At 46.9% G+C, this 116,473-nt stretch overlaps 3 protein-coding genes across 7 annotated transcripts; 1 reads left to right on the top strand and 2 right to left on the bottom strand.

Moving 5' to 3' along the window:
• The first annotated feature begins 17,014 nt into the window (after nt 1–17,014).
• Nucleotides 17,015–31,875, top strand: MPPE1 (metallophosphoesterase 1). 2 transcript variants are annotated; one of them, XM_084887694.1, is made up of 10 exons: nt 17,015–17,320; nt 20,300–20,695; nt 23,246–23,354; nt 25,857–25,960; nt 27,030–27,104; nt 28,871–28,979; nt 29,190–29,255; nt 29,342–29,464; nt 30,008–30,148; nt 31,046–31,875. In XM_084887694.1, exons 2-10 carry the CDS (start codon nt 20,415–20,417, stop codon nt 31,226–31,228), a joined length of 1,191 nt encoding a protein of 396 aa, XP_084743820.1. In that variant the 5' UTR covers nt 17,015–17,320; nt 20,300–20,414; the 3' UTR covers nt 31,229–31,875. The 2 variants fall into 2 exon arrangements, with proteins under 2 accessions (XP_084743820.1, XP_084743821.1); XM_084887695.1 differs by lacking the exon at nt 17,015–17,320 and adding an exon at nt 17,502–17,655.
• Nucleotides 31,457–116,011, bottom strand: GNAL (G protein subunit alpha L). 4 transcript variants are annotated; one of them, XM_084887691.1, is made up of 13 exons: nt 93,690–93,785; nt 92,839–93,218; nt 92,541–92,613; nt 91,800–91,854; nt 91,537–91,656; nt 61,547–61,644; nt 42,844–42,898; nt 41,318–41,391; nt 40,621–40,679; nt 40,127–40,247; nt 37,876–38,006; nt 34,435–34,502; nt 31,457–34,065 (listed from the first exon to the last, which is right to left on the bottom strand). In XM_084887691.1, the coding sequence occupies exons 2-13, from the start codon at nt 92,978–92,980 to the stop codon at nt 33,919–33,921; spliced, it is 1,143 nt and encodes a 380-aa protein (XP_084743817.1). In that variant the 5' UTR covers nt 92,981–93,218; nt 93,690–93,785; the 3' UTR covers nt 31,457–33,918. The 4 variants fall into 4 exon arrangements, with proteins under 4 accessions (XP_084743817.1, XP_084743819.1, XP_084743816.1 ...); XM_084887693.1 differs by having other exon boundaries at nt 93,719–93,733; XM_084887690.1 differs by lacking the exons at nt 92,839–93,218; nt 93,690–93,785 and adding an exon at nt 115,303–116,011.
• Nucleotides 48,181–50,490, bottom strand: CHMP1B (charged multivesicular body protein 1B). The gene has a single exon (XM_084887773.1). It carries the CDS (start codon nt 50,359–50,361, stop codon nt 49,762–49,764), a length of 600 nt encoding a protein of 199 aa, XP_084743899.1. The 5' UTR covers nt 50,362–50,490; the 3' UTR covers nt 48,181–49,761.
• Nucleotides 116,012–116,473: the final 462 nt, after the last annotated feature.

Genomic DNA, 116,473 nt, shown 5'->3' with positions numbered 1-116,473 from the left:
CCAGCTCAAAACCAAACACCGCGATGACAGTGTCTGGATGTTATAACTGTCTGAGCTCAAAACTCCGATGGAGAGCCCTAACTGTGCGACTGGCCCCGCCCGGTAATGAGGAGGAATGACCTTTTCCACCTTGGATCCTGGAACGCTGCTGAACCCCGGTGCCACCCAAACATAAACAAACAAAAAGCATTTCCCAAGGGAGGGACTCCGCGGTGTCCAGGAGTTTGATTTCATAAGCTGCTGTGCCCACGACTGCTTTCTAAAAGATGCTGACCCACATAAAATCATCCTGCAGGGCCGCGTCTGAGAGCCTAGAGAACAATGGGAGTTTGTACAAGAAACTGGATGGGATAACTTTTACCCAATCAACCTAATGATGGGATTAAACGTTTTTAGCTTTTGTCCATGAGCAAATAAAGTTTCACAATAGTTATTGTAGAGAAACTGTAGGTGTATGGTACGAGACAAAAAGAACGAGGAGGAATTAGGAATCCAGAGCTGGGTAGGGCTTTAGTCTCTACCTTCGCCTGGCCCAGAATTCTAGTCGCACAGCTCCAGAATTGTCTCAGCTCCAACTACAGGCCAGTTTGGGGCAGCTAGGGGCATGCTAGTCTACCATCATTTTTGTTCACCCTTTCATTATTTTCAAGATAGGAAACTGGACTTCTGAAAATACTTAATGAAGACTGTGCTCTGAATGCTGCATTTTAAAATTAAATACATGCAGTTATTGATTTTCATGGCAGTTTTTCATTAGAGATTATCAGGCAAAATTAGAAGTCATGAAATTTCTCTTTGGCCTCTTTTCAGCTCCCCTTTCTGGTCAGCTCTCCCCTCACCCCTACTTCCCATCTGGATCAATCTGAAAGCTCAGTTGTATCTTTAGATAAACTCTTGTTCCAGATCTCAGCCTAACTAAAAATTTAGAGAGAAAGCCTTCATAACTTCTCTAACTCTCAAATATCTTTTTAAAAATATATATATATTTTAGCCCTAGCTGGTTTGGCTCAGTGGATAGAGCATCAGCCTGCAGGCTGGGAGGTTCCGGGTTTGATTCCAGCCAAGGGCACATGGGGGTGTGCAGGAGGCTGCCTATCAATGATTCTCTCTCATCATTGATGTTTCTACCTCTCCCTCTCCCTTCCTCTCTAAAATCAATAAAATCTATTTTAAAAAATAAAAATATATTTTATTGATTTTTTTTTTTCTTTTACAGAGAAGAAGGGAGAGGAATAGAGAGTTAGATACATCGATGAGAGAGGCTGCCTCTTGCACACTCCCTACTGGGGATCGAGCCTGAAACCCAGGCATGTGCCCTTGACTGCAATCGAACCTGGGACCTTTCAGCCCACAGGCCATTGCTCTATCCACCCAGCCAAAACAGTCAGGGTTAACTCTGAAATATCTTAAGGCAGAATCTTGTGTTTTTTTTATCAGTATGAAGTTTGGAGCCATCCAGATTTCCTTAAGTTAAAACATTGGCTTCATTTCTTCCTGTGTGTATTCAAGCCAGTTACAAACATCCTCTTTGCCTCAGTTTCCTCAACTGTAAAAAAATTTTTGGTAAATGTTTACATGGGTTAACGCACATGTGCTTTGTACTTGTGTGTTTACTAATGTTACTAAAAACTTGCTCACCACCAATGTTGCCTGCAGTGATCAGCATATAGCCTGGCACATCACAGGTGCTTAATAAATGTCTGTGAATCATTGAATATTGAGATCAGCTTTTTCTAATGGATTGTCCAGGTTTCTCATGCTCCAGTGATGATTCTCCATGGCAACATAAACTATTCTTCACCCCCCATCTGTGCATTGCCTCTTTAATGCAGGAAACTACTTTAACCTTGGGAAGCCCCCAGAGCACTGTGCCCTGCCTGGAAAGACTTCCTAACTGTGCCCGCACACCCCTCCTCCGAGGGCGAAGCCTTGGTGGGCACCCAGGCCCCTTGTCTCCTGTCTCCTGTGTCTTGCCCTCTCTTCACGTCCTTTCTGGAACAAAGCAGAGTCTAAATAAAATTTTTCCTTTTTTCTGCCTACTTCTCTGGCTTCCCAGTTGCTTTTAAATCAGTGTCCAGGGCCAAGTTGTGCTGATTTGGACATTTGCTGACCTCTCCCCGCCCCCCCTTTTTTTCTTATCCATCTCATCTAAATCCCTAGAAGTGGGCCCAGGACCATTCTTAACCTCACAGGTGGAAAGTTGGCATCATGGGCTGACTTGTGTCACCCCCAAAATTCATATGTTGAGCCAAAACCCCCAAGGTACCTCATTATGTGACCATTATCTGGAGATAGGCTTTTAAAAGAGACAACAGGCTGACGAATCTCCTAGGGAAGGCGATGGGGAGAGAGATTAGCCAAAGAACTTATATACATAAATACATCACCCATGGACACAGACAGTATTTCGGTGAAGGCCTGGGGAGAGGCAGGAGTGGAGTGAAGAGGGTTAATGGGGGGGGGGGGGGAGGTGGTTATCTGTAACACTTTCAACAATAAAGATAAAATTTTAAAAAGGGATAAGGGCCGAAACCGGTTTGGCTCAATGGATAGAGCATCGGCTTGGGGACTGAATGGTCCCGGGTTCAATTCCAGTCAAGGCCTGTACCTTGGTTGCGGGCACATCTCCATTAGGGGGTGTGCAAGAGGCAGCTGATCGATGACTCTCTCTCGTCGATGTTTCTAACTCGCTATCTCTCTCCCTTCCTCTCTGTACAAAATCAATAAAAAAAATATATTAAAAAGGGATAATGGATGAACCCAGTTCTATATGAATGGTGGTGTCCTTATAAGAAGGCGGAACTGGACGCAGTCACAGAAAGAAGGAGGGATCATCTGCAAGACAAGGTGAGAGGCCTCAGGAGAAGCCAAACTGGAGGACACTTTGGTCTTGGACTTCCAAAACTGTGAGAAAACACTTAAGCCCCCAGTGGGTAGTGCCTGGTCCTGGCAGCTCTAACAAACGGATGTAGTTGGGAAACTCTTACTCCAGCAGCGCCCCAAGAAACCCACTTCCCCCGGCAACAGGTAAGGGACCAGGAGGTCTCTCCACCGACAGCACCCCCAGGACGGGACCCGGGCCTCCTAAAATATGTAATGCTCTCAGTGTTTCCAGTTCTGAGCATCGGAAATTCTTCATGGTGACGTTTATTCAGTGAATGACACAGAGCAGACGATATTTCGTCATCTATAGACTCAGAGGCATACAACATGCAACCCCCTTGACTGGTATTTCCCCATAACTGAATCCTCTTTCTAGCTTCCCCTCCAGCATGAGAGCAGAAAAACAATTTCTTTCCAAGGCAGCTCAGACATATCGATGATTTTTCAGACATTTCAAGGTTAAAATGCAATCAATTCAGGTTTGAGTTGTCTCCCTGTCCCCCGGCTGGGTCCATACAGAAGGGACTGGGCCTTAGAAGCGGCCATTGCCCCTTGGACCCTGCCCTGTTCTGCACTGGCAGATGCTGAGATGAGACCTGCCGGGCCAGGCTCCTTCCGTCACCCGAGTCGCCGGGCCATCCTGGCTGGGATGCTCACAGAGCAGCAGGCCAGCTTCTTCCTCAGCCTCAAGGTCACTTCAGTGCAGGGATGAGCCTTTCGCAACCCCCTGGCTCTGGGAGGCTCCCCACGGGGGACTGCCCGCCTGGGCCTCTCACCTTGGGCATTTTCTGCTTGGCTGCTGCTCCTTCCCCAGTAGGACTAAATCCACTTAATCAACAAGCTCTCAAAGAATCACAATACGACTCACGTTTAATAGTGATCGTTAAAATTGGCTATTTTGAATGAACTGAAAACGGAATCATCAAATATTCATCTTTTAGGACCCAAGTCAGCTTTGAATAATTTTTCCTCTGCACAAAAACGTCCTTGAGGACGCTAAACAATTCGCTGACTCATCCAACTTTCCCTTCCAAGCACATTTCTCTTGGGATGATGGCGGGGGGGGGGGGGGGGGGGGGGCATCACTAAGACCTGAGACAGAACACCAAGTATATAGAGATGTCTCTTATATTTCCATATAGCCAGCTCTACCAGGGTTGTTCATAAAGTTATATTCTACAAAGTCAACCCCACTTCATGTTTGTATCATCAGCACCGTTCCTCGCGTCATCTGCATTCCAGAACTTAATCTGCCTTTGGCTTGGCTGTCTGCAATGCTTTCTAACATTCCTAACACGGTACACCGTTCACATCAGTTGTCAGTTTTATTAACTCTGTGTTCCGTAGCACTGGATTCCGAATACTTTTGTAATGAAAGGTGGGGACCTCTGGAAACAGTGCAAGAGGAGAAAGGGGCGCCATCCATGGCTCCCTCAATCTCAGGAGAGAGAAACAAGGAGCTGCATTTTGGCCCAGTGTTGTTACAGTTAAGCCGGAGTATGACTATCCAGAGAGAGAAGGAGACAATAATAACGGAAGTCTTCCTTCAGTTCAGAGCAAAGACAGAGTCGCCTCTCGGGAGGGTGGAGCACCGTCAGGGGAGGCTTGGTGAGGAGGGGAGAGTAGGTGCCACAAAGAGAAGAGGCAGGAGAGCGGAGGAAACATCCCAGGGCCATGCGGACAGACAGGCAGGCGTAGATTCCACAGGTGGCGCTCAGCCACTCCAGCTGCCTGGCGGCTGCTCCGTTCCTTCAGTTCAGCGTTCTCAGGCAGGTGGCGGTGTCCCTCCGGGGACGGGGACGGGTGGCAATGTCTGGGGACCTTTTCGGGAAGTGCTCCTACCATCTATGGGAAGGCGGCCAGGGATACTGCTGCTAACCGTCCCACAATGCACAGGATGTCCCCCTCCAAACAAAGGGGTATTCAGCCGCAATGTTAGTAATGCTGACGTGGGGAAATCATGCTTTACTTTACCTCTAGTCTGAGGACAAAACTCTGTGCAGTTTTTCAGGCCTGACCGTGGACAATGGCAGCTTTACCGGCAGGCTTCCCGGGGGTGGGGTCTGCTCTCCCCGGGGGAGACTTGCTCCAGAATCAGTGCACTCAGCTTTCCGTAGTCCTGGCCTCAGACACCGCACACACCCCTCCCCCACCCCAGCTATGCTCTGAGGTGTAACTGCAGGCCTGGCCTCGGCTCCTGCATTCCCAGGCCTCCTTCTGTGGGGAGGCATCGCCAGTGAGGCATGCCGGGGTATGGAAAGGAGAACTTTGGGATCTACGGAAAAGGGCTAGATCAAGTAGATGGAAAGAAGAACTTTGGGATCTACGGAAAAGGGCTAGATCAAGCAAAAAGACCACAGACAGGATCAAGTAGGTATGTCTTTCTTTTTTAAAATGTATTTTTATTGTTTTCAGAGAGGGAGAGAGAGAGAGAGAGAGAGAGAGAGAGAGAGAGAGAGAGAGAGAGAGGAGAGAGGAGAGAGAGAGAGAGAAATGTCAATGATGAAAGAGAATCATTGATCAGCTGCCTCCTGCAGGCCCCCTACTGGGGACCGAGCCCTCAACTCAGGCATGTGCCCTTGACTGGAATCGAACCCGGGACCTTTCAGTTTACAGGCTGACGCTCTGTCCCCTGAGCCAAATTGGCTAGGGCTCTGCTTTCTTTTTTTTTTTTTTTTTTTTTTTTTTTTTAAATATATTTTATTGATTTTGTACAGAGAGGAAGGGAGAGAGATAGAGAGTTAGAAACATCGATGAGAGAGAGTCATTGATCAGCTGCCTCTTGCACACCCCCTACTGGGGATATGCCCGCAACCAAGGTACATGCCCTTGACCGGAATCGAACCCGGGTCCCTTCAGTCCCCAAGCCGACGCTCTATCCATTGAGCTAAACCGGTTTTGGCTGCTTTCTTGATTGTAAGAAATGTCCAAACCTGTAGTGAATTTGTATGAGTTTATTTGGGCCAAACTGTTGATAGTTGCCAGGAAGCAAAAAATCTCCAGGAATTGAGAAAATGCTCCTGAGCATGGCAGTTTTGCAGCTTATTTTATAAATTAGACTCAAAGGAGAAGGCGTGATGAGCACTACATGAAGCCCATGGCTGGTAATGAAGTGGGTGGGAGGAAGCAAACCGGGGAAAACTCGGGACCTGGATAAAAAAGTAAAATGTGCCCTGGCTGGTTTTGCTCAGTGGATAGAGCCTCGGCCTGCGGACTGAAGGGTCCCAGGTTCGATTCCGGTCAAGGGCATGTACTTTGGTTGCGGGCACATCCCCAATGGAAGATGTGCAGGAGGAAGCTGATCAATATTTCTCTCATCGATGTTTCTAACTCTCTACCCCTCTCCCTTCCTCTCTGTGAAAAATTAATAAAATATGTATTTTTAAAAAGTAAAATGTTAGGACAGTTAGTAATTAGCACATGCCTGAGATGGCATGTGGGGAACCAGAGAACCATGAGGGTTTGTGTGGTCTCCTGCTCCGGTGCAGGGGTTTGTGCCCTGAAGGGTCCGGATAAAAGGGGTCTCCTCTGACTTTTCAAAGGCATGTTTATCTCAGATGCAAAAAGACCACAGACAGGCTCACTTAAGGCAAAGACTGGCCTTTATGAAGGAAGCTGCAGGCTTGGGATGTGACTATGCACCATGACCAGCTTTTACTGAGGAATTTTAATGTTCAGACCATCCTGTGTGCTTACTTCCGGGCTCTGAGCGTGCAGGCCTCCCTTGAGCTCGTCAGGCTTAGCATGTGGCCCCCTTTCTCCCCCACAAGAATGTGAGTAATTTTGCGTGGCATGAACGCCAGAAGGTCAGAAAGGGGGTGCACGGAATGCCTTCCTCCCACCCCGTTTTCCAGTCACCCAGGTCTCCTTCCTGAGGAAAAGGCATTGCTAGCTGTTTCTTAACCAATGGCTTTCCACCAAACGGACTCTCTGACATCTGTCAGGTCTTGGCTTGGTGGTGGTGGAGAGTGTGTGTGTGTGTGTGTGTGTGTGTGTGTGTGTGTGTGTTGGGGGAGGTGGGGGGAAGGGGAAGGGGGGTGGAGGGAGGAAATGGCTGCAAGGTTCTTCCTGAGAACCAGAGCTAGTCCCAGGGGTGGGCTGTCTGGGACAGCTGCAGAGGAGAAGGGGCCAGGGCCACCACCCGTCCAAGCCAGCAGCTGACCCCACCCCCACCCCCACCCCCATGGGTAACAGATTCGGGGGAGGCTTCTGGGCCCTTGGCCACAAGGAGTAAGCCTCTAGGCAGTTTGGCCCAGAGGAGGGCTGCAGGCCGTGGTCAGTGCTGGGAAAGGGGACAGCGAGGGGCCCACAGCGGGGAGGGGCAGCCTTTCCCTGGGAGAGCCTGCTGGGCAGGCAGCAGGCCAGTCAGGGAGGAAGAGAGCTGGGGCTGGTGGAGCGTAGAGGGCCGCCTGGGAAGGCACATGGGCATTTTCCTTAATGATCGTCAGCTGAACTCAGGGTGTAGGCAGAGCCACCCCTTGGGAATATGTTTCCCCAAGATGGCGGACATGTCAGCTTGGCCTTCATATCAGCCCAGGTGTCGGCAGGGGCGGGACTAGATATGTAAATCCAGGCATGCTAGGGCCTACTTAAGAATGCAAATAAAGCCAAGACCGGTTTGGCTCAATGGATAGAGCGTTGGCTTGGGGACTGAAGGGTCCCGGGTTCGATTCCGGTCAAGGGCATGTGCCTTGATTGCGGGCATATCCCCAGTGGGGGGTGTGCAAGAGGCAGCTGATCGATGACTCTTTCTCATCGATGTTTCTAACTCTCTATCTCTCTCCCTTCCTCTCTGTACAAAATCAATAAAATATATTAAAAAAAAAAAAAAAGAATGCAAATAAATTGCTGTTACCTCCTGGTATTGGGGTATAAAATAAATGCACTGGGAGGGGCCCTTGTCGTCTTTGTCTTCCTGCCTCTCCAGCAGACAGGATGGCGGCCCACCCAGCTCCCAGCTTAAAATCCATCTCTGTGTCTCCTCTCTTTATTTCTAATATTTCTCAATCCCTGGCCGCCTCCACTTATAACTGGTTCGTTCATCTCTCTTTCCGTGCGGGACGCAGAAAAGGGAGATCCCCGCCATGTCTGGCCTCTGCCACCTCAGGCCCCCTCAGTGGAGGCTGCCTCTCCAGGGCGGTCTTCGCCCAAGGAAGTCTGGGGGCACCGTGTCCCCGATATCTGGGTGGTACCCGCACCTGCTCACCCTCAGCCTGGGGTGTATGGGGACGGTCCTCTCCCTGCCACAAAATAGCAAGGGGCAGGCAAGAGCAGGGCTATGGCCCAAACCTGGTACTTCTATTTGGGGTTCTTCAGGAGGGGAGATTTAAAAATAGCCTGGCTGACACCTGGCCCCTGTTGCTAAGTGGTTAGAGCATCCCTGGCTCCCCCCTGCAACCTCGCCAAGGGTCTCAGGTTCCATTCTGGTCCAGAGCACGCCCTGGGGTGCAGGTTTGATCCCTGCCCTGATTGGGGAGCCTGCAGGAGGTAACCAATCGATGTGAGAATCACAGGGATGTTTCTCTTTTCCCCTCCCTTCCTCCTTTTTACTGTCTCTGAAAATCAATGGGAAAAAAATATCCCCTCGAGGGTGCAGATTAATAAAAATAGCCCAGCGGACGAGTGGAGAGTCACATACAGTGCTGCTTCTTGTAAAAGGCCATGAAGGCCTGCTTGCGTGTGAGCCCGGCGACAGAGTTCAGTGGATGTACAGGGGCCGCGGATTCCGTTGTTGACCTGTCCAGGCGCCGTCTGAAGTGGGGCAAAGGTCGCCATGCAAACCAGGACCAGAGCCTGCCTGGCCTGGTGTTTGTTCCTGAGTCTGAAGATCAGCGGAGGCATTTCATTTGAAAGATAAAGGAGAAAACAGATTATTTGGCGGGTGAGAAAACAGAATTTAAAAAAACATATATATATTATTGATTTTTCACAGAGAGGAAGGGAGAGAGATAGAGAGCTAGAAACATCGACCAGCCGCCTCCTGCACACTTCCCACCGGGGATGTGCCCACAACCAATGTACATGCCCTTGACAGGAATCGAACCTGGGACCTTTCAGTCCGCAGACTGACGCTCTATCCACTGAGCCAAACCAGTTTTCGCAGAAAACAGAATTTTTAACAAAAGGATTATTTTTTTTCCCTTGGAGAGGGTACACTTTTACTTGGGTCATCTTTTGGCCTTCCCTAGGTTAATAAAAAAATTCAACCAAATGATCTGTTTCACATGTGCATCTGTTATCCGGTGTCCAAAGAGGAGCTATTTCAATGCATGCGCTTTACAGTTTATTTTGAAGCCGAGTCATCAGGTAGCAGATAGCTATGGACTCATGGATCCCCTTAGCTATGTCATTTTTGGGGTGCAAAATAATAAAATTGGTTTTTTTTGGGGTCCTCAGGTTTATCATCTAGTTGGAAGCACAAAATGAGCACTAGCACGTGTGATGTCACACACGCCCAGAAAAGACTCTAACTAGCTCCGTGTTCACGGTGAAACCAGATGACAACGTGCCTGGGACTTCAGAGAAAGAGATCAATGGGGGAAGAGGAATCCGGGAAACGGTCCAAGAAGAGGCCAGTTTTCAGGTTAAGATAAGATTTCGGTGAGTGCTGGCTGCCTTACGCTGAATCAAAGCTCCAGGAATCTTGGCTGCCATCCGGAACCCGGAGGCTGGGTGCTGACCGCAGGCTCTGTCCACGCGTCAGTGTAACCATTCCCCAGGTTAACACGCACAACGTCACGTACGCCGGAAGCTCCCCCGTGCCCCTCCTCCTTGGGCAACTCCCATCCCAATAGGAACACCGTGCATTCATTAACATGGCTTTTGAACCGTACATATTTGCTCTTTGTGCCAGCCATCAAGCTATAGCCTCTCAGCCCACACCCACTCGTCTAGTCTCTGCCCCGGGGTGAGGGCAGGGGTGAGTCCACCAGCCCAGTTCCTGGGCCATCTGCTCCCCTAACCTTGCCTGGAGAATCCAGGGAGAATCTGCCTTTTGAAGGAGCAGGAAGGGACTTGCTTCTTCCTGCTAGCTTCCTGTTGGCTCCTGTTTCTCCCTAGCAATGCTTCTTCCTCATCCCCTACCCCCACCCCACCCCCCACCCCTCAACCAGGGGCAATGCCTCTGCGCAGCTGTGCTGGAGTGAGCCTGTAACTTCTTAAGACTCGTCCAGCCAGCCTCAGTGCACCCCAAGCTGCCAGGCCCAACAGCAGAGAGCTGGGCCCAGGAATGAGGGTAGCATTCCAAGAAGAGACCTCACCCACCGCTAAGCTTCTAGATTTTGTGAATTCTAACATTATTACCTTGTTCCTCACCCAAGGGATAGTAACTACCTCCCCAGACCTCTTAAAAAAAAAAAAAAAAAAAAAAATATATATATATATATATATATATATATATATATATATATATTTCTTTACTGATTTCAGAGAGGAAGGATGAAGGGGAGAGAGATAGAAACATCAATGATGAAAGAGAATCATTGATTGGTTGCCTCCTGTGATTCCCCACTGGGGATTGAGCCCGCAACGCAGGCGTGTGCCCTTGGCTGGAATCGAACCTGGGACCCTTGAGTCAGCAGGCTGACACTCTATCCACTGAGCCAAGCCAGCTAGGGCCTCCCCAGACCTCTTTGTAGTCATCTAGTTAAAATCTTTATACCTAGTTAGCAATTCTTTATGTTACATCCTCTCTACAGGAATAACTGGTGTGGTTTTGCTCTATTTATTGGATCCTGACAGTAGAATTATTCAGGGTTAATTCTTTTGTGTCTGGCTTTGTTCACTCATCACATTAGTGAGACTACTGGGGATTGAGCCTGCAACACCAGGCATGTGCCTTGTTGGGGAATCAAACTATGACCTATGACCTCCTGTTCATAGGTTGACGCTCAACCACTGAGCAACACCAGCTGGGCCTTTTTATTGTTTTTAAAAATTAATTTGCAGAAGTTCCTTGAATATTCTGGACACAAACTCTTTGTCAGAACTGTGTGCTGACATTATCTACTCAGTCATGGGTAATGTCTCTTTTATACCTTTCAATGTTTTCCAATTTACTTATATTACTTTTATATTTTAAAATATCTTTAAGCCCTAACTGGTTTGGCTCAGTGGATAGAGCGTTAGCCTGTAGACTGAAAGGTCCCAGGTTTGATTCTGGTCAAGGGCGTGTACCTTGGTTGTGGGCACATCCCCAGTAGGAGGTGTGCAGGAGGCAGCTGATTGATGTTTCTCTCTCATCGATGTTTCTGACTCTGTCCCTCTCCCTCCCTCTCTGTAAAAAATCAGTAATATATATTTAAAAAATAATAAAATAAGTCTTAGTGGCAGACAGAGACTGAGAGTGGTCTGCAGAGCTCAAAAATCAAAGGGTGTGAGGGAAGGAGACAGCAGGTGCTGGCAGGCAGCTGGTCACTGGGAATCGGTCACTGACCTGGACGTTCCAAACTCTTGTTTCTCTGGAAACTTAAGAAGCCTTAATTAATCAGGTTCTATTTGCTGTTCCAGACAGTGAAGATGATCCCAAGGATAGCCTGTTATGTTCCCTCCCTTCTCAAAGAGGCTTACCTCTTCCCCTGAGATGTAAAGACGTTCCGTTCTATTGTTTGTTTGCTCATAAAAAAGGCATAGCCTAGAGCAGCGGTCACCAAACGGTGGTCCCTGGATTCCTGGGGGCCCGTGAGGTTGAAAGGTTAGGGTCCCCTGGCCTAGAGATCAAGAGGCGAGGAGGAGCACCTGTAAGTAACTGTATTTATTTGAGATCAGCAGAAACATCTCAATAATCTCTAATCTAGGTCCCCTTTTCAGTGGTTCTTTCAGAATTGGTTTATTTTTGTTGTTAATTCTTTTAAAAATATATATATTTTATTGACTTTTTACAGAGAGGAAGGGAGAGGGACAGAGAGTTAGAAACATCGATGAGAGAGAATCATCGATCAGCTGCCTCCTGCACACCCCCTACTGGGGATGTGCTTCCAACCCAGGTACATGCTCTTGAAGGGAATCGAATCTGGGACCTTTCAGTCTGCAGGCCAACACTGAGCCAAACCGGTTAGGGCTGTTGTTGTTAATTCCTACCCCAGGATATTTCCCCATTGATTCCTAGAGAGAGTGGAAGGGAGGGGGAGAGACACAGAGAGAAACATGGATGTGAGACATTGATTGCTGGTCTCCTGCACGTGCTTCGACTGGACAGGGGATCCAGCCTGCAGCCCAGGCATGTGTCCTTGACCAGAATCGAACTCAGGACCCTTCAGTCTGTGGGCCAGTACTCCACCCACCGAGCCAAACCAGCGAGGGCCAGAATTGGTTTATTCTCTGTTATAGGAAAGCTTTGTCCACTATGAGCCCTTCACCAATTATCCTACTGGATAATAAAACTTTTTCCAGGTATTCGAATTCTTGGTACTTTGTTGTCCTTTAGGACTTAACCTAAAACTGTCCTGGAAGAATTCTTAATTTTTTCAAAGCCCCAAATAATGTGAATGAAATAATATTATTGTTGAGGTAATGTATGTTATTAAACAGTTCAACATAAGTAATAAATTAAAAAGCCTCCAGATTTTGTCTTTCCTACTTAGGGTCTTCTGGAATCCCACTGAACAATTTCTTTCCTCATCTAGGCCCTGACCACTCCCCCTCCTTTTTTTTTCTTAAATATATTTTATTGATTTTTTTTTTACAGAGAGGAAGGGAGAGGGATAGAGAGCTAGAAACATCTGCACACCCCCTACTGTACATGCCCTTGACCGGAATTGAACCTGGGACCCTCCAGTCTGCAGACCAATGCTCTATCCACTGAGCCAAACCGGTTTCAGCCCTGATCCTTTTTGGTACTGAACTGGTCATACTGTGAGGTCTCATCGCAGCAGAAGGCAGCTTGCGCCATCTGCTGGGGACAGTGATAGTCCCATTTCTCCGTGAAGTAATTGGCCTGAGTCTAGTTAGTTCACTACCTCATCAGCTTTAGTATTTCTGAGTGACAATTACATACCTTGAGACACTCTGTCTTTGAGATTATGATGGATAAAAGCAAAGTATAATTTATCCTGGAGATAAAAAATAAGTTTAACTAAAAATATGCAGAGTTATCCCAGCCATTACCTGTTCTTACCCCCAAAAGGATGTCCTAAGATAGTAGATATAGTTGGAAAACAGCTGATTTGTTCAGAGCCATCATAGTGGTGTATGCAAGTGTTTCCACCAAACCATTTCCTTTCCTTCCTCCCACCTTCTCCTTCCTTCTTTCCTTCCTTCTTCTTTCCTTCTTTCCTTCTGTCCTCCCTCCCTCCTTTCTTCCCTCCTTTTCTTCCTTCCGCTTTCTCTCTCCCTCCCTCCTTCCCTCTCCCTCCATCTCCTCTTCTTTCTCCTTCTCCTCCTCCTCCCCACCTCCCCTCTCCTTTTTCTCCCCCGCTCCCCTTAATTAAAAAAAAATAATTTGAGCCTTAATCGGTTTGGCTCAGTGGATAGAGCGTCAGCCTGTGGACTCAGGGTCCCAGGTTTGATTCCGGTCAAGGGCATGTGCCTTGATTGAGGGCACATCCCCAGTAGGGAGTGTGCAGGAGGCAGCTGACTGATGTTTCTCTCTCATCGATGTTTCTAATTCTCTATTCCTATCCCTTCCTCTCTGTAAAAAAAATCAATAAAATACATTAAAAAATGATTGAGACTCTGCTAATGCATCCAGAACAAACACCACGAGTTAAATAGTTCTATGTATAGTCTCCTATGGGCAAACTTCCCAGGCTTCAACATCATGGCGAGACTGTGATAGGCACCGAGGAAGGACTGGCGAGGAACTCGGCCATCTGTGGGCTTGGGTGCTGGGCTCAGGAAGCCCTGTTAGTAGCCATGCTGTCGGGCCCTCCACTCCCTAAAGGGACAGAAAAGGCCCATTAAGGACCTGGCCTGGAGGTTCACAACGTGGCCCTGATGACTGGTTAACAACACCAGCCATTTATTTGACCCCTATTTAGCCTGCAGAAACGCTGAGCCCCTGAACTCTATACTCCCAGCTGGATTCCTGCTGCCCCCAACCCCAGCCCTTGCCCCACATCTGCACTCCTCTCTGCCCCACCCTCCCCTGAGAGCACCCTCCCTGAGTGGGGGTCTGTCCAGCCGGCCTCAGCCTGACCTTCTCCGTTCCCACCCGTGCACCCTCGCCAGGCCCTGCCCAGGGGTGGACTCCATTTGCTCTGTGCTCCCGCTGACTCTGAAAGAGCTGGGAACGTTTCTCAGCTGCAAGAACCCAAGTGATGAAATGGGACCCACTGGGATAATCCAGAATAATCTCCTCTCAGGTCCTGGACCTTCAGCACATGCACAGAGTCCCCTTTGCCATTTAAGGTGACTTATTCACAGGCCCAGAGGTTAGAATGGGGACATCTCTGCGGACCGTTATTTCACCAAACAACGTTTTGCTTCAGCTTTATCAACATTTTGGGGCGCTGTCCCTCCAGAGAGCACGCTCACGCCTCTCCTCCGCCCTCCGCCCCCCCAAGTGAGGTACCTTTGCCTTTCTCTCTCCTAAGCTCCAAGGGCCCTCCTCTTGCCTCTGTGACCTGTTTCCTGAGCCTACACCGCCCAGCTGGCTCACTTCTACGCCATCTGTAACTTTAAATAAACTTTCTCCTGTCATTTGATTTCTGAGCTCTGAACTCTTTCTTTGCTGAACTCAAGAATTGAGGTCCAATTTGGCTGCCAACACCGCTGGCGACAACAGAATGTGCCGGAGACAGAACTATTGTGTTAAACCGAGGTGCTGCGCCTTCCTCTTACTGTCATATTCTCTATCTAGTTCTCCACCGATGAACACGTTGGTCTGATTCTTTTAAACAGACAATGCTGGACAAGCATTCTTCTTAGGGTAGGTAACCATAAGTGGCATTTCTGAGTCATAGATGTCCCCTTTTCGGTTTTAATAGATAGTGACGTATCTCCCTTCACAGTGGTGGCACCAATTTTCTCGCACCCCCACTGCCTCAACAAGTTCTTTGGGTTCCCCACCCCCACCCACTGCCCGTGTCCAGGGACCACCCACTCTGCCCGTTGCCACATCTTTTAACTGGGTTTCAGGCCTCACCTGTGCAGCCCACTCTGCAGTCAGAAGAGCTAATCCTGCCGCTGGCTAATTAAACCCCCCCAGGGGCATCCCGTTGCATTATGGGTAAAATCCTTGTCCTCAGAATAAACCTGAAGGGTCTCTTGCTTTGGCCTCACCTCATTTCCAGTCTCTTCCCACATTCCAGACCCAACTGGAAGCTTATGATAAGCCTGGAGACATCATTCCAGTTTGGTCTGGAATGTTCTTCCTGCTCCACATTCTTTCCCTATATCTGGGAAACTTCTTTCTCCTTCATGGCTTAGTTCAAGCGAAACAAACAAACAAACAAACAAACCAACCCACATATATTAACAACATTCTGCTAACATTGTTTCTTCTCCAATTTTTTCCCCCTGCAGTATTAAAACAAATTTTAGAAATCAAATAATTTGCCTGTAAACACTCTAGTATGTTACCCTAATCTTCAAAAAACAAACAAACAAAACCCATGACCACAAGAGCATTATTATAGCAAAATTGCCATTCTTTAGTGCCATCTAATGTCCATTCCATGTCCTGGTGCCCCATGCTTATTTACCTTCTACAATTGAAATTTTGTAGCCTGGAGCAGAGCCAAGCCCCCTGCTCACTGGTAGCTGCTGCCATTTCTGTTTGGATTTGTTTACCTTCTATAATTAAAACTTTGTAGCCTTGAGTGGAGGCTTAGGCGGGGTAGGGCAGGTGAAAAGCTTTTCTTCTTCCATTGCCTGGGAAACCCAAGCCTCCCTCCTGCTCTCTGTGGCCGCAGCCATCTTGGTTGGGGTTAATTTGCATACTCTCTGATTGGCTGGTGGGTGTGGCTTGTGGTGAAGTGAAGTGATGGTTAATTTGCATGTTACTCTTTTATTAGGTAGGATAAGACCCACAAACTGCATTTGGCTAATGTGTGTCTTTAAAGCCTGCTTTATAACAGATCTTCTCCATCCTTCTTCCTTTGCTTCTGAGGCTATTTATTTATTGAGTAAAGAAACTGGGCCATTGGGTCTGTAGAATTTCCCACATTCTGGATGGGCTGACTGCTTCCTGGTGGTGTACCATAATATGCTCATTTGGCTACTACATTTCCTTAAGCTTGTAGTTAATTATAGGCTTAACTGGGTTTGCCTTTCTTTTTCCTTTTCTTTTCCAGTTTGTGGGAAGACATTAGAAGTGAGGCTGCATACTTCCTATTGCATATCCACGTGCATACAGAGTCTGGTTGCCCCAGGCTGGGCGATGTTAACATCGATCGTCTGGACGGACATGGAAATATTACAGTATCCTTAATTGAGAAAGTAATTACCTTTTACTCTTTACTCACCATCTATCAGGCGTTTCGCTGGTTGCTTTCTACATGGTTTTCTCATATCACAGCACGTTAACTATCCTCATAGGTTTGCAAAAACATGCCAGGCCTGGTTGGTTGGAAGGCTCTCTGAATGACTGACTGCTCTGACCTGCAGTTTACTTCTTGTAACACGGGCGAATGACTCCTGCTGACTTACAGTGAGGCTTATTTTGAGGATTATTTGAGATAATAATGGAATATGAAAGGACTTTGAAGAGTAGATGCTATGCCATACTGTTACAACATCAGTAGCATGAGTTAAAGGAAAACAGAAAGAAACCCCAGAACAGTCACTGTGACCGGCTCCTTTAGCCATCACCCTTTTCTGTAAGGCCCTGGGCCAGGCCCTGAAGATGGAAGACACAGTGTGGTCCTCCAGGAGCGCTGTCTTGAGGGCGGAAGGCAGAGGGAGCTAGCAATCCGAAGGACCACGCCACAATGGGGCCCGAGCAGCTCGCTTCCCGCGATCCGCTCGGGAGGGAGCCAGCCACCCCAGGGACCACGCCACAAAGAGGCCAGGGCAGCGGCTTCCCAGCGGGGGCTGCTCCGGGGACCCGCACCCAGCCCGCCAGGCGCACCTCGGGCCGCGGGTGGCTCTCAGCGCGCCCAGCCGGCCTGCGGGGGCCCCGCCCGGAGCGCGGCGCGCAGTGCCCGCGGGAGCCCGCCGCTCGGGTCGGAGCCGAGGCCGTGCATTACGGAAAGGATCGCTCCAGCCTCCCCGGCCGCCGTGCAAGATCAGGGGAACCCAGCGCGCGGCAGCCCCGAGCCCGCCGGCTCCCGGCCCGGCAGGAGGCAATCTTGCGTCCCAGCGACCCTTCCGTGCCCAAGTGGCTTCTCTCCCGCGCGCCCCCCCCCCCCCCCCCCACGCGTTTCTGGGGTGCAGCTCCTGTCCGACGCCCGTTTGCAGCGACTTCCCGGGGGTTCGGGTGAGCGACTCAGGGCTCCGTCTAGAAGACACGTAAAAGGATGGCCCCGGGGACCAGTGGTTGAGGACGGTGCAGCCGCGTGTATGTGTTGTTTTTATTTGCATCTATTGTTGGAGCCCGGACTGTGGTTCCCTTCCCGGGGGCGCAGGCCGGCCAGCTCCGCCTGCACCGCCCGCGGGCTCCGGAGCCCCAGCTGCAGAATGTGGGTGCCGGGCGGGCTGGGCGGGGCTTTTCCGCCCGATTGAGGCCGCAGGGGCGGGGTTCCAGGGCGACCCGGACCCGCCCGGCCACGATGCGGAACAGGAAGCACCGCGGTGCGCGGCGGGTGTCAGAGGACCCGTGAAATCCCGGGTCCTTGCCTTCCGATCTGCACGCGTTGTGGGATGCCGAGCGCCAGGGCCAGTGGGATCTTACAGGTATCCTGGTAACCGTGCTATAATGTTTATGCTTCGAGGTTCATTGCTATTTCTTGTTTCTGCAAGCTGGATCCTCCCTGCCCTTTTAACCTTGCAAGCTCACCTATTGGAAAAGAAAACAGTTATTTGCTGGGAAAATCACTATCACTGAAGGAAGGCCCGTGTTATTCAATCGCAGGGGTTTCTCGCTTCTTAGTTTATGATATAGATAGAAAAAAACGTTTGTTTTAAAATATCATTTAAGATAGAAATTTTAACCACAAATAACCCTTGACGACATTGTGGTAATAATATATTTAAGATAACCAGCAAAACACGAAAAAAGTGCATAGTAAACGTTCAAAAAATATGTTCTTATTGATTTTTAGAGAGAAGGAGAGGGAGAGAAACGCGGATGACTGCTTCCTGCACGCCCCCTATAGGGGATTGAGCCCTTATCCCAGGCATGAGCTCAGACCGCAATCAAACCAGCAACTGCCGCCGAAACCGGTTTGGGTCAGCGGTAGAGTGTAGGTCTGCGGACTCTGGTCAGGGGCATGTACGTTGGTTGTGGGCACATCCCCTTTAGGGGGTGTGCAGGAGGCAGCTGGTCGATGTTTCTCTCTCATCGACGTTTCTAGCTCTCTATCTCTCTCCCTTCCTCTCTGCAAAAAATCAATAAAATATATTTAAAAACAAAACAAAACAAAAAAACCAGCAACTGGAGGGAGCTCAACCAACTGGGTCACACTGGCCAGAATGTAAACTTTTTTGTGTGTGTGCTTTGGAGTGGGGAAGGAATTTAAATATTCAACAGTTTTGAAGTTAAAAATCAGTCAATGGATAAAATATTTTGCTCTCTTGTGTAGACTGCAGCTACTAGTCTTATGTGTTGGGGAGTATAGAACAATACTATAATTACAGGGTGAGGGGAAGTTAGGTTTACAGTCCTGAGAATGGAAAACAGTTTATTCTTATATTCTTATTTATAGGATTATTTTTCTTGTTTTCTTTTTTTTAAATGGATGGTAACCTGGAGGCTACAGAGCACTCCAGCTCTGCGGGCAGCACCACAAGTCTGGGAAAAAGTTTAAGAGAATAAATCTTTTTTTTTTTTTTTAAATATATATTTTATTGATTTTGTACAGAGAGGAAGAGAGAGACAGAGAGTTAGAAACATCGATGAGAGAGAGTCATCAATCAGCTGCCTCTTGCACACCCCCTACTGGGGATATGCCCGCAACCAGGGTACATGCCCTTGACCGGAATCGAACCCAGGACCCTTCAGTCCCCAAGCCGACGCTCTATCCATTGAGCCAAACCGGTCTCGGCAAGAGAATAAATCTTAAGCGTTGTCACCACATCCAAAAACTAACTATGTGAGATGATAGATGTGTTAATAAACTCGATTGTGGTAATCATTTCACAATCTCAAATCATCACGCTGTATATTTTAAATATATACAAATCGGTTTGGCTCAGTGGATAGAGCATCGGCCTGTGGACTGAAAGGTCCCAGGTTTGATTCCGGTCAAGAGCATGGACCTTGGTTGCGGGCACATCCCCAGTTGGGGGTGTGCAGGAGGCAGCTGATTGATGTTTCTCTCTCATCGATGTTTCTAACTCTCTATCCGTCTCCCTTCCTCTCTGTAAAAAAATCAACAAAATATATTAAAAAAAATAAAATAAAATGTTTGTCTTGAGCATTAGCTGAGGAACCTTCCGTAGAATGCCACCTCTTATATCCTATCTCAGGCCATCCTTTTATTAACCATTCTCCTCAGAGGATCAAAAACATTCCTTCTTTATAGGATGCAAAGTCCATTTCTGACTCAGATGCATCCATCAGCATTCTAAAGTTTCCCATAGAGAACCACTGTGCGTGAATGTCTTATTACAGAAGGCCACCCAGAGTTTCAAGGCTAATATGCAGATAAAAAGCCCGTATTGTGAAAGTATATATAATCTGACGCAGTATACAGAGAGGGTGGCTCTGTTGGATTCTGTCCTTTGAGCCCAGAGCGAGGGAGGGAATGGCTTTGCGTGGATCTCAGAAGCACACTGTGTGTGAATAATCACTTTTTTTGTGGGGAAAAGAGTGTTGACAAATGATGAATTCACACCAACACATTTCAAAGGGCTTATGACCTATTGGTGTAAGGTCCTGGAGGGGTGACTCCTTCTAGGAGTCAAATTACAATAATATTTGTGGACTTTCCCTATTATGCCTGCTAACTAAAAGCATCCATCTGATTGATTTTCATTTAATGATTTCCAAAGTAGTAGTAAAGTTTTATCAGCTGAATGGGCAGCAATTCTAATAGCGCTATTCTGGCCTCCCTGGTTATCAGTAATCAGACATATTATCGCTGTAAGAGCAGAGGACAGTTTGTTCAGTTGGGAATGTAGATAGAATTCTGTGACTCCATATTTCATTAAGAAAAAAATTTTAAATTGATTTCAGAGAGGAAGAGATAGAAAGACCTGTGGTGAGAGAGAACCATTGATCGGCTGCATCCTGAACCTGGGCATGTGCCCTTGATGGGAATTGAACCCGAGACCCTTCAGTCTGCAGGCCGATGCTCTGTCCACTGAGCCAAACCAGCCAGGGCTCCTTTGTTCTTCATACAGAACCACAGACCAGTCCTTTCCCTTTTCCCTGTAGGTTCATGGCTAAGACCTGGACATCATCTGCGCCTTCCCCGGGACTCCACAGTTTCCTCCTGGTGAACCCTTGATGGATCTGAGTCGTGGCTGCTGGCAGCTGCTGGGCCGGAGGAATGGCTGCTCTCCGATTTGGGTTTGGAAGGCTGAATTCTCATCTGTGGAAGAGAAGGAGTTTCTTGCTGTTGAAACTCACAGCTTTTGTCTGTTCCGTGCTTCTGTTTTGTGAATTTTTTATCTATTACTTAGTGATCCTTCGGTGTAATTGGCCCGAGGTGAAAACTTCAGCCCGTGACGGGGAACCAGGGACTCTCAAACCTGTCCTGAAAGCCATGTTTTTGGCTGACACCCACTTGCTTGGGGAAATCAGAGGCCACTGGCTAGACAAGTTACGGAGGTAAGAGCTAACATCAGGAATCTTTCCGAAATTTTATAGGCAAAAAGGTACCGTGCTCTCCCGGCTGGCCAGGCTTAATGACTCCAGGATACTCTTTGTTTTCCTCTCAAAGGGAAACAGGGGGCAGTTGACTTCTTTAATTTACTATTCACTGAGCAACTGTTATAGACAAAGACCCAGAATTTGGAAGGGAGGACTGGGTCTGAGTCTCATGACTTGGGACAAGTCACTGGGGCCCTCTGAGCCTGTCTCTGCCTCCTTGTCTGTAACGGGGTTAACACGAGAAGCGCCACAGGCTGTATGACGAAAATGCCCACGGCAGTGCCCAGCATGTGGCTGTGGTCAGCGAAGTGGGCTTCCTTTCTTCTGGGCCGGGCGGACCCTCTCCCGGGCACTGGGGTGTGTGTTGAGCTTGCTTGGTTTTGGTCCACTCTGGCAGCAGGAGGTGGCTGTGGCTGCCTCCCTGAGGGAGGATCAACTCCTGTCTCCACCTTAGACCTGCCCAGCGCTGTCTGTCTGTTTCCCCACAGAAGGCTTTTAGGAAATTTTAATGGTGGTGAAATACACATGACATAAAAGTCACCATCTTAAACATCTTTTGTTAAAATCCTCACCGGACAATTTGTTTTTATTCAGCTTTAGAGACAGAGGAAGAGGAAGGGGTGGGTGGGTGGGGAGAGATAAAGCAATAGAGAAAAAAAGATAGATAGATAGATAGATAGATAGAGATGTCCATGTAGAGAGAGAATCATTGATCGATTGCCTCCTTTACTTGTCCTGACTGGGGAATCAAACCTGTAACCTAGATATGTGCACTGACCAGGAATCAACGCAACCTTTTGGTGTATGGGATGACGTTCCAACCAGCTGAGCCACCCACCAGGGCTTAAACTTACATTCTTATATAGTAATTGTAATTGTCCGTTTGTGACTGGCTTATTTCACTTAGCATAATGTCTTCCAAGGTTCATCTGTGTTATAGCATGTGTCAAAATTTCCCTCCTTTTTAAGGCTGAGTAAGATCCCACGGTAGGTTTACACCACATTTTGTTTACCCACGCTCCCGTCGATGGACTTGTGGGTTGCTTCCATCTCTTGGCTTCTTTGAACAATGCCCACCAAGAGGTGATGGATGGGGGCTTCCGACCACCGGTCAGCAGAGCTCCCTTCTCGTCCCTGTGCCCTGTAAGCTGACCCCTTTTCCTTACCATGGCTCCACTTGTGTCTCGCTGAATAGGTGTCTATTCTTGCAAATAGCAATGGCCTCAGAGCACATGGGCCTTATGTTGGGTGGCAGGGGAAGATGTGTGATGTCCCCAGGGGTGGGTGAAGAAGACAAGACGAAAGAAGGACAGATGGAGGGGCTGCTGTACTTTTTACTCCTAGTTTCAAGCCATAAGAGGCATGACCTAGAGAAGGCCAGGATGAGACTGAGCTTCTTTGGCTTTGTTTGGGATCTTTAAATTGTGCTTTATTTATGCTCAGTCCCCCAAGTAGCCTTCTTTGTTCCGTTGCTGTGGCTCCTTCTAGATGCTTCTCCATGGCAACTAACATTAAGTCAAGAAAAGCTGAGGACTGTATTTTGGGAGGTATCTTGAGTGAAGCTGTACCATGCAGCAGTTTACAAGGGGCCTGAAAAGTCTCCTCTGACCAAAAGTTACTGTCCCCTATGTGTATGCCCAGGACGGGACAGTCCTCCTTAGCAGGGCGGAAGCAGTCAGGAAAGATGCTGTAAAAAGGAGGGAAGTATTGGGATCTTTAGGAAAATGACACAGTTGGTTAGGGGAAAAGAGAGGCAGGGCCGAGGAAGCACTGACATTTTTGAACACCTACGCTGTGCCGGCTCTTTACAAATACTCTCTCCCTTAATCTTACAACTACCCCGTGAAAGTAGGTTTCTGTGATCCTCATTTACCGACGAAGAAGCTAAGAAGCTAGGAACCAGAGAGAGGAGGCAACATTCTCAAAGCGTCACGGCTGGTTCTTGGGTGGAGCTGGGATGCTAAGCCATTGCTTGTCGGGTGCCAGCTCCAGGCTCTTGACTTCCACTTGTTCACCTAAAGCTGATGTTGGCGAATGTGCTTCTCTCATGGTCTCTCCCCGGCTCTGAGGGCAGGAAGTGGAGGTCCCTTCACACAGTGGAAGTTAAGCCAGATGCTGTCATCTGCTCGGGGTCGTGCAGAATCAGTCTACCCTGGGCGGCTTTGGAAGCTGCATTGAGCCCTCAGATCCCCGGGGCGCTCATGACTGAGTGTTGGCTTCGGGGTGCAGTGTGGGGCCTGCTCTGTGGGCACCGTCGGAGGAGTCGGCCTTCGATAGGTGTGGAGAAGCAGCCGCAGCAACAGAACAAACATGCAAATTGACTGACTCCCCTCTGGTGCATTTAATCAGGATCCTTTCTTTGGTCCTTCGGGGCAGTGGATGCGAATGCGAGGATGGGGCCAGAGAAAGAGGAATAGGGGGCCACTTCGTTCGCCTTTTAAATGGCCCATGAGACGGATGTGGGCTCCACCCGGGAAACAGCCTGATGCCCTTTTCCATTGCCTCCAGGGAGTGGCAAATGGAGAGAGCCTTCCAGACGGCTCTGTGGTTGCTGCAGCCGGAAGTCGTCTTCATTCTGGGAGACATCTTTGATGAAGGGAAGTGGAGCTCCCCCCAGGTAGGACCCTTCAGTCCTGGCGCCCTCATCCTGCTTTCACGGCCTGTGTAGGCAGCCCGCAAATGCACGGAGCAAAGTCAGAGAGGGGTGGAAGTTCTGCTTAATATTAATATTAACAATGCACAGTCTTGTCTTGAAGGTTAGGAGGGTCTGTGTCTAATGCCAATCTCGAGTTAGGTTGACTAATCTTATATTTGTCTGTGTAGGAAATATGCCGATTAGCCAGACATGGTTGGAAGGCACATTCCCACGAACCTCTTTCAAAAGGGGGGAAATTGGCAAGATGGATGCTATTTCGGTCGTCACCAAAATGACAGAATACACAGTGCAATGTGATTTGACTTTACACTCTTATTTAGCCACTAACTTGTAAGAACTGTGCTACATAAGTTACTTGCTACCATCCTCTTGTTTCCTTTCTTCTGAGGGAAAGGCTCAGAAGGAGCCCTGGGGGCTTAGTGGGCAGCTCCTCTGCCTTCAGGGGTGTGAGGCCTCTGTGGGGTATTGAGGTGATGGTAAGAGAGGCTGTTCTCCCCTTAGCTGTCACTGCTTTGCTTATTACATTTCTGGAATCTACACTAATAAAAGAGAAACATGCAAATTGACTGCACCCCAGCCATGCCCACCAGCCAATCAGGAGCAAGTATGCAAATCAACCCAACCAAGATGGCTGTTGCCATGGAGTGAGCAGGAGACGTGGGTTTCCCCAGCAATGGAGGAAGCCAAGCTTCCTGCCTGCTCTAGCTGGCCCTGGCCTCCGCTCAAGGCTACAAAGTTTCAATTATAGAAGATAAATAAATCCCAGATAGCAGGGCCTCTGCTTGGGTTGCTGGGGGTTCCTCCGTTCTGGAAACCACCATAGGCCCCTCGCCCAGGCCGCCCTATGTCCCAAGGGAACCCCCACCCTGATCCGGGACACCCTTCAGGGCAAACCAGCTGGCCCCCACCCAGGCCTTTATCCTATATAAGAAAAGAGTAATATGCAAATTGACTGTCACTTCAACACATAAGATGGCTGCCCCCACGTGGTCAAAGATGGCTGCCACAAGATGGCCAGTTGGGGAGGGCAGTTGGGAGGGACCAGGCCTGCAAGGGAGGGCAGTTGGAGGCAATCAAGCCTGCAGGGGAGGGCAGTTAGGAATGACCAGGCCAGCAGAGGAGGGAAGTTGGGGGCGACTGGGCCTGTAGGGAAGGGCAGTTAGGGGCAATCAGGCTGGCAGGGAAGCAGTTAGGAATCAATCAGGCTGGCAGGGGAGCGATTAGAGGGTGATCAGGTTGGCAGGCAGAAGCAGTTAGGGGCAATCAGGAAGGCAGGTAGGTGAGCAGTTGGGAGCCAGCAGTCCTGGATTGTGAGAGGGATCCCAGATTGGAGAGGGTGCAGGCTGGGCTGAGGGACATCTCCCTCCCCTCCTCCCCTCCCCGAGCACAAATTTTGTGCACTGGGCACTGGGCCTCTAGTTAATAATAATTAAAACAAGTTCTTCTTGCTACTTAGTTAAAAAAGTTTAGTCATTAATGGTTTTTGGAAGATATTAAAATCCATCGGTATTTCATAGGACAATCGAAAAGCTGTACAGAAGAAGTCTTGGTCCAGAAATGATAGGAACCCAGTGTTTATAGGTTGCAATGTTTGCTGTAATCTAGTTCAAAGTTAAATACGAGCTCGTGGAAATGCTATCTGTAAAAAGCAACTAGTTATAACATGAGATTGAATATCTATGTTGCTTTTCCAAATTAAGGGCAACATTTTATGTTTTTCTAATTTTATGTTATTCTGACTTTATATTATTCTAACTCTAAATATTATTTGTTGGGGTGGAGTCTTTGTAAATGCACTGAAGGATTCTGTACAGCATATTTCCCTAGGTTGGGCCATACTTAAAACATTTAGGATGAGGTTGATTTCTAGTCAACTAGGTATTGTCGATCCTAGAGTTATCCAATTGATATTTTTAAGCTTAATAAAAATAGGAACTATGTGAACATAATTCTTAAGATTTAGTAGTTAGACTTTGTTTCTTCCCCATGTCATCAGGCCTCACTTCCTCCGCTGTGGCCACCGTGAAATGCTAATGCTTGTCCTTGTCTTGGCGGAGACGCGTGAATTGACTTAATATGTCCTAAGAGTCTGTTCTTATAACACGTCCAGATCTGATGTGATTCCCAAGCTGGGGTCCTTGTGTCATCTTCAAGGGATGTTAAAAAAGTAGCTGTATGAACCAAATATATATTTTTTTTGGGGGGTGGGGGGGCGTGGAGGGTTGCCAGTTAATTTTTTAAGATGGGGATAGCATTTAATTAAATTTTGCATTAAATGAAACAATTAAAATATTAAGTTGGTTTTGGAAAAAGAAGTTTGACATAAAATTAAAAGTCCTAAGTTCTACATTAGCTTTATGGACATCGGATGTGGACAGGGGCACTAACGTCTCACCATCAGAATGGGGAGCAGCAGAGGAGAGAAGGTTCTCTGGGCCTCACAGTGACCGTTCTATCCCACAGGCCTGGGCGGATGATGTGGAGAGATTTCAGAAAATGTTCAGACACCCAGGTCACGTGCAGCTGAAGGTAGTTGTTGGCAACCACGACATTGGCTTCCACTACCAGTAAGTAGTTCACCGCAGCACTGCCACAGGGCGCGCTCGCTGACTGGGATTCTGAACCTGCTGCAGTTTAAGCCTTATCTGGACTGTGGGGGAAATCCGTGTGAAGTGTAAGCTCCGGAATGTGAGCTCCAGGAGGGCCAGGACTTTTGCCTTGGTGCATCGTACACCCTCAACAGAGCTCTTAAGAGAATGATTTGTGTGCGCCTTTGGGTGATTCTCACTTGAAACTTATGTTTAATGGCCCATTATTTTCTCTGGGAATCAGAAAACAAGATGAGGTAAACTTTAATAGCTAATATTTACGTAGTGTTTTTTTATGTGCCTGCCGGTGTTAAGCACCTCATGGTGCCAGTGAGGAAGCGGAGGCCCTTGGGAGTAAGTCACTTGCCGTAGGCCTGAGGGTTATCCAGTAGTGGAGGCGAGAGTTTCACCTTGATAACCTGGGGCCAACTGGAGCCCTGAACTAACCATGCTTGTCTGGGGCTCAAATCCTGAAAGGGTTTTTTTTTTTTTTTTTTTTTTTTTTTTTGTGTGTGTGTGTGTGTTAATAACTTTTTTTTTTTTTTTTAAATATATTTTATTGTTTTTTTACAGAGAGGAAGAGAGAGAGACAGAGAGTTAGAAACATCAATGAGTGAGAGACATCGATCAGCTGCCTCTTGCACACCCCCTACTGGGGATGTGCCTGCAACCAAGGTACAAGCCCTTGACTGGAATCAAACCTGGGACCTTTCAGTCCGCAGGCCGACGCTCTATCCACTGAGCCAAACTTGTCTCGGCTAATAACTCTTAAGAGGTTTTAAAATGGCTTGTTCTGGCCCTGGCTGGGTAGCTCAGTTGGTTGGGGTGTTGTTCTCTCCATCAAAAGGTTACAGGTTCATGTAGTCAGGGCATGTGTGTGTGTGTGTGTTGCGGGTTTGAACCCTGGTCAGGGCGCATATGGGAGGCCACCGATTGATATTTTTCTCTCACGTGGATGTTTCTCTCTCTAAAAATCAATGAACAGATCCTAAAAATCTTAAAAATGGCTCTTGTTCTTAAAAGTGTTTCTTTTTACAATTGAATGTAGGATGAGCAGATACAGAATAAGACGATTTGAGAAAGTTTTCAACCCTGAAAGGCTGTTTTCATGGAAAGGAATTAAGTGAGTATTTGTGAATTCTTACGTCCTTGGCAGCTTACCTTTTCAGAGGTGATTGCCATGCTGGGCCAGGCCCATGGCGTGTGGGGCCTGGTTTAGTCTCTGATGAAGGCGCCTCATCTCCTCCTTGAAGGTCCCCATTGGGGTCACCACCCTAGTTTCCCCTGACAATCCACAGCGAATGGGTTAGTCTCTGCCTAGCCACTGAGGGAATTTTATTCTTTCTGTCAGCACGATCTGTGGATGCTATACATTTCACCAGTCCACTTGGTGAAGAAGTGTTTTTGTTGGTTTAAAATTTACTCATTTCCCTTTGTAAAGAACGTTCCTGTACCGGTGTCCTAGGACTTGACGGCCCGTGTGCTCACTGCTCTGCAGCTCTGTGCCTATCCCCTACTCCCCTCAGCCTTGGCTTTTAGATCAGAGCTTCCTAACCCTCTACTTAGTCTGACCATCAGCAGCAGCTCCCCCTCTTGACCCTTTCTGGTCTCTGTGTGTGTTTGAGCACAGCGGACCCGATGGTACATGCACGTTATTCTAGCTGCGGACCAGTGGAAAGAGAAGAGGCGGGAGAGGAAGCTGTCCTTTTTTGACCATATCCTTCCCGTGGTATCCAGGACTCTGTGGGCTTTGGCCAGAGCAGTTCTCGGGGCCCATCCAATGATCTGATCTGGGTGAAGCCCCCAGGGACCAGGGGTCGGGGGGGCTCTCCACAGACACCCTGGTTCCCTCCCTTTGCCTGGAGGGCAGGGTCTAGTAGCTTCCTTTCCAGAGTCAGAATGGAGACTTGACCCAGAGTTTTTTTTCTCCCTGAGCCTAGGGTTCAAGAAGTTTTCATTAAATACACCGATCACATTTCAGGTCATTTGATTAGTCAGCTCCTCATCTCTAAAATTCTTTACAGTTCAAGCAAGCTTTACCACAGGTACTTTCTTCATGCCCTGCTGCTGTGTGTGTAGGAAATAAAAACAAATTGAACGGGAGTTTATAGAGAATATGACTAAGTGGTTGCCACGGAGAACCGCAGCTGACTTGGTGTGGGATTATCCACACCAGTCAACTCTCACCAGCACCCAGGCCCACCCCCCGCCCTGCCTGTTTGCCGAGTACACGGACATCCCTGAACATTGCCCATAGTTCACGTTAGCTCAGTGGTTGGCAAACTCATTAGTCAACAGAGCCAAATCTCAATAGTACAACGATTGAAATTTCTTTCGAGAGCCGAATTTTTTAAACTTAAACTTCTTCTAATGCCACTTCTTCAAAATAGACTCGCCCAGGCCGTGGTATTTTGTGGAAGAGCCACACTCCAGGGGCTTAAAAAGCTGCAAGTGGCTCGCGAGCCGCAGTTTGCCGACCATGGCATTAGGTAATAAGTGTCTAACCTTCACTTTCCAGTGGCAGGCCCTACTCTGTTGTATTCTTTCATTTGATTCTCACCATAAGCCGGTGGCATTGTGGACTATTTATATCCCTATTTTGCAAGGAAGCTAAGGAACTCGCCCAGGGACACATGCGGGGCTTAGTGGTATCTGTCCTGGGAGCTCCTGTACGCTTGCATTTGTCCTGAGTTCTGGGTTACAAACCCTTTCCCACGTCTTGGACTCCACTCCCCATAATGCCAATATGGACTCCCGCCTAAACACACGGAGATGTAAAGCTGTTCTGGGAGTCGCGTCCTCCTGTGGACGCCTAGTTGCATTTCCCGGGGATAATGCTGCAGGAAGACGGCACCCGGGCAGCCCCTGACTCTGCTCCCTCTGCCTCAGTTTTGTGATGGTCAACAGCGTGGCCCTGGAAGGGGATGGCTGCAGCATTTGCTCTGAAGCGGAAGCCGAGCTCGTGGACATTTCTCACCGGCTGAACTGCTCCCGAGAGGTAGGCGGTGAGGGGAAGGGCACAGGTGCCTTCTGTCCTGGCGTGTCCTACGGGCGTGGCGATCGGAGCACTGTGCTTGTCCTACACGTGGCGTGTCCTAGTGGCGATCGGAGCACTGTGCTTCTGTCGGTCTCTCAGCTCCCTCTCCCCTTCCTGCCGTGCGCCTGACACTGGGCCTGCCAGGCCCGCTGACCGAGCTCTGACCAGCAGGAGCCGCGCCCGGGCCGGTGTGGGGATGGGCAGCCGCCGCCGGCCTCGGCCCCCGTGCTTCTGCAGGTGAGGCGGGGAGACGGCGCTCCGGGTGTCGGGCAGGGCCGGGCAGGGTCCCGTGAAGTCACGTCTGACTCCTCTCCATCCGGCAGCACTTCCCGCTTTACCGGCCGAGCGACGCCAACTGCTCCGGGGAGGACGCGGCGCCCCCGGAGGAGAAGGCCGTCCCCTTTAAGGAGAGATACGACGTGCTCTCTCGGGAGGCCTCACAGAAGGTGTGCCAGCTCACCGGGCTCACCGGGAAGCCAGCTGAGTCTTGCAGTTTCCACTCAGGGATTGGGTGGGGGGAGGGGAGGGACAGGGTTCTGGCAGTATTTGAGATTTTCATGTCCTTGTTTTGTTTCCCCCCTCCCCCAGTAAATCCACTTCTATTTGCTAATATCCAGTTCATAACATTCTCAGCTACTCTGTATTCTTCCCACCAAACACAAATGTATTTAGAAGTGGAAATGGAACGTAGGGTTCAGTTTTTAGGGACTTAACAATGCTCTTTCTTAAATGCGTATTTATATAATGTTATTGGTAATCACGTGTAAACGTATTGATGAGATACATTAGCTATTTATAAAAACAGTGAAATCTGAGAGAAGAGCAGATCCTCTTTGGCAGCCTGGACTTCCTTGGAGTAGTAGCATCTGAACAAACCAGAGGACGCTAAGGAGAACTCAGAGCGGTCCTGGGAAGCAGGGGTTTCGGGTCTAACGGAAGGGGGGCTGGGCCGGCGCTAACCGCCCGCTGCTGTCTGTCCCCCGTGCCAGCTGCTGTGGTGGCTGCGGCCGCGCCTGGTGCTGAGTGGCCACACGCACAGCGGCTGCGAGGTGCTCCACGGGGCGCGGGTGCCCGAGGTCAGCGTGCCGTCCTTCAGTTGGAGGAACAGAAACAACCCCAGCTTCATTGTGGTAACGTGAACGTTTATTTTCGTCTCAGAGCTTTCATACGTATTTTAAACCAACACAGTCATCAACTATCAACAGCTGCAATCTGTTAAAAACATACAAAAGCCACACACGAACGTCCCCACCCCACATGCACAGGGAATGCCTTTCCGCCAGTATTCGGGGGGGGGGGGGGGGCAGCGGGAGCAGCTGCTTGCAGAGCGGTTTATCCTTCAGACTCTGTGTTTACTTTTGTAAGGGAACAGGCTCACTACTTCACTGGCTAGGTGCAGCTTCCTTACTGTCTTATTGTCCTAAGGGGCCGTGAGCTCTGGCAGAAAAGGGCTGCAGCTCACACGCACACACACGTTGCTTGAGGCTGCTTCAATCGGGGACCACCCGAGGTGGCAGCTCCTTTCTTTTTGCCCCTGGGTTGCCGCATCCAGTGCCTAATGCTTTTATGCCAGGCACTTGTGCTTCCACAGATGATGGGAAAACCTCATGTTGTCAAATTCAAAGTCAGAAATGAAAACATTCCCCGCTGTCACCCCACATAGTAAATACGTCTAAAAAAAACCAAACAAACCAAAAAACCCGCCGAGATGCCTCTGGCACATGTGTATACCCAGGCGGCAGATTGCTGATTTTAGCATCGGGAGGCATGAAAAGCAGCCTCGCACTCCTGTTCCTCCTGTTCTACGTCTCCCTGCCTCTCTGAGTACCTCTCCGTGGTAGAGGAACCCTGCGTGTGCAGGCTGCGGGGGGGGGGGGGGGGGGGGGGGCCCTGCTTCGGTCCCTGGTGAGGAGGGCTGCTCCCTGCCTCACCTCAGCAGCCAGGGAAGCGGCTGTGTGTGTAGGATGCTGTCGTGTGGGAGCTGTGCATGCTCCCTGCAGCATCACATTCTTTCCTTTCCTTTCCAGGGCAGCTTGACGCCCACGGAGTACGCCCTGGCCAAGTGCTACCTTCCCCTGGAGGACACGGTTCTGATCACGTACTGTGCGGCAGCGGGCTTCCTTGTGGTCCTCGTGCTGGTCCACCTCGGACTCGTAGCCTCACCTGTTCTTTTTGGCTATAAGCTGCTCAGGAAGTTTAAGACCATGTGAAGAGCAGGAGACCTTTTGCACTTAGTAATCGATATCAAAGCCAAAGGAAGACGGAACTTCAGGCCGTGCTCACGTGAGGTGAGGCCCAAGGAGACTGTCTGGATGCGCACCACAGAAATGCTAAATCACGGATGCAAATTACGGCAGAATAAATAGTTGACTGTACTGTTCTCATGCTATGAAAATGGAACGTGTACTCTACGACAAGTCTGTTTTCTCATTTCCCACCCCCCAAATGTATGTGGAAATAGAGATTGTATCTGTACAATATGTAAATGCTATTAATTAACGTCATCACGTGCATGCACTGGACAGGCCTTCCTTCCCCGCGAGGGAGCCAGCGGCCCCGCAGCACACGGGGGCTGAGGCGTGCACGCACCAACCATCGGGTTTGCGCCTGTCCTCCTACCACGTTGTTCTCAGAGTCCTATGTATTAGAAAGCTGTACAGTGAAAATAAAAGCACAGGGGACACGAGGAGGGATATACAGTATTGTCTACAAGACTTAAAAATCAATGTAATTTCCTCTCTAGCAGACTGAGGTGTTAAATTGCAACTTAATGCCTATCAATGATGAAAATAAAATTGAAAAATGGGTGAGGAAGGGCTTTTGTATTTAAAAATAAATATCTTGGTAATTTAAGCCAGAGGATGTGTGTGTGTGTGTGTGTGTGTGTGTGTGTGTGTGTATAGTTTTTCAATCAAACTTTTAAATAGGAAGTTTAGTGACAGGAGGATTGTTGAGTCATTAAGTAATACATGTAATGATATATGCCTTCATTTTTTGGTGGGGGGTTTATCTGTCCAGTTTTCATGTTTTACTTGGAAAGAGCAATGAAAACTGAAAATAAGTTCTGCTTTACATGTCTCAGTTCAACTGAGAGTTTTGTCCAACAGTTAAGGATGAGAGGAGCAGGAGTTCGGTGATAAATAAAATGTTTGTGGCATTGATTGTCTATAAAGCAGTCATCCTCTCATGTTACTCTAGTAGTGTCTAACATTGGGGAAGTTTATAAAGGATCATAAAAATGCTAATTATACTATAGAGTAGACTCTAACATACCAATACATATCAGAAAACTAAAAAGGAAACTAATGAAGTAATGCAGGCCAGGCTGTCACTTCTCTGGGTTTGTACTGTGGAACTACAATTTTGGACACCATTACGGATGATCTCTGACCTAAGGACACTACCCTCAAAGCTGTGGCTGCAGCTAGAATAAAAAAACGTCTCTGCTACAGTGATTCTTGCTTTCTAGATACACCGTGCCATAACTTTTGAGGCTGCATTTGCAAATCTTTCAAGATTTGAGAACTAGCCATACATGTTGACTTTGTGTTTCAAACAGAAGTTTCTATGTTTCTTCTTCGAAAGGCAAGTGAAGGTGCCATCCTTGGAGTCTCCTGGCAGACACAAACGTGGACTCCCGCTTGTCTTTTTCTTCCTGTTTGCTTAAGGTGGGACCTGTGGTCAAGTAAGTGGCTCAAAAGCTTTGACAGTGGGAATGGTCAACCCATTTCCTCTCAGGGAACATGCAAACATCTTGAAACAGCAAAGTAATCAAGGAACATATACTATCTGGAGAGAAAAAACATCTTGGTTCCCTATGTTCCCTGAAGGGAGCTTGTGATGTCAGTAAGCATTATTTGTAAGATGTGGAAGATTACTATATATTACATGTAATTTTTTAAAGCCAAGGAGTATCTTTCAAAGTCTCACCTTGATAAAATGTCCTAAACTCTACAGATACCATCATTCCCTTCCTTAGAGAAGCGGCAGGTCACATAGATACTTAGCTGTTCAGCACAATAAAAGCACGTTGCTTTCACAGGGGAGGCCATAATCAAGGCACAGAGATCTACCAGGGTTTTTCTTTCGTAGTTATACAAAATAGCCTTACATTGTATGATCTGTACAGTGTAATAAACCAGCAATAAAACAATGAGAGTATATGAGAGGAGACTGTTGCCCGAGCAGAGTGGACGTCTAGAGAATCACTTTCAGGCGGGACACACTTCCTAGTAGTGAAGGGGGTAGGTTTTCTGCCTAAAAATAAAAGGCTCCAAGTAGCTCTAATCCAAACGCCAGGCTAACAGAGGCTCCAAATATGATTGGGAAAAAAAAAGGTTTTCTTGCCGCTCTGTGGCCTGGGGCCTCCTACGCCGTGGGCTAACGCAGATCAGAAGCAGCGGCCACTTGTCCTCCTGCAGCTTCTTAGAGCCAGAACCGGAGAGCCGGGGCGGCCCGCAGCTCTCGGTCCTGCTGGATAACTCGGGGAAAGGGCGCTTTTCCGCATCTCCCAGGTTTTTAATGAATCAATAAACCACTGACCGGATGAATCAAAGGGGCCCCACCTGGAGACATCGCACTGTAGTGTCACCCCAGTGAGAGCGGATGGCTGGCAGTGACAGACTGGGGAGGGCGAGAAGGGTGGGGAAAGTCATGGTCCATGAAAACAAAAGCTTCAAACCAAACCTGAGGGGAGCGGAGGTAGCCAGAGGCTTGGTGGTCACACCCCGGAGCCGACACCGAGCAGGACAGACGGCACTGCGGACCGCACTGGGAAGTCCCTGCTTTCTACCATGGCTTGGGGCTGCCGGGCAGCCTGGGGGTGGGGCTGTGGACAGGAGGACGGGGGAGGGGGGGGGGTTTTGGGGGGGGCGGGCTCCAGGAGGCGGCCCCCGGCGGCTCACAAGAGTTCGTACTGCTTGAGGTGCATCCGCTGGATGATGTCGCGGCAGTCGTTGAAGACCCTGCGGATGTTCTCCGTGTCCACGGCGCAGGTGAAGTGCGGGTAGCAGTAGTGCTTGCCGTCCCCGGTGGCCGTGCTGATCCTCTGCAAACACAGGGCGTCTGAGCTGCGGGGCCTCCTGGCCTCCTTCCCCAGGGGCGCAGGGGACCGCAGCCCCACCCCTCACTCTCAGAGAAGAACCTGGGCACCACTTGGACCAGAGACTCGGGGCTTGGGGTGTCTGTCTGACAGAGGAACACAGCCGTAGGGCGTGTCCAGCTAGTGAATGTTTAGCTGGAAACCAAAGAACCTCGCCCTCCTCGGGCTGCGGAAGCTTAGAGTTCAGTCGAGGCAGGGCAGGCATTTAAAAGGCAGCCACACTGGCTGGTTTGCTCAGTGCTGGTCAGCGTTTGCAAACTGCAAAGAACAGTCACGCTCTTAAGACGGTAGGAAAACATTAATAAAATTGCTTACCAGAAACAGATCCCGTATGAAGAACTTGGCTCTTGTCACTTTGGGATCTTCTCCTGCATCTGGTGTCGCTGTAGAAATTACAAGTGGGATTTTATCTGAATAACGTGAAACAGAACTACAACTCGTATGAAAACTTAAAAGGCATGACAAAGTTGGACTGTGAGCCAGGCTGGTATGGCTCAGGGGTTGAGCATCGACCCAGGAACCAAGAGGTCACTAGTTCGATACCGGGCAGGGTTGTGGGCTAGATCCCCAGTATGGGGTGTGCAGGAGGCAGACGATCAATGATTCTCATTGTTGATGTTTCTCTCCCTATCCCTTCCTCTCTCAGATCAATTAGAAAACAAACAAACATGGCACCCACTCTGATCTAGGCCCTTCTGAGCCTTTTCCCCATTCACATTCTGAGTTCATGGAACCAGCCAGTAGTTCTGAGCTCCTGTGAAGGTTACTTTCCTAAACTGTAGGCTCTCATCACTCTCCTCCCTTATCTGTGGTCTGCGGAGCTCTGCAGGTGCTGAGTCAGCCCTGGCCGGGAGGCCTGCCAGGCGTGGCCAGGGAGGTGCCAGGGCAGGCCCGGTGCAGAGGGGAGGGAGGAGTGAGCAGGGAGGAGCACCGGTGCAGAGGGGAGGGAGGAGTGAGCAGGGGAGGAGCACCGGTGCAGAGGGGAGGGAGGAGTGAGCAGGGGAGGAGCACCGGTGCAGAGGGGAGGGAGGAGTGAGCAGGGGAGGAGCACCGGTGCAGAGGGGAGGGAGGAGTGAGCAGGGAGGAGCGCCGTGGGACGGAGGGAGTGGGGGAGGAGTGAGCAGGGAGGAGCGCCGTGGGACGGAGGGAGTGGGGAGGAGTGAGCGGGGAGGAGCACCGGTGCAGAGGGGAGGGAGGAGTGAGCAGGGGAGGAGCACCGGTGCAGAGGGGAGGGAGGAGTGAGCAGGGAGGAGCGCCGTGGGACGGAGGGAGTGGGGAGGAGTGAGCAGGGAGGAGCACCGGTGCAGAGGGGAGGGAGGAGTGAGCAGGGAGGAGCACCGTGGGACGGAGGGAGTGGGGAGGAGTGAGCAGGGAGGAGCACCGGTGCAGAGGGGAGGGAGGAGTGAGCAGGGAGGAGCACCGTGGGACGGAGGGAGTGGGTGAGGAGTGAGCAGGGAGGAGCACCGGTGCAGAGGGGAGGGAGGAGTGAGCAGGGAGGAGCACCGTGGGACGGAGGGAGTGGGGAGGGGTGAGCAGGGAGGAGCACCGGTGCAGAGGGGAGGGAGGAGTGAGCAGGGAGGAGCGCCGTGGGACGGAGGGAGTGGGGAGGGGTGAGCAGGGAGGAGCACCGGTGCAGAGGGGAGGGAGGAGTGAGCAGGGAGGAGCGCCGTGGGACGGAGGGAGTGGGGAGGAGTGAGCAGGGAGGAGCGCCGTGGGACGGAGGGAGTGGGGGAGGAGTGAGCAGGGAGGAGCGCCGTGGGACGGAGGGAGTGGGGAGGAGTGAGCGGGGAGGAGCACCGGTGCAGAGGGGAGGGAGGAGTGAGCAGGGAGGAGCGCCGGTGCAGAGGGGAGGGAGGAGTGAGCAGGGAGGAGCACCGGTGCAGAGGGGAGGGAGGAGTGAGCGGGGAGGAGCACCGGTGCAGAGGGGAGGGAGGAGTGAGCAGGGAGGAGCACCGGTGCAGAGGGGAGGGAGGAGTGAGCAGGGAGGAGCACCGGTGCAGAGGGGAGGGAGGAGTGAGCAGGGAGGAGCGCCGTGGGACGGAGGGAGTGGGGAGGAGTGAGCAGGGAGGAGCACCGGTGCAGAGGGGAGGGAGGAGTGAGCAGGGAGGAGCACCGTGGGACGGAGGGAGTGGGGAGGAGTGAGCAGGGAGGAGCGCCGTGGGACGGAGGGAGTGGGGAGGAGTGAGCAGGGAGGAGCGCCGTGGGACGGAGGGAGTGGGGAGGAGTGAGCAGGGAGGAGCACCGTGGGACGGAGGGAGTGGGGAGGAGTGAGCAGGGAGGAGCGCCGTGGGACGGAGGGAGTGGGGAGGAGTGAGCAGGGAGGAGCGCCGGTGCAGAGGGGAGGGAGGAGTGAGCAGGGAGGAGCACCGGTGCAGAGGGGAGGGAGGAGTGAGCGGGGAGGAGCGCCGTGGGACGGAGGGAGTGGGTGAGGAGCGCAGTATTGCTCAGGGGTCGGGGGAGGTGCAGCGTTTACTACTTCCTGGACCGGTCAGGATTGGCCTCCGTTTGTGGGAGATTAAATCAACATCGATAGGGATCTTACGCATGTTTGTGAACTGATTCGGAAGTCCAAAGAGTTTTCTGGAAAGCTGAGTGACCAGAATCAGGGAGCCTGGGCGAGGAGCTGCACTGACCAGACCCACAGCTGAGAGGAGGGCCAGGACCAGGGCCCAAAGGAGGGGAAAAGGAGGAGTGTGTGGTACTGGCTGGACAGTGGCGGGAAGCCCCACCGTACTGGCTGGATGGGTCAGGGAAGGGGGGCTGGTGACTGGGAAAGTGAAAGCAGAGCCGATGGGTCAGGGAAGGGGGGCTGGTGACTGGGAAAGTGAAAGCAGAGCCGATTGTCGGGAGACAGGAAATCCAGCAACAGAGAGGGCAGCACCAGGGGTGCTCTGGAAACCCCGGTGGGGCGGGTGTAAGCCGCCTTAGCCTCCGGAAGCACACCCGGGGCTGGCTGAGGTCAGTGCAAAGAGGCTGATGAATTTTCCTAACTTCTTGGCTGGAGTTTCCAGGAAAGTCCCTTTCACTCTGCTCGATCCGGGTTGGGATTCAAACGTGAGAAGTGGTGTGATTGTGCTGTAAACAAACCGGTCCTCTGAGACTCTGGTGGCCCCGGGTCTGCTCGGGATGGCAGAGCAGCAGCCCGGAACAGCTCTGCCGGGCAGGGCCGTCCTGCCTTCGCCCTGGGGTCCCAGGTCCCGGAGCACCAGCAGACGGGTGGCCACCCTAATGGGAATCACCAGTGTCGTGGCCCAAGTCACTCCTCGAGACGAGAGATGTAGACACGGGGCTGAAAGCCTGGGCTCCGGAGGAAAGGTCCTCACAGGCTCCACCCGAGTGACCTTGAACAAGCGACTTTCCCTCTTTCAGCCTCACTTCCCACAAGAAAACAAACAACGAAAACTCCCACGTGGGTTACCGGGAGGGTTCAGCGCGGAGGTCACTGGAGAGGGCTGACTGAGGCCCAAGTGAGGCACTGAGAGGCAGGCAGAACCTACCCCAACGGATGGCATTTTCACACCCAAACTGACCATCCCCCGACGGCACCGTTCCGATGGGAAGGCAAACTGCAGCTCTTACCAATGGAAGCCTCCTAGGACGCCTTCAGACGCTCCCACTTGAGGGAGGGGCAGTCGCCAAGAGGAGGGATTTTAATGAACTGAGTGTCCTAGAGCCACCAGGACAGGTCGGAATGATAGGGCTACTGAACAACCAAGTCTTTTCCTTAATCGGGGGAACCTTGTTTTGAAACCTTACCATCTTCAGGAACAGTATAGTTTGCATACTCTGGGAAATAGTCCTCAATTTTTGACTTCCCCGCCAAGACTTTCTCCGCCAGCATATCCTGTTTGTTCAAGAACAGGATGATGGAAATGGTCCGCAGCCACCTGGAGAGGAGACATAGATACACGCGTTGGACATCCGCTCTGTGGGGAAGAACGGCGAACGCAGGAGGGCCTCGGGGCAAGGAGGGCACGCGAGGACGTAGCCTCTTCTGATAGACCGGTATCTCCATCCCGCACTCTGGCTCACAACGGTAACTAAATAGAGCAGATGACGTAGCAGTTTTAGCTCCTTCTACCTTATCTGCCCTGGGGGCAGACACTTACTGGTACCAAAGCTAAGGGTTACTCATGTAATAAATACACTTGGATTATTTATGATGGGTGTCACTTCCTAAGAAAGTGTCAGAAAACTAGAGGAAGTTACAGCCTTGTTAAGAAGATACAGGACTCATGAGCTAATCGCACAGAACATAGTTGTGGCTGGCTTGGTTTTCCCCTGCCACCTCTGAGCAGGTCTGACTCTCCAGACGTGGGCAGAATGTTCATCAGATCTAGATCTATCTAGATCCCGGCGCTGGACAGGCCAGGCTGGGGGCGGGGGGAGGAGGACTCAGGCATGTGGGGGTGCAGGCGGGCAAGTTCTCTGTCTCATTCCGACAGACGCTGAAAACTGGCTTAACACCAGTTCAGGGTGCCCATCAGCAAAGCCTTTAGAAATCCCATTCCTTCAAAGGAATCAAGCTGATGGAATGTGTACAGGAATCTTACTATGAATTAGAAACACAACCCATTCTCCCCTCAAATGGAAATAGCCTTAAGGTTTCTTCTAGTTAAAAAATACAGAGCCCTTGCCCTGGCTGGTTCAGCTGGTTGGACGATTCTATTCCTGGTCAGGACACATGCCTAGGTTATGGGTTTGATTCCCAGTTGGGGTGCATGTGAGAGGCAACTGATAGGGTTTTCTCTCTCTCGCTCTTCCTTCCTCTCTCTAAAATAAAAAAACATCCTCGGGTGAGGATTAAAAAAAATACATAGTCCTTGTAAAAATAAAATTTTAATTATAGAAAAATTAATACATAGGAAAAAATAAAATGTAATTACACCCAGAGACAACTATTAGAATGTTTATGTTTTTACTTTTTGTTTTTTTTCTATCCTCACACATATTTATCATGTTTATAAAAATAAGTTCAAGGTATTTTTAAATTTGCCTTTTCATTTAACAACATTGTAGTCATTTTCCCATGTGATTGTGTGTGTGTGTGTATATCTATATCTATATCTATATCTATATCTATATCTATATCTATATCTATATCTATCTATATCTAACTATTTTAATGACTCCAACACATTTCTGTGTATACCCAGTATTTCTTGACTCTCTTTCCCACTAACTGTCTTAATAGTATAAAAATAAGAACAATTGTTGGAACACTTTATCAGAGAAATATTGGCCTGATGACCTATTGGCCTTTTGCAAGGCCAGCTTATGTTTCTGACCCCCATGGTGCTATTTCTTCCCAAATATTACAGAAGACACTGATTTTTACCTCCATGTGCAGCGTTTGGGGTGTGTGTGCCATTCGCTCCTGTGCAATAGTAGCACTTTCAGACAAGACTGCACTTTTGAACTGTAACTGATCCTAGGGGTCACCTAGCTATATGTGGATGCTTAAAACTGGCACTTTCTAAATTCTGAAAACCAAACCAAACCAAACCAAACCAGTTTTGTACCCTAGATATAATCTTGGGCTCTCCAAACAGAGATTTAACTTTTCTTCACAGCCTTGGCTGGTTATCTCAGTAGTTAAAGCAGTGGCCCTTGCACCTAAGGGTTGTGGGTTCGATTCCCAACCACGGGCACATATGTGGATTGCAGGTGTGATCCCCCACTCTGGCAACCAATTGGTCTCTCTCTCTCTCTCTCCCTCCCTCCCTCCTTCCACTCTCTCTAAAAATCAATGGGGGAAAAAAAGTCAAGTGAGGAACACTAAATTTTCTCCACAAAGCACTAGCAGGGCTCCATTAAGGAACGGTCCATGTTAAGTGTGTCTGTATGTGAGATGGACTAAAAGAGATACTTCTTGCAGTTTTGGATTTACCAGTAAGGAACGAATGAATTTATCTGGGGAATAATAACAAAAGTGAGCGGAGTGATACTTTCAATGAAAGAAAATTTGCAATCCAGTGGCGAGACTGAACTTATCGTTTTTTATCACCTGTTGTTCCAGATGCTTTCGAAAAGGTCCAGGGACTCTCTCAGCCGGTTGGTGTTGTTATCTTCCCGGATCACCATGTTGTAGCTGCTGCAGGCTGCCACGTAAATGATGGCAGTGACGTCTTAGTGGGAGAGGAGAGGAAGTTAGACAGATGTCGCTGGGGCTGAGGACAAAGTACACATCCAACTGCCACCATCCCCAGGGTGGTTTTCACTCCCTGCCCGCGAGAAAGACGTGAACCAGCAGTGTGTGTGTGTGTGTGTGTGTGTGTGTGTGCGCGCTCGAGCAACTGGTCCTTTAGTTACGTGCCTGGCCAGGAATCCACCCTGTATTATTAGCACATAGCAAATGGGAGCTGGGGATATTTAAATTCCTTACTTATGAGAATCATATTTAAGGCATTTTATAGATGACCTCATGCAAAACTACTTAAACAGAGTGGCAGGAGCTAGGGGAAAACTCATCCCCTTTTCTTGAGGGAGCATAGAAATCACCGTTAAAGCACTGGATCCACTTTCTTCTCTCGTCCCTCTGGCCACCAACATCAAACATGCTGTGGAAGGAGAAGAGGATGACAATTACTTGGGCTGTGAGGACGCACCCTGCACTCTGTCTCTTCTTCCTGCTGCCCGCCTGCAGCACAGCCTGTGTGACCTGGGCCCGTGTGACCTGGGCCCATGTGACCTGGGCCCGTGTGACCTGGGCCCGTGTGACCTGGGCCCGTGTGACCTGGGCCCGTGTGACCGGGGCCCGTGTGACCTGGGCGTGCAAGGCCTCGGCAGGCTGCTCAGGCAGCCCCGGGTGTGCTCCAGGGAGCCGGCCTGGGCGTCCACAGCCAGTCGTTTCTCGGGTCGCAGCCCTGGCCCTGTGGTCATTGGGTGGCTCAGGCTCCTCTTCTTGGGCCAGCCTGTGAGGTGCACCCCGCTGCCCGCATTTCAGGCTGCAGTTTCTCTCTACCTGCCGCTCCGATGCCTGGGATCTTTCTCCTTCGCAGGCCTCTCCAGTCTTGGACCCTACACCCACTGCATGCACTTCAGGGCCACACGTTCACAGCTACTTATCGGGAAGGATGGCAATACATTTGGGATTCACGGGGTCTCCTGGCCCCACGCCCAGTGGGCCCCAGACGGCAGCAGGGCAGGGCTCCTGCCCACAGCCCCCCAGCAGGCCTGCTCCCAACAACACACTTACTGGAAGTTTACTTTGTCCACTTGGAATCGTGTCTCAAAAATCCCTGATGTCAGAACTCTGCATCTGAGAAGGTCCTGGAGCAGGGAGAGAAAAGCAGACCAAGTGACACCACTGCTCTCCTGAAGGGAAGGAGCCCGGGACGCAAGCATAAGGGAGCTTTTCAAATAGCGGTTTCTTCCATTATAAAAGAAGCAACAGTGCAGTAATGAAAACTCAGACAGAAGTGCTCCGTCTCCCTCCCCGAGCCCCTCCCCCGGGAAAGTCACAGTTAATGCATTGGTCTGGTCTTAGAGACTTGATAGCTGTGCTTTATTTTTATTATTATTTTTTAGGATTTTTATTTTTAATCACTGATGAATGTAGCCACTGCTGTGCTCCTGACAGCCACACCCCTCCCTTAAGGTTGTTGCCTGCACTCTCCTGGTACAACCGAGAGCCAGCTGCTCAGGGTTTAGAGCCATTTGGGTGAGAAAGCAGAGGAAGTGCAACTGCATTCACAGGCCATGGATGCTCTGGACTGGGTGCTAATTGATTTAAGATTTCCTCTCTCCCCCGCAGACTTCTCTGCTCTCTAAGATAAAAGCTGATTGTGGCCGGGAGGGGAGGAGAAAGCCATAATTTTTTTAAGCTGAGACCTCTCGTACGTATGCTTGCCAGATGTCAGGGTGTTTTTTTCTGATCACAAATCCATTGCGATGTTGGTGAAGCAGACACTGCCATCTCTCCGGAAGCTGAGAGGTGGTCCTCCCCTCTCAGCCTGAAGGGAGGTGCTCAGGACAGCCTCAGGGGAATGAGTCAGGGCTAGGAGGGCCCGCTGCTCTGCCAGGTAATGGAGCGCTCGCTCAGAGCCAGCCCCGGAGACAGGTGGACGTTGAGGGATGGAGAGAGCTCAGACCCCAGGATGTGTGCACAGAAGGGAGAGCCTCCCCGAGATCCAGGCAAGGCCCTCCGGGGGACGCAGACTGGGAGTCTGAACGAGGCCCCCTCACTTCTTTGGAGCTCACTAGCTCTGGAGGCCTGGAGGGCGCCTCCGCGGAACAATGCATGGTTGTCCAAGTCTCCACAGAGGCCCGAGGGCCGAAGGTTTGGGAGCCATGGAAGGTCCCTCTCTGCTACTCGCAGAGAGTAAACTTCCTGGCTCAACCCCAGAGCGTGTGCTGTGGTTTGTGACTCAGACCAGGGCCGAAGGCAGAAAGGGCAGAGTTTATGAAGCCAGGGAGGCAAAGGTTTAGTTTTCTGTGGAAAACGAAGCTCCAAGAGGAATGGGAATGACTTAACATTATTCCAAAATAACATTATTTTGATATTGGGAGTGTAGACATTTAGTACATTTCAGAGAGCTAAGTCCATGGGCCATTAACAGGGCATAGCACACATATACCACCTGCACAGGCAGGGTCAACATCATTTTCAAGCAGTAGTTATTTGAAGAAAAGTTTCCTCAATCCATTTAAAAAAAGAATCACTGAATAATACTGGCAATGTCTTTGACCTCCAGCAGGTGGCTCAGCTCTAAGGTCACGCACCTGGTCCGTGGGGGTGTAGTCCACCAGGCTGACGCTGTCGATTCTCTCCAGGAAGCTGAAAGGAAAGCCAGCAGGGCTCAGGAAGGCCTCGGAGGACCTCCTCCAGGGCTGTGGGTGACCGGGGGACAGCCGCGCCAGCACCGGAGGGGACGGGCAGCAGGAGCGAGGAAGCTCCCGGTTTCCACCCTGCACAGGTGTCTGCCCGAGTAGCAGACAGTCCTGATTGAGGTAGCTATGCTGCCATGACTGCCTTCTTTCCCCCTTTCCCTCTGCCTTCCCTCTCGTCCAATGTTGTAGGGCAGGGGGTGAGGGACCATCAGAAATTGGAAGGGGCACAGACTTCCTTCCAGGGCTAAGCTAGTAGAGGGCCATGGTGGGCTGTAAATACAAAACAGGAAGTGAGAGATGTTCCTTTAGTGTAATAAGTTCCTGATAAGGTCTGAAACCTTAGGAGTGTGAGAGAGAGTGTGTGTGTGTGTGTGTGTGTGAGTAAGAGAGAGAGAGAGAGAGAGAGAGAGAGAGAGAGAGAGAGAGAGAGAGAGCGGGTTTAGTCTGGGTGCCCACCGGGTGGAGGCTGTAAGATTGGTCCCTTATCATATCATAAGAGGTGTGATATGATACACAATAGGAGGCAGGAGGAGTGAGCGGCAGGAAGGAGCTTACACTGCACCTGCAGGTGGAAGACAGACGCGGGTGCTCGCCCTCCGCTGCACCGCCCGCTCACCCGCCAGGGGCACCCTGTGCATCTTGTCTAAAACAGCACCCTTGCCCACCTCCATGCCAGCCTTGCTTTATTTGTCTACAAAGTGCTTAGCACGACCTGATAATAAACCTCCTTTGTTTATTATCTGTTTCTGCCTACAAATCTCAAGCTGCCCGGAACAGGCCCAGCACCCCGGGAGACCTGACCCCTGATGACTTGTCTGGTGACTCCCCTCCTCCTCCTGGGGCTGGATGGAAGAGGTAAGCGAGCAGGTGGCCGAGAGGCCCAGGCCCCAAAGGACACGGATGGTCAAGACCCAGGAGCTGGTGGGGACTCGTGGCTGGTGGTCAGAGGGCCTGAGGGAAGAGTGGGCGGCGGGGCTGCAGAGGGGCAGGGGAGCGGGAGGAGGGGGCGTGGCCGCAGCGGCCCAGCTTCTCCCGCCCGTGGGTGCCCCCTGGCCAGGGTGAGGCTCCTACACGGAGCAGAGTGCACGTGACGTAGACAGGGACAGGGTCCTGCTCCCCTGCCCGCCCAGCACTGGAAGGTTTGGGCACCATCGCTGGGTATGTGAAGTAAAGCAAAGATCGGGCCTTCTTCTAAGCCCTTGAAATGCAGCATTCTGCATGGCACAGAAGTGTCCCCTCCCGTCTCCACTCGTTCCCCCACCAGCACCCCACCAGCCTGCACTCAGGTCTTAAGAGACTTTCAGCACGGGCGAGAGGAGGCCAAGGACACAGCGAGACCACTTCACTCTCCGGCCACCTCCACTCCTGGCTAAGGACAGTCCCAAGGTCCTGCTGCTGGGATGGCATTTTGATGCCCCTCCATCCCTGTGCCCTTGATTTGGCACAAGGCCCGGCTGCTCCAGGGCCAAGACTTGCCTTAGAGCTGCCACAAGAGGCAACCAACTCCGCGGCAGGTAAGCCACCGGCAGAACGTAGGAGGGGGCCAGGGTGGGTCTGCTGGTGTCAGACATCGTTCCAGAGACAAAAGGTGGTGAGGGCAGTGAGGCCGTTTCAGCTGGCAGCCAGGGCCGGGCCCACGCCAGGGAAGCAGCTGTGCAGGGAGGTGCCTGCGGCTGCACTGCCTGCTGCAGAGGTTGTTAAACGTCACCTGCTCCTGGAGGAGGTGGTAGTGCCACTGAGAGCCAGAGGGGCCCTGGCTTCTGGGAGGTGCTGCTCCCTGCAGACCAGAGGTGGGTGAATTGGGCCTGGCGTGCGGGGCTGGTGCCTGAGACGGAGCAGTTTGGACAGAGGGCAAGCAGGTGGGGAAATGCCACAGGAGGGGCCCGCCTGGGAGCGGGAGAAACGGAAGGCTCCAGGTTTGAACATCACAATGCGGTCTGGCTAAGGGCTTGCTGGTCTTGAATTTGGTGAAGTACCCGCTGAGCTTCTGACCATCCAGCAGGAAAGGAGCCAGAAGATTCTGTGATGGAGGAAGAGGTTTCTGCTCCTGGGAAGGGATCCCTGCACTGTGGCCCAGCCTCCAGGAGGGTCTCAGATGGGAGCTGAGCTGCTCCCTGCCCCCAACCCCAACCCCAACCCATGGGCTGCAATAACGGGATTCAGAAAGGATCTGTTCTCCTGGCTGGGGACAGATAATACTGACCTGTGACACAGAAACCACAGTCTCTGATTAAAAGGGCTGGAAGGAACGAAACATTAAAGGAAACATGAAGCCTTTAGTTATCAAGTTTAGGAAGGAAGCAACCAATTTCTATCGGGACGCAGAGAGGGTGGAGGGAGGTGAGTGGCTTGATTAACCCGTTAATAAGCAGTGTAAGTAGAAACAGTGGAATAAGGCTAAAAAAATACTGAGAGATGGGATTAAAGACCGCCTCCGAGAGGAAGTGGGGGGAGCACCTTCCTGAATGCTGCTAAAAATACGAGGTTCTGAGATGTCGATGACAAAGGCTAAGGTGTCATGTTCTTCTCCCACCCGCAGACTCCAGGACGGGTATTCAAGTTTTTGCCAGCTCTGATGCCTAACCATCTAAGGGAGCTCTGAGAAGCATCAATGAACATTTCTAAGAGCATCGCCTGAATTGTTACTGGTGCTGACTGGTATTCTGAGTGCACAGGTTTCAAGTTTGGACAATAAAGTAAAAAGTGGAAATTCCCCCTGCATGTGAATGCATCCCCCAGTTCTTTGAGACACTCTCTGAGGAATAAAGGCATAAAATAAAACCTATACATTTCTGCAACATTTTGCCTAGGGTTTTGGTTCAATCCACATATTTCTCAGTATGTTGTAGAAGTACTTCAAATCAAGGCTCCTAAGGTAATATAGGGTGTCCCAAAAATTGTATACACACACTTTGAATAATTATAAAGGCAGTGTTTATTAAAAGGCATTTCATTTTCAAAACTGAGCTATCAGCTGTTAAGAGTGTGTATGCACTTCTTTGGGACACCCTGTATGTAGATGAGTTTAAAGGGGCTTCCAAAATCATACACAGAATCTCACATGACTACATTTTAAAGCTTACACTGTCTTCTTAAATGTCACCAGATTAAAGAATCCCCGATAGACCATCCATTCACACTAGATACATAGTTGTAAGGCAATACTGAATTACAACTGTAAAACATCACTCTCATGTGGGCACTAATAAAAGCAGTTAAAAAGCATTTTATTTACATTTTCTTCCATTTTCTGCTACAGCTGAGGATATTTATGTTTGCAGAAGCGTTTTTCTTCTCATCATTTAGATCTTTTTTTCTGTTTCATATTGGTTCAAAAGAGCAATTCATTGTTTAGTTCTCATCTATTTCTACTTCTCTTCTAAAATAACTTAAAGGTCACAGAGTTCTTATGTCCATGGAGTTGATCATGAAAAGGGATAAGGAATGGATCATGAAAAGATGATTTATTTAAAAATCATTTACTTTTAACATATACATTTATTTAAATATATTTAATATTATCTCTGTGAAAAACTTACCAAGTTGGAACTCTGTCAAGGTAAGTAAAAACCTTTTCTCAGTGTTATTGAAATTGATTTCAAGATACTTATTTTTATGGTATTAAAATACTATGGAGTGACAGAGAACAGCAGGGTGAAGATCCATGCATATTATATAACCACACAGAAACCCTATTTTGTTTAATCTGACCTTTTCTTCTTTTTCCCACCCCTTTTGATTTAATCTGGCCTCATCCAAAACTCTGGTTTCCTCTCCCTTGAACAACTACTCTCTTCATCATTAAGCACTCAGAACGGGGCTCTGGTTGGCATCAAACAAAACGGAACATCCCAATGACTAACCCCTGGGGAAACCAGACAGAAGGATGCCATGGCCGACTGTCAGGATCAGATGCAATCAATGACCAATTACTCACTTCCCTAGCAGGAGCCAGCTGAGCTGCGGACCACACTAGGTCCAGCAATCGTGGCCAAGAGAAGCACTGTCTGTCCTGTTCCACACGGTTGTAGAAAAGCCATCCAGTTGTAGAAACATGAACCTAGGCAACCAGGCAGGCATTTTTTTTTTTTTTTTTCCAGGCAGGCATTTTATTAGTGCCAGCCAGTTGATTATAATTAAAAAAATGAAAGGGGCTTGCCCATCCGTTTGTTCAATGCTCATCGGCTGGTGGCTTTTCGTCAATAGTACTCAAAGCCTTGAGTTTTGGATTTTGGCTACAGAAATGCCTCCAAGAGGGTGTTGTGCATATTGCAAAGGAAGAATCTACAACAGAAAGCCCCTCACTTCTACTTCACAGTGTGAGATTGTCTGGCTGACCCTGAGACCAGGTTCAGATAATAAGGTTATTCGACTGGTACTTATTTTAGGTGTCTCTTTTCCAAATCAGAGACAGCTGGGTGGGCACAGTGTCCAACACTCACAGCATGTCTCCATCAAAAAGGTACACACATGCATTAACATGCCTTCAAGAAGCAATAGCTTTAGTAAGCAAATTTTCCAAATGTGCACATATAACTGAATTAAAATAATCTAAATTGTTCATAAATAAAGGAAAAGTATGTTCTAAACCCAGGTTAGAAACTGTACATTTGAAGGCAGAAAAATAAAAAGGAGAAATAAAGAGCAAAAACTGTTAGCAGTTGCATGGAAGATCGACTATTGGTATGTTTGAGTTGAATTTTTTTGAAAATTATATCTATCTGTTGCTGGAAAAGTTTCAATGCGAGGGAGAATCTTGTCGCCTTTAATAAACTATTACAATAAAGAAGTAATAGCTAGAAATAGACTTCTAGAAACGTGCATGAAAATTCCCTGCTACCTGGACATTCAGGTAGTGAGTTTGAAAAAATATCAGGCTTTCTGAACAAAACCTGCCCCTGAATTATTGTTCTTAAATAGCTCTTCAAACGGAATGCACTCATATGTAGTAACATGCTGTTTAAGATTATTTATTTGATAAACTTCTGTGGTTTACACTTCAATATTTCATCAACTGCAAAAATAAGGAAATTCATGGGCCTAAAATGCTTTTGAAATAATACTTATGGTTCCTAACAATGTGCATCCATATAGTTTAAAATGAACACATTTTAAGAAAGTTCAAGCTTATTCAAGAGTTGTTTAATCTCACAAAATATATGAATATTGTTGGGAACATTTCTATTACGAAAGGGTCTTCAATTTACCAAAGGACTCAACACTAAGCTCTTTTCAAAGTTTTAATTATTTGTTCCAGCCAAAGAGGGGTTACAACTCATGCTGTACTCACACAGGTGCCTCTGTGCAACCACGTGGATGAGAGGAGACATCCAGAGGAGGGAGTTCTACAAACACGTGGGGCTGACAACGGACAGGTGCCCCTTAGAAAAGGCTTCAGAACAACCACCAGTCCGATATAAAGACCCTTAAATTTAAGGGGCAGTTCCCATTTATTTATATGTGCTTTTTTCTCCCCTTAAACACACGCAGTTACACCGGAAAACATGTCATAACAGTGAATCCTTCAAAGGGTCTGGGATAGCCCCTATAGTTACTTTCTGAAACACTGGTATTCTCTTATGGAGAAATCTTCCAGTGAAGGAAAGGAGGAATTTAAAATATCCATAAGTATTCAAGTTAGGTTAACAGACTTGTCAAGGCAAAAGCAAACTGGTGTTCTTCGCGTTTTGAGGCTAACAAAGTTTTGGCTACAGGATTTCCTTTTCAGCTAGAAAATACACCCTGCTATTCCAGAAGGATGGAAGGCAGCACAGGGGAGTCCCAGCCTCAGAGGGTCAACAAGCATGCTATCCCATCCCGCATCTCTTCTTCCTCCCTGACTTCATTCTGGCTACATGGCTACGTACAACATTTCAACTCACATTGCCAAGGTTTTTAAAGAATTGTTTTAAGAGCAACATAATAAATGCAAATAACTTGAACTTAAAAAGCTGTTCTAATTGTAACTCTATTTTTGGTTGTTAAAATCAAAACAAAACCTACAAACACACAGTCCCAGGGTTTTCTCAAACCAATCAACAGTTCTTTAGCAACGTTGGAGCGAGTACTGTGGCTGCCACGCTAATTAACATTTTTAAGAAATGTAATTAAAGTGGGTGAGATAGGAAAATAACTAGAAATGTTAGAGAAGTTCATTTGAAAGAAACTGTCATGTTCAACCTTATAAATCTTAAAAAATTTTTTACAGCATGTAAACAGTAAAAGCGTATTACACAAGAATGTCCTAAGGTGATTTTAATATAAGTTATGAAACAGATGAATAGCCAACTGTAGTCTCAGTTTGATGGCAAAAAAAACAAAGGATACATAGAAATGGCACTGTCCATTAAATAAGTTGAATGAGGTGTTGATAACCCTGCAATCAAAGTAATCATTTTCTTTTCATGTACCACATTTCAATTTTATATATCATCAACAATTACACTAAAGTCAGAATAAACTTCAACTTTGATAGTTCAGGCAGAAAACTGAATACACAGGAACTAGAGATTTGATAAAACTTTTGAGGAAGACTCATATACACCAAGTTAGCTAGTCCTGTTAAAAGGCAGCTATAAAAATACACATTATCACAAGATATACAGAACTTTAAAATCCAGTTAAGGGCGGAGAAAGCCTGGAACTTCTTAATGTACCGGGAGTGCGCTGTAAACCCAAAGGCAGAAGCATCTTAGGCGCGTTTCGGCAATCTGGCATATTCCAAGGTTATGTAGTGTGTGATAATCTCTAAGACACAGAGAGCATTTCAGAAGGGGCCACAGCCAGGAAGCCTCCAAGGCCGCCCGGGCGTTACACTTGATCTCGCAGGCGGGCCAGCCTCTGGGACAGCTCGTCCTGCTCCGCCGAGGCCACGCTGGTGCCCACGGAGTCGGTCTGGCCCTGCGGCAGCTCCATGTTGAGGTCCAGGCCGGCCTCGTCTGCCATTTCCTGGAGCAGCATATCCACTTGGCTCTGGGGAGTGGTCAGCGTCGTCGTGCTGCTCATGGTGTCTTCCATCTGCTGCGTCTGGACGTCCAGCGTCTCGAACTGGTGCTCGAACTTGTCCATCAGGGCGGAGATCTTCTCCAGGTTCATGGTCTTCAGCGTCGCGTCCATCGACTTCACCACCCCGGCCATGGACTTGGTCACCTTGCCCATCGTCACGGCCGTCTGGACCCGGGCGGCCACCGCATCGACCCGCGCACTCATCCTCAGGAAATTCACGGCCTGGTTCTTCTGGCGGATGGCGTTCTCGGCGTGGATCTTCGCCACTTCCATGTTGCCCTTCTGAATGGCCTTTTTGATTTTGGCCTTTTCGGCCTTCTCCTCCTTGTCGCATTTCTTGGCGCTCCTGCTCAGCTCCTTGGCCGCGAACTTGAGGTTGAACAGGTGCTTCTCCATGTTGGACATGGTCGGGCGGCTCCTCGGGGTGGGCGGCCTGGGGGACGCGCGCGGACGGGAGACGGAAAGCAGGTCCGCTCGGGGCAGCCGCTCCTTTGTTTTGGTCCCACTTCCTGCTTTCTGCTCAGCGGCGCAGCGATGACGTCAGAGCCCGGCGCCCGGAGGCGGGGGCCCGCGGGGCGGAGGCGCTGGGGGCGGGGCCTGCGGGAGGGACCTTAAGGCGGGACGCCCCCTAGCGGCCAGCTCAGACCCGACTCAGCGGGCGCTGCCCGGGCTGACTAGGGCGCTTGCTTTCTGCGCTGAGTTCTGCCCCGTTTTTTTTTTTTTTTTTTTTTTTTAAAATATATTTTATTGCCGAAACCGGTTTGGCTCAGTGGATAGAGCGTCAGCTTGCGGACTGAAGGGCATGTACCTTGGTTGCGGGCACATACCCAGAAACATTGATCAGCTGATCAATGTTTCTGACTGTCTCTCTCTCTTCCTCTCTGTAAAAAATCAATAAAATATTTTATTTATTTTTATTTTTTAAAAGAAATATTTTATTGATTTTTTACAGAGAGAAAGGGAGAGAGATAGAGAGCTAGAAACGTCGATGAGAGAGAAACATCGACCAGCTGCCTCTTGCACATTCCCTACCGAGGATGTGCCCGCAACCAATGTACATGCCCTTGACCGGAATCGAACCCGGGACATTTCCGACGCTCAACCGCTGAGCCAAACCGGTTTTGGCTATTTTATTGATTTTTTAAAGAGAGAAAGAGAGAGGAATAGAGAGTTAGAAACATCGATCAGCTGCCTCTTGCACATCTTCACTGGGATGTGCTGGCAATCAAGGTACATGCCCTTGACTGGGATCGAACCTGGGACCCTTCAGTCCGCAGGCCAGCGCACTATCCACTGAGCCAAACCAGCCAGGGCTCTGGCCCGTTTTTTGTTTTTTTTTTTTAAGTATATAAATAAGTAGGTTCACGAAAAGCTGTGTTCACTGTTCACACACACACACTTCCTTAGGCATATAGCTGATGTAATGTGCAGGGTGCATGTAGAGCTGCAGGTAAAAAAATACCCCAATTCTAAATGTGTCAGGCCTCCCGGTGTCTGGGCAGAGAGGGCTAAACATCAGCAGTCAACTAACTAGGCCTGCAGACCAAAGCTTTCTCTGTTTGCATGGGTAACTTCCACTTCCGGAGGGGAACCGGCAACCATGGAGTGTTAATGCATTAAACAATAAAACAAAAGGTGTGTTATTGTCCTGCCTTTCAATCTCTGATTACAGTTTGGGCTGGAGTCCTGTAATATCATTTTTATTTATTTATTTTTTTAAGGATAGATTTTTAAAATTTATTTTATTTAAAAATATATATTTTATTGAGTTTTTACAGAGAGGCATAGAGAAGGATAGAAAGCTAGAAACATCGATGAGAGAGAAACATCGATCAGCTGCCTCTTGCACACCCCCTACTGGGGATGTGCCCGCAACCAAGGTACATGCCCTTGACCGGAATCGAACCCGGGACCTTTCAGTCCGCAGGCCGATGTTCTATCCACTGAGCCAAACCGGTATTGGCTGTAATATCATTTTTAAAATTTATTTCACCAATGGGTGAAAATACATTCAAAACCACGACCACCGCATTTTTTACCGTAGCTGGAAGTTCGGTTTATTGGTGAGTTGCCAGCAACTATCATCCAAATAGCTTTCTGTGATTTCATAATAAAAAAAGACACACACCATCATTTGCCAACACTGTTCTATCTATTAGATGTTTCATAAATATCCAAGGAACTTCACTCATATTGCAGTTTGACAGGCTAAATTGTCGTTTTACTGGTAAATTATGCAGACAGAGAACAGTGAAGCACTGGGACCCACACCCACTGGCATACATCAAAACTGTCTCTGTGTATTATACCCTTAAAAACGCAGGCTTTCAACGGCAGCAAAGTGCTGCAGCTTTTTTCTTCTTCTTCTTTTAGAAAGATTCATCAGATCCAGCAATAACAAAACATAAGGAAGCCCAACCTGCCCGAACGAGCTAGGTTGGAAATGATTACTGAGAGCTAATTCTGTTTAGAGATCACTTTAATCCAGTCTCCCCATCCCCATGTGCCCCTGTGATAACTTGTCGAGTGTCTTGCACCATAAATTAAAGAAGTGCTGGTGTTACGTGCATTTTCCTAAAACGGCTCTGATTAAGTCACTTTCTTGATCCAAACCTGGGCAGAAAGGCTGACGTCCTCCAGGTGGCATATTGGGGTTCCCATCCTCTCATTTCTTTCCCTCCCCCATTCTCCAGTTAAACCAGAATGAAGCTTGGACATTGAGAATCATTTGATCAGGGTGGAGAATGAGGATCGAAGCTCCACCCTCTGCTGCCTGGGCTTCCAGCCCATTCATCTCTGCCGATCGACCGCCCCTCCTCAAAAGCCACCTTCTCCCCGAAGCCTCCCCGGGCCCCTGCCCCTGTGGAGCCATGGCACTCTGCAGCTCTGCCAGAGCATGCAGGGCGGACTGCGGGGACAGGTCACCTCTGCAGCACGAACCAAGAACAGTCTCATTCCTTCTCCCCAGGGGGCAGTAGGCACTGTACACAGTAGGCACTGCATCCAATAAGGTTCTCCTGAACTGCATTGTGATTGGCAGGGATAGGGCATTACCCTCATTAGCAGCTTAGCCAAGATTACTTTTTCCCCCTAAAGTAGAACTCTTTCCTCACATGTGACATTTCTAGAAACAATAATAATAATAATAATAATAATAATAATAATAATAATAATAATAAAGCAATAAAGAGAAGGAGTCTGTTGGAAGTGGGGTCAGAAGGCCTATGCCTCCTTCTCTGCCCAACCCCATCCTCTCCTCCCTATTTTTTTGAGCCCCTGGCTTGCAGTTAGCAAACCAGTTCCTTAACCATGTCCCATGTTGTACAGTTTGCTTAGTGACAAGTTCTCTTTAGGTGAGAGCGTTTACAATATAATCATGAGAGACTGTGATAGATTATGAGCATAAAGACATTAATAACTAATGGTTATTAAGTACGGATGAGCCAGGCATTATTCTGGACACTCTACACAAATTAACTCATCTCATCCCCACACACCTTATGAGACAGACACGATTAACACCTCCAACTTACAGGTTAGGAAATCAGAGCACAGAGGGCTAAGCAACTGGCCTGGGACCACCCCCCTGCTGAGTCTTAGAAATGGCGTTTCATAGATATACTGGGGACCAATAACAAAAAACAATGGGGGGATTCAATAGGTTAACAAAAATAAAAGACCAGTCGTCTTTGAATGAAGATAAGTCGATTTACTAGTTTTCTTCTGAGAAGACTGAGAAGTTAGTTGCATTGACTGCAAGGTTAATAGACCGAAGGAAGGCTGCTAAAAGAAGGTAACATCCCCGGAAACAGCATTCGTTGAGTAATGGAATAACGGCAGGTCTCCCCTCCAGCCTGGTCACAGTCTAGAGCAGGGCTGGGGAACCTTTTTCTCTGCCAAGGACCATTTGGATAGTCATAACCTCATTTGTGGGCCACACAAAATTATCCACTTAAAATTAGCTGCTATATTTGGTCAAGCATTTAATTAGCTCACCCCTAATGCCTAGGCAGGGCCAGACCAAATGATTTTTTGGGCTTTATATCGCCCTTGGCCTGGACGTTCCCACCCCGGGATTAGTGTGAGGATCAATTTGTAAACTCATGTAATGTGCACAGAATAGCACCCCCACGTGGTAAGTTTCAATAATGACCTGTTTTGCAGCTACACTTTGAAGATAAGAAATATAAGTCACACCTCTAAGGTATTCACAAACCCTACGTACACTACGTTAATAGTAGTAGTGGTTTTCGATGAATTCCCTGGGTTCCTTGTGTTTCAAAGAATTCAGCAAACACTGGAAAGAACTGTAAAAAAAATAAAAAGCCCCTCACACACACAAATGTCTTAAATGCCATGTTGCAATTTGTGGGGTACCACCAATGGATTAATTTGTGCTGTTGTTTCCTATCACATCAATACATATGTCTACTTTCCTCCACTCTACATTTTATTATGAAAAAGTTCAAACATACAACACATTTGAAATCATTTTATAGTGAATGCTTGAATACCCACCACCTAGATTCTGCCATTACCATTTTACTATACTTAAAAAACCCCACATCTTATTTTTGATGCATTTCAAGGAAATTGAAGACACTGGTACACTTCCTTCTACATATTCCAGCATGCAGATCTTTATCTAGACATCAATATTTGTTTATAGTTTTTTAAAATGTAAAATTTAGACCCAAAGAAACACAAATCTTCAGTGTACATTTGCTGAGTTTTGACACCTGCGTGTACCTGTGTAACCCAAACTGTCAAGATACTGTGCACATATTTCATCTTCTCGCAGATGTGCTGTCTGGAAGGGAGGTTGTAGCAGAGCTCTGGCCATTGTTCAGATGGCGCAGCATCTGTCCCCGGTATAATCATGAAGGGAGGTCCCTGAAGGCACAGAGGATGCAGCACGCTGCTTTATCAAAGGCATCCCAAGCTCTCATCACAGTACCTGTCACATCATCAAAGGTGAAAATGTGCCACATTTATTTTTATTTTTATATTTATTTATCTATTTATTTATTTATCTATTTATTTATTTATTTTAAATCCTTGGGTGAGGATTTTTTTTAAATAATATATTTTATTGATTTTTTTACAGAGAGGAAGGGAGAGGGATAGAAAGCTAGAAACATCAACCAGCTACCTCCTGCAGACCCCCTACTGGGGATGTGCCCACAACCAAAGTACATGCCCTTGACTGGAATTGAACCTGGGACCTTTCAGTCTGCAGACTGATGCTCTATCCACTGAGCCAAACCGGTTTTGGCTGACACATTTCTTTAAAAAAAAAAAAGATTTTATTGATCTTTCACAGAGAGGAAGGGAGAGAGATAGAAATGAGAGATAAACATCGATTAGCTACCTCCTGCACACTCCCCACGGGGTATGTGCCCGCAACCAAGGTACACGCCCCATACTGGAATCGAACCTGAGACCCCTGAGTCCCCAGGCTGATGCTCCATCCACTGAGCCAAACCGGTTAGGGCAAAAATGTGACACATTTTCATACTAGACAGTATTTATGTCTTTAAGCATCTTTCAGACTTCACATTTCTGTTAGCTACTGTAAGAAGTTGTTAGAGGCTATGAATTCAACTTGGAAGGAAATTTCTTACAGTTCTCCTTTTCACATATCTGTATAATTTAACTTAAAATGTTTCCTAGGATTATAGGGCAAACAAAGAAAACAAACAAACAAACAAACAAGTTTTGCTACCATTTGCTACTACTCATCTACATAAACCAGAATATTTCCATACACCTTACCCCAGCAGGAAAAAACTGGATGTTGAGTCTAATGCAAAACTCAGCTGTCATCTATGAATACTGAAATTCAATTTTATTTTATTCAAAATGGCTACACAGAAGTACATGTGATTGATGTGAACACCTATCACTTTTAATTCTAAACAAAAAAAATACTACTTTGGTATGATATATTTATTCCAAGAAAATAGCACTTTGACTTGGTATTTGATGTAAACTGCATTTAGTCCTGTGGCTACAGACTTTGGAAACTGGCCCTACGGAACCTGGTGTGTCTTGGGGCCAACTGAGGGGCCGCAAAGGAGTCTGGGAGGGGCTCAGGGCCACTAGCTGGGCTCCTCACCACCACTGACCCCTCCTCACTATGTTACACCACACAGAATACTGTTTGACAAAAAAAATATAGCTCTAAGCTAGAAAAATATTATTATTATTATTATTATTATTGTTATTGTTATTATTACTTTGCCATGTATAGTTCAAGGGCCTGATTTTCACAGCCTTCAAAATGAACCTTATAATACCTAGTGAATGGGCAACAGTGTCAGAAACTAGTGTGAGGGGCAAGGACTTGGAGCCCCAGCTAGTCCCGTGGTCCTGTCTTCTGCAGGAAGTCTGAGGATTCAGTGAGCTGTTGCAATGGAAACCACTGGGATTTTCCACTCAAGGGAGTGGTTTTTCTGAAAGATTTAAATAATCCACGTGCACGGTGTGAGATAACAGAAAAACAAACAGACATGTATCTGCCCCTGTCCCTGGCACAGAGCTCCTGAAACCCTCGTAACCTCCTAAGTCATGAGAGCACAAGAAGCATCTTTTGATCTACTGTTTGGTCTCTGACTGCAGTTCCTGACGCAGAGCCCCTAAATCCTTAGGAATGTCCTGAATAATAGAGGTCTTGTTTGTTCTGATCAGGTGATTCTGGGTGGGCTCCTGGAGCCATCCAGGGCCGGTCACCGAAAAGACCAAGCCATAATTCCAGGCCTGCCCCCAGTCTCCAGGTAAGAGAGAGGAGGCTGGAAACGGACTTAGTGAGGGGTCATGTTTACATGACAAAGTCCATAAAAATTCCAACAGTACAGGGTTTGGAGAGCTTCCAGATTGGTGAACACACAATTGTACCCGAGGGCTAATGCAACCCCAGTTCTCTGGGCTCCAGACCCCCCATCCCCAGGCCTCCCCTATGTCTCTCTTCTTCTGGCTGTTCATCTGTATCCTTTAATAAACTGGCAGACATAAATGTTTTCCTGAGTTCTGTGAGCTGTTCTAGCAAATGATCAAATTCAAAGGGAACCTCTGATCTGTAGCCATGCTGAACAGAAGCTGTGAGTGAGCTGGGGACCTACTATGTGCAAGTGGCCTCTGAAGTGGGGCAACCTCACGGGACTCAGCCCATAACCTCTGGGTCTGACCTCGTCTCCCGTAGACAGCGTCAGAATTGAGTTAAATTGCAGGACAACCAGCTGGTGTCACAGAGGATTGCATGGTGGGGAAAAACTCCCCCCTCGCATCTGGAGTTAGAGTGCTGTGAGCATGGTAGTTGTGGAAAGTAACAGAGACACCCGGGAGGACAAGTGCAGGTTTCTGACTCACATGGAAACATTGGTGCTAAGCAAACCCTCTTAGTGATTCCTTCCCAGGATGAGGGTTTACAAATGAGCCTAGGAGACACAGATAACCAGGGGCTGACCAACTTACACTGAGACATCTGGTCTACCTACAATAGTTTGCCCTGCCACTAAATTTATTCTTCATACCTATAAAAAGTATACTGCACTGCCCATAAACAGGAACATCTCCAACTCCACAGATCGAGAAAATAAAACTGAAAATAAAGGTCAGAAATAAAGGTCAAATGAGAGTTCATTATATATTTAATGAATTCAACAGTACATAGTAGTTTCTCTAATTTTAAAATGACCTGAAAAAAATAAAAGTCAACTTTGAAGTTCAAATTTAATTTTTGCTAATAATTTCCAGATTGCCCTGAAAGCTTAGATTCAAGGACTTGAGAGCCATGAACTCCAAGCCAGTACTAGAGAGAGGCTACACATAGCTGCCAGGACTCCTGACAGATTGCAGACACAGACAGGAGACGGAGAAGAAAATCACTTTCTCACTGTTCTATTCTTTTTTTCTAGGACATTCTCTGCCTTTGAGAGTATTCTAAAAGCAATTATTCAAATGGATACACTCCTGGAGAGGCTCTTAGCGTGCAAACATCTTGGTACAAAGCAGAAGAACCTACACTCTCAGTGGCAGAGCGGCAGGTTACATTAAGCAAAGTCTGACTTTATAAACCTGCTCTTAAGATCCAATTTTCTCTCTCCCAAAATAGCTGTTTCCATGGCTACACAATCATTTATTGTTAGGACTTAGAGGAAGTGCATTTTGGGGGACAATGCCGTAGAGATTGTTTTTAAGGTTCCCAGTGGAAAGTGGGGAGCTGTGTATCATATATAATCTCTGGTCATTTGCACAGCCTGCTTGATGATTCAAATACACCCATTTTTACCAAAAGAACAATACTGAGAGCTCAGTTACAGTAACTGTTCCACACGTCTCTAGCCATGTCAGTCCTGGTGAGGGAGTCTGCAGTCCAGCTGCCCTGGCCTCAGCACAGCCTCTGGTCTGGGCCATGCAATGGCCACTGACTGGGCCAGTGGGGCAGTGTGATGGGGTGGGGGACAAGGCTGGATGGGAACATGCTGCGTGGCTGCTAACCAAACTGATCTCCTCTGCTTCCTCTGGGATCAGCAGCAAGGGATGAGAAGAGCAGACAGGAAAAGTGAAGTCAAAACACTCACCCAGCAGGCACAGAAAAGCTGTTCCCTCCCTATAGTGCCACAGACTCACTAGTGGCTTCTGAGAGACTTTGAGCAAATTTCCCTTTTCCCGAAGTTGCCTGAGCAACTTTCCACTCCTTGTGTGCCACATACACAACACAGGTCTCAATGGCCTTTTCACCTGCACAGCACAGGCACTTTATCAGCGGGAGCTCCACTCCCGCGTGTATGCGTGTGAGGCGTGGAGAGCCGCACGGCTGAGGGTGAGGCCCTATAAATGCATGTGGAGACTGTCATCTGTAGATGACAAGAGGAGCACTGGCTCCAGGAGGAGACTGCCCTGCTGGCCAGGCTGGACCAGTGCTCCCGTTACTTTTCCTGCTCCGACTCTTCCTTCCCTGCTATCTTTCTTTTTTTCAGATGGAGACATGACTCACATAATACAATTTCACAGAACATAAAAATCACCATTTTGAAGTATACAATTCAGTGGTCTTAAGTATATTCACAAGTTTGTGCCACCATCACCATTATCTAATTCCAGAACATTCTCCATTATCCCTAAAAGAAACCCCGTACCGTTAGTAGTCACTCTCAATTCTCCCTCCTCAAACCCCTGGCAACCACTAATCTACTTCCTCTTTTTTTTTTTTTTTTAAATATATTTTATTGATTTTTTTACAGAGAGGAAGGGAGACGGATAGAGAGTCAGAAACATCGATGAGAGAGAAACATCAATCAGCTGCCTCCTGTAAATCCCCTACTGGGGATGTGCCCGCAACCAAAGTACGTGCCCTTGACCGGAATCGAACCTGGGACTTTTCAGTCCACAGGCCGACGCTCTATCCACCGAGCCAAACCGGTTAGGGCTCCTCTTTTTTTAAAGTATGTTTTTATTGATTACAAGGAAGAGAGGGGAGGGGAGAGGGAGACAGAAACATCAGTGATAAGAGAAAATCATCCATAGGCTGCCTCCTGCACACCCCCTACTGGGGACCCAGCCCGCAACCTGGGCACATGCCCTGGGAATCCAACTGTAACCTGGTTCATAGTTTGATGCTCAACCACTGATCCACACCAGCCAGGTGGAAATGAGAAATTTAAAATGCTTTTCTAGTTAATAAAATTTTAATTAGCAAGTAGTTTCTTTAGCTTATGCAGTGGCGGCTCATTAAAGCTTTAGCATATGCAGTGGCGGCTCATTAAAGCTTCCACTGCTCATGTTGGCGTGAGGGGAGCCAGTCTGCGCTGCGTGTTGGTTTTACTGTGTGGAGCTGAGGGTACAGCTGCTGCTCAGCAAATGCTTGCAGACTGGGAGGGTGACATGGGAGTGGAGGGTGTAGCCAGTTCTTGGTCGAGATCAGAAGGAGATTAAGTAAATCTAACTAACACCATCAGTCTTCCCCCATCTCATCCTTCTTTCCACCCACTCCTCAGATGTGATGTCAGGCCCTTCCTCCTGAGACCAGCTTCTGAGGACTGATCTTCCAGGGGCCAGGAAACGCCTCTCTCTGAACTCACTCTGGTGTGTCCATGCATCGCCACGGCTTCGTGTGCCACCAGAGGGCTGATGACTTCCCTGCTCGGATCACCAGTCTCGCTCTGAGCCCCAGGCTCCACCCAGCTGTCTACTTGAACGCTCCCCTTAGATATCACTTTGGCGTCTCACACTTAACTTCTCCAAATCAGAGCTTGATGCCTTCCTCTTTTCTCCCATAAACAACATCCCCATAAATGGCTTCATGCCTCACTGCGTTATCATCCTTTACCCCATCCCCTTTCCTCTGCCGCCCTCACCCAATCTACCACCTCGTTCTGTCCCTTCAGCACCCAAGGCCCAAGGCTCACCTCAATGGCCACCACCTGACCCAAGGAACCCCATTCAGGTGTCTGCCTCCCTTTGTTAATTTTCCATACGGCAGCCAGAGTGACCCTGACAACCTCATTCATGGAGCCGCTGGGTACTCACTGCATTTGGAAGAAGATCCAAGTTCCTTGGCACTTGGAAGGCGTTGGCCACAGCGACCTCTCTCACCTGCTTATAGACACTCTTCCATCACCTATCTGCTCCCAGACTGGCTTCCGGTCAGGGCCTGGGTCACACCCAGTGCCTTCTCCTTGGGCCCTGCCATTGGCACCTGCCACCTGGTGATGGTGCCTGAACTCCTCAGGATGAGAAACGGCTGCCAATGGCCACACCACTGCTTTCTCCTTGAAATCTGTATTTACAGCAGAGTTCCACTAGTTGGTTCCAAATACTGTGAATTCCCGGATTTTATGCTTATGGAATCCCTTCAACATGTATGAATTTTTACAGTTTACAGACTAAAAATGTAAAAGTGCTGATTTCTTGCTGCCCAAAGGGCCATATAAAACAATTAAACACAGTTTTTGTTATCAAACTAGCAAATATATCTAGAACCCCTTGATGAACATTTTCTTGGGGGACCATTATTCTCTAATAGTTACAGAATGAATCTAAAATACCAAGGAATTTCAGGGAAAAGCAGTCAGCCAGCCTTGGCACCAGAGTCTTTTCCTTATTTCTATTTCTCTCCATTACATTTCTCACCAAACATTTACTTATTAGTAATCATCATCTACTCTCAGGCCCTAATTTACTCCGGTGTATCACTTTTTACTTTTTAAGTAAGAGTTTGAGCTTGATTGCAGTGTTGCTATTATTTGGGGTCCCTGCCACAAAACTGAACTATGATAACGAATATCTCATCACATTATAATGTACACTATGCCTATGACCCTATAGAAGTGAAAATGAACAGAACTGAAAACAAAGGTCAGGATAAAAATAATACCACACGCTTCTGATTCTTCCCCGAAACACTGATTCCTACTGGATTTTCAGTTTTCCATCTCCTTCATGTGCCTCGTTTTGAAAGCTGATTTCTGCAGTGAGACGTTACTTATTTGTCCCTAGCTTTCGAGAGACACCAGTGGCCCCGGGAGGGCAGCGCCCCTGTGGTGCAATCCGAGCCTCAAGAAGCCTGGGCCTGGCTGGGCGGACTTACTATTGTGCGCAGTCGATCAGCTGGTATTCGTTGGACCTCTCGAAGCATGCCTTCACGCCTTCATCATCCCACAGCTTCTTCACGTGATCGAAGAACTCCTACAATTTGAAAAAGTTACACGTGAGAGCACGCATGTGTTATATAATCTTTCAAAGAGTTAAAAGTAAAAAGAAACTGCCCCCCGAAGTTTGCAGGTAGCGCATGAATTATTTTCCTTGAGGAAGTCTACCTGACGCGCGGAAAAATGCCCAGATCTCGAATTCTGTGTGATGAAAAACCGATGCGTGTGTGCCACCATCATGCAAATTAATCTGTCAAACACCCTTGTCGTTCCAGGAAGTTCCCCAAAATAAAAATTGCAAGTCAAAAGTTAGTGACATTCATTAACCAGATATACACATAGCTAACAATCTTAAAGTTCTTGTTATTCAATAACTTTAAGAAAGTAAGCAGGAGGCACCATCCTAAAGGCAAGTGAAGTGGTGAGGGGCTGGCAAGGTTGGGGATGCATGCAAACCTTTGGGGCTATCAGAGGGCTTAGGGGGCAATTATTTATTCATTCACCAGTTGATGGACATTTGGGTTATTTCTAGTGTTGTTTTTTTTTTTTAATTTGTTAGAAACTACTTTAAAAATATATATATTTATTGATTTCAGAAAGAAAGGGAGAGGGATAGAGAGAAACATCAATGAGGAGGAGAATCACAGATCAGCAGCCTCCTGCCTGCCCCCTACTGGGGATTGATACCTGATTGGGAATGGAACTGGGACCTCTTGGTTCATAGGTCAACACGCAACCCAGCTGGGAGGATTATTTCTAGTTTTTGGCTGTTATGAATAATGCCGCTAGCAATATTTGTGCAACAGTCTTTGTGTGAACTTTTATTTTCATTTCACTTGGGTTTATACAGAGAAGTGAAATTAACTGGGTAAAATGGTCAGTGAATGTTTAACTTTAAAAAACTGCTAAGTCGGTTTTCAAAGTGGCTATTCTATTTTACATTGTCAGGAGCAATGTCTAGGAGCTCTAATTTTTCTACATCCTCACCAATACTTGGTTTTTATCAGTCTTCTTAATTACTATATTTGAGGTGTAGTGACACCTAATTATGATTTCAGTTTGCATTTCTCTAATGAGGTTGGATATTTTTTCATGTAATTGTTGGCTACTTGCATATCTTCTTTTGAAGTGTCTGTTCAAATATTTTATCCATTTAAAAAATTGGGTTGTATGTCTTGTTAGTTTCATTTGTTTTTAAGAAAATTTAAATTACAGTTGACATTCAATATTATTTTATATTATTTCATAGTAGTTAAATATTTATATAATTTACTAAGTGCTAAGTCTAGTACCTACCTGACACCATATATAGTTATTACAATATTATTTGCTATATTCCCTATGCTGTACTTTAAATCCTCATTGAGTTTTATTCTTTTATAAGAACAAGAGTCCTGCCAAAACCGGTTTTGCTCAGTGGATAGAGCATCGGTTTGCAGACTGAAGGGTCCCAGGTTCGATTCCAGTCAAGGGCATGTACACTGGTTGCAAGCACATCCCTAGTAGGGAGTCTGCAAGAGGCAGCTGATCGATGTTTTTCTCTCATCGATGTTTCTAACTCCCTGTCCCTCTCCCTTCCTCTCTGTAAAAAAATCTGTTATATATATAATTGTTTTTTTTAATTTTTAAAAATATATATCAAATATATATATATATATATATATATATATATATATATATATATATATGGTCTTAAACTCTTCTAACCTCTATGAGAGAGGGAACAGAGGGTCATTTGAATTTCCACATATATTTTAAGATTAACTTGTCAATTTCTATTTAAAAAGCCTGCTGGTGTTTTGATTGAAATTGCCCATTTAAAAAAACTTATAGATCAGTTTGGGGAGAATTGCCATCTTAAATGAGTTTTCTAATTAATTGACATGACATATCTATCTATTTATTTATTTTTAATATATTTTATTGATTTTTATTGATTTCTGCATTTGATCTTGTGTCCTGCAACCTATTTAATTTCACTTATGAGTTCCAGTAGCTTTCAATTCCTTTCAGTGCAGCTGTGTACGGAAATAGTTACCTACATAGCTCTGGCCTCTCTGCTTCTCTCCCCGAAGCACGCCCCGCGAGGCCCGGACAGGAGTAGAATTCCCTGTGGTTTCAAAGGCAGGAGGATGGAGCCACGGGACCTTCCCTGCCACCATGGCAAGGTTTCATGGTTTTTGTGGCTCTTACACGTTTCTTAAAGGTACAATAAGATTTATCTAGAGATTCTATCTGTAGTTTCTCAATTATAATCTCACCAAACAACTGGGGTGAGTATTAAGTTTTAGTAATCGGATCCACCAGGACCCAGAGCAGAGGATTAAATAAATCTACTCTATAGTGATGGGAACATAATTTTCCTTAAGCATTATTAAAAAAAAAATTAATTTCTTAGCTTTTGCTTTTCCCACCCACAATACTCCCACTCTTACACCTCAGATTCTTGCTGTAAAAGCCCAATTCTCCGAGGAAAATGTGCCTTGGAGCATGCCGAAGACACTCCCCGGAGAAACTGACTTGTGTGGGAACAGAAACAAATAATTAGGTATTTTCATCAGGGACTCAAAGAATCACGACTTTAGCCTTTGCTTCCAGACAAGGCTCTGTCAAGTTATCTGACACAAATTCTCCTTGGAACATCAAGCTTGAATTACATAACACTTTACGGTATTATTCTTGGTCTTCTTAGTCACTCCAAATTAGTTTTGCTTTAAGTGCTGAGAGGTACAATGGAGAGAGGAGACCCTCTTTTAGGGAAGAAGTTTAGATTGAAAGCAAATGTCTTTATAAGCGAGTTTGCTATAGTCCCATGGACAATGATATATTTCTTTGGGAACATTTTAGCGGAAAACGTAAGAAAGGTGTCTAAGAGGAGTCATACAACAATATGTATGGTTTGGGCATGGACACTGGTAGTTGAGTGCCTGGGCTCAGATCCGAGCTGGGGAAACCTGACTGCTGAGGTTCCCTTTTCTCCTTGGCTTCATGTGGGGGGAATGAGGGGAGGGACCGTGGGGTATGTATGTATGTATGTATGTGTGTATGTATGTATGTATGTATGTAACTTCTCAGAGGCTGCCTGAGACTCATCAGTGCTTGGTGGACGGGGAGGGGAGCATGTGTGAGGGGTAAGGGATGGAAGGACACAAAGAAAGGGTGGCTGGAAAGACAAAACAAGCAGGACAGGGTTGACATCAGGGAGGGCAAGTTCAAGATAGTCAAAACTGTGGTGCCCAACAGTGTGATGTGCTGCTAGTGGTGGTGGTGGTGGGGAGCGTCTAGGGCAGTGGTAGGCAAACTGTGGCTCGCAAGCCACATGCGGCTCTTTGGCCTCTTGAGTTTTTAGCAAAGGCCAGCTTAGGAGCACCCTAATTAAGTTAATGACAATGTACCTACCTATATAGTTTAGGTTTTAAAAATTTGGCTCTCAAAAGAAATTTCAATAATTGTACTGTTGATATTTGGCTCTGTTGACTAATGGGTCTGCCAACCACTGGTCTATGGCATCCTTCAGCTTTGGATTCGACTCGGTAGTTTTGGTACAACTGTGGCAAGGCCTGCAGGATGCCAACAGGCCAAGAGAGAAACACATGGCGAAGAAAAAGAAGTCATGTGCAGGCTTGAGATCCAAGTTCCAGAAACATCTGCAGGACACCTGGAGGCATAAGGCATTATGCTGGGTGCTGGGTATGGGAGAGAGGACACAGGGTTTCTGAACCCGAGGAGAGAGCTGTGCTCCAGTCAGGCAGGTGCAGTGTGGCTGTGCAAAGAACCTGCGACTCAGACAGGCATGGAGGGACGCCGCCGCCAGTGGGTGACGTGCAGCAGTGTGTTTCCGGTTCCTGGGCTTGCGCTGGGCTTCCAGACCTTTCCAGAAAGGCCCCCAAGATAATGTGACTTGTCTAGACACACTCTTAACAGCTGGTGAGGGTGTGAAGCTGGCTGAATAAAATGCAGCAGATGACTAGAAATAAGGGAAGGAGAGGGCCGCAGAATACTTACATGTTGGCTACAACTTAAAAAAAATTTTGCCTTGACAGCCATGTGCTATGAACTGAGCCTCCAAGTCCTTTGTCCAAAAAGAGGGACTGTCACTGGGGCTGACAGCTCATCCCTTCAAGGCAGCTGGGAGGAGTGGGGGATGTGGAGGAGGGACAGGGAGAAGCCGGGAGGGATGATGGGGGGGTGTAGGCCCACCGTCCCTGTCGTGTTAATGGACGTATAGCCAGAACCTTAACATTAGCTGATGATGTCCTCATGGAGTTGGACTTCGTGTGGGGTTTTGCTCTGTGAACTTGTAGCTTTACATTCTTCGTCACCGGACGGGCAAGAGAAAGAAACAGCTACAGAAGTCTGAGGTGATCAAATCTCCATGTGGCTATAAAATAAAAGGCTGCAAAGGCAACCGCTGAGTTCCTTAGCATTTCTGCAGCAGCCCGGAGTCTGGCAGCAGGCAACTGGCATAAAAGGGAGAGGAAATTGTCCAAAAAAACTCAAACACTTTGCCGTTTCATACGTATGTATTTGTATGAGATCATCTTTAAGGTTTCTCCTAGTGCTAAGACTCTCTGATTTTAAATTTTATGTCTTCTTTTTCTTTTCATTTTGTATGTAATGATTTAACAGAGATATAATTTATGTACCGTACAATTCACCCAGTTAAAGTGCACAATTCAGTGGTGTTTAGCCTATTCGTAGAGTTATGCACTCATCACACAATCACGCTGAGAACATCCGCCTCAGAGGAAACCCCACACCATCGGCAGTCCCCCCTCCCTCAGCCTCTGGCAACCACTAATCCCTTTCTGGCTCTGCCTATTCTGGACATTTCACATAAATGAAATCATAGAATACCTGGCCTCTGTGTCTGGCTTCTTTCACTCAGCATGCTTACCCATGCATCATTTGACGGACATGGGTTGTTTGCACTGTTTGGCCATTGTAAACAGTGCTGTTATGAACATTCGTGTATGAGTTTTTGTGTGACATATGTTTTTAGTTCTCTGGGCATATGCTAGGAATAGGCCTCCTTCCTTTCCCAAGAGAAACGTCTGGAACTATTTTATAAGAGTTGGAATTTCTGACTCAACATGCTTAAGTCATTTCAACATTCAATAACTTTATTAAATACCTAGTTATTTACCCTAATGGATGGATCGTGTGGCAGATGGTTTATCTTATCTAGCTTTTGAATGCATTTCAGATTTAAATTTGAACACAGATAAACCTGACATTCCTGACAATTCCAGCCTAGTAAGAAAGCCTCAAAGACAACCTCACCGCCCAGCACCTCCTTCCTACTCACCCACCCACCCCCACACACACTATCCACCCACTTGCTCTTCTACTCAAGCAAGAGACAACGACCCTCTCCTGAGCTCACATCAGGCCGCCTGCACTGGAACAAGAGATACCTATGAAAGGGCGGAGCTTAGAGTGGCCATTGAACGTTTGGAAAAAGGCATCTGGGGTGGTGGGAGTGGACTCAATCAAAGCAAGGGGTGTCATCCATTGATTCATTTGCAAGTATTGAGGGCAGGAGTGGGTAAGACTTGTGAGAGGGCAGTTAAAAAAAGGAAGCCAGCCAAAACCGGTTTGGCTCAGTGGATAGAGCGTTGGCCTGCAGACTGAAAGGTCCCAGGTTCGATTCTGGTCAAGGGCATATACCTTGGTTGCGGGCACATCCCCACCCGTTCTTTAAATAATCAGCCTCATTGAGGGGTTTGGGAGACACCTGCTGTTTGTCATGTTATCCATCCATCCATCCATCCACCCCCACCTGCCTACCTATCTACCTATCGTTTATTTATCATGTATACATATATGCTTGAAATAAACATATGGAGATAAGAATGTACACACACACACACACACACTTTTAGTAATTGTTAAGGCTGTTGATCCACAAGGGGAAAATCAGAACACGGCATATTGGATTTGATTTTAAAAAGAAGACAAATAATAATACATATGCTTATACCACTTCAGTTTCACGGTCTGTGGAGAGTAGAGAGATACATGAAAAAAGAAAGGAAAGGGGCAGAGAGGGAAACAGAGACACATGTGGGGGAGAGAAAGACAGTGTCAAGTGAAGAAGAAGGGAAGACAAGAGAGAGGACCAAGGCAAAGAGAAAGACAGGGACACAAGAGAGACAGAGGGTACCACAAACCCAGCAACAAGAAAACAGTAGGACATTTTGTAAACTGTATAATTTCAGACATTACTACTGAAACTTTACCACCCCCCCCCTTTTTTTTTTTTTTTACAAAAACTATGTGCAACAGTAATGACTTTGAGTGGTCCGTTGATAACAACTGGAGGCTACAACCTGCTGGGGCTGGATGGGGACCCAGTATGAAGCCAGTGAAAAGTTCTCTTTGTGGAAATAACAGAACATTTATGTTTAAGGCTGAGCAGTTAAAGATGTCACACAAGACATTTAAAAACGATGCTGATCAACCAGTCCTAAGAAGGCCCTAGTACTCAGAGCACAGCACTCCTGTGCTCTCGGCTGGAGCGAAGGTATCTTTCCCTAAGCGCGTGCTCAGGCGTACTGATCACCTCGGGGCCTGGGGACGCAGGCGTGGGATCTTGGGGCTCATTAGCTTGAGGAGTAATTTCCAAAGGTGATGCTACAAAGGGTACATTCATTTAAAACATGTTAAACTACTTACGTGCTTAATGATCTGACATTCACATTTGATTTTAAACATTTCATTTTATGATATAAGCATTGCTAAATAAGAGAGAATGTATCTCAAATCCATACAGGCATTTGACAACTATCAAAGTTATAATCAAAATATAGTATTTATTTATTAAGTATAGTTGGTATGCAATATATTATTTCTGGGTGTACAATATAGTTATGCGACATTGTGATCACCACACTAAGTTTAGTAATCATCTGTCACCAGGCAATTTTATCACAATCAAAACATACAATTCTGAATGTCAGCAAACCATTATATATACATGGTGTAAATATAAACATAATTCATACATCCTTGAGGAACTGGATTAGTGTTTGCCTTCCATTGTAAAGATAAGAGAAGACGGGAGAAAACTTAAATACTAACTACTTTGAAAATCCTTTTTTCTTTTTTTTTTTTTTTAAATATATTTTATTGATTTTACATAGAGAGGAATTGAGAGGGATAGAGAGTTAGAAACGTCGATGAGAGAGAAACATCGACCAGCTGCCTCTTGTACAACCCCTACTGGGGAATGTGCCCACAACCAAGGTACATGCCCTTGACTGGAATCGAACCCAGGACCTTTCAGTCCGCAGGCCGACACTCTATCTACTGAGCCAAACCGGTTTCGGCAAAATACTAACTACTTTGAAGAAGAAAGAGGATGGACCTGGAGAGCATCATGCTAAGCGAAATAAGCCAGTAGGGGAAAGATAAATATCACAGGATCTCACTCATTTGTGGAATATAATGAATAACATAAACTAATGAATAAAAATAGAGGCAGAGGAAAAAAATATTTTAGAATATAATAGAAGTAATCCTGTTATTTGCAGGTTTTTAATATTTCCTACAACTTTTGTGATATTATACTATGTTAGTACAGTTTTGGTAATATTATATTTAAAAACGTTTTTTCTTGAAATATTTATGTTTATTGCATGTAAATTATTATATTTAAAATAGTTTTTTTTTTTTTTTAGATATTAATGGTTATTGCATGGAAAAAATAAAATTTGATTTACATTAAAAAAGAAGAAGAGCCAAAACCGATTTGGCTCAGTGGATAGAGTATCGGCCTGTGGACTGAAAGGTCCCAGATTCGATTCCATTCAAGGGCATGTACATTGGTTGCGGGCACATCCCCAGTCGGGGGTGTGCAAGAGGCAGCTGATTGATGTTTCTCTCTCATCGATATTTCTAACTCTCTATTCCTCTCTCTTCCTCTCTGTAAAAAAATCAATTATATACATATATATATATATATATATATATATATATATATATATATGAAGAAATAGAATTATTGGCTGGTTAGGGGAAGGTCCTATTGAGGTCCAACTCAGGAAGCTGAACTTCCATCGGGTTTGCTGAATGAGAAGTGCAAGAAGCCCTCCTGGGACATTCTGTTATCCACCCCAAAGGTTTCAGTCTCGCTCAGGAACGTCACACTGACCCAAAGGTGTGAGTGTCAAACACCCGTTTTACATGTTTGTTGTTGAAAACTGATTAGCTCATTATAGATTTGTTATAGGAAAGTATTTGTTATACTTTCCTATGCAAATCATACAGGGTGGGGCAAAAGCAGGTTTACAGTTGTAGTTATTATTTATTTACTAGAGGCCCAGTGCATGAAAACTCGTGCACTTGGGGAGTAGGGGTTCCCTCAGCCTGGCCTATGCCCTCTCACAGTCTGGGACCCCTCGGGGGATGTCCACCTGCTGGCTTAGGCCCCTCCTTGGTGGATTGGGTCTAAGCTGGCAGTCAGACATCTCTCTGGCAGCCTGGGAGCCCTTGGGGGATGTCGACTAATGGCTTAGGTCCACAGACAGAGGGCCTAAGCATCATACATCTCAAGGAAATAGTTCACAAAATCTAAACTTTTCTCATAATGGAACTGATATTAAGTACAAAGCCTTTCATTATACCTGCTCTTATGTCACTGTCCTTAAATCTGTGGTTTAGCATTAATGATAGTTGGTAAAAACATATACATTTTTGATAAATTATTTTAATCTATATTGCACTAAACATAAATTTGGTCTAGGTGATTGTAGGTGATTATACCTATCAGCCAACCTGCTGGTCTCTAATGTTTTATCTGAATGTACCACATTCACTAGTAGGGCAACTCTGTGTGTGTGTGTGTGTGTGTGTGTGTATACTATATGAGCTTAGTGTCTTAATATTTAGATAGTGTGGAATTGGTTACAGTTTCTCTCTCCCCCCCCCCCCCCCACCACCTTTTTAAAAGCCTTTACAATGTTTTACTAAGAAAAACACCCAGGAGAGAGATCAGCTCATTTATTTCAAACAAACAAGCGTGATCTCTTGATAATCAACCGTCTGTTTAGAAGGCAAAAAAGTCCCTGTGGCTTCTCCGAGCTCCCCTCCCGCCTGGATGGCTACGCGGTGCAACAAGGGAGCGGTTCTGCTGTGGCTACGGAATAACACCCGCTGCCCCGCCGCTGCCCCGCCTCTGCGGCCGGCACCCGCGGCACGAGCGGACGGGGAATCCCGAAGTAACTGGCCGGCGGGTCTCTTTAGAACGGCAGCATCACGTCCAGGGACTCCGCCTGAGGGTCCCAGCTTAGGAATCATGCAGGCTTCCCAACAGGGAGCTGTCTCTCACGGCTACTCGGGACAGCTTGGAGAACCTCTCCTTTCGGACCAGGGTGTCTTGCTCTCTAAGTTCTGAGGAGAAGCTTATTTCTTTTCTTTTCTTTATTTTTTTAAAATATATTTTATTGATTTTGTACAGAGAGGAAGGAAGAGAGATAGAGAGCTAGAAACATCGACGAGAGAGAGTGTCATCGACCAACTGCCTCTTGCACACCCCCTACTGGGGATGTGCCCGCAACCAAGGCACATGCCCTTGACCGGAATCGAACCCGGGACCTTTCAGTCCCCAAGCCGACGCTCTATCCACTGAGCCTAACCGGTCTTGGCGAGAAACTTATTTCTTTACTAAGCACTGAAATAGTTTTAAAATATATATATATATTTTATTGATTTTTTACAGAGGAAGGGAGAGGGATGAGGGATAGAAAGCTAGAAACATCCCCTACCGGGGATGTACCTGCAACCAAGGTACATGCCCTTGACCGGAATCGAATCTGGGACCTTTCAGTCCGCAGACTGATGCTCTATCCACTGAGCCAAACTGGTTTTGGCTGAAATAGTTTTGATGGAAGAATCAACAGGGTGCAAGACACAGAATTTTACGTCATGTTAAATGCCAAAGGGTTCTCAGAGGAAAAAAAAAAAAATCAAACATGTTAACAGACTCATTCCACCTCAGCCTGCACCTGACCCCCATTGTAACGTTAAGAGTTAAAGTAGGTTTTACAAACGCGTGGTGATCTGCAGAAACAACGAGGTCCCTCTGCAGCGTGAACACAGCACTCTCATAAACAACAGCCCCTGCGGACACCATGATATCAGCTCCCTGGGAGCCGGAGACCACACATGCACTAATGATCGCCCTGGAGAACGCTCCTGTCACAGCAATGGTGTGGCGAGGTCCCGGGAGGCACAGGGCACCAGCCAGGGCTCAGGGCATTCCCACCCCATCCCATCCCCCCAGGCCCAGCCCTCAGCTCCGCATCAGAGGAGGGAGTGCTTGAGCCGATTATATTCAAACTGTTAAAATAATTCTCCCACGTTAATCCTTACCTTGAATATATCTGGTATCTCATAATTAAAAAAAAAAAAAAATACTTTTCCTGGAACATTGAAAAGCTCTAGAAAACAGAAGCCTGGAACGTCCTAGACTTTTCCTTTTCAAGATCAACGACCTGAGCCTTCCCTTCTTTTTTTGAATTTATGTACTTATTTAATGGAGGGATCATCGACATAACATTATATTAATTTCAGGTGTACAACATACTAGTACTGATCCACTATTGCCCCATATTTCAAGTGAGCCTTTCTGTCTTCACGCTCTCCTACAGAGCCCACGCATTCCGGTCTGGAATGTACTCCACACAGATGTTTACTTGGAGACATGGCAGCATCTGTGGGTTACAGGCCACATCTTCAAACACCGACATTTCATAGCAAGGCCATTTTCTAGCTTCTGGATCTAGAGTTTTCATACATTTTCTCCAAGTCAGAAGAGCATTATTTGCATACGAGTAAGTAGCATATAAAACTCGGTGTCAATCTGACTGTTTCCAAATTATGGTAGCAACTGCCAAAGTGGGGATAAAATATAAGTAAGGTATAAGGAGAAACACAGGTACTTTATTTAAAAAATCCCACTTAGAAAAGGATATTTTTGCCTATGTTTGGAAGCCATATATGCATAATTGAATTATTGGATGGGTGGGAAATCTGGTTATCTATAGTCTTCCCCACCAAATATGCTTTTCATTACCTATACATGGAGTCAGTCCCCGCAGGGGAGCTATGAAGCAGTGAAAAGAAATGCAGAGAGTGGGACTGCAGACCACCTTCAAGCAATGCTGACATGGAGGGGATCCACCACCCACAGCCTCTCACGTCGGAAACCTGGCCGGTGCCAGAGTTTCTAACAATTTACACGTCTGCTCTCACCCACTGTGTGCCCAGCTCAAATGCACGTGAAAGAACGGGACGGTTGCTGTTTTTCATGGTTCCTCAGTTTGCCTGGGACTAGACTTGACCAACTTCCTGGCATTCCAAAGCAGTGCCCTAGGACTTACGCTGCTGGACTTATGCCCCTAGCACTTAAACCAACCGGCCCTCTACGTTTCAGCAAGCCCGGCTGGCATGACAGCAAATGCCAGGCTGACAAAGGCCCCGGGCCTGCTGCAGGGAGCTGGGGCCCCTGCCCCCCCTTGGGGCAGGGCCTGAACCAAGACCGGTCTCCCGGTGGTATTTGTGGTTCAGAGTCCTCTTTATAACCAACCCTTTTCAGTTAGTTTATCCTCCACATACTGTTGATGACTTTCCATGAAGCAAGATTTGCTCTGAATTGTGAATACAAGAAAGCCTATTTATTACTGTGACTGAGAACCGCAACTGCAGAGCAGGGACCACACTGTAAGCCAGGCAGTCAGTTCTGGCGGCCACGCACACATAACCAGACAGTTCCTGCAAGTCCACTGAGAGTGTGGCCGCAGCCCAGCTCGCCTCAGTGCTGACAGGCGCACAGGGTGTTCTGTTATCACTGCCAGACCTGAGGGCGCACAGAAACCACTGGGAGCTTTTAAAACAGGCGGTTCCTCAGCGCTGCCCCCAGAACTCCCGAGTCCAGCCTCCGAGGGCGGCTTCGGGCTTTTGCTCGAACAGCCTCCCGGGTGGTGTTGAAGCGCAGCCTGACCTGAGGTTAGCACCCTGAGCCACGGCTGCAAAGCGCTCAGAGCTGGCTGGGATCTGGGGATGGCTCCAGGTCCGCTCCAGGATTCATTTACCGGGGCCGGGAGGAAATAAAAAGGGAATTTTGCAGAAGGAAGTAGGACGTTGGCAATGCCCATGAAACCAGGTGCCAAGTCCACTTTGTGCCCTTCTTTATTACATAGCTCCATGGTCGGCAAACTGGGGCTCGTGAGCCACATGTGGTTCTTTGGCCCCTTGAGTGTGGCTCTTCCACAAAATACCACGGCCTGGGTGAGTCTATTTTGAAGAAGTGGCATTAGAAAAAGTTTAAGTTTAAAAAATGTGGCTCTCAAAAGAAATTTCAATCTGTTGACCAATGAGTTTGCCGACCACTAACCCAGCTGGTCCAAAGCAGGTTGCCATGATCCTATTAAGCATATACTCCCTAAGTACACATGAAAACATTATTTAGTAAAATGCACCAAGCCAGAGAGATCTCAAATACAGGCAATCTTCCACCCATTAAATCAGGTTTATGGTTTTTAGTTAAATGATGGCTGCCAAATGATGCCAAAGTCTGAAATGTCATACATCCACCCCTTAGGTCAATGATGCAAAGATTCACTAGTGATACAATCATGTGATGCTGTAAATGCTGAGAACAGCTTCTGCCCATCATACTGAAGGTCATATTGTTGCTCCCAGGCTCAAGAGTTGTTGCCAAAAAAAAAGAAAAAAAAAAGAAAAAAAAAGAAAAAAAAAGAAAAAAAAAAAAGATGTTATTGGCAGACTTTAGCTCTGATGGAGGTACATCTTAAGGAGATATAAAATTCATTGTCTTGAAATTTGTACAGAATAGGCTTTTGCTATTGTCAGATTCTTGTTTTTCCTTTATATTGCTGTCAAGGGGAGTGGAGAAAATTTTAAACTAGTATTTTGTTAAATCTTGTTGGCCTCTTGAGTTTTCCATGAGTGTTGGCCTGACCTTCCTAATTAGACCATCAGCCCTAGAGCAGGGATTAATTAAAACACCTTTTCCATAAGGTGTTTAAGGGTTTCTGTGAACCCCTACCCCAATTCCTTGAACACGGCTGAGCTAAGCGAACATATGTTGAATAGGTTTATAAGCGTGGGACGTACAAAGGTGAGCTAAATTAACAGAAAGTATGAAACGGTGTTCATAAAATATAAAAAGATTTAAGTGAAAATTTGAGAAAACCTAACCCACTACACTTCTTTCATCACAGGCAAAAGAATCATCATCCAATACTATTTCTCATTCAGATCTGATCCCCAAAGCGGATTTGTTTTCAGTGGAAGGAAGTTCCAGGGCCCAAAGGGATGGGAAAAGTCACTGAGAGCTGTCATTCGCCTTTCATAGCCCTCTCTGTGTTTCAGTTATTTGGGGTCTTTGAGTAAAACTGCCCTGCGCGGACCTCATCCTAGTCAGCATGGTCTCTCCCCGTGCTGTGTTCCACTCCAGAAAGGGCACTGTGTTTTCGCACATGGAATTTTAAGCTGAAGTAAGCACACAAAAGGCCGATGAGGTAAACTACCTTTCCTCCTGATTTCTAAAAGTCAGAGTTCCTCACCCCGTTTCTGAGAACACACTTCACAGGCAGGAATCATAAAGGAGGGGCAGGCCCACTTTCCATCCCTCTCCTTTTCAGAACAGGGAACAGTCATTTTCTTTCACTTCAGTAATTTCCTCCCTTCAGAGGGGAATTCAAATGTCTTTCACTTGCCAGGAGAGTGGGAGGAGGTGGGTGGAAATCGTTAAAGACCTTCAATAACAGCTTGACACGGAACGAGCTGCAGGAGCTGGCGCTGTAACCCATTCGGAGCCAAAGACAATTTTCACACGTTGCTGGAGGGGGAGAATTAAGTCAGGCCCCTGGCCAGAATGAGCCCTGATGGTCTCACACGCACCAACCTGGGCCCAATTTAGGGTAGAATCATTGCAACAAACAAACAAACCAACAAACCAACCAACAACAAAACCCTAAACAGAACAAAGCCATCTGCTTTTAAATTCATTGGCACTGATTTATTCTTATTTTTTATTGTTGAAAGTTTTACATGTCTCCTTTCCCCCCTATTGATCTCTGCCCGGGCACTGACTTCTTTTAGCCTAAAACAGTGGTCGGCAAACTCATTAGTCAACAGAGCCAAACATCAACAGTACAAACGATTGAAATTTCTTTTGAGAGCCAAATTTTTTAAACTTAAACTTCTTCTAACGCCACTTCTTCATACTAGACTCGCCCAGGCTGTGGTATTTTGTGGAAGAGCCACACTCAAGGGGCCAAAGAGCCGCATGTGGCTCGAGAGCCGCAGTTTGCCGACCACGGGCCTAAGATAATTAATTGTATGCCAGAGAGAGACAATAAGAACCCTAAGAAAGATGGATGGGGTGCTCTCCGGGACCTGAGGGCCAGTCCTCGCTGGAGGCGCTGGGCCCGGGCTAGGGGAGGGGCACGCCCATCCTGGGCACCAGCACTGGCAGACCCGGGCAGGCTCACCATCGTGTTTCCTCTAATCCCTAGGGCTTTAACATTTATATTTTCCATCTGTTCTCCTTGTTGGGAGGCTTGAGGCATACAAGTTAACTACAAAGCAGCCCATACCCCCAACTACCCCATGACACCCACCCACATCCCCAGTGGCTCCCTAAGGGAATGGGCAGAACCCACAGCCACTCACCGACTTATTTTCAACTCTCAGGTACACTCTCATCTTTTGGCTCTCTGGACTTAATTTCCTAATTCCACGGGGGCAAAATCTTGCCAAAAAAAACCCCCAAAACTGTCTATGGACTTTACTAGATTGAAGCAGGGGAAGAAATGGCAGAGAGGGGACGAAAACGGAGCCTGAGACTGACAAAAAGTGTGAATCTCGGGCATTCCAGACTTTGGAGAAACTAAAACTGTTACGATAGCGGGAACTTTCTCCCTTCAAACGCTATTGTGCTAACTGTCTTCTGACTCCTAGTTTTAAATAGTAGCGCCTGAGCAATGCCCCTTGTTTATTAGCCTTTTCCGTCTCCAATTCTTTGTATACCACGAATCATGCATTCCCCCCTCTTTTCTGACTTCCTGTGTACAGGACACCAAGGCCCACGCTGCTTTCTCTCAATTCAACATGCACAGTGAGCCCCTGTGAGCTCAGAAACCAGGTACTGGCTCCAGCCCCCTCCCCCCATTCCAGTGAGGCTGAAAAAGAATTTTTTTTTTTTTTCATGTATCCTATTCAGATTCACAATACAGTGCTTTTAAACATACAGAGACCAGAGCCAATGCCTTGGCTCAGAGCAAAATGCTAATTTGTGTGTTTTCAGTGAATTGCTAAATGCCCTAAAAAGAGCATGCGTAAAAGACAGCGAAAAGAACAATATCACTCAGCCTGCCTCTTCGTGAGCAATACCTGATCACGTGGCTCTGTTTGGACAAAGGTGCCAATAATGTGTCTAGAAAGCGGAGGGTTAGGCTGAGCACAGCTTTTGCTAACTGCGGGGTGTGTGTATGAAGGGAGGCGAGGGAAGGTCTGGCAGCTACACCTCCTGCGTCTCCTGAGAACACAGCCGTCTGCAGCACCACCTATCAATGTGGGGAAAGCCACGCGGTTAAATTCAGGCCCAATGTCAGGCCAAGGTGAACAACACGGGAGACTTAGATGCAGTCTTAGATGTGATATTTAGGGTTCATGTCCATTCACACAGACACCTTAGACAGAGAAGCATCGCAGAGAAGGTCCTAGGAGAGCAAGTGGTTCTTGTCGGCTCTGGGAGGGCAGAGACCAGCGTGCCCGGCCCCTTGAGGGGGAAGCACGGCTGGCAGGCCCAGGCAGCGGCCACTCCTCAGTGAGTGCCTCCCTCCAGCTCACAGGGGCTGGGAGGGCCGGTGGACATGAGGATTCCAGTGGGGCTCAGAGAAACACGATGAACAGCCACAAATAGTGCTTCTCCCCTGGCCCTGCCCCTGCCTCTGCCAGTGTCACTCACGCTGAGGCTGGTTGAGAAGAAATCATTATTTCCTTTGCCACATCCTCTGCCTCAGCCCTGCCTGTCTGACACGGCTGCCACCAGTGACAGGTAGCTTTTGAGCACCTGACAGGCTGTTTGCTGAGACTGAGCTGTGCTGTGTATGTATATAAACTTACGTGTGTGACTCACATTGGTGGCTCACATAGTTCTATTTTCTGTACTTGGTCAGTGCTGGTCTGGAAAACGCATTCATTAAAAAAAGATAAATATCACACGACCTCACTCATTTATGGAATATAATGAACAACATAAACTGATGAACAAAAACAGATCCAGAGACAGAGAAACATCGATCAGACCATCAGAGGGAAGGTAGGAGAGGGTGGGGGTAAAGAGGAGAGATCAACCAACGAACTTTTATGCATTCATATAAGCATAACCCATGGACACAGACAACAGGGGCGTGAGCGCATGAGTGAGTGTGGGGGTGTGTGTTGGGAAGGTAATGGAGGGATGAGGACACATGTAATACTTTAATCAATAAAGAATTTTTTTTTTTTTTAAAGGGAGGCTGGCCACAGTTCATGGGCTGATGCAGTCGCTGTGAGGCCAGCAGAATCTCTGGGCTTTGCAAACACACAACCAAGTCCCATCACCATGCCCGTCTGGAGGGGAACCGGCTGGCCACTGAGGGCTGCTGCTTGGAAGGACAGGGCTGCACTCTGACCTCGGGCAGCCCGGCCCCGGGAGCAGCCTTCCTTCCACCACCGTTCCTGTGGAGCAGGGGAAGTTTAAATACTTTAAAAAACCCCCGGATATATACATTCCTAATCAACAAGCCATGGGAGAGGCAGCCACCTCCGGAATTCTAGTCTGATTACCGGCAAGACTAAGTGCTGGCATGTGATGAAACTCACAGAATGACAGTTCATTACTTTTACAGACATTGATTGATCTTCTATTATGTTTTCTGGATAATGGGACTCTGTCTTCATGGAGGTAATGCCCTCAGTAATTTGGTACCTCTTAAAGCATTGTCATCTATCACGATAAAGCTCAGAAAGAAATTCTTGAGATTTATGGTTCTCTTTACTGTGCCTTGTGCCCACACAGTCCTTTCAATAGCCCTTATGCAAAACCTTCCTCTAAGAGAGGGCAGACCACAAAGAAGAATATACGTTAATAAATTAGAAAACTCGAATTTCTTTTTAATGGGGACTGCAGGTGGGAAAAATTGGATAATGACCCATGGCCACCATTGGTCCTCTTTTGGTTTATTTGATTATTTGTTTGTTTAATAATACAATGAACACCATGAGATTCCTCCTGCACTAGACATGGCCAACAACTGACTTTTACTTACGTGTTCTTGCGTGCTCCCTCTGCCTCCTCTCCACTACCCTATTGTGATGATCGTTCTCTATCTTTAAGAAATTTTTTTTTAATCACAGATATATATTTACTGAAATAACACAGTGTTTAGTTTTGCTTGTTTCTGAACTGTACAGAGGGGTATTATATTACATATGCCTTTCCTACACTTGAGTTATTTCATTCAACATTAAAATACTGAGAAATCCATCTACGCTGTGGTGTGGTATAATTCTTTTCTTTTCACTGCTTATACCTCATTGTGTGGGGATTCCACATTTCTCTATCCATATTAGTGGGCATTTGTGTTATGTCTAACACAATGTTACTCATCAACACAGCCTTCTGGTCCCCTTAACTATGTATACACCACAAAGCAGCCTATCATTCTCACAGAAGGCAAGGTTTATCTTCAAAGAACTCAATAATTAGTTTGTTCATTATGTAAAATGATGTTTTTAAAGAATGATGTAATTAGCCAAGGAAATGTCTGTAACTGCTCTTGTCTTTTTTGAAGCAATATGATGTTTAATTTCCCACAAAATGCTGTGTTTTCTCCATTCTTGATGTAGTGCTGTTTTTAGAATAGATTTTTGAGGGTGTGGGGTGTATGGGAGGAGGGTGCTATCACATGAAATGTGTATATCTATTATAAGATACATGGCAATTTCAGAAATTCTTTATTATTTAAGGTTGCATAGTAAGGCTTTTTCTATCCTAAGTTGGGCTCCCTGGTTGGAGACACGAAGGAATTATGAGTTGTTCAGAGCTGTAGTTCAATGGGCAGGTATTCCAGAATCCATTTTTTTTATGCTTTATTTGAATGACCACACACGTGGCATGTTGATATATAGAGTAAAAGTTGATTAAAAAATATTTTCCCTACGTTTAAATTCTTAATTTGAAAAAGCTACAAAAACCACTGGTATGTTTTAGTCATTTACTGGCTGACATTTAAAATTTAACTTGTAGAATATACAATATAATCCTGTAGTCACAGGCTCTAAGTGAGTTAAGATGCAAAGACACCTGGTAGGGGTAGTTATTAGTAGACTGTGTTCAGTCATTTACACCTTGTGTTACTTATGGCTTCCTAAGTAACAGGTTAGGAATGAAGTTGTCAGCCATGTGTAAGTCAAAATCTTTGTGTTTTTTTTTCTAATTTGCATTGTAATTCAAGTCCCTCTCTGTTCCTAATATATGAACTTGGCCAACACTAATTACTCACACTAACCATGCTTTTTAAAATTTTATTTAACTTATCAAGTGTTTAGAATGTGTTCTAATTCATTTCTCAGAGCAAGTCCTTTAGGTAGGCATTACTATTCCTATTTCACAAAGGCAAGGTGGCAAAGAGAGTGTGTCTGGCCAAAATTGACTGAACTCTTTTGAATCTTGGGCTCATTCCACTGCACTACACTTTACTGAGGCCAGTTAGAATGATTTTGAAAAGCTGTTTGGATAGAGGACCCATCCTCCAATTTACAGCTGAAAGATTTTAAAAAAAATATTATTGATTTTTTTTTTTTTACAGAGAGGAAGAGAGCGGGATAGAGAGAAACAACGATGAGAGAGAAACATCCATCAGCTGCCTCCTGCACACCTCCTAATGGCCTGTAACAAAGGTACATGCCCTTGACTGGAATCGAACCTGGGACCCTTCAGTCTGTAGGCTGATGGTCTATCCACTGAGCCAAACCAGTTAGGGCCAGCTGAAATGTTTTTATTTTAAGGAGGCAAAGAGGTTCCTGCATCAAATCAGTAAGCACTTATTTTTCGAAGACTTTAAAATATTTAAATATCCAGAGTTAACACATTGTAAATTTGACAGAATGTTGATTAAACAATTTGTAAAGAAGAGTGTAAAAAGGCATTAAAAAAAAGGCAAGTGCCTTTTATATCAAAGGCAGAAGGATAGGCTATTCTCTTTGCTCAGGACCCGGTAAGAGGGGAGCCTCTTTGCCTCAGCATGCTCCACAGGCCAGCTGCACTGTTCGGAGAAGATGCTGCTTAGAAGATGAATCGCTCTCTCTCTCTCTCTGTGTATGTGCCTTTGTCAAGTTGTCATGACAAGCAACATGTGTTTGCTGCATTCTGAACATATGGTGCAATAACATGAAATCCCGTTACCCAGGCCTTCACAGGCACTGGAAGGCACAGAACTGGCACTGTTCCTGCCGTTGGAATAACAGCCGGAATTTACAATGGTTTTAGGTTCTATGTTTGAAAGTGAAACTTCACTGAACTTGTCGTGTGACACACAAGTAGTAAGAATACTGGTCCCAGAAGAAAGGGATGTCGCTTCTAGTCATGATGTTGCCCTTCGTGTGCGGTGACCTTGGACAAGTCCCACCAGCGCCCTGGGATTCTTGCTCCTCATTTCTGAAACCGCTCTAACATTTTCTGAACATATCCACACACATCATAAACTGTTTTTTTAAAAGAGGACCAGAGGCTGGAACCGGTTTGGCTCACTGGATAGAGCGTCAGCCTGTGGACTGAAAGGTCCCGGGTTCGATTCCAGTCAAGGGCATGTACCTTGGTTGCAGGCACATCCCCAGTAGGGGGTGTGCAAGAGGCAGCTGATGGATGATTCTCTGTCATCGATGTTTTTAACTCTCTATCCTCTCTCTTCCTCTCTGTAAAAAAAAAAATCAATAAAATATATTAAAAAAAAAAAAAAAAAAAAAGAGGACCAGAGGACAGAAAGTGATAAAAAATGCATTTGGCCTTCTGATTCCCAATGTTGAGGAAGAGTGAAATGGCTTCTTATGTTGGTACAACCTTTACGATTTATTTATTGTTTGAGGCTACATTTTTGGGTTGATCTCCTGGTATGCACAAATGACCTTTTAGCATGAAGGGCAGAGAAGTTTAACAAATGGAAAACTGGTGCACCTAATGCAATAACAAATCCTAGTAATGAGTAGAAAGTAAATTTCCAACAAAAAAACCTCTGAAGCCTGGCCGGTGTGGCTCAGTGGTCCTTAGTCCTTATTGCTCTGCTGCTGGAAATAGTCGCCTCCCAGAAGCCCACTATTCGGCTTTAGCACAAAGCCTGGTCTGAGCACTAGAGTCCTTGCAGATCTTCTCCTCAGAATGGCTACAGAGTTTCTAGTCTATCCAACAGAAGTTAGCACTAATAAACTACCTATTTTATTATTCCTTAATTCTATGTTACATATATTTTGTTACATACAGCTTGTTTCTTCACTAACTTATAACTTTCTTAGCCTAGAATTCATAACTTAGACTTCCTTTGTCCTAAATAAAGATAAATACCTGACTGTAGCATATGTCTCTTTAAAAATATATATATATTATATACACCCCTATGTTCATAGCAGCACAATTTACAATAGCTAGGATTTGGAAACAGCCTAGGTGCCCATCAGCAGATGATTGGATCCAAAAACTATGGTACATCTAAACAATGGAATACTATGCTGCCATAAAAAGAAGAAATTTTCATCACTTGCAGCAACCTGGATGGAATTGGAGAACATCATGCTGAGTGAAACAAGCCAGTCAATGAAAGAGAGACACCACATGACCTCACTTATTTATGGATGATAAAGAACATTATAAACTGAAGAACCAAAAGATAGATATAGAGACAGTAAAGCAACAGGCAGACTGTCAAATTACAGTGGGGAGGTTGGGGAGATCTGGGGGAGATAAGAGATCAACCGAAGGAATTATATACATGAATATAAGTACAACCAATGGACACAAAACTCTGGGGAGGGAAGGCATGTATGGGGGGGGGCAATGGTATATGTACAAAGATAATAATTTAATAAAAAAAAATATATATATTATACTGATTTTTTTTTTTTTACAAGGAAAGGAGAGGGATAGAGAGTTAGAAACATCAATGAGAGAGAAACATTAATCAGCTGCCTCCTGCACACCTCCTACTGGGGATGTGCCTACAACCAAGGTACACGCCCTTGACCGGAATCGAACCTCAGACCTTTCAGTCCGCAGGCTGACGCTCTATCCACTGAGCCAAACTGGGTAGGGAATCATTGTTCAGAATACAGCAACCAAGGTACGTGCTCTTGACCGGAATTGAACCTAGTGCCCTTTGGTCCGAAGGCTGATGTTCTATCCACTGAGCCAAACCGGGTAGGAAAACCTTTCAAACTTTTTAACGAGCTTGTTGAAGTCTGCAAAAGCTTCAGCTAACCCTTCACTGTGAATTTTCTTGGGGAGGTGGGTGTCTTCTTTTTCTTCTCTGACAGTTTCCTTTTCTCTTGCCTCTTCTTCAGTTGTGTGTTCCTATTCAGTTCCAACAACTTCTCATTAGTCCATTCTCAGGAACCACTTTGAGGCTCTTCAATGCCACCCTTACCCACAGAGTTTAGTTATTTGGCATCTTACCCACAATATTGTTGATTTTTGAAACTTCTTCATTCTTGGCAAATCTTTGAAGTCATGAATCAACCTCTTGAGTGTCTTCCAAATGCCATTCTTATACTCCTTGCTGACATCACCTGAAGCCCAAGCAAGGCAACGGATGCAGCAATAGATGTAATCTTCTCAGAATTGCATCGGTATCTTCTCAGTGTCTTCCTCAGCTGTCGCAATAGCCTGGGCACAGGACCTCCTCAGGCAGGAGGCCTTAAAAGTTGCTATAACTCGTTGGTCCATTGGTTGGAGAAAAGAGATGGCGTTTGGAGTGAGGAACATCACTTTGATATTAGGGGGGAAAAAACCACCAATAAAAGGAGGATTGTCCAGGAGAATTACCAACAATAAGCAAAATCTTGAAAGATGTGTTATTCTTCAAACAGTACTTCTCCATTTTGCTGGTCTTGCAATTTATTTATTATTATTTTTTAAACACTCACCCAAGGATATTTTTTCCATTGATTTTTTTTAGAGAGTAGAAGAGAGAGGGAAAGATAGAAACATCGATGTGAGAGAAACACATCGATTGGTTGCCTTCTGCACATGCCCTGACCAGTGCCCTTGACCTGAATCTTAACCAGGACCCTCAGCCTGCAGGCTGACACTCTATCCACTAAGCCAAACCAGCTAGGGCTGGTCCTGCAATTCAGGAGGGCATCTTGGAAGAGGAGCTGGGTCATCCAAGACTTCTTATTGCTCCTAGTGCACTGCCAGGGTGTGCTCACTGATATACTTGAAGGCTCTGGGGTTCTCACTGTGCCAGATCACAAAGGGCTTCAATTTGTAGCCAGCAACACTGACCCAGAGCAAGACTGTTGTCCTGTCCTTAAAAGGCTTGAAAGCTGGCATTGACTTGGCCTCTTTATGGATCAAAGTCCTTTCAGGCATCCATTTCCAGAACAGGGAGGTTTCATCCATATTGAATATTTGCTCTGGCAGGTAACATTCCTCCACAAACTTACCAGGAGTTTCCAAAACTTCTTCAGCTGCCTTCACATCAGCACTCATAGGCTAAACACTCACTCTCACGTGATAGAATGAATAACGATTCTTGAATTGTTTAAACCACCCAGAACTATCTGGTAATTCACCATCATGGTTGTGATGCCTTTTCTTTCAGGATCACATATTTTTTGTTGTGGCTGTGACCGTCACGGTGCCGACAGGACACACTTCTGTCTGGTCTTCAGTCCAGGCCATTAGAAGTTCCTTCAGGTCTGATATACGCCCTTCTCGGATTTTTGTGAGCATTCTTCCCTCTAATGAAGTAAAGGTCCCTTAACAGCTTCTACCACTTTGATCTTGTTCTTCAAGATCCTAGCGATGGCGGAATGGAACTCGCCTGCCTGCCGAGTAATACCCACTGCTAATTTTCCACCTTTGCAGCCCTTGATCGCTTTTAATTTCGTTTTCAGGCCAATCACTCAAGATAACCTCTTGCTGTCAACATTAGCAGTGGATAGAGTATGCTTAGGGACCATGATGAACAAAACAATATGAGATTAAATCAAGCACAAGAGAAGTTATGCAGTCAAGGGATGCAGTAACATGAGATGTATGAGGCTGCTGTTGGCATAACATGACATACTCTTTTACAGCACACTTCTTTAACTAGTAGAAATAGTACATCTAATAAAAAGCATAGTATAGCAAATATTATACATAAACCAATAACATAATTGTACTTTTACACGACTGGTAGTACAGTAGGTTTGTTTACATCAGCATAATCACAAACTAGCATTATGTAAGTAATGCATTGTGTTATGATGTTTTGAGAGCAACGACATCACTAGGCGACAGGAAATTGTCAGCTTCATTGTAATCTTATGGTACCACGGTCATATAAGCCGTCCACTGTTGGCCAAAACAGTTATGCAGATCATGATTATACATGCCAAGCAAGTAGGAGATGATTTCTACCCTCAATAAATGTATGTTTACTGGTAAAATGCAACATGCCTAACCATGATGTGAGCTTTAAATAAAAGAACCGGCATAAAAGTTAAACATTTGAAATCATGACACATCATCTCCTTTCTAAGTAAGTCAAGCTTGTTAACTGGAGGGACTTAAACTCACTCAGTATTAATAGAGTATTTACTAAGTGCTGAAGATTGACCTTAAGGACAGCATGTGATATGCAGACGAAGGTAAGCATGTCACATGGCAGGAAAGCCAGGGTATTTTTCTTGGGTAGAAATTTCAAACTACGTATGTCTGTGAAAGAAAAGTAAGTGTGGGAGGGGCAGAATGAGAGTGTCCTGAAGCCAAGACGGAGGAAGGCAGGATGGGTATAGAATGACCAGGAAACTCGTGTGAGAAAGATGACATGTGGCACAGACTAAGTGGCTAGAGAAACAGGTTATTAGCCATGCAGAACCCCAAGGACAAATGCCCTCCAGGGGTCCTGCTTGAGTTAACGCATAATTTTGATTTCCCTCAGAGTGATGAAGTCTGTAGCTCCTATACTGTAAAACGTCAATATTTAACGAGTGACTCATACAGCCTTTCCATAGTTTCATAATCAAGTACTCTGGCATTTTGTCTAGGCACCAAAATGATTTCTATTCAATTTATTTTAATGTAAAATTTTGCTTGAAAAATGTTTATTTAGCAATTCAGGCTAGTATTTTCTCCATACTAATAAGATTAACCGCAGCGACATTTTATAATTGATGATTCATCCTGAGCTAAAAATATGATTAAAAAGATTGCTCTTATATCACATTGACTGTCACTGGGGACAAGACCTGCTGCCGTGGCTGAGGAGGAGTAAGAAAGAGACTTTTCACTCTTCTATGTCTTTTGGATTTTGTGTCATATACAAATACTTCTTATTCAAACAAACTCATACAGCCTTAAAAAAATAAAATAAAATTGCTTTGTGTTGTGAGAATGTTATGCACAAAGTTGATTTGATTCAATCTATATGCCATAATAAAGGACAGGATAAAAATAGTATGAGATTATTTTCAGAGGTGAAGAAAATATTCACACATTCATGGATGACATTCTCATGTAAAGCTCATTATTCTGCCTCTTAAAACCTCAGTGTACCTTTCTCACAAACCACATGTGTCAACTCATTCAAATCTTACTTTGACACATGGAGCTTACTGCTCCTTCCATCATTTCCCAAGAGAGCCCTGTAAAAGTCAAAATGTTTTCTCTCAGAGTCATGTAAAAATAGCAATGATACGGACAAAATGCCCTTATACTAAGGTATTTTTGATGTTACATTCTTCTGAAAACTGCTCTGTGTTCTTATAAGTGAACTACTTTGGTAAACCAAGCAATAAACTTCTGGTACATCCAAATTTGAGGTGAACCATGACAACAAAAACCTTGACAACATACTTTCAATGGATGTGAAGTTTCATGACAGCTTATCAAAGAAACTTAAAAAAATATGTTGCCTTACTTTGGACCATTCAAATATCCTGTATAATAAAAGCCCAGCAACTGAATGGCACAATGACCAGAATGACCGGTGGACCAGTTGCTATGGTGCACACTGACCAACAGGGGGCAGATGCTCAACGCAGGAGCTGCCCCCTGGTGGTCAGTGCACTCCCATGGTGGGAGCGCCACACAGCTGACCTGGATGAGTGGCTGCTCCCACAGCAGGCCGATCCCAAAGGTCACCCCCCTCCCCATCAGTGTACAAATCCTGTGCACCGGGCCTCTAGTATTTTCTATAAGAAAAAAAAAAAACACTTTAGGGAAGAGTGTTTTCCCAGACTTCTCGGCGTGTTGGTGTAGACGAGAGGTTGCTGCTCTGGCTAATCCTCCAATGATGCTCTTTTTATTACGTGAAAAGCAGCATCATGGTCCACCCTCTATTTAGTTTTCACTACAGTATTTAGAAATTGTCACAAGAATTGACAAAAGCTTTCCACCTTAAATATTTATTATGGATACAATTTATTAGTGGGCTAAAACTAACGAGTAAATATTTCGATAAAAAATACAGTCTCAAAAGTAAATACAGTCTCAATGGACATTCCTAAAATGCACTTATGAATTACAAAGGGGGAAAGGAGAAGAGAAACATGGCAGGCAGCACCTCACTAAGTGATCAGAGTTAATGCCCCCAATTCCCTAGGAAAGACACAGGCCATTTCTGTGCTTTTGATGCCAAAGCGCTAACCAAATCTAGCCACGATGCATCAGATGAACCACAGTAAGCACATCCCACAAAATAAATGTTTGGTCAATATCATGAAAAGATAAAATAAAGAAAGGCTGAGCGTGGAGAGTTGCTACAGTGTTTGGACTCGTTCAAGCCTCAGACTAATGAGAGGACACAGTTCTCTCATGGCCCTCCCAGCACAATTATAGCCAACAGCTGTAGCTGTAAGCTTGACCCTATGGTCTGAACACGTGGCCCCACCTGCCTGAGTGATGTGGGCTTGATAGAGTTCAGATGCATGTAATTGAGTAAACTTGAAACTCAGGAGAATGTTGTAAACATCTTGACCATGCCCTTACTTTGCCTCGTGGAATCTGGCTATAAAATAAAGACATAGCTTGTAGTCAGTGGCACTATCATTAGCTCTCCATCACAGAGGCTCTCCATCAGAGAGGACAGCATCCCACTCAGACTGAGATTTCTTCTCTTGTCTGCCTTTTCTCAATCCTTCACAGCCCCCTCTCAGGGTCACGGAAGCTGGCTGAGCTGGTGCGGCACACAAGGCGCCCAACGTGGGGCTGAGTGTGCCATGGCCGTGCGGCTCGCCACAGCTGAGGTGTTGTTAGAGTAAAGGAGAGATAGAAATTACATGTACTACTTGATTCTGGGTTGGATTACTGCCATGATCATCACCTGAGACTGTTTTCACGGGTAGATGAGCCGGATGGAAAGACATGGTGCCAACTAGGGAAGGGTGTTCAGGGGAGAGCCCAGTTCAGAGCCAAGATGATCTGGATGCACATGAGAAGAACTGTAAAGAGGCAACTAACTCATTCATGATACCACCCCATCCAAGCTGCTCCACTAACTTTCATCTGGATTACCACCTAAAGTGATAAACAGAGTCCATATGTGATCATCTGGATTTCACCTAAAGGCTTCTCAGAGCAGCACAGACCTGGCCTAAGAGGTCTGTGAAGTCGGGCCCCTGGCGCTTTCTGGAACCTTCCCCAGCAACCCTTAGCTGGATAGGCACTCACTATGCTGGCCTTCTTTCTGTTACAATTAAAGTTTCATATAATTAAACTGAAATTCAAATGGAGAGCAAAAGAACAGAAGAGAAATGTGACATCAAGAGACTTTTAAGGATTTGATCTCAAAAAAGTACTAGATTTAGTAAATTAGTGTTATGTTTACTATAAAGAATTCTTGGTTTAGCTCTGCTGTTATGATTTTTACAGTATACATTTTTTAAGCAAAAGTTAATTTTCTCTAAATGTAGCAAGTATTATGAACATATGTCAGAGATTTGTCTTAGGATCATCAAAATGTCAATCCAAGAACTATTTAATAATATAAGTGAAATAAATATTTCAGAGCATCAGGTAATAAACGTTATTGAAAATGTGTGCATATCCAATAAAAATAGCATTTCAGAAGCAAAGTTATACATTTAGATATTAATTTCCTTATTTATATAAGTATATAAACATAATCTCATTTGAAAAGGACAGAGACACAGATGACAATAGAATGTTAGGCTTAAAAAAAACTATAATTAAAAAAAAAATTACCTCTGAAAGACCATTATAATTACACTAGAGACCTGATGCATGAAATTTGTGCAAGGGCTTGGCCCTTGCAGCCATGTCTTTGCCTGGAAGATCGTTCAGCTGTCTGGCCTAATTAGCATATTATGCTTTTATTATTATATAATTGCATCTTCAGGTTCCCAATTCTCTTTTATTAATTTTGATTCTGATAACCACTTTTAAGTAGCCTTAACATATCTATATGAAAATACATGGGTGCAAAGGAAATGGTTTCTCAAGTTTTATTTATTTAAATTAATAATATGATTTAACTTCATCAACATGTTCACAAATTAGGTGCTTTGGATTCCATAGGAATCTACTTGAGCGTTCCTGTTTCTGAGCTTCAGATTAAATATGGAATATGTTTATCATGTGTGAGTCTGTCATGAAGGAGAAAGAAAATGTGTGACTGATGAATACATCTTAGTTCTAATTTCTCATTATACGCTAAGAATCACCGTTCCCCTACATCAGAGCCATGTATAAGATGTTTTAGGACTATTTTTAGGTGAACACGACAGGGCAAATTTGAGAACTTACATGTGTGTTTATAAATGTGTAAACCCGAAGCTGAGTGGGCGTGCCCCTCCTGGTTTCAGCCGGGACCCTGGGGTTGGGGGACGTGACTGCCGCAGGGTGCTGGGAGGACGCGGGAGCTCTAGCTGCTGAAGCACCGCTTTGGTGCTTCCTCCTCCTTCCCCCACATCATCCCCTGTACTCCCCTCCGAGCCACCAATCAACTAAAGACGCAGTTCAGTAAAAAAAAACAGTGGGCTCTGCTGTGCCAGATCCCTTATCTCTTTTCCCAGCCATTCTGCTACCCCTGAATCCTTTCTAAAAATTCTAGAGATCTCGCTGGCTACACTGGAATGCTTACCAGAAACAACAATCCCAGTATAGGATGCAAATAAAAGCTAAAAAAAAAAAAAAAAAAAGCAATTCTTATTCACCATCTCGATACAGAGCCTACGGGACATCCCTGTGGAGCTGAAGAGAAGGGTGGGGCTGAGCAGGCGCTCACTGCCCGGACTTCAGTAAAGCAGGGCGGGACCTGTCAATTGGACATGCTGGTTTCTGCACTAGCTTCCCCGGGAAGAAAGGATCCTGAGGATGAAAAGTGTCTCAAGACCGCTGTGCCAGGCAGTAAAATCTTGGAAATACTGCTACTGATACACACACAGTACAAACATATACTTTTTTTTTTTTTTTTTTTTTTTTTAGCACAATGGCAGTAAAAATGATTTTCTGAGAAATGTAACAAATACAGTTTTCTATGAAACATGCTTGATCTAATTGCCAAACAGTATTATAAAGAAAAGTTTATTCCCAAACAAGAGAAAACTAATATTCACATCATCCTTTTTAAAGCAATATTACCATCCAAGTGATTAGGAAAGCAGCTCTCAATCTGCAGGTGTAAAATGAACTGCATTTTCCTATCATGTAGTAAATGTTCAGAAATAATCCAGGTTATTATTTACAGCATGCATTCTCTTCTCATCTGCTCTGAAGGGCACTTGCCTTAAAAGTAAACTGAGTTCTGTTCTAATTCTCCCTCAGATGAAATCACATACCAGGGAGCACATCTCTCTACTTGTGGAATTTCTACTTACTTATCCTCTTGGAAACCACTGGTTAATTTAGAAGTTCAGATAGGAAAAAGTTCTTTAGATTTAAAAAATATATATATTTTATTGATATTTTACAGAGAGGAGGAAGGGAGAGAGATAGAGAGCTAGAAACGTCAATGAGAGAGAAACATCGCCAGCTGCCTCTTGCACACCCCCACTGGGGATGTGCCCGCAACCAAGGTACATGCCCTTGACCGGAATCGAACCTGGGACCTTTCAGACCGCAGACCGACGCTCTACCACTGAGCCAAACCGGTTTCGGCTAGATTTTTTCTTAAAGGTACGCTGTCTTCCTCATTACCAACCTCACCAATACGTTCATAAAAGCATTTTTTCATAATCCTACTGTTTTTCATATTTTTAACCAACGTTAACATTTTGATACAGAGGAAACATTTCTTTTTTAAGCAGAGCTAGATTTTTGAAGTTAACCATGAATTAATATTAATGCTGATTCTCAGTAAGCCACATTAAAAATGGCTCTGTCCTGGCTGGTGCAGCTCCGTTGGTTGGAGCCTCATCCTGTACCCCAAAAGGCTGTGGGTTCGATTCCCGGTCATGGCACATGCCTAGGTTGAGGGCTTCATGCCCCCGTCGGGGCTCATAAGGGAGGTAACCAACTGATGTTTCTCTCTCACATCAATGTTTTTTTTTTTTTTTTCCCCTCTCTCCTCCTGTTTCCTTGTCTCTGTTTCTTTCTAAAAATCAGTAAACATATCTTTAGGTGAGGTAAAAAAAGAAAAAGAAAAAAGGGTTCCATCTTGCACCAGTTGAATTATTTCAGGACTGATTCACATACCTGGGAATATTCGAAGTCGGTGATAGGGGCTATACTCTTGATGTAGTCTGATCGAAATTGATTTTCTGGGTTGGCCAGTGGCACTGGAGGTATTATGGTACTCATCGCTGAGATGATTGTCTAAAACGGAATAAGGAACAATATATTTGTGGGTGACTACAACACAGGCTCGATGTATGATAAGCGAATGAATAACTTCTGTCTACTTAGAGAGCAGAGTACTTCACTCTTCTAGCAAACAACCATTAAGTAAAAGTCCTTACCACAATAGCATCTTTAACATTTTTCCGGATGTCCAGGATTTTCTGCTTCTTCTCCCTGCATTACAAGAGAATTGTTATTAACTTCTTTTGTTGTCAGCACTGATTCGAGTGAACTGGGTGGAAGTTTAAATTTCCAGCTGCAGCCCCTGGCTAGACTGGTGTTCCTAGCGGTCCACACCAACCCCAGAGCAACAGTTCTTATCTGCAAAGTTTCTGTCTGGGGCAGGAAAACATGCCCCTTCTCTAGTTTGTACTCCAAACAAACTTGAATGCACACATTGCAACCTATAGCTTTACACAACCAAACTTGTCGCACCAAACACGCCAAGCCTGTCATGCACACTGCCTATAAAAACTGTACAGCTATACTTGCAAATATATTTGATTTGAACCTATCCATGTGCTGATAGGTATGAATTGAAATGGATGCAGACAATTGATATAGAGAAAAGTACACTTTGACATGCTGGTTAAGTGTGTTCAGAGCAGTACCGAGAATACAGATCAGTACCTCAAGAATGCCTAATAAATCATATTTTGTGAAGCAAGTTTTTTTTTTTTTTAATCTAGAGAAAGGGTTTACCTAAATATACCAAATTCAACAATACATTCCTATATTTTTCTCCCTAAAAGGTGCATTCAGTGATTAACGCCTAGAGAAAGCACTTTAGGGGAAGCTGGGAAAGGAGTGACAGTGTGTACACAGTTTCTAAGCAAAAACCGAAACCGATCATTGCTTACTCGGGATTGAATCCATTGACATGTAGGATCCTCATCTGCTTGACGATCGTGCTTTTCCCAGACTCACCAGCCCCTGCAAACAAACAAACAGAAAGGATGCTGTGACCTGCAGCCGGATGCCCTGGGCGCCGTTCACATCAACCCACATTGAGCAGCGATCTTGCCCCAAGGCCGGCATTGCCAAGCTCAGGCCGGCGCTGGGCCAGGCGGCCAGGCGGTTGGACCGGAGGGCGGGCTGTGCGCTCCGGGCCCCGCAGCCGCAGCCGGGGCCGCCGCCGGAGCCGCCGCCGCGCCTTACCCAGGAGCAGCAGGCGGTGCGTCGCTTTGTACGCCAGGCGCTCCTTCTGCAGCTGCTTCTCGATCTTCTTGTTGGCCTCGCGCCTCTCCTTCTCGTCCACGCCCTGATCCTCGGTGGTCTTGCTGTTGCCCAGGCAGCCCATGCCTGCGCGCTCGCGGGGGCGCCGGGCGCGGCTGGGTCAGGAGTTTGCACAGGGAGCGATGGGGAGCGGCAGCAGCGGCGCGCGGGTCCCGCGGCGGTCTCTCTCCCCGGCGGCTAGAAGAGATGCCCGGGCTGGCCTCCCGGCGTCTCCGGATCCGAACGGGCGGTCTTCTCCCGCCCGATGCCCCCCGCAAACTCCTAACCGGGAAGGACGCGGGAAGACGCGCGGAGCGGAGCGCCTGCGGGGATGGATGGTTTCGGTTCGGACGTGCGGCGGCTAACGGGTTAGAGATAACGGTCTGGGGCGATCTGCTGGGCGGACAGCGTGCAGGGAGCGGAGGAAGGTGGTGGTGGTGGGGCTGCGCCCTCCACTCGCCCTAGTTCCCTGGCCCCGCTCCCCCCAAGCTGCGGGGCTGCCCAGCGGGAAGCGCCCGGCGGGTCGGGGTCCGAGGCTGCGCGCTCAGGCGGTGCGCCCGCGGGCTGGTGCCGAGCGCGGCGGGAGGGACGGAGCGTGTGCGTGCGGGTCCCCGCAGGGCGACTGTGGGCACCAACCCCCCAGCAGCAGGAGACCTGGGTTTCCCCTCGGGTCCCTGGTCCTCGGGCCTCAGCGCAGGGAGGGAGGTTGGCCCGCTGGAGCGGGGGCGGCAGGTGGCCGGCCCGGGTGAGGGAGGGAGGCCGGCGCTCACGGAGCTGCAGGGGCGGGAGCTGACCTCTCAGGGCCCGGCCGTGGGAGGCTCACCCTCGCAGGGTCCCGACCGCTGTCAGGTGGCTGGCTGTCTCGCACCCCGAGCCTAGGCGAGTGGGTGGACAAGCGAGCGCTCCCGCAGGTGCATCAGCTGCCTCCTCCCGCTCATAGGCGGGCGGGAGGCGGCGGGATCATGCATATTCCATCAGGAGGAGGGCCTGCGAGCGGCTCCCCGGGCGCCCGCCCCTGTTCCCCGCACTTTCTAGACGGTTCCGCGCACCCACGCCGCCCCTCGGCCTCCCGTCCTGACGCCCAGCCCCCGGCTCGCCGTGGCTCTCCTCTCCAAGACTCTACTCTTTTTTCTAGAGGGCACGCTGGCCTCGAACTTGGCCTTGTAGTCAAGGACCAAAGGGGGGCAGGAGGCAGGTGTGTCCTCCTGGACTGTGAGGGTGAGCTAGGCCCCCCAATTCCTGCCACAGCAGCTCCAGGGGTGCCAGCCGCTCCACGAGCCTTGCACTGGGGGGAGGAGGTCAAAGGCGGTGCCTGGTGCTGCGGAGACCACTGCCCTGGGTATGGCGGTTGCAAGCTGAGGGGCTCCAGGCTCTAGGGCCCGGGCACTGAACAAGGATTCTTTCAAAAAATATATTTTATTGATTTTTATTTATTGTTTTTAACAGAGAGGAAAGGAGAGGGATAGAGAGTTAGAAACATCGATCAGCTGCCTCCTGCACCCTCCCCACTGGGGATGTGCCTGCAACCAAGGTACATGCCCTTGACCGGAATCGAACCTGGGACCCTTGAGTCTGCAGGTCGGCGCTCTATCCACTGAGCCAAACCGGTGAGGACTGCACAAGGATTCTTTCCCATGCCTTCCCCCTGGGGTGGGGAGGGTGGGGGTTGGGGGGGGTTCCCTGCCAGGCTGTCCCTGCGCCCAGGGGCATGGCAGTCTTCACCCTGTCAGTGTGGCCCCTCTCCTCTGATCGCCCCTCTTTCCTTAAACTCTTTCCTATTGGCTTGTTCCCTCCAAGTGCACAAATACCTTCAACCCTGTCCCATTTAAAACCAGCAGCGCCTCCTTCATGGCAAGTGGCTGGTTAGTTCCACCAGCTTTCCTGCTGCCCACCACTGCCGAGAGCTACAGGGAAGGTGACTCCCGTGTCCCGCCTCACCTGTTCATGCCGCAGACTCTGGCAGCCCACCCCCTGCACTGGAGACACTCTCTCCACCGTCACCCGCGGTGTCCCAGGGGCTGGCCATCGCCCGTGAGCTCTGGTTTTTGTGTGTGTTGTCTAAAACATGGAACTCTTCATGAATTTGCGAGTCATCCCTGACCAGGGACCGTGCTAATCTTCTCCATGTCGTCGTGAACTTGGGTGTTGGCTTCCTTTGGCCTCTCGGTGGGGCTGGCTGTCTGTCCTTGAGAAGCACTTGTCCTCCAGTTGCTGGTCTTTTTGATTTCCCGCCTGCCCTCCGGCTAGTGACTCTTCACTCCTCCCCCAGGTGGAGGCACCTTGGACCCACAACAGCCGCCCCCCCGCCCTCCCGGCGGGGCTGAATGCCTCTTCACAGGGGGTACACACAGCTCCATGTCCATATCAGCTCTCCAGCCCAGCTCACACCCTGGCTGTCCAACCAGAACCTGAAATCAGTCCTGACTGCTTTTCCTTCTTGGCAACCCAAGTAGGATCTTGTTCATCTGTATCCTTCGTATCTGTCCTATCCTTTCTACCCCATCTGCCTCGGCCATGGTCTCAGGTCCCTAATCTAACCTGGATTTCGGCAGAAGGTGAGAGAAGGTATATAAAAATGGCATAGTGTAGTGGAATGTTTATAAGGACTTGTCAGTTGTTGTTTTGTTTTGTTTTTTAAAGATATATTTTATTTTTTACAGAGAAGAAGGGAGAGGGATAGAGGGTTAGAAACATCGATGAGAGAGAAACATCGATCAGCTGCTTCCTTCACACCTCCTACTGGGGATGTGCCCGCAACCAAGGTACATGCCCTTGACCAGAATCGAACTCGGGACCCTTTAGTCCTCAGGCCGACGCTCTATCCACTGAGCCAAACCAGTTAGGGCTGTCAGTTTTTTAAATGCCAAGATTTCTATGAATTGTTGGTGGGAAGAGAAGGGGACAAAACAAGTCCCATGAGAACTCTAAAAGGGAGAATTAAGTTAGAACCCAGAAGCGCACGTTTAAGGCAGCCTGATATTTGGTTTCCCTAAAAATATAGCAAAATGCTTCCACTTGTTAAAAATTAGGAATTAGGTTAAACATAACTGTGTATATGCTGAATTTTATATGATTGCAAGAGCAGACCCAATAGTACAGGTCTGCTCTATACGACCTACAGCGTGTCCCAAAATAGACTGCTAAACACTCTAAAATGTATATAGCATTTCTTAAAAGAAATGCAAAGTCCATCTTTTCCTAGTCCTGTCTTTATCTGGGAAACTGATCCTCTTTTGTGTTTCCAACCATAGGATCAGCATTCAAAATTCTAGCTGGTTCACCTAGAGCAGGGGCGTGGAGCTGTAGGTAGAGCACTAAGTGCAGCCAGGAGCTGCTGGCAATGCAAGCATCTGTTGCCAGGCAACGGCAGCAGTGGCGGAGATGGCAGCACCACCACCACCACCCCCCCCACCACCACCCCCACCCCTCCCTCCACCCTGGTGGAGCAGCACACACCCACCTGCAGGCAGGTGCCAGCAGAGGGGCAGAGGTGCTGGTTCAAGGACATGTTGGGCCTGCAAAGCAGGTGAGGGAGGGCCCTGGTCCCACCAGGGAGAACCGGGAAAGTGCGAAGTTTGGGACAAAAAAGGGGCAAAAGATAAAGTGATGTTTTCCTCACTCTTGTTGGTGTTTAAGACAGTCAGGGTGTCTCTGAAGTCTCAGTGCAGTTGGAAGTTCAATTACTTACATTTCTTTTATATTCCTTAGTTTTGTGAATTCTGAATACTGTAATGATTTTTATTTTATTTATTTATTTATTTTAAAATATATTTTTTATTGATTTTATACAGAGAGGAAGGGAGAGAGATAGAGAGTTAGAAACATCGATGAGAGAGAGTCATCGATCAGCTGCCTCTTGCACACCCCCTACTGGGGATATGCCCGCAACCAAGGTACATGCCCCTGACCGGAATCGAACCCGGGACCCTTCAGTCCCCAAGCCGACGCTCTATCCATTGAGCCAAACCGGTCCCGGCTGTAATGATTTTTAAATTTGGTTTTGTTTCAGTCCCTCTGACTAAATAACAAATATATACAAAAAAAAAAAAAAAAAAAAAAAAAACAAAACTGCACTAGTTCTCTGGTCTGAACTCTAGTCTATGATGGCAATAAAAACAAAATGTGTTTCCCCCATAAATAAGAAACAAAATTTTTCTCGCCATAGAAGTTTGACAACTGGGTTAACTATCCAGAGAGAATGTTTGATTCATGACAGGCCTAGATCGAGGAGATGCGGAGCTGCTTTAAAAAAAGACTAGAGTGCTAGGTAGCACAAGACACTGGATAGTTGGATTCAATTTTTAAAAATCAACACTTAAAAAGTGTAATAACTAGTCTTTCAATAGCATGTTATACTTTAGAGATTAAAAAAAGGTTAAAACTGCACTATGACTTTTGGAGTAGTACAGAGAAATTTTAAAGGAAGGGGAACAAAGGGGTTTGGGAAAGATGAAGAGTCACTAACGCCATGGGACCATGCTCCAGAAACCCCCGCTGCGCCAGCTGTGCAGCGAACCTGGCGGCACCAGCCGGTGACCGATCCGCACACAGCCCTCCCTCCGGGGCGCACCACTTCAGACAGCTGCTGTGGCCCCTCTCTTCATTCTCAGTATCTTTTTTTTTTTTTTTTTTTTTTACCGAGAGGAAGAGAGAGGGACAGAGAGCCAGAAACATCGATGAGAGAGAATCATCGATCAGCTGCCTCTTGCACACCCCCCAAGAGGGATGTGCCCGCAACCAAGGCACATGCCCTTGACCGGAATCGAACCTGGGACCTTTCAGTCCACAGGCCGATGCTCTATCCACTGAGCCAAACCGGTTTCGGCTGTTCTCAGTATCTTGGTGGAACCAACCTGTGTTGGTTAGTTTCCATTCGTAACAGCGGGCCCACTCCGTGACCTAATCACAACACACTTTAAAAGCAGTGTGGTTAATTTTTTACATTTTTATAGGAAAGCGGGGAAACATTTCCCCTTTTGTGCATAATACTCTGCAATCAAATGCCTTACAGCTTACTGAAATATCTACATCTGTCTCCTTTCCCCCCCTCTTCTTACCCTGAAAGCCAAAGTAATATTAAGTAGCTTTTGGAAGTATCATCCATAAAGGGTAGTAATTCAGTCTTAGTTCTTGACAAAAATGACAGCTTTAAAAACCAAAATAGCAGCCAATCACGAGGGAAGGTATGCTGCCTCTGATTCCACCCCAGGTCCCAAACCCGGGACTGAAATATCCTCTTTGGCACACACAACTCCGTGTCAGGCAGCAGCTTCTTACAGCGTGAAAACGCGAGGCGGGAGGCCACTGAGTAAGACAACAAAACCCCCATGAAACAGAGCAGGGAATCCACACACAGAATGAAGCTCAAAAGAACCTGTGAGAGCCACCAAACTGGGTCAGGTTGTGAGACAGAAATCAAGGACCAGAGGAGGCGGGATGGAGGTGTGTCCCGAAGAATGGTGGGGTTGGGTCACGTAGAAAGAAGGAAGAGCTGCAAGATAAAAGCAATGGAAAGGGAATGGGTATTGCACAGGAGGGAGATGGGCCGACAATAAGAACTGTCTCAGCCTAAACCGGTTTGGCTCAGTGGATAGAGCTTCGGCTTGGGGACTAAGGGGTCCCGGGTTTGATTCTGGTCAAGGGCATGTACATGGGTTGCAGGCACATCCCCAGGAGGCAGCTGAGTTGATGTTTCTCTCTCATCGATATTTCTAACTATCTATCCCTCTCCCTTCCTCTCTGTGAAAAATCAATAAATATATTTTTTAAAAAAAACTGTCTTAGAGGTAAGCCATGGGAAGTATATATTCTTGGTATGGAAGTTTTTCTCAAGCTATGAGCCCTCTCATGAAGTGTGCAGCTCAGTAATTAACAGCATGGGCTGTTGAGCCAAAGATGCATGCGCTCAAACCCCATGTTATTCTCAGTTTCTTTCTCTGGAAACGAGTGAGGAAAATGGCACTCTCCTTATAGTAATGTGGTGAGAATTATTCAGAATCAATTCATCTATCACAGTGCCTGGTGAGTAGCGAGCTCTCAAAAGATGTAGAAATTATTATTTTCATTCAACATTAATTTAATAAACACCTATCCATTTTATTCCTCTTCATTACCCCTTTTTGAGGAGCTTCTGATTTTTTCTACTAGGTGGGCACATGAACAATGAGCTATAGTGTAGGCAACCAAGGTTTGTTCAATATCTACCTAACCTCAGCTGAGCAAAGTACTCGCTGCTAGCTGGGAACATAAAGGCAACGAGACATGTTAGAAAAATGACAAGAAACACACAAGTAACAGATGAATTGATAAACAAAATGTGGTCTATACATGCAATGGGATATTATTCAGCGTTAAAAGGGAAGGAAATTCTGACACATGCTACAACATGGAGGAACTCTAAGACATTGTGCTAAGTGAAACAAGTCAGTCACAGAAGGACAAATACTGTACGATTCCACTTACATGAGGGACCTAGAGAAGTTAAATTCAGAGACAGAGAGTATAATGGTGGCTGCCAGGGGCTGTGGGAAGGAGGGAATGCGGAGTTAGTGTTTAAGGGGTACAGAGTTTCCGTTTGGGGGAGAAACAAGTTCTGCGGGTGGGTGGAGGCAATGGTTGCACAACGCTGGGAATGAATGTGCTTAATGCCACAGAACGGTTCACTTAAAAATGGTTCGAATGGTAAATTTTGTTTTGCATTTTTTAGCACAATACAAACAAGGAAAAATTTGTATGTAGATCAAGGCAATTATAGTTCCCTGCCAGCAGGTGGCAATGTAAAGGGTAACGGACAGATGAAGGGACTGAAGGATGTTTTCAAAATAAGGAATCCGGCCACTTATTTGTCATGTGTTGTACATATTCCCCCCTCTTTCGTTTGTTTAATTCCTTTTGGTCTTGTTTATAACATTTATTTTGATAAAAAAGTTTTAAAGATTTAATGTAAACATATTTAACACTATTTCTCTGTGTGGTTTTTGGGTTTTATTATCTGACTGGAGAAGGTTTCCACGTGTTATTTTTGATTTGGCAGATTTGTTTCCCACATTTTAAAGAAATTTACTCCTGTTTGTTTTAAAAAAAAAATCAGTGCATTTTCATTCATTCACCACAAAGCACCTTTTGAACACCCCTCCTCCCTACCAAGCCTTGAGATACAGTAATGAATTAGACACCGTCCCTGTTCTCAAGAAGTTTAATGGCCTAGGTCTAGGAGAAAGGGTCGGACATGCAATCAAGTTCTCGTGAGCTCTCCAAAAAATACCGTGGGAGCACACAGAGGGGTCTGTGTAAAATTACAGAAGTGAAGAAAAGTATTTCTTTTCTGTTTCATTTCCTAGAGAAATGTATGCTAACCTTTGTAAGCTACCTCCATTTTAATCTGAAGACACCAAAAGGGGCTTTATCTCCAGCATCTCAATGAGCATCACTACAGCTACATGAGGCACATTATTACCCACATGTTGAAGATAAGGCTGCTTGTCTGAGGTCACATGGGAGCCTAAAAGGGGTGGAGTGTGTTGGATCTCAAAGCCGTGCCCTTTGCAGAAGGAACTCTAAGGCTCTTACAGATGAGGGAAAGGAGAGGGGGGGGGAGGGGGGATCACACCATTCTCTCTTCCACTAGTTTCAAAAGGAAAAATCAAACAAGCCCACCTCTTTTCTAACTCAGGCAGATTAATCTGCATATAATGACTGATGAATTAGTTAACTCTTTGCCCAGTTGCCTTAGCAACTGGTTTCTTTTAGAAATTTGGCTTAGTTACAGAGCTTAAAGCAACAGTATTCCTGATAACCGAATGTTAAATTGCACGTGAAATGAAACAAATTTTATCACAGGGGAGAACTAGGCACTTTCCTCAGGTTGGAGTGGCTCTTCCTAAAACGTGCAGGGCTGCTGACAAAACACAGGGACACAGAGCCCGATATCGGTCTACCTTTGCCATGACATGGTTTGTTCATGTTTGTCATTAAGTAGGAACCACTTGCTGGGTTTAAGTTACAGACAAATTAAAGATTGACATTCAATGGGGCATCTCTGATTGCAGGCAAATCCCACGCCATATTACATGTATTAGAGCCAGGAGAGCCAGAGAGGAAGAAGGGACATGCAGCTGAAACTGGTTTAGCTCAGTGGATAGAGCGTCGGCCTGTGGACTGAAACCTAAAATTTAAAAAACAAAAACGGCTACATCACAAAAACAAACAAAAGACTGTGGAAATGCTCTAGGTTAGGGGAAACTAAAGAGACCAGACCTTAGACTGGATCCTGTACTGCAGGGGTGGGGGTGGGTGAACTGGGGGGGAATGCTAAAAATAAGTAATTGCGTCAATTAATAAAATTGGAAAACAGATGGTAAATTAATATATTTATTATATCAATGCTAAATTCACTGAAGCTGCTAACTATACCTTGGTTATGTAAGAGAATACCCCTAGTCTTTGTTAAGAATATATTTTTATTGATTTCAGAAAGGAAGGGAGAGGGAGAGAGAGATAGAAACATCAGCGAGGAGAGAGAATCATTGATTGGCTGACTCCTGCAGCCCCCTATGGGGGATCGAGCCCCCAACATGGACATGTGTCCTTGACCAGAATCGAACCCGGGACCCTTCAGTCCACAGGTTCTATCCACTGAGCAAAACTGATCAGGGTAGAATGCCCCTATTGTTAAGTACATGTGGAGATGTTCTGACATGTGAGGTTAAGCTTCAAGTAGGCTGAGGAACAATACAGAGAGCATTTCACTCGTGTAACGCTATTTATGATCAGAGATTCTTGTCTGTGAATAGAGAGAGGGCCTGAGGGTAGCCGGGAAACTGCCAGGATGGGGAAGGGAAGGTTTTCACTTTCATTTTTGGTCCTCCTGAATTCTCTGAAATTTTTTACAATGAATTTGTATTCATTTTAGTTAGAGAGAACAATGAACAAGTAGCATTTAAATGATGTCCATTGAGTCCAGTCTCCTCCTCCTCCTCCTCCTCCTCTTCCTCCTCCTTCTTCTTCTTCTTCTGAATTTTATTGATTTTTTACAGAGAGGAAGGGATAGGGATAGAGAGCTAGAAACATCGATGAGAGAGAAACATCAATCAGTTGCCTTCTGTACATCCCCTACTGGGGATGTGCCCAAAACCAAGGTACATGCCCTTGACCGGAATCGAACCTGGGACCCTTCAGTCCGCAGACCGATGCTCTATCCACTAAGCCAAACTGCTTTGGGCCAGCCCTCTTCTTAGTACCACTCCTTTGGACCTGATTCAGTGTCTGCTGATACTCACCGGGGCCCAGCATCTTCTCCTTTTCCCCTTCAGTTCCGCCTCCTCCTTCTCTGGAATGCTTTCCTCTGCCATCTCAGCACACCTGCACTCGTCCAGTGACTCCTGCCTGGAGGGGCTGCTGGCCTCCCAGGTGCTGGCCTCATCTAAGTCCCCCTGCTTTCTGCTTCCCTCCCCATCGCTGTGGTTCTGTGTGAATCCGGGTCTCTCCACCAGAATGGAACCCTCCAAAGGCTACTTCCTACCATGCTTGTCAGGCCAGTGTTCACTGAGTGTTACTGAGACCAGTGTTTACAGACTCTGCCGGCGGCCTCCACGTAAGGACAAAGTCCGTGCCGGGAGGTGGGCAGGGTCCTGGGCCAGCCCTGGCATCAGCGTTCTCCATGCTGACCAGGAGGCTCAGTATAGGGTTGTGTGCAGTCTGCCTCTGTGCTGTGCCCGTTAGCGCCAAGGTGAATAGAAAACTCCCAGCACGTAGCTACTCCACTTTTATTCATGCTTTATGCTCTGTTCTGTGTACTATATCCTAAAGTACAATATGATTCTATAATATTAAAAACCCAAAGCAATGTATGTATAGACATAGAATTTCCATGAGCACTATTATTGTTCTTTTGAAACCTATACTCCTTAAGGGCAAAAAATTTATCTCTGCTTATCAATTTTCCTAGGATAGAATTACTTTTTTTTTTTTTTTTAAATTGAGAACAACGGGAAATGTTTTAAACTTTATTAACATATGTCTAACATATACATTCCTGTTTAACCAAATAAAGTGTTTTTTAAATTTATTTAAAAATATTTTATTGATTTCAGAAAGGAAGAGAGAGATATAGAAATATCAATGATGAGAATCATTGATTGGCTGCCTGCCTCCTACACACCCCTGACTGGGAATCGAACCTTGACTTTTGGTTCGTAGGTCAACACTTAACCACTAAGCAATGCCGACCGGGCCCAGAGAAAGTGTTTTTAAAGTACCTTATCTTTCCCTGACTTTTAGGATCTTACAAAAACCAAACAAAAAGATCCTCAAAACTCTACATTCTCTCGTGTTTTCTTTCATAATAGACTAAAATATTCACTTGCAGGCTTTTTAAAAAAGAGATTGCAGTATGGGAAGATTCAGATGTAAGCAAAATTATAGAGAACAATGTAACGAACCCATGGACCCTTCACCCAGCGCAGCTCATTCTGTCTCATTTTGTCTCATCCATTCCCCACCCACTGCCTCCTCCTCTGTTCTCCAGAGCGTAGTGCAGACATCACACCCCCCACACACCTTTCAGTGTATCTGAAAAACAGAGGCTCTTTTAAAGTAATACAATTGCGATGCCATTATTGCACCTGAAATAACTGACAATAATTGCTTAGCATCATCACCTAGGCAGTCAGTGTGTGAGAAGGCTCTTGACAGCGGGCTCTGAATGGGGGCCCGGTTTTAATCCGAGGCCTCTCACTACTTTCAAGTCCCAGAGGCCTCCAGGACCTCTGCATGTCGATCCTCTCACTCATCCCAAGCTGGGAATGACTCTACCAGATACCGATGAGGAACTGGCGATAGGAAGAATGTGGCTCCTGATGTCCTCGGATTGGGTGTGTTGGAACAGAAATTAAAAACACATCTTAGACTTAAAAAAACACACCACAACCACCAAACTTCAGAGCAGGAGACTGACAGAATCTTTACCGATCCCTTGTTGACTTGATGCCAGGAATTGGTCTTTTCTTTGTCATCACCCCCTTCCCTTTAAAAGCCGAGTGTAGAATACAGTAGACTAAAAAGAAAACTTGGATTACTTTCAGTCTAGTTAATCTTGTTTTTCTTATGCGTTCACATGGCCAAGCCCTGGCTGAGTTTACACAGAGCTTGCTGCGCCCGAGGCATTTAGGCCAGGGGGCCCCTGAGCTCCGGTGATGGTGGTTTTAACCTGATCCAGTCTGTGGGAGGCGATCCTTTCCTGTAAAGGAAGGGTTATTGTTCATCCCTAACTCCCCAACTCTATCAGGAAACCACTGATCCTCAGGAAAGACCATTCACCTGCACTAAGAGCTGTCTGAGAGGCGGAGGCCACTCTCACACCTTAATCCGCGCATGGTGAGCCAGGAAGCTCTAAGGTCCCCCCAAAACAAGAGCAGAAACGACAAAATCAGCACTCCTGCAAACCTCCCCGCAACATGGCACAGTAAAGAACACTCCCTAACACACCAGTTACCGAGAAATAAGAACCACTTCCTCACCTCTGAATCCTCCTTCAGTTCCCCACCTTCTCACCTGCCTGGTCGTTACACTTCGTTTGTGTGGGTTTTATCACCGAGCTCCCCGCGTGTTAATGGAGTGCGGGTGACGGGTGGGGGTTGTCCCCAGGAGTCAAGCACTCACTCTGATGGGCTGTGGTGTCTGTTAAGGATTCCCTGCTCCATCCCAAGGGACCTGAGAAGCCACACAGCATTGTCAGAAGCAGGGCGGTGACTCGGCGAGTTTTGGTTTCAAAAGAATTCTGTTATGTGGAGAACTGGTTCCAGGCAGGACAAAGCTGGAAGTGGGTGGCAGTTAGGAGGCATCGAGTCTTCTTGGGGACAGAGACGATGGGAATAGTTTTGCAGAATAGACTCAAGAAGGGTGCATAGCATGTCCAGGAATGTACAGAATCACATGGACCCACAAGTCCTGGGCGTGGGTTTTCTTTAACACAGAAAAACATTCCCAGAATAGAACAACAACAAGAACACACACCAGAGAGGAAACAGGACCCTGGCGCTGCTTGAGCTCCTACTGCAGAACGCTGCGGTGTGCTGCCAGGCCCCATGGTGCCCCCTCCCCCACACATACCCCTGGCATGGCATTCATCAGAAGGACAGGCACCTTTAACTTCCCTCTGAACCTAGGGAATAGAGGGAATTGCCCAGAAATCACCATTCACACCTAGGAGCTTAGTAAGTGCATGTTTTCCAGTACAGGAGCCGGGTGGCAGTCACCTCCAGGTTTCCAGCGCTCACTCTGTCCCTGGCGCACAGTTAGGCAATTACAAGAAGCCAGCTTTGCAGTCAGCCCAGCTTTCCTTGGCGGTGGCACCCCCTGGTGGCTGGTTTGAGGAATAAACCCAATCCAAGCACAGCAGGATTTCCATGTTCTAACTTCTGTTTTGTCAGTGATTACTTCCGATTTCTTTTAAGCCAGATTCTGCCAGGTGGCGTGAAGGATACAGAGATGAATCAGAATGGACATGACCTTCATCCATAATAATAAAAGCATAATATGCAAATTGACCCAATGGCCGAACAGTGGACCAACTGTTGGATGAAGCTGCTGCCTCAGGCCGGACAAGGCAGCTGGGGCTGCAAAGGCCTACTCTTGCATGAATTTTGTGCACCAGGCCTCTAGTAGAATATATAATATGACAATAGATTTAAGCTAAACTTATAAATATCTGCAATATAAGATAAAAAGCTGTTATCTAATTTTATAAGCATATTCCATGTAGATAGATGGATGGATATATATACACACACTCTAGAAAAACTTTATAGTCTTGCTATGTGCAATAGAAACCTAGTATCCTTTCAAGCAAAATTGTGAAATGTAGTGTTATTTGGATGGTGCATCATTAATGAACTACAGAATCAGAGATAGATGTGAACAGATTCTTCTGGTTCTGTTGATACTACATCCCCATATAAGGTCCTCTGAAGAGTTTATATGCATATAAACATTATATGTATGTACTAGAGGACCGGTGCATGAAATTCACGCACTTGGGGAGGTGGACGGAGGGGAGGTCGGTTCCTTCAGCCCAGCCGGCACCTTCTTGCAGTCCTAGAGCCCTTGGGGGATGTCTGACTGATGGCTTAGGCCTGTTCCCTATGGGGAGGGGGCCTAAGCTGTCAGTTGGTCATCCTTAGTCCAAGTGACAATTGAAAGGCTCCTGCCACCGATGTTGCACTCGCCAGCCGTGAGTGAGCCTGGCTTCTGGCTGAGCAGTGTTCCCCTTGTGGGAGTGCATTGACCACCGGGGGCAGCTCCTGCGCTGAGTGTCTGCCCTCTGGTGGTCGGTGCACATCATAACGATTAGTCTTTCTGCCATTTGGTCAATTTGCATATTAGCCTTTTATTATATAGGATAGCATCAACTGTGATGTCATAAAATAGAAATTATCTCCATATATAAAAGCCTAAGTGACCATCTGACTGTCTGACCGGTAATTATGACACACTGACCACCAGGAGGCAGAAACTCAACGCAGAGCTGCTGAGCTGTGGTGACTTGGCAGCTGTGGTTCTCAGATGATGCACTGGAACCAGAGAGGAGAGAGCCCGATTCTAAGATGTGTCACCTGAGAACCACCCTCTTGCAACCTGGGACCCCTTGGGGGATGTTGGAAAGCCAGTTCAGCCCGATCTCCACAGGCCAGGCCGAGGGACCCCATCAGTGCACAAATCCACGCACCAGGCCTCTAGTATATATTTGTGATAATAAGGTTTTCAACACCCAACATAGTGTCTGGCACATTATACATTATTTTTTTTTTTAAATTTAAATTCTTTGTTTAAAGTATTACATGAGTCTCCCTTTTCCCCCATTGACCTCTCCCCACCCCCCAGCAGAGGCCCTCATCCCCCCTACTGTCTGTGTTTATTGGTTATGCTCATATGCATGTATATAAGTCCTTTGGCTGGTCTCTTACCCCCTAACCCTCTGCCTTCCCTAATATGTTGGACAGTCTGTTTGATGCTTCTATTTTTGTTCATCAGTTTATGTTGTTCATTATATTCCACAAATGAGTGCAATCATGTGATATTTATCTTTCTCTGACTGGCTTATTTCACTTAGCATAATGCTCTCTAGTTCCATCCATGCTGCTGCAAATGGTAAGAATTCCTTCTTTTTTACAGCAGCGTAGTATTCCATTGTGTAGATGAACCACTGTTTTCTGATCCACACACCTGCTGATGGGCACTTAGGCTGTTTCCAAATCTTAGCTATTGTTAATTGTGCTGCTATGAACATAGGGGTGCATATATTCTTTCTGATTGGTGGTTAGGGGTGATCAGGCCAGGAGAGGAGGGCATTTGGGGGTGATTAGGCTGGTGGTGGTGGTGGGCAGTTGGGGTCAAGCAGGCTGGCGGAGGTGGGAGTGGGGGCAAACAATCAGCTGGGTCAACAAGAGGCTTAAAACCACCCAGCTTCCGACAGAGAGGCGTGCTTTCTGCCCGTCCGCTCAGGGAAAACGTGTCATTCCTCTGGGTTAGTTATTGATGATGAGATGGTCAACAGAACCAGGAATCTGCGATCCCACAAACATCACACCTGAAGGTCACTGCCAGGATTTTAGAAATATGGTTCAAACATCCTGTTTGCTGGCAAACACCCAATTACGAACACAAAGACCAAACAAATGGCAAATAAAAAATTCGACGCAGAGGTCTTTCCCCCTCAGTGGTTCTGACATTTCTCGATGATACTTTAACGACCAAGTGGTCCCTCTATGCCAGTGGTCGGCAAACTCATTAGCCAACAGAGCCAAATATCAACAGTACAACGATTGAAATTTCTTTTGAGAGCCAGATTTTTTAAACTTAAACTTCTTCTAACGGTACTTCTGCAAAATAGACTCGCCCCGGGCCGAAGTATTTTGTGGAAGAGCCACACTCAAGAGGTCAAAGAGCCGCATGTGGCTCGCGAGCCGCGGTTTGCCGACCACGGACCTATGCCAACGTGTTCCAACTCTGAGAGCTTCAAGCGATGCCTCTGATGCCTCCCAGGAGAGGAACCGGTCCTTCATCCCTGGGCTAAGGTAACAGTCTGCCTTCGAAATGCACGTGTCTGCAGCTTGCAATATCAATTGTCATTCTGCATCCTGAAATTGCCGCCTAAGACAGGAACCTGGGAATATTTTCACTTCCTCACATTGCTAAGGAACAAAATATCTATGGTTTTGTCTGTTTCACCCTTGTGAGGAAAAACAACAAAAACACGAAAGGATCAATAAAGATGAATGCTGGAAATGAAGCTCAAATAATTTTAGAAAATATTAAATAAATGTTTCTAAAAAAAAAAAAAGCAACTTTGAGGTTTTGGCGCAAGAACAAACACCGGTTAGGAACAATTTCAAGCGCCCACTTGAGCTGTCCAGCTCAGAACTGTTATGCGACGCCAGAGCATCTTCCACTGGCCCCTGGGCCCTGCTCTGCACCCCTGGAGCCCATCAACCCTAGCTCCCCCTCACCCCATCGCGTCATCAGTGCTGCAGCCAAGCCCAGATGGGAGCGGTTTCTTCTGAGAAAACACCATTAGACCACAGCAGGGAAGAGGATCTGAATATTGAATAAACATTCTCCATTAGGCACGGCCAAGTCTTCAGACTAACGGTGGCCCTGCATGCTTTTTAGTTGTACGCAGCACTCATCAATAGTTGATGCTCAGTGTGTTGTTCCATTAAAATGTAATTCTACAATAAAGTATTAGTTAAAGTGATTTCCGAGGTGAGGATTTATGGGACTGCCCCTTACTGGTACGGGAAGGGAAAGAAAGACGTTAAACAGCCAGTTTGTCCCGTGGCATTTTACTGGTTCTTTTCAGCACACTGCATTTCTTTTTCTTTAAAATTTATAATTTCAGAGAGAGGGAGTAGGAGAGGGAGAAAGAGAGATTTGCTGTTTTACTTATTTATGCATTCATTGGTTGCTTATTTTTTGTGCCCTGATCTGCAATGGAACCCGAAATCTTGGTGTATCCGGACAGTGTTTCAAGAACTGAGTTACCTGGCCAGGGCCACACTGAATTTCTTTGTGCAATGAAAACTATAGTCACACACACACACACACACACACACACACACACACACACAGAGAGAAGGATACCTATAATCCACAGGAAGGTTGCATAAGTAAATTAGGGCACATTTTTAAAAATTATTTTTTATTATTGTTTGAAGCATTACAAATAGTAGTACATATGCCTCCTTTTTTCCAATTAGAGCACATTTGGATTTTGAACGAATGGGCTTTCCCCAGACGCAGAATTTTGACGGAGAAAGTACCGAGTGAGCCTCCTTTTGTTTGCTTTAAGTGGAACCTTAGAGCAAGGGATTAAAAAATAAACTTATTTTTTTTACAGAATTTTTAGGGTCACAGTAAAATTGAACAGGAAGTACAGAGATTTCCCATCTACTCAGGCCCCATTTCCATGCACTCCTACTATCAACTTCCCCAACCCGAGTGGTGCATTTGTTACCATCGACGACCCTACGTCGGCACATCACCGTCACCCAGAGTTTACAGCTTACATCCCGGTCACTCCCGGCGCCGTACGTTCTGTGGGTCTGGACAACTGTGTGAAGACATGCATCTGCCATTGAGGTATAATACAGAGTGGTTTCACGGTCCCCCAGATTCCCGGGGCTTTGCCTGTTCATTCTAAGAGAATTTTTAAATTTTATTAAAAAAATATTTTTATTGATTTTTTACAGAGAGGAAAGGAGAGGGATAGAAAGTTAGAAACATCGATGAGAGAGAAACATCGATCAGCTGCCTCCTGCACACTCCCCACTGGGGATGTGTCTGAAACCAAGGTACATGCCCTTGACTGGAATTAAACCTGGAACCTTTCAGTCCGCAGGCTGACGCTCTATCCACTGAGCCAAACCTCTATCCACTGAGCCAAACCGGGCAAAAGAATTTTAAAACAATAGGGGACAGTTTTCACCTGATTCCAAAACACAATCAGAGTCAGTTGCTTTAGCTGATAGAGTCTAGTTCTCCTCTCTACTGCAGTTAAAGAGTTTGCTTCAGTTTGGAACAGGATTAGTTTTTTTTTTTGGATTGTGTGGCCTCATGTTACCACTTAGTTATAATTCGGAGTATTGGTATCATATTGAGAACTGGTTTTTCGGAATATAGGACTCAGAGATCATATCAATTTACTGAGTGGTTTCCATGTGCTAATCTCTATGTTAAGTAAATTTATATCCATTATTTTATTCATTTTATTGTATCCTTTCAGTAAGCATGAGGCTCTGGGGTTATGATGATGGACTCTCTGGTACATGGGCCAATGCTCCACCACTGAGCCAGGGTACAGTGGCCAGGGTACAGTTTGTTCTTGTATTTTTATTTATTAACTAGTGGCTTGTTGCAGGAAGATTCCTGCAATAGGGCTTCCTGCTGCCGTCACTGCCTGCCTGTCGCTGCCCCGCCTGCTTCCCTCCCTTGTCCCCCAGCCTGCTTGCTTCCCTTCCTTCTCTCCCTCCCCACCCCCTTCCTTGCTTCTCCGAAGTTTCGCTCCCTCCTGCAGCACTTAGCTTCTGTCTTCAGTCTTCGCTCTGGCCTGCATATACAAATTAACCACCATCTTGTTTGGATTAATTTGCATAATCACTCTGATTTGCTTGTGGGTGTAACGAAGGTGCGGTCAATTTGCATGTTTCTCTTTTATTAGGTAGATTTATTATTTTCCCTAAGAACAGTTGTAAACTTACTTTTGTCTCACCTTGTACACTAATAGCCCAGTATAGAAGAAAAGCAATAACTGTTCCAAACAGATTTCTTCTTTTTCAAAACATGTACTGATGGCGGAGAAGTACCAAGCACTCAAATAAACAACAGGAAACAACCGAATAAAGCAAAAAACACAAACCCATTGGCATTTTAAATTTGAATGATCTGTAAAAGGATAATATCAAATGAACAGTGAGGTGGCACAGGATGGCCTTCCCCCAATTGGAAAGTGGTGAACGGAATTGACATCAAAAGACGTGGAAGAGCCGAAACTGGTTTGGCTCAGCGGATAGAGAGTAAGCCTGCGAACTGAAAGGTCCCGGGTTCGATTCCGGTCAAGAGCATGTACCTTGGTTGTGAGCACATTCCCAGTAGGGGATGTGCAAGAGGCGGCTGATTGATGATTCTCTCTCATTGATGTTTCTAACTCTCTATCCCTCTCTGTAAAAAAATCAATAAGATATATTTTTTAAAAAAGATGTGGAAGAAAAATCAATGGCATCTACCATGAGCTCAGTGGCAGAAAATTCACTTAAAGATTGATGCATGTAGCTTTACTTACAATCTGTGTTTGGATAAATATTTTGATCTCACACCCAGCCTTGTCAACAGTGCTTTTAATTGGCGCGGACCCAGGACTGCTGCTGTCCCTGGAGCTCAGCACACACGGCCTGAAGCAATGTCTGTGTGTGGGGCTTCTCACATTGCAGACGAATCACGAGAATTTTCGCTTCATGTCACACAGGGTGACTTGTGTGGTACTTTACAAAGTACCATACTTTAAAAAGTTATTAGCTTGCAAGAACATGTAATAAATAACTTCAAAATGCAATGGGTATTTAACCAACTTATCTGGCCACAGGTAAAGCTAGCAAATGAAACTGCTGGTTCGCAATGTGTGAAGATAGATCAGAATAAGACTCGGCCTGCTGGGCTGCATCAGTCACGTAGATTGTGGTTCAGTAGCTTGAGTCAATGCTTACGAATGAGTAGGTTTCAGATGAAAATGGGCATTTCCGTCTTATTTTGGAAATTCAGAAGACCTGACAACACTGGGCCTGCATGCTCTCTCACAAGGCAACAGTGGGATGAAGCACTGTCCCTTTTAGAACAGAGCATGCCGTCTCTTCTACGAGTTCTAGACCAAACTGGGTCAAGAGAGGCATCACCGGAAACCAATGCCACTAGACCTCAATCTTGGACTTAAAAGTCCTCAGAACTGGGAGAAAAGAAATGTCTTGTGTAAGTCACTCAGACTATGGCATTTTGTTACGGCAGCTGAGGCTGACCAACACACAACTCAAGCTCCAGATGTGAGAGCTGTCAGAGAATTCCGCCCCATGCTCTCCCCTCCACATGCACTGGCCTGCCATTTCGCCAAGCGTATTCCCTCCCCATTCCTACGGCACCACTCTGGTTCCGACTGCACGATCCCTTCTGAGCTGGCTGCCTCTCTAACTGGAACTTGCATCTTATCTCCACTCGAGTGGACTTTAGCAGCCGCCGCATGCCTGTAAGGATGCTCTGTGTGCAAGTTAGAATGAGACAGCACTACTCTCTCCATGAAGCCCTCACTGCCACCGTGGTTCAGACTCTTGTTTTCTTAGCACTTTGTTTCCTGTATAGGAAACAAAGCGAGCGTCATGAGGATGGACCCATGGAGGAGTCCCAGCACATGAAAGGACCCCGAAGCCATACAGACGGTAACACAGTGCTATACGAGAGGTGTGAATAGAATCAACATGGCTACCAGGGAATTAAACATATATTCCTACTGGAGGGCGCTAGGCAGGTCTCCTGGAGGAGACATCAAATGGAAGATGGGACTAGCCTAAGACTAATAGGCATGGAGCAAGGAGGGACCTTGAAGCAAGCCTGTCCTTGAACCTATGAGTTGTGTGTCCCCCAGTGCACATTTTTAGATAAATGAGTGAACGGGATCAGTGAGCAAGATGGCACCAGAAGCAAGCACTTAAGGTCTATAAATCAGGCTTCTGATGCAGAGATTTGCAGCTAGACCTGTTCTAAATCCTAACAACCACCAAGAACCTTTCTGTGTTTAATTTTAAATAAGCACAAAAGCTAATAAATAATAAATAAGCACAAAAGCCAATAAAAAATGTCCACCTGATATAACCGTGTGTGATTTATGATGATGTCATGGGGTGGAAGATACAACTCCCACCCAAAGTGTGAGCCGTTTGATTCATTGTCATTTCAGCTATGATGTCGATATATAAGCTATATTGGGCTAATAGATGTCTTTAAAAAGGAGAGTCTTTCAACATGTGTTATAAGAAGTTGGCTTTTTGGAACTCACTGGTCCATTCTTTTTTTTTTTTTTTAAATATATTTTATTGATTTTTTACAGAGAGGAAGGGAGAGAGATAGAGAGCTAGAAACATCAACGAGAGAGAAACATCGACCAGCTGCCTCCTGCACACCCCCTACCGGGGATGTGCCTGCAACCAAGGTACATGCCCTTGACTGGAATCGAACCCGGGACCTTTCAGTCCACAGACCGACACTCTACCACTGAGCCAAACCGGTTTCGGCCATTCTTTTTTTTAAATTTAATTTTATTGATTTTTAGAGAGGGGGGGAGGGAAGAAGGGGGAGACAGAGAGGGAGAGAGGAGCCACGATTTGTTGTTCCACTCATTTATGCATTCATTGGTTGCTTCTTGTATGTGCCCTGACGAGGATTGAACCCACAACCTTGGCATATCAGGACGATGCTCTAACCAACTGAGCTTCCCAACAGGCCCACGGGTCCATTCTTTAGATCCTATGCCCCAGATTGCTTTCACAGAATTATATATACACTAGAGGCCCGATGCACCAAAATTGTGCAAGAATAGACCTTCCTTCCCCCGGCTGCTGGCACCGACTTCCCTCCGACACCCCCCCTGGGCTTTGCTCTGGCCGCAGCTGGCAGGCGCCTGGGACCTGGGCTGCTTCACTCCGGCCCTGGCTTCGTCCGGAATGACCCTGGAAGGACGTTCAGTCTAATTAGCATCTTACCCTTTTAAAAAATATATATGGTATCTTCTGCTTCACATGTCCTTCTTCTTTTTTTGAAACATCTGCTCACTGCACAATCACATTGAAACAACATTATGTCACCACAACTCCAGGCCTTCTTTAGTTTATTCTCTCATTTCTTGAGGCCACAATCCTCTCCTATGTGAGTCATTTTAATCTGATGCATTTAAAAAAATGTGGCTGGAATAACTGTCAATTAATTTCTTTCCAGAAAAAATATGTGGGCAGGGATATCTGAAAATCTAGTTTACCCTCACACACAAACAGGGATTCAATGAGGCATGAGATGCTAGGAAGATAATTCTGTATTTCCAGACCTCTGGGAACACTGCTCTGTCACTTTCTAGTCAGCACTGCCGATGAGAGCTCTGCTTCCATCGGATCTGCTCCCCTTTTCAGGCAGCCTGCTTGTTTAATTTTGTCCCCCGCCTCCAAATTAATTTTATCTTAGAATTCAGGTATTCCATCAGGATACAGCAGCTGGGTTTGCTTTGTTTTAATCATAATATCTTGCTGTGGGAGAGACTTTTCAAACTGAAGACTTGTTTTCTAGATCTTAAATAAAAGCCACCTTTACTTATAAGCAGGGATCTTACTCCAATCATGGAATAAGTCTTTCCCTGTCACGGCAGAGTACAGAACTGAATAATTCTACTTCTTCACATCTATCTCACAAAATTCGGGCCCAAGGCCCACATCTTATTTTTTATCTTTATTTATTTATTTTGCATTAACATTTAAAAGGCAACAAGTAGCACCAGGAATTCATGATTTTTTTTTTTCTTCCACTCTCCAGTGGAGCGCGTGTACATGTTTTTCGGTTTAACTAGTGGAGGGACTGTTAATGCTTGCTACTTAGAAGCTCTAAGAATACACTAGCAGACCACAGAGGAGTTTAATACTTTAAGACGCTGGTGATTTTGTGCCCACTTTCTCGCAGGCAGTGAGCTCGGCGAGCAGCTGGGGGAGTTGCGGGGGGGGGCGGGGGGTTGTGGGGGGGGGGGGGGCGGGCTTTCCACGGTCGCTGTCAGCTCCTGCGGGGAGCAAACATCCCGGAGCGCCAGGGCTGAACTCAGGCAGACAGGAGTGCCACCCCGGCAGCCGCAGCTCAAGTTATTTCTCCAAAGGGAACCAGCCACACCTAACCCAGGACTGGGCTATTCTTCTTGGACCGGAATAAGGGCGTTGCGGGGAAGCTAAACGGGCTCACAGTAACCCCCTCTTTGTGTGTTCTCACAGTGCAGCCTGATCACACCGGTGCAGGAAAGGAGATGCTCCAGCCAGCCTCCCCTGCGGATCAGAGTGTGGCGACGGGTCAGTCCAGGGGAGACAATTCCCGGAGGCGCCCATTCATTCCTAATGAGGGAGCAACGCGCCCGCGCCGCGCGGTGCAGAGAAGAAAGCGACCCAAGTCCACATTGTCAGGGCAGGAATCGTTCCCGCAGGACCGACACACGGATCTGTATCCCGCGTCATCGCCCCCCGGGGCGGGGATGCCGCCCCCGCGAGAGCCCCGTCCCCCCTTCTCCCCCTCTCCCCCCCAGCCCCATCCCGCGCCCCCGCCCCGAGCTCCGGCGCCGCCGGCACCTACCCAGCAGCAGCAGCCGGTGCGTCTGCTGCAGGTCCCGCTTCTGCTCGCGGAGCATGCGGTCGATGCTCCTGCTGACTTTCCTCGCCTCCCGCTCGGCTTCGCGCTCCTCGGCGCGCTGCGGGTCCGGGCGCCGCCGCCACTCCTTCTTCGGGGCGGCCTTGGGGAGCGCGCACCCCGGGCCCCCGCCGGCGCCCCGAGGGGGCGGGGTCCGGGCCGGGGCCGGGACCGATGCTGGGGCCGGGACCGATGCTGGGGCTGGGGCTGGGGCCGGGGCCGGGCCGGGCGGGCCGGCCTCCGGGCTCCCGAAGAGCAGCGGCCGCAGGCTGTAGCACAGACCCATATAGGCGCGGCGGGCGCGGGGCGGCGGCGCGGGGCTCAGGCCGGGCCCTCGGCTGCACCCGGGTGCTGGGCGCGGGCGCGGAGGTCCCGGGCCGGGGACCCCAGCCCCTCACTGCCCGGGAGGGCCATCGTGCATCGTCCGCCGGGCGGGCGCAGGGGTGGCCGCCGCCCGGGCTGCGGGTCACCTGACAGCGCCCGCGCCGGCCGCCGACGGCGGTCCCCGGGCCCGGCCCCCCTTACCGTAAACACCGCTGCCCCGCGGCCAGAGAGCCGGTCCCGTTACCGTAATCACCGCAGCGCCGGCGGGCCGCGCCACTGTAAATACCGCTGACGGGGCATCTCCATCCTCCTCCCCACGCCCCCGCCCCGGGGCCGGCCCCCCAGGCCGAGTCCAGCGCCGCGCGGGCCCGCGGCCCCGCAAACACCGCCCCCCGCGCGGCGCGCAGCTGCGGACAGCGCCGCAGGGGCGGTGGCGGGGCTGCGGCCACCGGGGCTGCCGGGCGGCGCTTAGGAAAGCCGGCGTGGGTTGGATCTCGGGACGGTAGTGAGTGAGAACCGAGAGGCATGGGAAGGGTCGGACACCAGCTTCCAGAACTTGGCATTCCTGCACGTACCCCCGCAGCGGTCTCTGCGCCGGCCGCTCCCTACACCAGCTTTTGTCACAGGCGCACGTGGCCCAGCGGGTTTGATCCCTGCCTGGTAGACCTTTGATCTCGACCATGTTCTCCAAATCATTGTCAACAGTTACCATACTTAACAAAAGAACTGAAAGTGAGCACCCGTGATCATCATGTATTGTTTTTGTTTGCTGAAGCAGGAATATGAAGCTGCA

This window comes from Pipistrellus hanaki (genome assembly GCF_964339955.1).
Source record: "Pipistrellus hanaki genome assembly, chromosome: 6".
Lineage (NCBI taxonomy): Eukaryota > Metazoa > Chordata > Mammalia > Chiroptera > Vespertilionidae > Pipistrellus > Pipistrellus hanaki.
This window is presented reverse-complemented; position numbering and strand designations above follow the sequence as displayed.

Excerpts from the sequence above, each read along its gene's own strand:
- MPPE1 (XM_084887694.1), top strand. The coding sequence starts at position 20,415 with ATGGCTGCTCTCCGATTTGGGTTTGGAAGGCTGAATTCTCATCTGTGG. Across the intron at positions 23,355-25,856 it reads GGAAGTGGAGCTCCCCCCAG|GCCTGGGCGGATGATGTGGA; the intron begins GTAGGACCCTTC and ends TCTATCCCACAG. Across the intron at positions 29,465-30,007 it reads CTCGGGAGGCCTCACAGAAG|CTGCTGTGGTGGCTGCGGCC; the intron begins GTGTGCCAGCTC and ends CCCCCGTGCCAG.
- CHMP1B (XM_084887773.1), bottom strand. The coding sequence starts at position 50,361 with ATGTCCAACATGGAGAAGCACCTGTTCAACCTCAAGTTCGCGGCCAAG.
- GNAL (XM_084887690.1), bottom strand. The coding sequence starts at position 115,642 with ATGGGTCTGTGCTACAGCCTGCGGCCGCTGCTCTTCGGGAGCCCGGAG. Across the intron at positions 91,855-92,540 it reads GTCAATGGATTCAATCCCGA|GGAGAAGAAGCAGAAAATCC; the intron begins GTAAGCAATGAT and ends CTTGTAATGCAG. Across the intron at positions 91,657-91,799 it reads ATGTTAAAGATGCTATTGTG|ACAATCATCTCAGCGATGAG; the intron begins GTAAGGACTTTT and ends ATTCCGTTTTAG.